Here is a 119,839-nt window from a genome sequence, read left to right on the forward strand (position 1 = left end):
CGAAAAACGCAGCTTTTATCATGTTAATTGAACATATCACGGCGAATAGCGCGATAATGGAGTATTTTTGTTTTGGAATCGACACACTAATATGCGTTTAAAACCCTTTACATATCGATCTATAGAGCTACAGATGTGAAACATTCAGATTTTGCAGATTTTATACAATGGTTGTCATGTTTATTGTGTTAGAACAAACGGTTTAATCCAGCTCATATCGCGGCTGTGGTTTGTCTGGCAGGATGAATTGCAGTAGAGATGGTGTGATCTCTGCGTCCAGCTCATGGTCGTGTTTATCACAGAAACAGCTGTCTGATATTCTCATCACAACACAAAACAACAGACCCGCTGATGACGTCAGATCTGAAGATCACAGGTGAGTGAGTGCCACTTTCACTTGTGGTTAGCGGTCTGAGCCGCTGAGGGTCTGGGTAGCTCAGCGAGTAAAGCATCTGGAGTCGCGAGTTCAGGGTGTGCTGAGTGACTCCAGCCAGGTCTCCTAAGCAACCAAATTGGCCTGGTTGCTAAGGAGGGTAGTCACATGGGGTAACCTCCTTGTGGTCGCTATAATGTGGTTCTCGCTCTGGTGGGGCGAGTTGTGTGTGGATGCTGTCGAGAATAGCGTGAAGCCGCCACATGTGCTATGTCTCTGTGGTGACCTGCTCAACAAGCCACATGATTATATGTGCAGCTTGACGTCTCAGACGTGGAGGCAACTGAGATTTGCTACGCCACCTCAAGGACTTAGAGTGCACTGGGAACTGGGGAGAAAATTAAAAAGATCATGAATGAGTGAGTGAGTGTCACTTACGCTAGTGGTTAAAGGTCAGACCCGCTGATGATGTCAGATCTGAAGATCACAGGTGAGTGAGTGTCACTTTCAATTGTGGTTAAAGGTCTGAGCTGGCCATTGAAAGGATGTAGGTTCAAACCCAGCCAAGGCTGATCTGTGATCTTTTTCACTATTTTTAATCTGCATTTTGCCAATATATATATTTTTAATGGTACCGCATTGTGACAAATTAATATTTGAATGTCAAAAAACAGTTCTGCTCAAAAGTTTGCATACCCTGGCAGAATTTGTGAAATTTTGGCATTGATTTAGAAAATATGACTGATCGTGCAAAAAAAAAAAAAAAAAAGTATTTTATTTAAGGATTGTGATCATATGAAGCCATTTATTATCACACAGTTGTTTGGCTCCTTTTTAAATCATAATGATAACAGAAATCACCCAAATGGCCCTGATCAAAAGTTTACATACCCTTGAATGTTTGGCCTTGTTACAGACACACAAGGTGACACACACAGGTTTAAATGGCAATTAAAGGTTAATTTCCCACACCTGTGGCTTTTTAAATTGCAATTAGTACCTGTGTATAAATAGTCAATGAGTTTGTTAGCTCTCACGTGGATGCACTGAGTAGGCTAGAGACTGAGCCATGGGGAGCAGAAAAGAACTGTCAAAAGACCTGCGTAACAAGGTAATGGAACTTTATAAAGATAGAAAAGGATATAAAAAGATATCCAAAGCCTTGAAAATGCCAGTCAGTACTGTTCAATCACTTATTAAGAAGTGGAAAATTTGGGGATCTCTTGATACCAAGCCAAGGTCAGGTAGACCAAGAAAGATTTCAGCCACAACTGCTAGAAGAATTGTTCGGGATACAAAGAAAAACCCACAGGTAACCTCAGGAGAAATACAGGCCGCTCTGGAAAAAGACGGTGTGGTTGTTTCAAGGAGCAAAATACGACGATACTTGAACAAAAATGAGCTGCATGGTCAAGCTGCCAGAAAGAAGCCTTTACTGTGCCAATGCCACAAAAAATGCCCAGTTACAGTATGCCTGACAACACCATGACACGTCTCACAGCTTCTGGCACACTGTAATTTGGAGTGACGAGACCAAAATAGAGCTTTATGGTCACAACCATAAGCGCTATGTTTGGAGAGGGGTCAACAAGGCCTATAGTGAAAAGAATACCATCCCCACTGTGAAGCATGGTGTTGGCTCACTGATGTTTTGAGGGTGTGTGAGCTCTAAAGGCACAGGGAATCTTGTGAAAATTGATGGCAAGATGAATGCAGCATGTTATCAGAAAATACTGGCAGACAATTTGCATTCTTCTGCACGAAAGCTGCGCATGGGACATTCTTGGGCTTTCCAGCACGACAATGACCCTAAGCACAAGGCCAAGTTGACCCTCCAGTGGTTACAGAAGAAAAAGGTGAAGGTTCTGGAGTGGCCATCACAGTCTCCTGACCTTAATATCATCGAGCCACTCTGGGGAGATCTCAAACGTGTGGTTCATGCAAGACGACCAAAGACTTTGCATGACCTGGAGACATTTTGCCAAGACGAATGGGCAGCTATACCACCTGCAAGAATTTGGGGGCTCATAGACAACTATTACTAAAGACTGCACGCTGTCATTGATGCTAAAGGGGGCAATACACAGTATTAAGAACTAAGGGTATGCAGACTTTTGAACAGGGGTCATTTCATTTTTTTTCTTTGTTGCCATGTTTTGTTTTATGATTGTGCCATTCTGTTATAACCTACAGTTGAATATGAATCCCATAAGAAATAAAATAAATGTGTTTTGCCTGCTCACTCATGTTTTCTTTAAAAATGCTACATATATTACCAGTTCCCCAAGGGTATGCAAACTTTTGAGCACAATTGTATACAAAGTAGTCTCACAATTAACAAGAGCTTATAGTATTGCATGTATGAAAATAAATAAAGATACTTAAAACAGCATGTCATACCATAGGACATGTCAACTTTTCAAAAGTACTTCTTGTCAACTACCCAAATAACCTTTTAAAATTCAAGCCCAGCTCGTGTCTTCAGCTGAAAAGGTCTGGTAAGGTATCAGTTGATGCACAGGTGTGTCTTAACAGGTGTGAAGCAGTGTGTTTGGAGCGAGCTGAGGAGGACTCACCGTGTGTCATCACGCTCCTGTGTGCGCCCAACTCTGCAACTGTGATCAGCAGTCTTCAGATGGTCAGTGAAGCTCGTACTGTTGAAGTGTACTCGCTGTCTGGAGAATACTGGGGCACCTGCCGCGGGGACCAAGTTCAAGGATCAGACAGTGATGGGTATCTTTAAGAACAATTTATATTAAGCACTCACTTAACTAACTTTAATAGGCAGAGACCCCTAATTTCACATATTGCTTCTTAAATGATATATTGTTGGTAATTGTAAAAGGGTTTAAAAAAAAATCTCAATTATTTTATGGGCCATTTTATTTTAACAAAGGGAAAGCACATCTTAATTTACATGCACAAAATGCGAAATTGTTGATATTCAAACTCTTTTGTCAAAAGGTTTACTAAACAATCTATGGAGTTGTTGATTCCAGTAAAACAAATGAAATGTTTGTTAATCCAATTAAAGCAAAAAATAGTTTTGTTGATTCAGTTACAAATACAGTGTTGGTTAATCATATTTAAATGATATAATGATATAATATAAACATTATATGTTAGTATTATTTGTTGTCTAACAAGTATGTGGTTTCACATAAATTGTTTTATATGGATTTTCATGTGCCATGTTTAATTTTCGATGGATCTCAAACATGTTTTAGGTGTTTGTTTGTTTTTTCTTACTGTTTTTAGTTTTTAACCTTGATATCACCATGAAAATAGCCATAGAAGCTTGCATGCACTGAAAACAAACAAACATATTTTTTGATGAATGGACAAATGTTGACATATTCACCTTGTGTTAAAGAAGTTTATAGAGGCCATAATAACTTTATCTCGTTTGTAATTGTTACGAAGTCATGCTATTGAACTGTCAAACGACTGACTACTGCTGTTTGTCTGTTTCTGTTAGGTCTGAGGATAAGAGATCTTTGTACAAGAACTGTGTGGTGTTGGAAAGTCCTGCTGCATCCTGTGAGGTGAAGGTATGGGGTGCATGTCATCAAAGCCACTGTCTCTTATTACACACTTTCAGACTGACTCAGCATCAGTGATGTGTGTCTGTACAGCTGCTGTCTCTGGGTGGATGCTCCTCTGTGGCTATCGCTCGGCTGGCTGTGGGACTGGAGACGCTCAAGGACAGAAAGGGAGGTGCGAGCGTGGACCCATGCATTGATCTGCAGCGTGTGCAGGCTATGATGGAGGAGATGGGCACCACCCTCTCACCAAGAGCTCAGAACCTCATGGAGTTGGTGCAGTGCCAGCAGAAGGTCTGGATGCCATCTCTTATTAAAGCAGACTACTACTTTATCATGACTGCTCTCATCTTCGAAACATTATTATATAAAATTACGTCTGCCGTGCAGATGTTGCCGATTCAGTGGCGGATCCTCGCACAATAGATGCACTCAGACAGGTACTCCACTTCTCACGCTCCGCATCAGTTCAGAGTCTGAGCCTCCCTTGCCTCCTCTGACGAGCTGCCGCTGTTCAATTGGCATGTAGGAGTTACTTGGGTTTGTTTAAAGGAATATTCCGGGTTCAGTACAATCGACAGCATTTGTGGCAAAATATTGATTACCACAAAAATACATTTCAAGTTGTCCCTAAAACCTGGTTTACAATGGAAGTCAATGGGGTCAATCTGTAAATGTTAAGATACTCACTCACTGTTTCAAAAGTATAGACACAAGACATAAACAATATGTGTGTTAACATGATTTTACTGTGAGAAAATCATTTACTAACCACATCTGTGGAAAGATATAGCCAGTTTTACAACTTCATTACCATGATGATTTAATATCAACAAATCCTAAAACAACTGTAAAAACAACAACTTTACAGCTGTTACAATCTGCTCCCTTTTCAGTCTAGGGTTTAAGGGCAGAGGTAACAAAAGTGGAGAGAGAACCCAGGAAACTCCTCATCTCCAGCCCCAGCACTAGAAATACTCTTTCAACAAGGATAAAACTGAAATTGGATTGATTGACACACAAAAAAAGAATGGAAACACAAATGGATTCTAGTATAAGTTTGAGACCTGTAACTTTCCTGTAATACAAAACAAAGAATTAAATAACAATAAAACTTCCCTGTCTCTCTGGCTAACCCAGATAAACAGGAGAAACAGGGTTTCCCAAACAAAAATGGCACCCACCTCCTTACTGGTTTCCTCAATTACTTTGAAAGATTCTCTTACAAAAAGAGATTCAACAGTACACTGAATTTTCAGTAATAGCAATTGGACTACAACAAACTGTCTGGGGCAGGAGAAAAGGAATCCCTGAGGGGCAGACAAGATCTCGCCATCTGCGGGGCATCAGCTGGATTTTATGCTGGCCTTCTCCTTGCAAGAGCCAATCTGTGTAAGTGAGGATATCAGGCAGCAAAGTAACAGCAGGTGAACACATTCAGCACCTGACTGAACAGAGCGGTTGTTGACTTTGTGTCTGAAATATTCTCATGTGAGTTGAGATTGAATTTAATCAAAAGTGTAATCTAAATGAATCAAATTAAACTGGGAAGTCAATACCCAGCCCTACATATATTAGTTGATGTTGATTCTCTTTATTCAAATTGAAGTATTTGACATGAAAGGATGAAACAGGGTCATTGTATAAAGAAAAAAATATCCCTTACAAAAGGAAAAAAATGCAAGTATTGCCCCTTAATGAAAAATTCATCTTTGACACACTTGTCGACTCGTTGGTCAGATTTCAAGCTGCTTTGAAATCTGTTGTAGCGTCTACGACTAGTCATAGTATGTCTCACACTACAAGACTATCGGGGAACAGCACACTGTGTGTTGAGGAAATATGGACCGCACGCTGACAGTCAGTCTGCACAGACTGTACCCGATGACCATATCTGCTTCACGTATATTGTGTGCTGAGCGAACAGCAACGTGGACAACCAAAGTACTTTGACCTTTATAGTCGCAGATCAGTCGCAGACTAGTTGCCGACTGAAAACGTCAAAGGCGACGAGCTCAGGTCGTGTAGTGTGCGATTGGCTTCGGTTAGCTTGCCCAAACCCACCCTACTGTACCAGTTAAAAAAGGGATTACTTTTAAAGATCACATTAAATGTAGATTTTATTAGTGCAGTGTTCTTTCTTGTGTGGACGTATGTCCTATTAAAACAGGAAGTTGGAGTAAAGTTTTTAAATGCCCCTGTAAACATCATCAGTAGTTTTCATTCGTTAATCAGAAGAGAGAGACTACATTTTTAGTGAGTGTATCTGCTACAAGTTTTAATCTATTGAGATTGATGGCCTCAAAGATAACACATGGACTAAAATCCACAAAACTACAACATCAGAATATCTAAGAATAACATTCCTAGAACACTGAAGTAACCACATAGCAACGCCTTGGCAACCATCCACCATGGCAGTAAGTATTGCATGGGAAAGCAGCTCTCATATTATCTTGAGAAAGTGTTCAGATATAGTTTATTCTGCTGTTTATCTGCCCCTCTTTGGCAGAAATGATTGCTTGTAGGTGTTTGCTGCAATAATCTCTCATTGTCTGACATCATCAAAAATTTTTGCCCACTCCGTACAGAGCAGATCCAGCAGAGATTTCTTGTATACCTTTTGGCCATTCTACAATTTTCCATTTCTTATTTTTGCCTAAAGCCCTATTCGGATGGGAATAGTTTTATATGGGGACGTGAGGTAATGTAATAATTTTCAGTAAGCTTTTCAGTAATTTTAATCCTGTGCAAATCGGTCATGTCAGTAATTTTTGCACATCTTCTATTGCACATTCCTGCACCGGTGGAAATGACAGCGGGTTTTACCTATGATAAAACGCCCTGTAAGAACAATCCCTGGTAATCTTAATCCCGTGCGAGTTGACGTTGGTAAAAAGGCTGTAAATCAGCACTTTCCAGCCCTTGAGCCCTTTAAATATCACTGTTTCTTAAATTCTCTCAGTGTCTGAAGTGGATGTTGGTCAAGAGAAGATGCCAGATGTGCAAGACGTGCTTCACAACTTCATATAATACTGGCTGTTGCATTTGGACTGATGCATGTTTTTCTTAAGCATTTTATGTTGTTGAGTGTTTATTTACTTATAAGAGTGTTTTCTTTTGGTAAGGATAATTAGAAATGTAAACAAGCATGTAATTTTTGTATGATTTGAGCAGAGTGAGTCCCACGTTTCAGAATATATTCTGGAGGGACAAATAAAAAGAATATGAACAGATTGTGGATAGTTTTAATTCAAGAGTGTAATGAAGGATTAGGCTTTAATGTCACCAGTTCTGTTGTATTTAGACTAGGGCTGCAACAACTAATCAATAAAACCGATACTTAACGATCATGAAAATAATAGACAACGAATTTCTTTACCGATTAGTTGTATATATGCGGCGAGCACGGAGAAGATCCGTCAGTGACATCACTTTACAGTCCAGTGAAAAACGTGTTGCATGATGAAACTCATTTGAAAAACAGCAGAGACAAATTGACGCGGAAAAAACATGACTCAAGATGTCCAGTGCACGAGAGCACTTTATAAACACTTTAAAGAAGATCATAATAATCATACAGTTTAATGTGGACCGGTTGCTGCATCAGGGGCGTTGAAAGAGGGCTTGTGCTATGTCATGTTTCTCTCCAGTGCATAACTTACATTTCACTGCTATTTTCTATGTTTTATAATGTATACATGTTATTCAAAATTAGCGCATATTTCACAAAACTGTTGGTTTTTACCACTTTCTAAAGAATAGTTTAGAAACATGTAATCAGTGACAATACTATAAAAAAACCATTTTAATTTAAAATACTTAAAATGTATGGAATCAGTGACAGTGTACAAGCATATGTATCTAACATAATTTCAAAAATAATTTTTAGCTGGGCAGAATTATTAATATTTCTATTCTTGTGTCATTTTGCCCTCTGCTGGGCTGATTGTTTTGTCCCACTCCATCCCTGATTAATCATTTTACTCTTTAACAAACAGTACTTTTTAAGTTTTACAAGTAAATGAAAGAAACTGTTTTGCATATGTCCTGAAAGTCATAATAATACAAATCAAACATAACTATTCATGATTCAGGCTTTGTTCAAAGTTTTGTGAGAGTATAGAATCATGAATTCAGTACTTAATACGCCCTTTATCATTTCTGTTTAAAAAAATAAAAAGAATCATATTTTAATAAAATACAGGAAATAAAACATTTTTTTTAATCTGATTAATCGAAGAAATAATCGAAGATTAATCGATTATCAGAATTATCGTTAGTAGATATTCCAATCAGTTTCTTCTTATAATCACAGGTGCTCATGTTTAATATTTCCTGCATAATTAATCAGCACAGGATAGACTTTCTAATTGGTCAGTTCCACATGACTGCAGTGTGTAAAAGCAGTAGACACACCCATCTCTGTAATTTTTACAGACATCGCTTGTATTGTGTGAATTGACTGTAAACATTACAGACATCTGCAGTAATAATTACTTTACAGACATATGTCTGGAAAACTACTCCTGTCTGAATAGGGCAGACAGGAGTACATATTACATACAACAAAAAAAAAGAGACTTATTTCTTGTCATATGCTCCAGCTTTAGTATTTGTCAACCTGATGCAAACAATCTCCCTTTTACCTTTTGTTTAATTCCAAACCTTTTAATATCCAAGATCATTCTCATTGAATTTCGTGACTTGGACAATCGTTTCTTTGAGGCTGTGTGCTGGGTACTTTCTCATCACGATTGAACAATCCCTCTGTCTTTGTGTATTGTGTTCAGAATAAATCAGACATGCCGAGTGGATTCATTCCTCTGCTCATGGGAGGAGGAGCTTTGAGCGGTCTATCAACAGGAGGCGGGGCTTCCACCTCTGCAAGGGTGGAATCAGGTCTGCATCCACTGTCCGTCTCTGAGCAGAATCTGTCCAGCAGTAACCAGAAGCAGATCCCAGGTGTCATGTCGTCTCTGCAGAGTTCTAACACGTGTCCGGTCAGCCCAGACCTGCTGCCCATGCTGCTGAGCGTATGCGGTCAGGTCACACAGCTCCGTCTGGAGGAGGCCACGTCTCCAGAGAGGAAGAGGAATGGAGAGCGGTAAGTGTGAGTCGTGTGCTTCTGAATGAACTGAGGACTAGTTACTACAGTTGTGGTAGCCAAGGGTGTAAACAGTACACAAAAATTTTACTTATTGAAAGTATAGACACTGCATGAAAATTTTACTTGATTAAAAGAATAGTTTGCTACCAAATGTCAGAATCAAATTCATAATTTGTTTACTCAGCATTTATTATAATATTATAATTATTATTACTGTTTTGTAGTTGTAGTTATTATATTAAATTATTGTCTAACAACAACAATAATAATTTAGCAAATAGGGAGTAGAAATTCATAGATATGATTTAAAGGGTAATGAGGAATACAATTTTCCTTGATCTCTTGACAGTAAAATGAACTATTAAGAGTTCATTGTGCCATATAAACATACTGTAAGTTTCAGAACTCAACTTCCTCCTCACTTCTTTAAAAGCTCAATCAGTAGAGAGCGGGACTGATAGGCCGACTTTTCATGCATACCAAAAATGACTTACACAGGACACCTTTTTGTGCCCATCTGGACTATTTTGAATAATTGTTTCTATATAAACATGCACTAGACAGATATCTTTGACCGTTGACGTGTCTCACACCACTTTTAAAACCATCGTCAAGTTATAACTTGAAAGGGAGCTTTTCTGTCTGAGGGCCTGAAACAGGATGGAAAATGTATTCATATATTACTAAATTATAACTGATTTTGGTGCAAAAAGTGGACCTTAGAGAAAATAATGCAATTATAAAAAAAAGGTTATGCCATGACCCATTGAAATATGAAGGTTTTGCAAGTGTAGAAATAAATGACACATTTAATTATGAATGCCTTTTGTGATATATCTGCGACGTGAATGATCATTTTTGACTTCTGTATTTATAACTGTCCTATATACCAGTGTTTCCCAACCTTTTTTTCTGTAAGTACCCCCACAGAACCATCAGTAATGCCCAAGCTCCCCTTCATCGACACAAAAACAAAAATGTGTACCAACGGCTAAATATCATTTATAAATACATGTGTATAAACTGTATGTGTGTGTGTGTGTGTGTGTGTGTGTGTGTGTGTGTATATATATATAATATATATATACACACACAGTTGAAGCCAGAAGTTTATATAGACCTTAGCTAAATACATTTAAACAATTAATGACATTTAATAGTAGAAAACATTCCCTGTCTTAGGTCAGTTAGGATCACTACTTTATTTTAATAATGTGAAATGTCAGAATAATAGTAGAGAGAATGATTTATTTCAGCTTTTATTTCTTTCACCACATTACGAGTGGGTCAGAAGTTTATATACACTTTGTTAGTTTTTGGTAGCATTGCCTTTAAATTGTTTAACTTGGGTCAAACTTTTTGGGTAGCCTTCCACAAGCTTCTCACAATAAGTTGCTGGAATTTTGGTCCATTCCTTCAGACAGAACTGGTGTAACTGAGTCAGGTTTGTAGGCCTCCTTGCTCGCACATGCTTTTTCAGTTCTGCCCACAAATTTTCTATCGGATTGAAGTCAGGGCTTTGTGATGGCCACTCCAGTACCTTGAATTTGTTGTCCTTAATCCATTTTGCCACAACTTTGGAGATATGCTTGGGGTCATTGTCCATTTGGAACACCCTTTTGCGACCGAGCTTTAACTTCCTGGCTGATGTCTTGAGATGTTGCTTCAATATATCTACATAATTTTCCTTCCTCATGATGCCATCTATTTTGTGAAGTGCACCAGTCCCTCCTGCAGCAAAGCACCCCCACAACATGATGCTGCCACCCCCATGCTTGACTGTTGGGATGGCGTTCTTCGGCTTGCAAGCCTCGCCCTTTTTCCTCCAAACATAACAATGGTCATTATGGCCAAACAGTTAAATTTTTGTTTCATCAGACCAGAGGACATTCCTCCAAAAAGTAAGATGTGCATCCCCATGTGCATTTGCAAACTGTAGTCTGTTTTTTTATGGCGGTTTTGGAGCAGTGGCTTCTTCCTTGCTGAGCAGCCTTTCAGGTTATGTCGATATAGGACTCGTTTTACTGTGGATATAGATACTTGTCTACCTGTTTCCTCCAGCATCTTCACAAGGTCCTTTACTGTTGTTCTGGGATTGATTTGCACTTTTCGCACCAAACTACATTAATCTCTATGAGACATAATGCGTCTCCTTCCTGAGTGGTATGATGGCTGCATGGTCCCATGATGTTTATACTTGCATACTATTCTTTGTACAGACGAACGTGGTACCTTCAGGCGTTTGGAAATTGCTCCCAAGGATGAACCAGACATGTGGGGGTCCACTATTTGTTTTCTGCGGTCTTGGCTGATTTCTTTTGATTTCCCATGATGTCAAGCAAAGAGGCACTGAGTTTGAAGTTAGGCCTTAAAATAAATCAACAGGTACACCTCCAATTCAGTACACCTCCTATCAGAAGCTAATTGTCTAAAGGCTTGACATCATTTTCTGGACATTTTCCAAGCTGCTTAAAGGCACAGTTAACTTGTGTGTTAACTTCTGACCAACTGGAATTGTGATATAGTCAATTAAATATGAAACAATCTGTCTGTAAACAATTGTTGGAAAAATTACTTGTGTCATGCACAAAGTAGATGTCCTAAACGACTTGCCAAAACTATAATGTGCTAATATGAAATCTGTGGAGTGGTTCAAAAATTTGTTTTAATGACTTCAACCTAAGTGTATGTAAACTTCTGACTTCAACTGTATAAATGATATTTGTATGTAAATGAAATTTCTCTATGGCATTTATTTATCAGTAACAAACAGGCCAAATGAGCAGTGATTTGCACAATAAGAACGGATTAATGCTGTTTATTATACAGGGGATCTTCTAACTTGATACGTTGGGAAATATTAATTTTACAGATATTATTTAATCATTAGTTTTTGGTCATTTTGGTATACAGTAGGGATGTGCATATTTGAAATATTTGTGTTAAATCTCTAAACACCGGCAGAGCACATTTAAAAAAAAGTAAACTTTCATCACTTGATTTTCTGAATAATAACATCTAGACAGGCCCCATTTGCAGCAGCTAACACTCTAACACCTTATCCTTGAATAATCATGCTAAATTGCTAATTTGGTACTAGAAAATCACTTGCCATTATCTCAAACACTGCTGAAAGATATTTGGTTCGTTAAATGAAGCTTAACATTGTCTTTGTGTTTGTTTTTGATTTGCCACAGTATGCAATAGACTGGCATGTCTTAAAGGAATAATTCACCTAAAAATGAAAATTTGTTGATAATTTACTCACCCTCAGGCCATCCAAGATGTATCTGAGTTTCTTTCTTCATCAAAACAGAATTTAAGACTTTTAGGATTTCATTTCAGGCCTCCTCCTCTAAACAATGCAATTGAATGTCCTCCATTTTTTGACGGTCCAAAATGCATATTTAGGGTGCATCAAAATAATCCGAAATCAGACCAAATAAAGTTCTTCTGAACCCAAACGGTTGATTATTTTTAGAAACAAAACAATACATAAATACTTTTTAACTACTAATGTTCACTTCCGTACATCTCTGTGACATGCGCTCATGAGATCGATGACGTAAGCTCGTTGGTAAGGTCACGCATCACGTGGAGGAGGAGTCAGGAAGCGCGTCATTATGGGAAGAATTGCAAAGAAAAAGCCACTTTTGAAACAGAAAAACAAAAAGAAAAGGTTCGAGTGAAACATAGACATTGGACAACAGATAATTGGAAAAGAGTGTTATGGATCTTAACCCCATTGAGCTTTTGTGGGATCAGCTAGACTGTAAAGTGCGTGAGAAGTGCCCGACAAGACAGCCACATCTATGGCAAGTGCTACAGGAAGTGTGGGGTGAAATGTCACCTGAATATCTGGACAAACTGACAGCTAGAATGCCAAAGATCTGCAAAGCTGTCATTGCTGCATGTGGAGGATTTTTTTATGAGAACTCTTTGAAAAGAAAATTTTTTCAAATTGTAATAGTAATTTTTCACGTTATTAATGTCCCGACTATACATTGTTGAATGGCACTTTGGTGAATAAAAGTACCAGTTTCTTTCCCTAAGAGCAAAATCTGTACATTATACTGTATATGTGTGTGTGTGTGTGTATGTGTGTGTGTGTGTATATATATATATATATATATATATATATATATATATATATATATATATATATATATATATATATATATATATATATATATATACACACATACATACAGGTGCATCTCAATAAATTAGAATGTCGTGGAAAAGTTCATTTATTTCAGTAATTCAACTCAAATTGTGAAACTCGTGTATTAAATAAATTCAATGCACACAGACTGAAGTAGTTTAAGTATTTGGTTCTTTTAATTGTGATGATTTTGGCTCACATTTAACAAAAACCCACCAATTCACTATCTCAAAAAATTTGAATACATCATAAGACCAATAAAAAAACATTTTTAGTGAATTGTTGGCCTTCTGGAAAGTATGTTCATTTACTGTATATGTACTCAATACTTGGTAGGGGCTCCTTTTGCTTTAATTACTGCCTCAATTCGGCGTGGCATGGAGGTGATCAGTTTGTGGCACTGCTGAGGCGGTATGGAAGCCCAGGTTTCTTTGACAGTGGCCTTCAGCTCATCTGCATTTTTTGGTCTCTTGTTTCTCATTTTCCTCTAGACAATACCCCATAGATTCTCTATGGGGTTCAGGTCTGGTGAGTTTGCTGGCCAGTCAAGCACACCAACACCATGGTCATTTAACCAACTTTTGGTGATTTTGGCAGTGTGGGCAGGTGCCAAATCCTGCTGGAAAATGAAATCAGCATCTTTAAAAAGCTGGTCAGCAGAAGGAAGCCTGAAGTGCTCCAAAATTTCTTGGTAAACGGGTGCAGTGAAAAAACACAATGGACCAACACCAGCAGATGACATTGCACCCCAAATCATCACAGACTGTGGAAACTTAACACTGGACTTCAAGCAACTTGGGCTATGAGCTTCTCCACCCTTCCTCCAGACTCTAGGACCTTGGTTTCCAAATGAAATACAAAACTTACGTAACAAAGGTAATGTAACTTTATAAAGATGGAAAAGGATATAAAAAAATCCAAAATATAAAATATAAAATCCAAAGCCTTGAAAATGCCAGTCAGTACTGTTCAATCACTTATTAAGAAGTGGAAAATTCGGGGATCTCTTGATACCAAGCCAAGGTCAGGTAGACCAAGAAAGATTTTAGCCACAACTGCCAGAAGAATTGTTCGGGATACAAAGAAAAACCCACAGGTAACCTCAGGAGAAATACAGGCTGCTCTGGAAAAAGACAGTGTGGTTGTTTCAAGGAGCACAATACGACGATACTTAAACAAAAATGAGCTGCATGGTCGAGTTGCAAGAAAGAAGCCTATACTGCGCCAATGCCACAAAAAAGCCTGGTTACAATATGCCCGACAACATCTTGGCACGCCTCACAGCTTTTGGCACGCTGTAATTTGGAGTGACGAGACCAAAATAGAGCTTTATGGTCACAACCATAAGCGCTATGTTTGGAGAGGGGTCAACAAGAGCTATAGTGAAAAGAATACCATCCCCACTGTGAAGCATGGTGTTGGCTCACTGATGTTTTGGGGGTGTGTGAGCTCTAAAGGCACAGGGAATCTTGTGAAAATCAATGGCAAGATGAATGCAGCATGTTATCAGAAAATACTGGCAGACAATTTGCATTCTTCTGCACGAAAGCTGGGATGCTCTTGGACTTTCCAGCATGACAGTGACCCTAAGCACAAGGCCAAGTTGACCCTCCAGTGGTTACAGAAGAAAAAGGTGAAGGTTCCGGAGTGGCCATCACAGTCACCTGACCTTAATATCATCGAGCCACTCTGGGGAGATCTCAAACGTGTGGTTCATGCAAGACGACCAAAGACCTTGCATGACCTGGAGACATTTTGCCAAGACGAATGGGCAGCTATACCACCTGAAAGAATTTGGGTCCTCATAGACAACTATTACAAAAGACTGCATGCTAAAGGGGGCACTACACAGTATTAAGAACTAAGGGTATGCAGACTTTTGGACAGGGGTAATTTCATTTTTTTCTTTGTTGCCATGTTTTGTTTTATGATTGTGCCATTCTGTTATAACCTACAGTTGAATATGAATCCCATAAGAAATAAAAGAAATGTGTTTTGCCTGCTCACTCATGTTTTCTTTAAAAATGGTACATATATTACCAATTCTCCAAGGGTATGCAAACTTTTGAGCAAAACTCTGTGTGTGTGTGTGTGTGTGTGTGTGTGTGTGTGTGTGTGTGTGTGTGTGTATATATATATATACACACACACACACACAAACTGATCAACCACAACATTAAAACCACTGACAAGTGAAGTGAATAACCTCGATTATCTCGTTACAATGGCATCTGTCAAGGGTGGGATATACACTATATTGCCAAAAGTATTCGCTCACCCATCCAAATAATTGAATTCAGGTGTTCCAATCACTTCCATGGCCACAGGTGTATAAAATGAAGCACCTAGGCATGCAGACTGCTTCTACAAACATTTGTGAAAGAATGGGCCGCTCTCAGGAGCTCAGTGAATTCCAGCATGGTACTGTGATAGTATGCCACCTGTGCAACAAGTCCAGTCATGAAATTTCCTCGCTACTAAATATTCCACAGTCAACTGTCAGTGGTATTATAACAAAGTGGAAGCGATTGGGAATGACAGCAACTCAGCCACGAAGTGGTAGGCCACGTAAAATGACAGAGCGGGGTCAGCGGATGCTGAGGCGCATAGTGCGCAGAGGTCGCCAACTTTCTGCAGAGTCAATCGCTACAGACCTCCAAAGTTCATGTGGCCTTCAGATTAGCTCAAGAACAGTGTGTAGAGAGCTTCATGGAATGGGTTTCCATGGCCGAGCAGCTGCATCCAAGCTATACATCACCAAGTGCAATGCAAAGCGTCAGATGCAGTGGTGTAAAGCACGCCGCCACTGGACTCTAGAGCAGTGGAGATGCGTTCTCTGGAGTGACGAATCACGCTTCTCCATCTGGCAATCTGATGGACGAGTCTGGGTTTGGCGGTTACCAGGAGAACGGTACTTGTCTGACTGCATTGTGCCAACTGTGAAGTTTGGTGGAGGGGGATTATGGTGTGGGGTTGTTTTTCAGGAGCTGGGCTTGGTCCCTTAGTTCCAGTGAAAGGAACTCTGAATGTTTCAGCATACCAAGAGATTTTGGACAATTCCATGCTCCCAACTTTGTGGGAACAGTTTGGGGATGGCCCCTTCCTGTTCCAACATGACTGCGCACCAGTGCACAAAGCAAGGTCCATAAAGACATGGATGAGCGAGTTTGGTGTGAAAGAACTTGACTGGCCTGCACAGAGTCCTGACCTCAACCCGATAGAGCACCTTTGGGATGAATTAGAGAGAAGACTGCGAGCCAGGCCTTCTCGTCCAACATCAGTGTCTGACCTCACAAATGCGCTTCTGGAAGAATGGTCAAAAATTCCCATAAACACACTCCTAAACCTTGTGGAAAGCCTTCCCAGAAGAGTTGAAGCTGTTATAGCTGCAAAGGGTGGGCAGACGTCATATTAAACCATATGGATTAAGAATGGGATGTCACTTAAGTTCATATGCGTCTAAAGGCAGATGAGCGAATACTTTTGGCAATATAGTGTATTAGGCAGTAAGTGAACAGTCTGTTCTGGAATTTCATGTGATAGAAGCTGGAAAATGGGCAAGCGTACGGATCTCAGTGACTTTGACAAGGGCCAAACTGTGATGGCTAGACGACTGGGTCAGAGCATTTCCACAACGGCAGGTCTTGTGGGGTGTTCCTGGTATGCAGTGGTTTGTACCTACCAAAAGTGGTCCAAGGAAGGACAACTGGTGAACCAGCAACAGGGTCATGGGGGCCCAAGGCTCATTGATGCACGTGGGGAGCGAAGGCTAGCCAGTCAGGTCCGATCCCACAGAAGAGCTACCTTAGCACAAATTGCTGAAAAACATAATGCTGGCCATGATAGAAAGGTGTCAGTACACACAGTGCATCATGGCTTGCTGTGTATGGGGCTGCGTAGCCGCAGACCTGTCAGAGTGCCCATGCTGACCCCTGTCCACCGCCAAAAGCGCCTACAATGGGCATAGTCAGAACTGGACCATGGAGCAATGGAAGAAGATGGCCTGGTCTGATGAATCACGTTTTCTTTTAGATCATGTGGATGGCCGGGTACATTTGCGTCGTTTACTGGGGAAGAGATGGCAGCAGGATGCACCATGGGAAGAAGGTAGGCCGGCGGAGGCAGTGTGATGCTCTGGGCAATGTTCTGCTGGGAAACCTTTGGTCCTGGCATTCATGTGATGTTACTTTGACATGTACTACCTACCAAAAGATTGTTGCAGACCACGTACACCCTTCATGGCAACGGTATTCTCTGATGGCAGTGGCCTCTTTCAGCAGGATAATGCGCCTTGCACACTGCAAAAAAATTTCAGGAATGGTTTAAGGAACATGACAAAGAGTTCAAGGTGTTGCCCTGGCCTCCAGATTCTCCAGATCTCAATCCGATTGAACATCTATGGGATGTGCTGGACCAATAAGTCCAATCCATGGAGGCCCCACCTCGCAGCTTACAGGACTTAAAGGATTTGCTGCTAACTTCATGGTGCCAGATACCACAGGACACCTTCAGAGGTCTTGTGGAGTCCATACCTCGAGAGGGACCTACAAGATATTAGGCAGGTGGTTTTAATGTTGTGGCTGATCGGTGTACACTCACCGGCCACTTTATGAGGTACACCTGTACATCTACTTATTCATGCAATTATCTAATCAGCCAATCATGTGGCAGCAGTGCAATGCATAAAATCATTCAGATACGGGTCAGGAGCTTCAATTAATGTTTACATCAACCATCAGAATAGGGAAAAAATGGGATCTCAGTGATTTTGACTGTGGCATAATTGTTGGTGCCAGATGGGCTGGTTTGAGTATTTTTGTAACTGGGATTTTCATGCACAAAAGTAGAATTTACTCCGAATGGTGCCAAAAACAAAAAACATCCAGTGAGCAGCAGTTCTTCAGACAAAAATGGCTTGTTAGTCAGAGGAGAAAGGCCAGACTGGTCCAAGCTGACAGGAAGGTGACAGTAACCCAAATAACCATGTTACAACAGTTCTATGCAGAAAAGCATTTCTGAACACACCACGTTGAACATTGAGGCTGATGGGCTACAGCAGCAGAAGACCCCACCAGGCACGATTACTGTAAGCTAAGAACAGGAAACTGATGCTGCAGTGGCTACAGGCTCATCAGATCTGGACAGTAGACAATTGGAAAAACATCACCTGACAATCTGGATCACTGCAGCCATAGTTTTCTGTTCTTGGCTGACAGAAGTGGAACCTGACATGATCTTCTGCTGTTGTAGCCCATTTGCCTCAAGGTTTGACATGTTGTACATTCTGAGATGCTATTCTGCTCACTACAATTGTACAGAGGGGTTATCAGAGTTACCGTAGCCTTTGTCAGCTCGAACCAGTCTGGCCATTCTCCTTTGAACTCTTTCGTCAACAAGGCGTTTCCGTCCACAGAACTGCCGCTCAATGGATCTTTTTTTGTTTTTGGCACCATTCTGAGTAAATTCTAGAGACTGTTGTGTGTGAAAATCCCAGGAGATCAGCAGTTACAGAAATACTTAAACCAGCCCACCTGGCTCCAACAATCATGCCACAGTCAAAATCACTGAGATCCCATTTTTTTCCCCATTCTGTTGGTTGATGTGAACATTAATTGAAGCTCCTGACCCGTATCTTCTTGATTTCATGCACTGCACTGCTGTCACATGATTGGCTGAATAGATAATCGCATGTATAGGTAGGTGAACAGCTGTACATCAAAGTGGCCGGTGAGTGTGTGTGTGTGTGTGTGTGTGTGTGTGTGTATATATATATATATATATATATATATATATATATATATATATATATATATATTAGTGCTGTTGAAGTTAACGTGTTAATAACGCATTAACACAAAATTTGTTTAATGCCACTCATATTTTTAACACGTAATATAACCCTTTTAATAAACCTTAGTTCATGAGAAGCGAGTCACTTCGGGCAAATGCCGTTAATGTCACATGCATTAACTGTCAGAAAAACAGATGGTGGGAGACATTATGCTAATAACTGCGCCAAGCATTTGATCAGCACAGTAGTATAACATGACCGCAAAGCACAGATAGAGCTCGGAACTAGTGATGCACCGATACCACTTTTTCTCTTCCGATTCCGATATCTGAAATCTCAGTATCGGCTGATATCGATCCGATACCAGTGTTGTTTTTTTCATAATCAATTTAGAATATCTATACCTCACTGAGTGATGCTAATTATATGTAAAGAAACACAAACCTCTAACTACACATTATTTCAATATAAATGTACAAACTATTTAAGAAAAACTTCATTGTTAACTAGTATACTGGATAATGCTGCAGCAAAACTAACAGAAATTCCAGTCTAAGTGTTCAGTACTTTTTTTTTTGTTGCAAAAAACATTCAACTTGTATCTGGACTTTAAAGGATTCAGATCACTCTTTTTTGTTTTGTTTTTTTGTTTTGTTCAATTTATACACCAGTTCACTTTTCATTCACAGTTATTTTTTGGAACCCATTAAACTTAAATATTGTTATAATTTGTAAACATAATAATAATAATAATAATAATAATACATTATTTTTATTATTGACTTTTACCATTTTAAATACAACAGTAATATATTTAAATTGTGCACTTTTTAAACCCTCACGCTTTTATTTTGACATTCTGAACTCTCCAGGAAGTCCTGTATGTGTCTGTCTGTAGGGAAGTTCACAGTAGTTTAATTCGCTTCTTATTCAAATTCTGGTAAAATGCACCTCCGGTGCCGTTCTAAATGCGTATTATAAGTGAACTGAAATATTGAGTATCTACATCTGAGATGTTGTTCATGAGTAGAGCTCAAATGTTGCGCAACACGTGAAAGCTAAAAATAGCCACAAGTGTGTGTGTAAACGGAGCAGTGCCATTCAATAATGCGCTGGAGCTGCGTGTGCATTTTATATATTTACTTTTTGATTCACAGAGCTATCGCACGTCTTCAAATGGCTTTGAATAAAATGCACGAGTCATATGAACTGCTTTAATGGTGTTTTTATGGTTCTTTTATGTCATTTTGGAGCTTGACAGTAACGAACATGACTAACACACAGTATCGGATTTGGATCGGGCTCGTCGGACCGATACCCGATCCGTTTAAAAACGTCAGTATCGGAGCCGATACCGATCCAGGTATCGGATCGGTGCATCCCTATTTGGAACTTTGTAACATGATTGCAGCGGAAAGCTGCCATTTGAACACCTGCCTTGCACTGTGAGGAAGTTGCGAGGCGCAGTGCGAGCACGAAGTGAAAGTGTGAGCGAGGCGATTGTCTGTGTTTACTGCAGAATTTTTTGCATGAGTGGTGCAAATAGTCACATGACCAGAGCTATTTAATTCCACTGTGCTCATGGAAAGATTATGTCTGTCAAAACTCCTGTCATAATACACTTACAACTACCATATTTGTACACTCATGTTTATAAATATATTGCAATTAATCGCGATTAACTACAAAACCTTTTGCAATTTAATCACGATTAAATATTTTAATCATTTGACAGCCCTAATATATATATATATATATATATATATATATATATATATATATATATATATATATATATATAATTTATTTTTAATGTATTTTAATTTTTATTTTTTTTTAACAAAAATGAAAATTCAGATGGCATTTACTAACCTTTGTCATTCCAAACCAGTTTTGAGTAAAAAAAAAAAAAAAAAATTAGTCTACTGCAAACTACAAATTACTACTCATAAATTGTAATCAGATTACAATTCTTCATCAAAAAGTAATGACATTACTAATTACTTTTAAAACACTCTTTCAGATGAGATCATAATGTCTATATTTCCTCCTCCATTGTTGCACACACTTCAGCTGTCACAGAAACGCAGAGAGACGTACATATGTCTGGATTTAAATTACCCACTCACAGGACGGGCATTATGTCCATCACACACATTTTACCATTAATGTGCATAGCTGCATTGCTGTGTTTATTACCCCCATCATCCCTGGAAGAACTGGAATCTTTTTTTTTTTTAAAGAATGTAATGCAGTTCACCAATAGTGCTTCAGTTGTTGTGTCCACATATGTTGATTTTGTGTTGTTTTACAGGGAGGGTCATATGTGCTGCGGTGGCTTTGAGCAGGTGTTGGAGAAGATTGTAGAGAAGAGGATGGAGGAGATGGAGAGGAGACTAAAGGAACATATGGATGTGCGTCTGGATGCTCTTCAACAGAGACTGGAGATTACATTTCAACAGGCACTGTCTCACACACCGCAACATCCGCACTAATACACAACCTGAGCACTTTTACACAGAGGAGCTTCTGACAATCATATTAGTCAATAAAGGGACATTTAACCAGAATTCATGTTAACTATCCCTTTATAACAGAAGTGGTTCTAACGGTTCTGTTTTGGCAACATTTTGAAATCGTTTTTTTGTCACTGATTTTCATTAATCCGTCCCAAGAGACTTATTTGGTTTGTGAAGTAATCAGCATCTGTTGAGTGGTTTCACTAACTGCAGTCCACAAACTGTGTCAGGAGATCTTAAGAACAGTGTTTTACTGTTGATACACTTGTAATATTTTATCCAGAAGACATAACACATGCTGCTACAAGTGCTATTATTCTATTATTCTGACTGTTATAAATGACTTATTCTCACAGTTTGTTACACATGTGAGTTGATGTAACAGAATGGTTGTACTCACTGACTGTGTTTGTGAATAGAGGCCTTTAGCACAATAAGCAGTGTAAGTATTACCCGAATGCTCACTGTGAATTGCCTCTGTGAAAATATGTTTACGCTGATCATACTGGAGAACTAAAGACACAAAAATGTATATATATATATTAAATGCTATTTATACTAAGACTAATATTCTTTGTTTTTGTTATGTAATTGGTGGCATACTGTTGATTACCACATTTTTGTCTTGAAACACAAATTGTGTTTACAGTAATGCACTTACAAGGGAAGTCTATGGGGCAAGGCACTGCACCAGGATAAACGTTAAAATAACATTGTTCTAGAGTATAATAAATACTTGCATGTTTACTGGTGTGGTAAAATTGCCTACTAACCTTTCCTGTGTAAATTTATACCTAATATTTCAACTTCTGTCATGACCACAAAAAGCTAAACAACATGTGCAAGGATGCAAAACAGAGCAAAGTTCATCCACAAGAATTACATCAGGAACTCATAACCAGAAATTCACCTGCCTAGAAAAGTAGTTCCATGGCTGAAAGGACAATTTAGACAACATTTTTGTTTGAAAGAATTAAAATAAATGCTTTAACAAAATAACAACCTTCATATTTCTGCTTTGAACCCTTAGGTACTAGAGTACCTTATGACCTTCAATTGTAAGTGCATTACCCTAAACCAGATACTTGTTTTTGCTTTAACTTGTATTGAACCTGTATTATTCCTTCAGACACTTGTGAAGAAGTCTAGACCAGGACCACCAAAATATGATGATCCCCTTGCGAAGACAGCATGTTGTTGGCAAAATTAAATAACTGACTATAATATTGTTATTGTACTAAAGTTGACAATGTATTTTTTTCTACCTTTCCACTAGATGTACAGTATAAACTAGAAGAGAAACTTTTTCAGTTCAATTCAAAATGTATTTGTACTGTATTGCAATGCAAATAATTAGTATTACAAGTAAATATTGTTCCGGATAGCAGTCTTACAGAAAATATTGCTTTACAACCTCCAGTGATCATGCTAATGGTAACAGTGGTGAGGAAAAACTCCCTAGAAAGATTTCAGCACAAGTTTCTTGAAAGGATGTATGTTTTAGGAGAAACTGTATGCAGAATGTTTTTATTTCTTTCTGTTTGAAATGTGTCTGTCAGTAGAATAAAACCCTAACCCACACATTAACTTCTGGTATTCTTGGCCGTCACCCATCAACTGCCAAGGAATGTTGCCTTGTTCGAGGAAAACTCAGCAACAGCAGAGAAAACGCAGCTTAACAAACACACTCCACACTGAAGAAAAATCAGCATAAAGAGTTTTTGGTACTCAATTACTACAGCTAAAAAAAGTGAGTTTTATAAGTCCTTAAGAGCACATTTGTACCGTGACCTTTCGGATCAGTTGACCCACGTTAAACATAACCCTCATGTTTCAGTCCTTATCTAAAACCTAAACTCTAATTCTACCTTGATTCCTACACCCTAAATTCACAAACCATAAGCACTACATCATAAACCCTAATTCGCGAACTTTAAACCATAAAACCTAACATATATTCCGAAACCCTTAACCCTTACTCTCTACCCATAAAACCTAAACCCTAACCATCTGTAAATCCCAAACCCTAATACCTACCCTCTAAACCCAAACAGTAACCAATAAATTTAGACCCCAAATCCTGATTCCTTATCCCTAAACTCTAAATTCTAACCATAACCCATTAATCTAATTCCTAATATCTAAACTCTCTAACCAAAAAACCTTAATCTAAACCAACTGTAAATCCTAACCCTAATTCCTGCACTCTAAACCATATCCCATGAATTTATACCCTATATCCCAAATCCTGATTCCTTTATCCCAAACCCTAATTCCTTTGCCTAAACTCTAAATCCTAACCCTAATTCCTACACTCTAAACCCTAACCCATAAATTTAGACCATAAACACCAAACCCTAATTTCTAATCTCAAGATTCCGACCCTAATTCCTTCACGTTAACCCTTTGCCCCTTGCCTTGCCTTGTGAGTCTGTCGAGACTGCCTGTTTTCTGTCTGCACCGCAGTGATGTTCAAACAGTGAGCTGTTGTTTTGTTATGACTGAGAAATGTTCTCTTCAGAAATAGGTCATCTGTGGAGGTGGTACCACTGAGGAACAGCAGCTGGTTTTGTGCACACACCAACACCAGTATCCCAGAGGACAAGTGTCAAACCGGCCCGAATGAAACAACAAAGACATGCTGTGTTCCCACTTCATGCAAACCACACAGATGACCATGCCATGGAAACAAGACCACAGTCTTAAGAGTGAAATGTGTAGTTCTATGGATGTTTAAACACTTTCTCCTATCACAGTTTAATATGCAGAGTTAACTGTAACCCTTTTGAAGGTTGATTTTGACAAAAAGTGTAAACACTATGACTCTGTGGCGCTATTGAAACATTGGTCTGTTCATTTGAATGACCTGTCATCGCAACATTGGCTTGACGTCCGTTGCACATTCATGAGTATTACGAGAGAAGCTCGTTCACAGTGGCACACCTGACCTTATTGATGTTGTTTAGCGCCAGTCAAAGCGCAAGTTCTCGTGAGAATACACATGCAACTGTGAACGAGGTCTGCCTTTGGAAGACTTGAAATATGACACAAGTCGTATGGACTACTTTTATAAAACTTTTGAGTTCTGTTAAATGCTTTTACAGTGAGGCACTATTGACTGCCACTGAATTGAAAAGTTCAAAAGCTTTGAAACAACGGGTGAGTAAATTATGACATTGTTCATTTTTGGGTGAACTATTCCATTAAACATGCATTTGCAATGTCAGATATGTGAATGACTGGGATGAGCTAACAAACTGTGTTGTCCTCTGGAAAACACAAGACATCACAGTGTTTTTTGCACCAGTCCAAACAGTCAAATAGTAGGACATGATATAGACACTATTTACTGTAAATTAGAAGAGAATCTGTGATGTTTATACAAAAAGGGCTTGAAGCTTTTTTTTTTTTTTTTTTTTTTGTTTCAGCAAAGGTGAAGTCCTTAACCTGTAGAAAATTCAGGAGGTCAAACTAAATGTAACTTTTAAAAAAATTAACACAATTAATCATGTCCCTGGACCGTAATGAGGAGTGTAAGCCTTCATGTTCTTCTGAGTCTCAGTCAGCAGGGGGCAAACAGCACAACTCTGACTAACAGCAGCCACACAAGATGAGGACACGTTCTTGTGTTCAAACACAACTGGACTGAGCAAAACGCTCGGATCTCAGATAAATTCAATGGCAAAATGAATTGCTGTGCACTGCAGGACAATGATAGACTTTATGTTCAATAATATGGAAATAAACAATATATTGACTGTATTCTAAAGTCACTTTTTGTATTATCAATGCTTTACTCATCTGCAACAATAATGTAATGCATTTTAATGATCTGAATTATTATATATTCTATTTATAATTATTGAATCATTACAAATTGAATTAAGCATATTTTTATTTGGGGACCTTTTCTCTACAAATGTTGATACATGCAATTTACTGTGAATAATCTGATTAATCATCTAATTAATCTTCTTTAAAATAAATATCGATTAACAGCCATAATTAGTATAGTAATTATATTAATATAACATAATATTGTACTACTAAATATTAATTTTGCATGAGGTTTGTGATTTTTACGTCCCTGTTACTAGCGTTTCGGTTTGAATAGTTTGAAACCTAAATGTAATTTTGTTCCTTTCTATCAATAGAAGAAATAATGTCAGAATGTGTAACAGGGTTATTTAACCTTATTTATCTCGCAGTAGCTGGTTTGGCACCAAATGTTAGTTTAGTTATTGATAACCTTATAATTCCCATAACATTCAGAAAAATGTGGAATTGTTTTTCTTATACAAAAACTTTGGGAACAGGGATGAATGGTTGAGCTAGACAAATGCAGTCAACACTCCTAAATGAAATGAGATTTTTTTTTACTTCCTGTACATTATACAATAATTACATGGTGTAATTAAACTAAAAAAAAAAAGAAAAAAATTCATAACCTGTTGGTGGAAAGTGCCATACACGTTTTGAGTATTATGTAACAGTCACCATGAACATATTTGTTTGTAATAATCATGACAGTAAAATTCACTGAGAAAGAGAACAAAAACCTTTCATAGTGACTGAGACACAGACAGAATTTGGTCATTTATGTTTTTATTTCATCTGTGCCCTTGTGTCGACCCCAGATCCACTGAGCGTCCTCCAAGATCAACAATGAAGTCAAACCTGACCGGTTATGTCTGAGTTCCTCTGACTGAAGTTGTTCTGTTAGGCAGACGGGGAAAAACATTCCAAACTACTGAACTCGCATGCAATGAATGAGTGTTTATGTAACATTGTGTAATTTGTGTGCCTTATATCCACTCTGGGAAAACTGAGCACATTTAAGCATTTGAATTGTATTGTATTGTTTTTCTCCCTGTAGGCCTGCAGTAAACAACTAAGTCTGAGTAAAGGGCATATTTAATGTGACAGAAACATCATGTCTCCAGCCTTATGAGGGCCCAGAGCAATGGGGTTGGGAGATACCTTCACAGCACAGCATAGAGAAATTATTTTAAGCAGGGTTTGAGGTCATCTGAGATTGACAGGACACAAATTCCCCGCAGCACTGAGCTTTGGTGTAATTTTGCATAATATCTCTTAAAGAGAAATTATTCTCAAATTGAGTGACAGTTTTATGTGGCTCTCGCTGCTCATATTTGTATGTACTGCATTTGTTGAAGAACACACTTCTCGGCCAGTAAAAAAAATAAGTTTTGTATGTATGAATACAAGTAGTCTGAATAGATTCCGGACATATTTCCATCCAGGGTTGCGGGCATTGTCCCGTGACCATCCCGTAAATATATAACGTAATAACAACAGCCATGGATATAATCTGCTTGTTGAACAAGCACCATTTAAGCACAAAGAACAACTTTCTTGGTATATCTATCATGGTTGAAAAGAGCCGTCCGTCTTGCGGTTCACCACCATTCTTTTCAAACCAGCATTTTGAAGACTCAATGTTTGTAAAGTCACACACTGAAATGGTTTTAAAAACGTTAATCTTCTTTAATTCCGTTTCTGAAATTGCCGTCCGATGCACACAAACATTATGGAGCTTCATTACACGTTTGGCTGCAGTTTCCCAGTGAAATGTCCAGCAGGGGGTGCCAAAAGTGAGTGAAATGGTGTCGTAAATAGACGAGCTTTTAAGGTGAATGTTAGATGGGGGTTTTAATGAGTAAAAAATACCTCTCTAACCTAAAACTTTAACCTCTTACACCCTAAAGGCATTTTGACGGATTTCTGCTAAAATCGCATAATCAAAAGTAAGCTTAAACTCTTTAAAAAAATATATAAAAATGCACAGAACGTCAATTGCATGGTATACATTTTTAGAAAACCTTTCAAAATGTAAGAAAATATATTTGAATCCTGCACAGAGACTTATGATACAACACTACTGACAAAACACATAAAATATGAGAGCTAAAAAATGAACTTTTCAGTTTGACATTATACCTTTTAGACAGGAAGAATGAATGGTCAAAAAATTTACTTTGGATTGCTTTGTCCTACCACAAATTATTTTCTTCCTGGTGTAGTTGACATGTTGGAGTAACACCAAAGTTATAGCATATGGATCCATGGTTCCCAAGGTGGACTTTTATATATCAAAGTGCTTGTTTGATTCAGAATCGCCTGCTGTAAGTTGTGATATCTCATTTCTTTACTATGTGTATTTTTCATGAAGTAATAAAATGCTGTTTATCCTTTTTTTGAAGATACATGTGGATTTTACACGCAAATACTCACTGTAGTTTGGTCTCCAAATGAAACAAATTAGCTTGTAATATTCTACTATTCAAAACATTTCCAAAGATATATAACACACGTGATGTATTTTACTGATTTTTTTTGTTTTTTTTTGTTACAGTATATGATTGTTTCTGCATATTTGCGAACTTTTTAAAAACAGAACTGTTCTTATTTATCAGCAAATTTAAAAGCAGTATTTTAGAATTGCTATATTCATAGTAAAGATAAGAGTATAAGCTTTAAAATGATACCTAATTTGTGCAATCACGCAATTGGTTGTTGAGTAATACTATAATATATATATATATATATATATATATATATATATATATATATAGTGATCAGCGTCCCCTAGAGGGCCCGGTACCAGGTTGCTCCGGGTTTAAGAGGTTAACCTAAACCTAACCAATAGTGATCTAATATCAAATGAGAGGTGAAAAAAACAGACACCTAAATCTAACCGTTAGATAAATGAAAAGCACTCTTTCTGGAGCAATCTTGTATCACTTCTATGACACTTTTGTCTCACGTGTCAGCTTGCTTGCTTGACTGGTCTCGAACCATGTACTTCTGAGTCCAACACTCTCAGGTGAGCTTCCGCAGAAGATAATCATACTGGAATAAGTGTGTAAATGTAGGTGAGTCTGTAATACAAGCGTTTTGTTTGGTCGTTGTACTCGTGATTTGTGTGAAAGTTAATAAAACGCACAGTTGTTGTAGCTCATCTAGTGTTCATTTCACCAGGAAACTTTAGCGAAACGTAGAACAAATGAAACAATTTAGTAAAACAATTAGTTATAGTAACACTTATTCTATGAGAGTAGGTTGCTATATTTCATGATCCCTTGATAATGTTGATAATTTTGGTGTGTTAATTCACTTGCTGGCACAAAAATGTTAACGCTCATATCTACGTATTTACAAAAGGCTCATTCAAATATGGTGCAATATACATGAATGGATAAATGAAAAAGACTCCATGTTTAGGAAACAAGTAACTAAGAAAGGATTTCCTGTTGCGTTTCAGGTTCGATGAAAGAATTCACTTCATATTCTAGTATGAGTGTGGCTCCTGACACACACTCAGTTAGAGTCTGAGAACCAGCTCGTGGGTGAGCATGAGGGTGAAGAGAGGTCAAGGGTCAATCTCTTCAGGTTTGATGGTGAGAATGATGTCTTCATTGCTGCGTCGCACCACTGTTCTCAAACTCTCGTCTCTCTTGATGGCTGTGCTGACGTCACTGGCTGACGTGATCCTCTGACCATTAATGCTGATTATGACGTCACTCTCCTTCAAACCGCCACTAGAAAACAAGAGACGAGGTAGTTAAAACTGTTCTAATGTTTCACTAAATCCACATGACCGCAGGACCTGATTAGATATCTTGCGGCATGGGATTCAATTGGGGAGCAAACAGTACTTCCAAGAGTTGTGTGCGGGAGCGGGCGGTCAGAGAATAGCCTGAAAAATCTGATGTGGATATCTATTTTATTAATTGATAAATGCAAAAAACCCAATAATTATTATTTTTCAACGTATTTATTTTTGATGATAAAAAAAGGGAAGGAATGATGAATGCGCACTCAAAAATGGGCCAAACCTCACATCAATTTATTTATACAGCGGCCCCAGCGGAGTAACAAAATGTGCAAAATAGTGCAAAAAGTGCCAAGTGCAGCAGCCAAATGTTTTTGGGTTTACCCCTTCATCAGTGCTAAATACTTATGAGCACACACTTGCAATCATTTACAGTACAAGCCGTTACTGTAAACATTCTGATATTAAACATGTACAGTAACTGGTTCAAACGTCAAAAGACACATTATATACATACCAAGAAACATTGCTTGCATCTATACATTAAAACATATTACATTTCAGGATCAAATATACATTATTTCCAATTGATATAGAAAAGAAAATTTTGAATCCCCATAAACCATATTCCTTGTACATTTTAACAACTTTGTACTCTAAATCAGATTCTAAAGTGCAGATACACTTCAGCCGAAGAAATTGTGTGTATGGTAACCCCTTCTTAAGATAATCTAAAGGCGATATCCAAAGAAGTGTCTTGATGATGCACTTGATAGAGTGTGTAACGCATCCCATACACAGACTAAGACAGACAAACCTTTTTCTGTTGTTTGTACTATTATGTATTCAGCATATAGTCAAGAAATGAAGAACACAATCAAAAAGCATTGGCATATATTATCAAGTGATCGTGTATGCTCTACATTATTTTTGGATCCTCCACTCTTTTCCCATTATAGAGCAAAAAATATTAGAGATTATTTCATTAAATCCGATACCTTTAGCACACAGAATGTGACAAATGGTTCTTTAAGTAAAGGCATTGGTTTTTTCCCTTGTCTAATCTGTGCTGCGTGTAAGAATGTATGTAGGAGAACTTCCTCTTTTAAAAGATCGATAACAGGTCTTACATATAACATCAAACAATTTGTCACATGTGCTTCCGAAAGCGTGATTTATGTACTTATGAACTGAACTTTCAAGTGATTGAGCAAATTCAACGTCACCGTAGAGGAGGGGATATTGAACGTACACAGAGGGAATATAGATGGATTTTTTATTTGAATTCAACCTATCCTTCTTTAGGTTGTTTTTTATAGATTGAAATGTTAAGTTATTAAATGAATTTTTTCTTGATATACAGAACTGTATAAGGTTGATTGTTGCGTGTATGTGTATATATATATATATATACTGTAGTCTAGACCAACAATTAATGGATGAAAAATAAAACAATGAGGCTGTACAAAATTTTCTTTTCTGTATCAGTTGGAAATAATGTATATTTGATCCTGAAATGTAATATGTTTTAATGTATAGATGCAAGCAATGTTTCTTGGTATGTATATAATGTGTCTTTTGACGTTTGAACCAGTTACTGTACATGTTTAATATCAGAATGTTTACAGTAACGGCTTGTACTGTAAATGATTGCAGGTGTGTGCTCATAAGTATTTAGCACTGATGAAGGGGTAAACCCAAAAACATTTGGCTGCTGCACTTGGCACTTTTTGCACTATTTTGCACATTTTGTTACTCCGCTGGGGCCGCTGTATAAATAAATTGATGTGAGGTTTGGCCCATTTTTGAGTGCGCATTCATCATTCCTTCCCTTTGCATATTTTTGGATCTATGCACCTGGATAACTGGATTATATCTTTGTATACTTGGACTGGTGTTTAGCGCAATGTTGTTTGCCACATTTTTGATAATAAACACAGCATGTGCATCAAATGATTTCATATTTAGAGCAAGCTATGCAGATAGTCAATGGTGCTTTTAAAGAATGACAGAGCACAGTGTGGACACACTGTGACAAAGGATGTGAAACTCCAAAATGATAAACTGAGTGCTAAGAAATCAACCTCAGGCAAGTCAGGGGCATCATGTCATGCATCATCTGATAATTAGCAATAACAGAAAAATAAAACATTCTTTATGTAAAATTCAACGGAAGCGTTCAGGTGCGGGATAGAAACTTGCGGGTGTGGGCAGGTGTGGGATGGAAAAAAACAGTCCTGTGCAGTCTAATAACTCTAATTCTAATTCACGTTACAAGAGTGATATTTCTCAGGAAACGGTGCCAAGTGTGTCCCCTTGACTTAATACTGATATCTGAATTTAGTCACAATTGAATTCGACCTAAATGTTGCTTTTATTGGAATGAAATGGCATGCTTTTCATTATGCTCTTCAGAAGAGTATTTGAAAATCAGACAAAAAGAAAAAGGTGCAAGACTGTGTTCTTAATGTCTTTAACCTCGTGCGACCCCGTATCCACATGTGTGGACGTTGTATTTTGGAAACGATTTACTCTAGAATTGTATTTATATATTTATTTTTGCTTGTTTATTAGGTGCTACTAGTTACAAATCAAAAAGGCAAATGGAAAATGCACACAGCAGTCACACTCGGGTCTCAGGAGGTTAAAACACACATGGCACCATTTCCTGAGAATGGGCTAGTTATGTGGTTTGACAAAGCCAACATAGTGATCTACTACATAAGCTTATTATTATGTTGGCTTGAGAAAGCCAACATACTGATATTCTATTTAAACATTATTATTATTATTATTATTATTATTATTATTATTATTATTCTGAGACTAAAATTTCTGACTCTAACTCCTCCTAGAGCTTTTAAGCTACATGCACCAAACTCGGCACAGACCTTCAGACTAATCCTGAATAGTGTGCTTTATCTTTTCTAACTGATCGGAATTACAGTATTCCAGTATAGGACTTCCGAATAGGCCTCATGTCTCTTTGACTTCCATTCAAGGTATGAAAATTTTTCCTGTAATAACTCCTTAAGAGGATTCAAGCTACATCCCTTAACTCCACCACTCATACTTTCTATCTATCACTCCATCACTTTCTTTTATAGCTTTACATCACTCTTTTTATTCTATCACTTTAACACCCTAGCAACTGCATACAACCTAGCAACCATTTAGTGCACCCTAGCAACCAAAACCAATTGACTGCCAATCAAAACGGCTTAGATGGATATCTCCTGATCAGAATGTCCTAGAGACATGAGAGTTGGCTTGTTTGAATTGGGTGAGCAATCAGTCTTCAAGTATTATCGTGGAAACTACTTAGCCACGCCCTAGCAACCATTTAGAGCACCCTAGCAACCAAACACCATTGACTTCCATTCAAAATCACTAAGATGGGTATCTCAGGACCAGAATGTCATAGAGACTTCCGGGTTGACTTATTTCACTCAGGATAGCAAGGAGCCATGTTAAGTATCACCTTGGTAACTGCCTAGCAACCACATGGGCTTACCCTAGCAACCAAGTAACAAAACACATATCTCTGCACCAGAAAATCGTAGAGACTTCCGAGTTGACTTATTTCACTCAGGATAGCAAGGAGCCTCATTAAGTATCACTCTGGTAACTGCCTAGCAACCAGATGGGGTTACCCTAGCAACCAAGTAACAAATCACATATCTCTGCACCAGAACATCATAGAGACTTCCGGGTTGACTTATTTCACTTAGGATGGCAAGTAGCCGTGTTAAGTATCACCTTGGTAACTGCCTAGCAACCAGATGGGCTTAGCCTAGCAACCAAGTAACAAATCACATATCTCTGCACCAGAAAATCGTAGAGACTTCAGCGTTGACTTATTTCACTTAGGATGGCAAGTAGCCTTGATAAGTATCACCCTGGTAACTGCCTAGCAACCAGATGGGGTTACCCTAGCAACCAAGTAACAAATCACATATCTCTGCACCAGAACATCATACACACTTCTGGTTTCGTTCATTTGACTCAGGCTAGAAAGGAGCATTGTGATTATCACCTTGGTAGCTGGCTAAAAACCAGATGGGGTTACCCTTGCAACCAAGTAACAAATCACATATCTCTGCACCAGAACATCGTAGAAACTTCTGGTTTAGTTCATTTGACTCAGGATAGCAAGGAGCCTTTTGAGAATCACCCTGGTAACTGCTTAGCAACCAGATGGGGTTACCCTAGCAACCAAGTAACAAATCACATATCTCTGCACCAGAACATTGTAGAGACTTCTGGTTTAGTTCATTTGACTCAGGCTAGCAAGGAGCCTTTTGAGTATCACCTTGGTTACTGCCTAGCAACCAGATGGGGTTACCCTAGCAGCCAAGTAACAAATCACATATCTCTGCACCAGAACAACGTAGAAACTTCTGGTTTAGTTCATTTGACTCAGGCTAGCAAGGAGCCTTTTGAGTATCACCTTGGTTACTGCCTAGCAACCAGATGGGGTTACCCTAGCAGCCAAGTAACAAATCACATATCTCTGCACCAGAACATCGTAGAGACATCTGGTTTAGTTCATTTGACTCAGGCTAGCAAGGAGCCTTTTGAGAATCACCCTGGCAACTGCTTAGCAACCAGATGGGGTTACCCTAGCAACCAAGTAACAAATCACATATCTCTGCACCAGAACATCGTAGACACTTCCGGGTTGACTTATTTCACTCAGGATGGCAAGGAGCCATGTTAAGTATCACCTTGGTAACTGCCTAGCAACCATGTAACAAATCACACATCTCTGCACCAGAACATCATAGAGACTTCTGGTTTCATTCATTTGACTCAGCGTAGCAAGGAGCCTTCAATATCACCTTGGTAGCTGCCTAGCAACCAAATTGGGTTACCCTAGCAACCAATTTGCCATTCAGAAAAACAAGCAAGGGGTAGGGTTGCATTGCAGCTGACTGTCTATCTGTATGATGTTCCTTCTGTCTGTCTGACTGTAAGACCTTCAAACTTCCAACTCTTCAAACTATTTTATACTTTCCGACAAGGCTTTGTCAAGCCAACATAAAGTTTGTCTTCAAACTTTACTATCTAGTTTGAGATTTAAGTAAGGTTATATTTAACTAATGGTACACTCATTCATCTAAGCTAATTTTCTATATTATCTAGTCATTGCCAACCATAACTATGTACATTTAGTGGCTTCTGACAGGGGAGAAAATCACCTACACCACAGTATTCAACTCGTTTACACTTTAATCTCCTAAATGCTCTAACCACAATGACAGGAACTGGTCATTTATGTACAGTTCACATCATCTCATGAATGCAAAAATTCAGTGACATCCTCACCCAATTCAATGACTACCACATCTGAGTCACTGTCACCTACACACAATGAAATCCCAAAGTTTATCTTTAGTTAAACAAACTTTTGTCTATGGAAAACACACACACACACACACACACACACACATACTGCATTATGGAGAGAAATGGAGCTACTTTCCATGCAAAACATGGGCTGCTGCCTCAGCGTGATTATGAGAGTATGTGGGGTACAAACTGTGCACAGAAATGACAGTTTCTTAAAACCCTGAACAATGCCAAAACTGTTCCCCAGTCATTTCAACTGCATTCAAAGCGGATTTTATACTAAAGAAATATGACTTCATGCCAGACTGATTCACAGAGTGGTGTTGGAATCAGTCATGCTTTTATATTTGCACTGGCACAGACTGTTAAAGCTTGATCCTCTGTCCTGTTTTGAGTTTTTAAATGGCAAAGTATTCAGTTTGAAGCTTCCAAGCAGCTCTGTTCTCCCCACTGCAGTAACTAGTGACTACATGTAAAGACTTTAAAGGACTACTCACACTTCAGCCGGTGTTTTTGGGATAACTTCAATGACATATGCGCCCGAGGTGACGTCTGGGAAGTCACTCTGTCTGTCCTTCAGCTCCTTAGCAAGTCTATGAGAGACACAGTCATAGTTAGTACCAGGGGAGTTTAGGGTTAGGCATGGGAGTGGTTTGGTTAGGGGTAAGGAGGCATGGGAGGCAACAGTAGAGAAAAAAATCCAAACAAGAATACTGTATTTTGATAGGTGTGGGTGAGAAACAGATCAATATTTAAGTCCTTTTTTACTATATATTTTCCTCCCTGCCCAATAGGTGGCAATATGCAAAAAGAATGCGAATCACCAAAAACAAAAGAAGAAGAATATGAAAGTGAAAGTGGAGATTTAGAGTAAAAAAAGGACTTAAATATTGATCTGTATATTTATATATATCATCCATGAACACAAATGTGCTGTAATAGTGACTCACGTTGGGGTTAGCGTCATCATTCTCACACCAATATACTTCTTTTTTGTGGCTGTTTTTCCTAAAGACAAACCAGAAAGATTTATTTAGTGATGCCTTAAATCTGAATCATCTCACAAATGAATAATCTGAATCATATTAAACAAAGTTCAAAGTAAATGTTTCTGATGCAGTGCCGTTTTAATGCATCATCTTGTTTCTGACCTTTAGCCTGTCTGTCATGAGACTCGGCCAGGAATTGTCGGATCTTGTCAGATGGAATAGCGAAAGAAATCCCTGCTGTCACCTTCAGCGTGTTGATTCCGATCACTTCACCGTCCTATGACACAAACGCACAAACACACACACAGCTGCATGTTCGGAAGTCTTCCTGTCGACACTGATCATGATGAATACACACGTGTGTTTACAGTCAGCAGACTCAACACAATTAAATAATATACTATCATGCAAGAATCAAGAAAATAAAATGTGATCTTACCAGGTTCACCAAGGGCCCTCCTGAATTCCCATACTGAAACACAGAAAGAGTTTGGGTTATGAGATGTGTGTGTGTGTGTGTGTGTGTGTGATATTGAAGGGCTCATTTATCCACTGTATTAAATTCAATTGTTCTTAATGTTCATTAACTGAGCAGTATGATGAAGTGGTTTAGAAGAGTTTGTGCTCACATTGATGATGGCATCAGTCTGGATATAGTCCATGTCGGAGTTACGCAGGCCCAGTTCTTTGCCTCCTCGCTGGGTGGTGCTGACGATGCCTGTGGTCACAGTGTTCTGGAGAGAGAACGGACTGCCGATGGCCACCACAAACTCTCCTGGTCTCAGATCAGCGGACCGGCCCAACAACAGCACCGGCAGTTTCATCTGCAAAATAAAAGACAGAGAAGCCATGTCACACACATGTACTAACACTCAAAATGCAGTTTGAATCTCCCGCCACGTTTTGTTAAAACTAGCTATGTTGATTCTAAGCAAGAAAATATTATGGTCCTGAGAGGCCCCTGGGCACCAATATCTCTGGCACCCCCATTGGCTCGGTCCAAAATCCATTCTCCTAGTTACACTTTAAAAGATCCAGAAGTCTTTCCAGTTTTGTGAAAAGCAAATGGATCCCATGAAAGTGTGTTTTTCAAAATATATTTTTAAGATAATTTCTTCAATATTGATAGGTACAATCTAACTATCTACGTACTAATAAATTTTATTTTTTTATTTATTTATTTTTGCAATAATTTATTTAAAATAAATACATTAAAAAAGTGAAGTAAATACATACACTATGGTGCCTTGATCCCGCTAGGAATACAAAATAAAGGTAATTCTGACTTTACATTACACAATTCTCACTTTTTTTTTCTTGCAATTGCAGGTTTTAGAGTCGTAATTATGTAATACAAAGTCACAATTGTGAGAAAATCTGAATTGTGCATTTATATCTTCTAATTGAGACTTGGGAGTTTGTAATAGCATGATATAAAGTCAAAATTCCCTTTATTATTATTTTTATTACGTTGCGGATCAAGACAGCTTTGTACACCTCTAGCTGGTGTTGCTTTAAAGGGGTCATGACATAAAGAATCAAATTTTCTTTGATCTTTTCACATATAAGAGGTCATTGTACTATTAAAAACATACTGTAAGTTTCAGAACTGAAAACTTCCTCCACACTGTAAAAAAAGCATTTGTTGAAACCAAGCTGATAAAACGACTCGTTCTCTACTTCCTTCACATTGTGAGGTAATTTACCGCCTACTTTACTTATCACTTCTGTAGCCCCGCCCAGCAGCGGTGAGCAGAGCAGGTCAGTCAAGAGCAGAGAGCCAATCAGAACAGTGGGCATGTACTGTCAAGTCTTAAAGGAGAAGCAGCACCAAAACAGAGTGTTTCTGACAGAGGGTCAGAATGAGAGAGAAAAATGATAATGTTTTACAAATATATAAGACTGCTTTTGCGCAAAACACTTTACTAATATTATAGGTGAACCTCAAGGAACATACAGTATTGAAGTACAAAAAAAAACAAAACAAAAAAACACACCTTTAAGTGTTCAGTTTCTTCCAAAAACTCTACAGGAGAAAACTCAGAGATTAAGTTACTTTTTCCAAACAAACACTCAGGCCCTGGTTTACTATGATTTCAAATAACAAGTACTAATTTTCTTGTGCAGTCTACCAAATTGGTGTGGGCATCGTGGGTGTACTGTGGGTGATTTACTAAGAAAAATCGCATATGCAACTTATGTTGGACAGACCCTCCAAAAGAGGCTTTTGCATGCTGAAATTGCACGAAATGCGAGCTCACAGTATAGCTCTCACTAAATAATACCACTTTATTTGTATTCAATATGGCATTTATTAATATAAATATGTGTATTTATAGGATAATATGATATCATTAAAAAAATCCTTTCTATTCAACTAGTGTAAGAATAGTTAATGAGAATACCCATGACCATCTCCTCCTGAAACGTTTCAGAACAATTGAAAAGCAAAACATATATTCACAGAATCAACATTTAACCCCCATTATTCCCTTTCCCTCTCCCAATCCCCAACCCCACCCTGACCCTCAACAAATATTCCTGTGGTCACACTTGAGTATAGACACACACACATAAAAGAAAAATATATATAAAAAAATAATGATCATACACATTTAAAACTACACTTCCCTCTCCACTGCCCCTCCCCGAGAGCCCTCAAAAAAGACCAAATAGCTACCCCATTTTTGATTAAATAAAAAAAGTTGCCTAGTCTTCTACATGACATTTCCTCGAATGCCGCAACCCTCCCCATCTCTGTGCACCACTCTTGAAATGAAGGCGCTCCAGCCAACTTCCATCCCCTAAGAATAATCTGTCTGCTGATCATAACACTGGCTAGGACCCAATGTTTTATGCATTTATCCCCTATATTAATGACCGCCTCATCACCTAAAATACAGAGTCTGGGGCAAAATGAAATTTGAGTACCCAATACGTCACACATAAAGCTCTGAACCCTCATCCAAAATTCTTGGATCTTGACACACCACCAAAAAACATGGGTTGTGTCCCCATCTTCTGATTTGCATTGCCAGCAGGTGGGTGTGCCTTTCAGACCAAGCCTATATAATCTAGAGGGGTCCAATAGAATCAATGTAAAATCATAAATTGCATCAGGGGCACCCTTGCATCTCTAGATGTAGACTTGACATTTTTTTAGAATCCTAGTCCACACTCCCTCCTCCAATACCAAGTTTAAATCTTTCTCCCATAATCTCCTGAGAGAAGTTGAAGCTCCGTCCCCCAGACTCTGAATTAACAGGGAGTAATACACTGATGCCTCATGACCTTTTCCAAAAGCAGTAATCACCACTCCCAGAGTATCTGCCGCTCTAAAAAATTTATAGTCCCTACCAGATGTGTTCAAAAGTCTCCAAATACAATACCGGTCAAAACTTTTGAAACACTTGACTGAAATGTTTCTCATGATCTTAAAAATCTTTTGATCTGAAGGTGTATGCTTAAATGTTTGAAATTAGTTTTGTAGACAAAAATATAATTGTGCCACCATATTAATTTATTTCATTATAAAACTCAAATTTAATAATAATAAAAAAAGTTTTTGAAATGTATGACTTGGACCAAATAATAAAGAAAAGGAGTCAATAAGTGCCCAACATAGATGGGAACTCCTTCAATCCTGTTTAGAAAGCATCCCAGGGTGATACCTCAAGAAGTTGGTTGAGAAAGTGTCAAGAGTACATGGTGACTACTTTGAAGATGCTAAAATATAACAGTTTTGATTTATTTTGTATTTTGTTTAGTAACAACATAATTCCCATAGTTCCATTTATGTTATTCCATAGTTTTGATGACTTTACTATTATTATAAAATGTGAAAAAAAAATTATAATAAAGAATGAGTAAGTGTTTCAAAACTTTTGACTGGTAGTATATCTGTAAGACCAAGATTTTTACACATCCTGTGAAGCGTCAATGTTGCTCTAGGGGGCTTAAACACTTTTGCTTCACTATGATCAAGGACTGAGTCCATCAACAGATTAATAAATTTGAATTAATAAATATTAAATTGTATCATGAGGGGTGCCAGCAGTTTGCAACATCCCTTCAAGATCTATAAAAAAGCCCTGATCATCAGTGTTAGGTGCATAAATATTAGCCAAAATAAGACTTTGCCCCTGAATTTCTGCTAAAACAACAATGACTCTTCCTAATTTATCTTTAATCAGTTTGAGACATTTGAATTGTATTTATTTACTTATCAGTGTAATGACTCCCCTGCTCTTACTTGAGCCAGCACTAAAGAAAACGTGTCCACCCCATATCTTCCCAAATTTTCAGCTTCCTGCGGGGAAAGATGTGTTTCTTGAAGAAACACTGTATCATATTTTTTACATTTAAGAAGAGAAATAACCTTCCTCCTTTTCATGGGGTGCTCCAACCCATTCACATTCCACGTGGAGAGAGATAATCCACTCATACTAACATTTGACAATTTGACATATTTGAAAAAATAGATTGTGTGTCAAAAATAAAAGTATAAAGACCACATTCCAACATTAGTTTAACAATCAAACCCCAAACTTCCCCCCGAATCAAACAAACAGAAAAAAGAAAAATGTGCACATTAACCCTGCGCACAACAGCGCCAACTGGCATCCATCCCTCTAAACTCAAACAGTCCATGTACGCCTATGAGAGCCCCCGCGACAACTTTGCTGTTGGATTGCTCAAGTCCGGTGTTTCTATACAAATTTTGTGAGACAGAATTACCCAACAGAAGATAATCTATAAAACAAACTCCAGCTAATAGGCGGAATAAACACAAAGAACGTGTAGATTCATCCACATAACTGTCCCACAGGTGTGTTCCTCCACAAAACAAGCTCCAGCCTCTAGCAGAACCAGCAAAAAAATAAAAAATAAAAAAAACGTTCAGTTTCCTCGGGCAGTAAAATGAATGTTCAGTGAGCCGGTTCATTTGACTGCTACATGAGTGCATCAAATGTCCCAGTCACTCCAGTGTCCTGCAAGAATAAATCGATCCCTTTCTTGACATAACCACCTCAGAGAATTCTCCATGGCAGTGATCGATCAATGTATTACAGCAACATCCTCCAAGTCAGCAACAACCTTCGTCAGCATTGCCGACATCTTCAGCAATTCTCGCCGAATTTCCCCAAATCAGCTCCCTGGCTTGCGGCCTGCTGCTCATGGGCATCAGCTTGAGCACGTAAGTGTCTTTAAATGTCTCCAGAGCCCGAGGATTTTGAATTCTTTGACATATTGTCCTCCTAGAACAGTTAAGGATCAGGGTGTGTCGAATCTCACTGGTTTATGACATAAAAAGTATTAAAACTAGCAAAATGTGCAGAGCTCGCCGCACACACGTCCGAACGCCGCATGGCACCACGCGATTCTCTCCGAGCCAGAGGATTTTGAACTCTTTGACATATTGTCCTCCTAGAACAGTTATGGAACAGAGTGTATCGAATCTCACCGGTTTATGCCATAAAAAGTATTAAAACTAGCAAAGTGCACAGAGCTCAGTGTTCACACGTCCGATCCTCGCATGGCATCACGTGACTCCGCAGTTACCATTTCTGAAATTACCAGTCTATTGGCATTGACACTGCCCTTTATTTTGCATATTGGATGTATGCTTTAAAGTGCATAATTATAAAGTCAAACGCGCTATTTTGCGTGTCTGACAGACGCAATCCTCACAAGACTGTGAAAAAAATGAATTTTATTTTGCACACGCTGTCAAGTTTGCATGTGTTTTTATACATGCAAGTCTTCGTATATCAGGGCCAATGTGGCATGACATCCAGGTTCTTTCATGGGCGCTTTGTTCAAATTGAGCTGAATGCCATTCATGGAGTTGAAACACCCCGTTTCCAAAAGATTATTGGAGATTTGGGTGTCTTTAAGGTTTCCATCAGGATCAGTACAAACTCAGAATTGGACATAAATTATCATATTTCATGGATCACCATCCATTGTATCTGCTTTAATAAGACCCATTTACCCCACAGCTGCACTTTTCATGAAGGAATTGAACAAACTATGATTGCAAATGACAGATATGAGGCCAAATATTAACTAACAATTATCTAATACGATCAAACGATTGATTACACATTGCTATATAAGAGAAACAATTGATATATTAATTATTAATTTGATTTGTGATGTTTTGCTGTCTGTTTGACACAGAACAGCTTCTACTGTGAATCGTTGAGAGTGTTCTCGTATGTACTGCCCCCTTCAGGACCCCTTTCTTTTGGGTCTATATCTGGTCTTTCACTACTGAACCATTCCACAGCCCTCTTTTACTTGTGTGTTTGGGTCACTGGCTAACTGCAAGGTCCTCTTATGGTTGAGTTTTTTGATGGATACTCCCACATTTTATCAAGTGCTTTATGTGATGGCAAGCTGACCTGACCCCGAAGCAGAAACACAGATTTAATGCTTTCATCAGCACATTTCACAGCTGGTTTGATCTCAGTGTGAGGAGACCACACACCTAAACAGCTGAAATTAAAGCATGGGCCTCGAGCACCTATGGAAAAGCATGAGATATTCCTCTTCCCCATTCATGTTCTCCTTTGTCATTTCAACATTAACTGTACAGTAAATATTATATAGGCAGTCTTCATGCAATTTGAAACAAAAGACAACTATGTTTGTGATCTTTGGGATAGACAGTCCCTTTGTTTTTGTTACAATAAACTTCTGTGTATTTAGGCAGTGGGGGTTCTGATGCTCCATGCTCTGATGTTGCATTATCCAACATCTAATTGCATATCACAATTTTCACATCATGCAGCCCTAGTCTAGTCTAAACTGAGGCTCCTAAACTGAAACATTTACAAGTCAAATGCCTGTTTTTAGTTGCCAAATTATATATGAATATAATCATGTGTCTTGTTGAGGAGAGGTGTGCTTTGACTTTTCAATGCAATCAGACTTACAATTAGACTCCCACTGAAGAAGGGTCCTGGCCATATCTGGAGACCAGAATATCATAGAGATTTGAGGGTCAGATCTTTTGACTTGGGTCACCTAGCAATGCCTTTGCATATGTCTTTTAATCTATTTGACATTGGTCTGTTCTGAGGAATACAGATACAGAAAAAACAACTGCGCAGTGGAGCGAGTATGGCAGAGTTTGTATGCTGTACGTTCCAGATGGTCTTGTTTGCAGATGCACAATCGCTGCTCATCTAAAGAAAACACATTACTGTTCTACACTCTTATTCACTCCCACAACCTCTGAATACGTCTGACAACCTGCAATCACATTCTAAAGCCAGCAGCTCGCATCCGCACCAAATCTGGATTCACCAAATTTAGCCTTTCAATTTATATGTATTTTTGAATGAAAGAAAATATCAATTATTTGTACCAACAACCATCACTTCTTTAGTTACTTCTATATGCAAGTGTACTCCTAAAAGTTGACAAAATTAACTTTCAATAGCTATATGCATATACAGTGCATCCGGAAAGTATTCACAGTGCTTCACTTTTTCCACATTTTGTTATGTTACAGCCTTATTCCAAAATGGATTAAATTCATTATTTTCCTCAAAATTCTAATGAAATTCAAAATTGAAATCTTTGCAAATTTATTAAAAATAAAAAACGAAAAAAATTACATGTACATAAGTATTCACAGCCTTTGCCATGACACTCAAAATTGAGCTCAGGTGCATCCTGTTTCCACTGATCATCCTTGAGATGTTTCTACAACTTGATTGGAGTCCACCAATTTTTTGGTAAATTCAGTTGATTGGACATGATTTGGAAAGGCACACTCTTGTCTATATAAGGTCCCACAGTTAACGGTGCATGTCAGAGCACAAACCAAGCCATGAAGTCCAAGGAATTTTCTGTAGACCTCCGAGACAGGATTGTATCGAGGCACAGATCTGGGAAAGGGTACAGAAAAATTTCTGCAGCATTGAAGGTCCCAGTGAGCACAGTGGCCTCCATCATCCATAAATGGAAGAAGATTGGAACCACCAGGACTCTTCCTAGAGCTGGCCGCCTGGCCAAACCGAGCGATCGGGGGAGAAGGGCCTTAGTCAGGGAGGTGACCAAGAACCCGATGGTCACTCTGACAGAGCTCCAGCGTTTCTCCTTGGAGAGAGGAGAAACTTCCAGAAGAAAAACCATCTCTGCAGCACTCCACCAATCAGGCCTGTGTGGTAGAGTGGCCAGACGGAAGCCACTCCTCAGTAAAAGGCACATGACAGCCCGCCTGGAGTTTGCCAAAAGGCACCTGAAGGACTCTCAGACCATGAGAAACAAAATTCTCTGGTCTGATGAAACAAAGATTGAACTCTTTGGCCTGAATGGCAAGCGTCATGTCTGGAGGAAACCAGGCACCGCTCATCACCTGGCCAATACCATCCCTACAGTGAAGCATGGTGGTGGCAGCATCATGCTGTGGGGATGTTTTTCAGCGGCAGGAATTGGGAGACCAGTCAGGATCGAGGGAAAGATGAATGCAGCAATGTACAGAGACATCCTTGATGAAAACCTGCTCCAGAGCGCTCTGGACCTCAGACTGGGGCGAAGGTTCATCTTCCAACAGGACAATGACCCTAAGCACACAGCCAAGATAACAAAGGAGTGGCTACGGGACAACTGTGTATGTCTTGAGTGGCCCAGCCAGAGCCCAGACTTGAACCCGATTGAACATCTCTGGAGAGATCTGAAAATGGCTGTGCACCGACGCTCCCCATCCAACCTGATGGAGCTTGAGAGGTCCTGCAAAGAAGAATGGGAGAAACTGCCCAAAAATAGGTGTGCCAAGCTTGTAGCATCATACTCAAAAAGACTTGAGGCTGTAATTGATGCCACAGGTGCTTCAACAAAGTATTGAGCAAAGGCTGTGAATACTTATGTACATGTGATTTTTTTTTTTTTTTTTTTTAATAAACTTGCAAAGATTTCAAACAAACTTCTTTCACGTTGTCATTATGAGGTATTGTTTGTAGAATTGAGGAAAATAATGAATTTAATCCATTTTGGAATAAGGCTGTAACATAACAAAATGTGGAAAAAGTAAAGCGATGTGAATACTTTCCGGATGCACCGTATTACAGCCTTCCTCTTACTGGAAAATATTGATAAAAATATTGATTGATTGTTTAGGGATGTATGCAAATTTTTGAATGACAATGTCCCCTACTCCTAATTTGTAAATACCTGCTATTGGGCTAGCTATAGCAAGTTGGTCTGTGTCTACAACATCACGTGTTCTTTCCGAATGTTTTTCTACGTTGAGTCAGACCCAATGTGCCGAATACGAAGATCCATCACGTGCCCAATGTTCACGTGCCAAAAATCTATTGCGTGGTCACTTTGATGTCACATCCCTTTTGATGTCCAGCAACAGAGAGAGACATTTGGAAAGAAGAAAGTGAAATAAGACTGTTTTGTTCACGACTGCCATTCCATTTACGGCAACTATGGGTAAAAGGCATTCGAAATGCATAGAGCGATTTTAGAAGACAAAGCAATTGACCTCCTGTCTGGTGTCTCATTCCGAAGTGTCTTTGTTGTTTCATTAAAAAAGTCTTTCTTTAGGGACTATCTTGAGCAGTGATGTCAAAGGCAGCGGGGAAAAATATTTTACACTTTTAAGAGCCCTTGAAAAAAACCGCACTAATGAAACATTTACTCTGTTACAATGTTTTTTTGTTTTTTTCTTTGTGGTTTATATGTTGCTTTAAAAAATTGTTACTTTGTCAGATACATGGCTACTTTTGAAAAGCCATCAGTAGAAAATACACTTTCTGTTTCCACAATGGTGTAGTTCTGGCATCTACCAGCAGCTAATGTAACTAACGTAGTAAATAAAAGCCTAAAGCTGAATAGTCACTTACCACGTGATTTATAAAACGATGTCTGTTGGAAATAAAGCGGGTAAAAAGGGAAATAATCAGAAAAGAAACCATGATTGCACAATAGCCCAGTACTGTAGGTGGCAATATGCACATACAATACAAGTAGCCAAAAAATTTAAAGAAGAGGAAGAATACAGCACGTCTATAGCCGGATGGCTCTAGTGTACTTGAATAAAGATGCTACGGTAACCTGCAATATATGTAAACTGTTCTTCAACTATAACAGAAATACTAATGCTATGCATAATCAATTATAAAGACTAAAGAGACTTTTCAACATGATCAGCACAACTTTGTGTGTACGGACATCTGACTGTGTTCCTTTGGGTTAGTAACGTCAAGACTAGTTGAATTCAACTTATGAATAATGGCCTTGACTAGTCGACTAAAAATCAGTAGTCGTGCAAGCCCTAACATATTAATCAACAAGCAAGCTTCACAGATTTTTCTCGTTGAAGTCCTTGATCCACCTAAACAGAGGAGTTGAATTCGCTGAATCACCATTAAATGCATCTGCCTGGTACCTGGTGCTTTACCCACTGCTGAGTAATACACTGTAAATGTACTCAAAACTATAAGACAATGACATTTACAGCTGATTGTACCAGCTGAAGAGCTGAGACGGGCAGACCAGTGAAAGACGATCAGACTGTCAAGCACTGTACAGAAGTTAATGGATGAGGGTCAACAGATGACGGGTGCCAGTGGATGTGTCCTTTAGCACAAACTCAAGGTGCATTGCACTCAGAAGTGATCATCCCTATGCCCTTTTTTTACTCTAAATCTACACTTGTACTTTCAATTTTACATCTGAGTCACATGTGGTGCCTGTTTAGTTTCGCTTTCACATCTGGAAGTGAAAGTTAAAATGGAGATTTAGAGTAAAAAAGGACTTAAAAATGTATCTATTTCTCACTCACACCTATTATACTGCATCTGAAGATATTGATTAAACCACTGGAGTCTTATGGATTACTTTTACGCTGCCTTTATGTGCTTTTTGGAATGTCAAACTTTTGGCACTCATTCACTTGCATTGTATGGACCTACAGAGTTGAGATATTCTCCTAAAAATCTTAATTTGTGTTCTGGTTAAGAAAGAAAGCCATACACATCTGGGATATAATGAGGGTGAGTAAATGATAAGAGAATTTTCATTTTGGGTTGAACTATCCATTTAAGCTCAATCAACAGTATGTGTAGCATAATGTTTTAAACCACACGTTTTATATTTGGAGGTTTGGTGCCATACACACCTGTTGGCACTTTCTTGGGAGGCTGTGCGGTACTTGGCCCGATAATAATATCTGACTTATTTTTTATGTACTAGGCAGGACTATAGGGCAAAATTTTAAATCAAAGCTGGATGTGGTCATGTGTCTGTCATTGGGGAGAGAGGAAACGGTAAGGGCCATCACCTGGATATTAGTGATATTAAACACCTGTCTCTCATTTCAGTGACGGAGGATAAGGGCTTTAAAAGGCCACCTGAGTGAGGGACAGACAGAGAGAGTTGGTGTCACACACGCACACCCTGAACCATGCTGAAAAGCTGCTTATATGAACTGTTTAATCGACGCTGTGTTTTGTTTAAGTGCTGTAAAGCCAATACCTGTTTGAAGAAGCAGAAAAGCAGACTGTGACTTTGAGTTGGGTGAATAAAAAGCTGACTTACCTGGACTGCTACAACGCTTCCCGCTTCCTTCCTAATGGAATCTTTTACACTGATGCCGAAAACCGGGAAAAGGAAGAAGACTGGTCGCCATGGACCCCTCACCGCTGGACGAAGTCATTCGTGCCCTGGCTAGCATGCAGGAGACTCAACACCAAGCTCTCCTCGCGCAAGAACATCACTTCCAGGAGCTCCTCCAAGCCCAGGCTGAGGATCGGCAGGCCTTACGGAGTTGGCTAGCTCCAGGCGGATCCTCTGCCACGACCCCGGAGGCAGCGATAAGGCCGCACCTCCTACTCACCAAGATGGGGCCCCAGGATGAGCCGGAAGCATTTGTGAGTCTTTTCGAACAGTTAGCCACTGCTTCTGGCTGGGCACGAGCCCAATGGGCCCACTACCTGCTACCGCTGCTTTCCGGGGAGGCCCAGCTCGCGGCCCAGCAACTACCAGCTGAGGACCGCCTGGATTACACCAAACTGAAGACTTATGTCCTGCAACAGGTTGGCCGCACCCCTGAACAACATCGCCAGCAGTTCCACTCCCTCACCCTGAGTGACGCCGGCCGCATGTTTGCGTTTGCCCAGCAGCTCCATGATGCCTGCCGAAGATGGGTGCTAGCCAAGGAAGGCCCCGGCGTTGAAGATGTCATCGAGCTGATGATGCTGGAGCAGCTGACAATCCGTCTGCCCCGAGGAACAGGAATGGGTCCAGTGTCATCGCCCCACAGTCTGCCCCCGGTCGAGCAGGGACGTACAGGATACTGGTAAAAATTAAGGGGTGTACATACCAAGCCCTGGTGTATTCAGGCTGTAATCAAACCTCGATCCACCATGGTTTGGTTTATGACGGGGCTTTCTGTACAAAACACAAGGTGTGGTGAGCGTCAGAATGATGCAGGAGGGGAATCCTCCAGCGTTCCTGCCCTTAGGGAATTCCCGGAGGGGGACTTCCCTCTAGAGCAGTCACATGATGAAACCCTTAGGCACACCTTTGACCAAGTGAGAGTAATCAATGGCCAGCAGCTCCAGCCCGACATCGCCCTCACATATCCGTATTTTTCAATTATTAGGGACCGGTTGTATCGAGTGATGCAGGACACTCAAACTCATGAAAATACAACCCAGTTATTAGTCCCGAGGAGCTGTTAGGAAACACTTTTCCAGGTGGCTCACCACAATCCTATGGTGGGTCATTAGGACAAGAAAAAACACTGCACCGTTTAATGACCCGCTTTTATTGGCTGGGCATTCGCGGGGATGTACGCAGATGGTGTGCAGCATGCCACGAATGTCAGTTGGTGAATCCACCAGCCACCCCAAGTGCGCCATTGTGCCCATTACCGTTAATCGAGGCCCCTTTCGAAAGAATTGTCATGGACCTCGTCAGGCCATTAGAACGGTCAGCACGCGGATATCGGTTTGTATTAGTCCTGGTGGATTATGCAATGCAATATCCGGAAGTGGTGCCTTTATGCAACATCTCAGCACGCAGTGTTGTGGAGGCACTCTTCAAAATTATCTCCCAGGTGGGGATTCCGAAAGAAATCCTCACCGATCAAGTCACAACGTTTATGTCACGTACACTGTGCAAACTTAATGAATTGCTGGGGATTAAATTGATTTGCACCAGCGTTTATCACCTGCAAACTGACGAGCTAGTGGAACGATTCAATCGAGCCCTGAAAAACATGATTCGTAAGTTCGTACACGAGGATGCTAGAAATTGGGACAAATGGCTGGAACCCCTATTATTTGCAGTCAAGGAGGTCCCGCAAGCCTCCACGGGGTTTTCCCCCTTCGAGCTCCTGTATGGACGGCAGCCCCACAGGGTGCTTGATGTCATACGGGAAGCGTAGGAGGAAGGAACTTCCCAGAGCAAAAACTAAATTAAATATGTCCTTGATCTTTGAGCAAAGCTACACACACTGGGTCGGTTGTCACAGCAAAATTTGCTCCAAGCTCAAGAGACACAAAGCCGGCTCTATAATAGGGGTGCCCAGCTACGGGAATTTGCACTGGGAGACAAATTCCTTGTATTAATCCCCACATCGAGCTCAAAATTGCTTGCCAAGTGGCAAGGACCCTTTGAGGTTACACGGCGAGTCTGGGATCTCGATTATGAGGTTAAACGAATGGATAGAGGCGGAGCACGTCAAATCAACCACCTCAACCTCCTTAAATTATGGAGAGAGAGTTTGGCAGGCCGGACATTGCCCGGACCAGAGTCGAGCAGTGGGGGTATGTGGAGCGGGATGTGGTCATGTGTCTGTCATTGGGGAGAGAGGAAGTGGTAAGGGCCATCACCTGGTGATTAGTGATATTAAACACCTGTCTCTCATTTCAGTGACGGCTTAAGGGCTTTAAAAGGCCACCTGAGCGAGGGACAGACAGAGAGAGTTGGTGCCACACACGCACACCCTGAACCATGCTGAAAAGCTGCTTATATGAACTGTTTAATCAACGCTGTGTTTTGTTTAAGTGCTGTAAAGCCAATACCCTATTTGTGAAGCTGAAAAGCAGACTGTGACTTTGAGTTGGGTGAATAAAAAGCTGACTTACCTGGACTGCCACCCCGCTTCCCGCATCCTTCCTATTGGAATCTTTTACAAACGCATTTGCGTTGATTGGTGAAATATGGCTGTCTTCAGTACTTTAAAGTACTTCAGTCTAAGGGAAAAGAGGACACATCCAGCCTTACAATCAGTTTAATTTCTCATCAATCACTAAACCAACACATAAGGCACCATTGATTGTCCTACAGTGAGATTTAATCAGCTTGTGTCGTCTGTTTGAGTGGAAGAGGATTTGACCACGGTTTCATTAAGTCCCTCTAATCTCTTCACAAGTGGATCATTGATGTGAATTTAGAAAGCTTTCTGAGAAAAGAAAGAGAAGTAGCTCTGAGCCAGAGACATGAATGAGTCCAGCTGATGAATCAGATGTTTCAAGGCTGTTTCCACTGTGCAGAACTGGCCTGATTTCAAACTCATCCTCGAAGTTGGTCCAATCTAAACTGATGTTTGTCTCCCAAGTCGGTGATCCTATGAGTCAGTAAGCTCAAAAGCCTTTCATCGATCAAAGAAGAGGTTACACAGAACTGTCATATGTTTTCTTTGAATCCGCTGGTGAACAGCAGGTTGTTGAGCTCCGCACTTGCTTTCACAGTTTGTGGTTCTGTTAATGAACAGACATGATGCTACTTTTCTGTGGAAACTGTAAATAAATCCATCTGACCAAAAGGAAGGCAAGAGCTGAAGATGTTTGGGTATAATTTTAAAATTAATGTTTCCTTTATTAAGGGTTCATAAAGGGGTTCATTAGTGACTGATCAGTCATTTACAAATAATTTACTGTATATGTATTTATAGCAGCATGCATAAATAACTTTAATGCAGTACTTACCAAACAGTGAGCATTTTAACTTACATGTTGTAAATGCTTAACAAATACACTTATTCATGCTTACATTAAGGAAAAACATAAAATGCCCTAATTCACGATTTATATCACAATGCAGCAAAACTAGACTATTACAGTGAGATTAAAAGGAGGGATTATGTCATTGTGTTTATATTCATGTCTGTAATGTCTTGATTCACTTGTATTGTCACTGTTCTTGTCATGCTGATATGAAAAGAATGGTGCTTCTCCAAGTGCTGTCCCAACTTACCTAGTCCTAGTTACCTAAAGTCCTCTGCAAAAACACTTTTCATCTCTTCATGCTCATTCACAGCAGATTAAACCATACTGAACTTTATGTACACAGGTTTTCTAATGTTGGCAACTCTTAATACAGTGTCTCTTAATCTATGGGTCACCACCCAAATTGGGCTGCATAGCCACACATGTTGGGTTGCGATGTATTTGAATAAATATGAAATTATTTCATTAGTAAGAGTAAATGCACTCTGTTCAGTGCTCTCTTCCACGCTATTGTGCTGGCCGGGACTGTCTTTCGGCTGTTTTCCACAATACCATTTGATAGACTCACTCTCTCACCGTGATATCAACTGAGGCAGAGGAGCAGTCAGGTGCGGAGGTGATGTGGCCAACAGGTCACTCAACAACACTGTGCACGCTCGCCAAAACAAAAAGATGAAATAGTATCAGAAAGAGCAAGGCATGCCAAAAAAGCATTATGTAGGCAAGTTCAAGTATATTTGCTTAATAAGTGTTTCTTTTGCCAACTTTAAAAAGTACACTAGCTAGTATATAGACCATTTCATGGATGTAAACAATAAGAAAGGAATTAGAGCACTACTGCGCATGTGTTGCCCTGAAGCATTTCCAGTAGCTGCATTTTTATAACTTAGAGTGTGTACTGTTAGAGTCAAGCTAAAACAGAACAAACAAGATATGTGCAAAAACTGAAAATGAACAAAGAGTTGTCATTATTGCATCCTTTATATAGGGCTCTGAGTCAACACATTTTCTCAAAGAACATCAAACATTTACCTGAAGTGACTTATCCAGACGTGTTGTTGATACTGAGCATCTACGCAAGGAGATGAAATTGTATCGTTGTTTAGATGTTCATAATTAATTCCTCAGTGGAGAGATTAGGAATACTGGATCGCTCCTTTTATAATCAATGAAGCTATTAACGATGTAAGTGCTGGACTTTCAGACAGCGTAAAGTTTTTTTTTTATTATATAAAAACTTTGTTTGTCGGTCTCATTCTTCTGTACTAGCTTTTATACTGTACAAGCTACTGATCTTAGCACTGCGATACTGCAGATATTGTTGACTTTTGTGTGACAAATTGCTTGATGTGTTCCTCATTTGTAAGTTGTTTAGGATAAAAACGTCTGCTAAATGACTAAGTGTAAATACAAATGACTTTATTCATTACATTACATTACAACAGGGGTGATCTATAGTCACTTTTAAAGTCCATAAAGAAATACTCTTCACTTAACTAGCCAGCTAAACTCTACCAATCACCTCTACCTAAATCTTCGATATTGAGTTCATCAAAGTTCACCAAAACTCAAGCTAATTATTTCTGAAAAAGTAACTTCTTCATGAGTCACCTATATGGATTCAAAAGTACGTAAAATGCCAGGCAACCTTCAATAATTATCTTTGAATTCTGGGCAGAATAGGAAGAGGAATGCACTTTCTCTTAGTATGTTTCTGTTAGTCATCTTAGCATCAGTGTTGTGGAGTAGTTGACTAAAAGCAGCGACGCTACTAACTTAACCATGTGTTTCAGTAGCGTGACAGTAGTTTCAGTAGTTCGGCTGTTTTCACTATATAGTGTCACTTTTCCAGTAACGAGCTTCATTTTCCAGCGAGTAGCGCTGTATCATCACAAAACACTTCATTTGTCACATTATATTGTGAACGCATCAATTGAGTTGAGTGAATCAAACACACTTACCTGAAACATCCTCTCTCTCTCTCATGTAGCGCTGGGAAAACTGAATCATTTAAGTGAATCGCTTCTTTCACACAGTTTATGTAATAAACCAGTTAAAAATAAATGATTCTCAAATGTTCTTGATTGATATTATTGAGTCAGTTCTTTCAGACAGTAAATGTAAATGAATCTGTTAAAATAAATATTTCACTTCTATTTAGCATTGGGAACTTCAATTCATTTTTTGTGTGTCGATTCTTTTGGAAGGTTAATGCAAATTAACTATTTCAAATAAATGATTCACTGAATCACTTGAGCCCCACACAGCCTTAAAGGGACTTTACCTTCTTTTCTGAAGTGAAATATTTAGTATTGCTGCTGTTTATCACTATATTTCAATTCAGTTATATAAAATAGTGTGTTTTATAGTTTATTAGTGTATATTAAATATACATTTATGTTCAATTTAATGTTGTCACCCTATTTGTTTAACCATTACTAAAATTAATCATGGTATCACTATAGTAATATTGTACTATGACTGTAGTTTAAGCACTTTAACCTCCTGAGACCCGAGTGTGACTGCTGTGTGCATTTTCCATTTCCCTTTTTGATTTGTAACTAGTAGCACCTAATAAACAATCAACAAAATAAATAAATTCAAGCATGTATTTCCTAAAAATTAATGTCCACATATGTGAACAGCGGGACTAAGTTGTGAAATTTTAAGTTATACCAAGCTATAGAAAGTCAGATTTGTTTCATCAAATATTTTATTATGTGTCCAGGAGTGTTGATTATTCATGTTTTTGAGACGTTATAGACATTACAGCTGATTTTCTATAAAGCTGAATTAATAATTCTGATTAAAAGTAATGCATCATCCAATCACTGCCAACTATATTAAAATCAAATTATACATTATAAATTCTGGATCTGTGTACTGATTATTATTGTCTCATGTCTGTCAAACATGTTGAGTGATCCAAACATCATCTGCAGCCTGAAACTGAACTTTTGATTGGATTTTAGGAGTGAATGCACTTAACTGCATAGAGAGATACAGGATGCACTCTTGCTCCCTATTTAGTGAATGACTTAATCTCCAGTGTGCTGTCTGTCTGCACTGATCTCAGAACAGTTAGAAATGCACCTTATTTTCATCCTAACTCCATATAAAGCCTCTGAAAGCAACATTTTTCAGCTTTTGCATGAACACATTTATTCTCAATGTGAAAATACACATTAAATATATAAGAATGCATTTATTCATGTTAATGAATAGAACCGTATTGTACAGTGATAACAAAATCAAATATAACAACATTTATATTAAAATGAAGTGAAATGACCCACAGATGTGTTAATGTTGAAAAATATTCAAAATAACTAACATGTTTTTTCATCTTTTGAGGGAATAATGTCCCATTTTCCACATATGTGGACATGATGTTTATCAGCGTGCTGACACGTGAAAAATGAACAGATTTTTTAAAGCGGCATATCAACCGAAACTAGAGATGTTACTCTTTACAACCAAACCGGTTTCAATAAAAAAACGTAAAGAGGTTTCTTACCAGAGGCACTTTTGTTGTCACTGTGCCTGTAGGAGCGCTTCACAGAAATAGACGTCATACTGTTGTGTCATATGACAGTACGGCAGAAGTTTAACCCTTAAATGACAGTGTAGAGTCTTGTGAACAGTATTCAAACGGTTTAAATTTAAATTACGTGTTGCGTACAGCAAAGCCAAAATACAACGTCCACTCATGTGGATGCGGGGTCGCACGAGGTTAAGTTAATTTGGGAAGCTTCACCAACATTGGTTAGCATGGCTTTAAAAACTTTGATAATGCAAGTATCATTCTCACAAGCTGTGTTAAACACAGCAGAAAGAAAGAAAAAGAAACAACTAACTTATGTCAGAAATATGCATCTCTATCCTGATAATGCTGATGGTCCAGAGTTAATTTGTAAACACATGTTGGATGAGGAGGCTCATCTGTCAGTACATCAAACTGTGTGTTGAGCTCAAAACCTCCATCTACAGAAAATAGATCCCATCAGAGCTCAAAATCCTCTTCTAAACCCCTGTGTCCTGCTAGAAACCTTTAACAGACTCATCCTGTGCCTTAGCAACAGTAAATCACACTGGTGTGTGGCGAACTGACTGTTCTGAAAGACTTTGGCTCCATGTGTATTGGATGACAGGAACTGTTTTTGCCAATTATAATTTTCATGATTTGAAACACAAGATGGGCAGCTTAAACTGCTCTGATTCATTTGATAGATGTGAAAGCCAAAAAACATTTCCCAAAACATTAGAACCAACTCATCGCCAAAATATATTCCTCAAAAAAGCAGTGGATAAGCAGTGGCCTCAAAAAGTATTTGGACACTTTAAAACACTTAAAACCTAAGTGCATCATTTTTCTCTGTTTAAATAGTTTCTCCTATTCCAGTTTAATATGCAAAGACAACCACAAGTAAACCATTCATTAGTTAATTCCCCAAAAAGTGTAAACGCTGTGTCTCCATGGCACTATAAAACTCACTCTGTGTTGAGCGACCCATCTAGCCAGACACAACAACTCTGATTTGACCCAATTTTGATGCATCTTGCCCCATCATGGAAGAAGAGCGTAATGCTGCTGTCTTGGAAGACAAGACCAAACCCTTTCAAATATGTGCTGAATGACGACTGATGCCCGCCAGACGCTCTTCTCCTAAACACACTGAAGCTCGCCAAGACTCTTTGTATGTCATTTCACTGGCATCATCCTCGAGTGCAAAACTGCCAATATGATTGCTTGAGGACTTGCTTTGTGGTAGGCAGTAACCACTGGAAAAGTACATAAAAAGCATCCAATGGAGAAATAAAACTAGATCAAGACTCCTAGTACAGCTGCTGTTTACCCAAGAAATATTTACCCTAATTTTTATGAGCAATTGGGAGTCAAGCAAGACGTTGAAGGGCTCTCTTTCTTTGCTTTGTTGGTGAAGAGTCAAGAAGATGTGTCCAGGCCCTGAACAAGACTTAAACCAACACCACCCTTTAAAAAAATTGACCCAGATAAAGTCATATTTCCACTAAAGGTCCCTGTGTAGAGCACACTGAATGGAAAGTTTCCTAAAAAATGACTATTCTGTCTTCATTTACTCACGGAGTGAGTAACTTCGGATTGACAGCTTCAGTCAATGTTCATTTTCATTGAATGAAAAAAACATGCCATGAAAGTGAATGGTGTCGGCGACTAACATACTGAAAGAAAGTCATGCGGGTTTGTAACGACATGAAGGTGTGGAAACGATGGGTGAACTACTCCTTTAAGGCAAGTTATGACAGTGCCAGCACGGTCTCTGGAACATGTTGGAGTTGCAATTGAGCAAATTATACTTTTAATGCATTGACGTGAATGAAGGTTTATTGAGGCAGGAAATGCTGCCAGCAGTGCTTCACAAATTACCTTTAAGGGGAATTCCAGACAGAATAATCAGTCCTGAGTTGAATTCTGACATGGAACCAGTCAATAAATTTCAGACTCTGTATGAGAAAGTACAGTGATCCCTAAATGTATCTGGATACTTAAAGCATGTATAAAATGTCTCAATGATTCATATTAGATCAAGTGTCCCAGAACTAACTTCACTTGTCAGAGTCATTTTTCCTCAGTGATTTTAATCAAATAATGTCAAGGTGGTTTCTCATTTCCCCTCAAGTTCACACAGGTGTCCAAGCAGAAGAACTACAGGTGGAGTTCAGCACATTCACATGCAACATGAGACAACATCTGCCCAAGTATTTTATTATATTGTCATTTTGACCAAGATATCTGTTGCTTTATCATTTAAAACCTGACAAACCTTTTTTGTGCATGCTAATGTTGCTTTGTTAATTAAATTTATTCTGACATTATTAGCAACACTGACATAATGCTGATTTAAATTCTTGTAATGCCAGCCAGATCTCATAAAAATTATGACTGTGGCCACATTTTTGCAAAATGACAAAGTGGTTCATTACACATATTGCAGGAGTTCTGAGGTGAAATGTCCACTGTGTGGCGCTAAAAGCGAGTTACATGTTCTCCCAAACAGATCAACTGGGTGAACAGGCTTCGCTTAGTTTGCCTACAAATGATGATGAAATGCAGTGTTGTTTTTGTTCTGCCAATGTGTTCATTTGGTGATATTTCTCCTGTTTGCATACATCTCTGAAATTCTTGACCCAGGAGAACTCGGCTGGTCGAAGAGCATTGATGATTGATTAAAACTAATCGTGGGTGTGGTGTGGAAGCGTTTTTATTTACAATCATGCAAGCCAGCTGAGGAGTTGTTACCTAGGTTACTATCATGAAAATAGATCATTTTGAAGTCACGACAAATGAGTAGAGAGAGATTGGAGTTTTTAAAAATGGAAGAGGCTCCGTGACAAGTTTAATAAATCAAAGAAGCGATACAGCACTAAAAGCAGCGATCCACGGAGAGAAAACCTGCATTATTGGCATTACTTCCATGGCTGAAACACGTGACATCACCCTAAACGAACTAATTTTAAAACAACGTTGCGTATAAATGCTGGCTTCGTTCGCCTAGGGTGCTTTAGTTCGTCCAGGAGAAAAATGTTTGACTTCTTCCATAGTATAAATCAGGCTTCAAGGTTAAAGCTCTATCAAGTTTAAAATAAACAAAACCGACCTCCCTACCCTAAACCTAAACCTAACTGATATTGTCAGAAAAAGCAAATGTGAGATGAAAAACACAAGCACGTCATTTTGTGGTACTTCTATGACACTTTGGGATCAGGTGTGGACTCGTGTGCTCTTCAGGACTCGTACTCCTCTCCTTTACATCACAAGGGCAACACTCTATCAGTCGAGCTACTGCACAATTTGATCACACTCGAACAAGCTTGTAAATGTAGTTGATTATGAAATGCAAACGTTAAAATGAGTCAGGTGCTATAGTAAAAGTGTTTAGATGTCATAAGATAACATTGTGTGAGGAACAGAGTTAAAAGTGTTTATGAATGCCTCTAGTGTTCATCTCACCACGAAACTGACGTGATACGTACAATGAGACATGTAAAAATCATTTTGCAAAAATTGCACGAATAATAATGTGATTCTATGAGGCCAGGTTGTGTAAATACTTCTGCAGAATTGTATTCCATACAGATGTTGCAGATATAAACGTGCACTGAAACACTTTTATCAAGCATTCCATCAGTGTTAAACACAACTATAGACAGCTGTACAGTTTAACTGCTGTTTTGAGACAACATGTTAATGACAGGGGCTTTCCTGAGACTGCAGTAAATTATGAAGCACACAGCATCGTCAGGGCGTTTCTTTAGTTTTCATAGTCTTTTAATAACATGAAGCTACTAATAGCTAAAAAGCCACATCAGTTAAAGTAACCTAAAAACTCAGGGCCAAGAAAAGCAAAGGGCTCAGATTAAAGATATATGGTTAAACATCGCCGATTCCTGTGGTTGCCCAAACACAGTGTGAGCAAGAAATGACTGACTGAACTATAGAGTCTCTCTATACACAAAAAAAGGTTTCAATTTACATTCTTTCCGGAATTTAAATGAGTTAACCTCTTTTGAAACCACTTCATGGAAAAGTAATCACATTACTAATTATTTTACTTTCTAGTTACTTTCTGAAACACCTTTCACATAAGTTTACGTTTTGTTTTACTGCACAACAAATTCAAAATAATGTCTGTATTTCCTCCTTGTTTTCCAGTCAAACATAAAAACTGTCATAAATATGAAAATAATTCATGTTTTAAATGTTTTCTACATATATATTATTTAGATAATGTTTAACCATAGTAAAGTACTTCAAAGTAATTAACTTTATTGACAGTCAGAAACTGTAATCTGATCACAAGAATTTAAAATGTAATGCATTACACTTCTTTCTGACTTAAAAGTAATTCAAATAATGTAACTAATTACTTAATAATCAGATTACACCCAACTTTGATGATCGCTCAATGCATTTGCACCACAGTGCCACCAGTCGCTCATGTAGAGACATCACTGTCAGTTAGTAAAGTTTCCCCAGATCCAGTACATGGTCATAATTCTTGTGTGCAACTATAAATCATAGATATATTTTGCACAAGGACTTGCGTTGAAGAGCTAGTTTGCAACAACACTTTCTTTATTTGCATGAACTCACTGACACCCATCTAACAAATCTGTCCATTTCATCTACAGGCAACATCTGTGGAATAAACATCGTGCACGGGTCTGTCAACAGCAGAAACACACGCAGACATGCACAGACTCAAGCCAAGATGTGCATTGTGATCCAGATCTCTGAGATGGCAGACATACACATGTTGTCAAACAATCACTGATCTTTTGGAGGTATCATGACCCACATATGACTGTAGGAGATCCAGTCCTGACCAGTTCTCCGTTTCTCCTCAGACTGATCTGGCCTGTCGAGACCCGTCTTTAACATTTATCTGATACAAACAGATGCTCAATGAGAAACATGCTTTAACATGCTCCACTGGCATCTGGCTTCTTTTGCATTTCCGCAGGGTTTGCTTTTCTCATCAAAAGTGCAGGCTTTGGCCTGTTTCATACATCTTCCCTTCTGCAGCACGTTAAACCGTGTCTGAACCCGCAAAGTGTGACAGGGACTTCTGTCTTTGACCTGGTTCCTATTTCTGCGCCGGGAAGAATCATCCACAAATGAACTTTCGTGGGTCTAAAATCCTTCTCATAACAGCACATTAAAGCCGGTGTCTCACTAGCCGGTTCAGAACAACAGACTGTTCTGCCTGACTCTTCTGATTTCTGATTTTATTGTCATATATGATTATTTTTGTGTATAAGCATCGCAGTGCCATGTCCCGTCCACTGTGGACAGACAAATTACTTGTTGCTGTAATCGTATTGCGCCACGTCTGGTTAGGACACGGTGACACATACTGATGATGACTGATAAACAGTATTGGATAAGTTACTTAAAGTTATTCGCAACAAATGACTAATTATTTCCCTAAATTTCTCATCAGATAACTGATTATTTAACTGTCACACACCCTTCGCTGTCACAGATACTCAATCACTTGTGCAAATGAACATTAATTCATAATTTAAATGTCAGTATTATTTTAAAAATATGTGAAACCCAAGTAATGTACTTCAAAGTAAATTCCTTAACTGAAAGTCAGTAACCTGATTACAAGGATTTAAAATGTAAGGCATTACACTATTTTTTGTCTTTAAATGTAATAGATTACTCTGAGTAATTACTTTGTAATCAGATTACACCCAACACCCAACATCATATAATGGCAGATAACCAATATGTTGGCAAATATTATAAATATACATTGTTGTGCTTGTTTTTAACATGACATGGCCAACCATTCAAACATAAAACACATGCTACAAAGGGAAGTCACATGATGCATCAAAACATTTTAATGTAAAACTGCTTAGCTATTTGAAACCTAGCATAGATAAACAGCATACTGTTAAAATAAAATAAAAGAAATAATAAATTAAAAAAAGAATAAAAGAATATAAAATAAAAACTTTTAAGATCACTTAAAACAGAAAATTAGGGGGGACATACTGAAGACGCATTTTCAAAATAATGGTTTATTTTGTCAACATTTAGAGGAACATTAGCATATAGATGACCTCAAAGCTAAGAGACATGCACGAACAGCCACAAGCAAACATTTTATTTCAAGGGGTCCTTAATATGTGAAACAGGCCAAAGTCTACACAGCAAGGCCAAAGAGTTCAGTCAGGCTGTTTTTGTAAGTTAAATGATGTTGATTTGCAATGTTCCCTCTGTTTTAGAGAGGACCTGGCTAATTTGGTGGGAATACAAACAAGGGTCAGATTAGATCAAGAAACCCTGAGAATGAACAGGTGCAAGTGCAGAAATTATGGCAGAACTGGTTTTGAAGACAGAGGATCCATTGACAGCCACTTTGACATTGCAAATGACCTGTAAGGAGTTTAGAACTGATTTGTGTGCAAAAATAACCAAACAAACAAACATGGTGGGAGCTGTACCAACCCTCAACCCCAAATTAAACAACCGCTTGAGTGTTCGCCACCTCTGTTCCATCAAATTATTTGAAAAAACTATGAAGAATTTGCATTTTTCACTGTGCCGATAAAGACATCAACAACTTAAACAAACTGGCATCCAAGCAGAATATGAGAGAGTTACACAATCTAAATGATTCACATTGAGGCAGTGACTAAGCAGAAGCTCAGCCAGAGAGGCAGGGGGAGAATTACAGCAACGTGGCACTGCTGCCTGCCAGCACAAGAGCCTATTATCCTCACCAATCACTAACAAACTCTAATGCAACACATATTGTTAAGTAAGTCTGAAGTCATTTGCAGTATTGGGCTTTCTGGTTTAATTAAAATCCATCGAGGCTCACTGTTTCATTCTGATGCAGGCCCAGTTATATCTTAAACGAATAGTTCACCCAAAAATGAAAATTCTCTCATCATTTACTCATCCTCATGCCATCCCAGATGTGTATGACTTTCTTTCTTCAGTAGAACACAAATTAAGATTTTTAGAAGAATATTTCAGCTCTGTAGGTCCATACAATGCAAGTGAATGGTTACCAGCACTTGCAGTATAAAAGTAATCCATACGACTCCAGTGGTTTCATCCATATCTTCAAAAGCGATCAAATCTGTTTTGGGTGAGAACAGACCAACATATAACTCTTTTTTCACTGTACATCTTGCAATTGCAGTCTCTAGGCACAATCATTATTTCAAGCCAATTACACTTCCTAGCACCATCAAGTGCTCTGCGCATGTGTCAAGCACTAGAAAGTGAAATCAAGCTTGAAATGATGATCGCCAAAGAGACTGCTGATGTCAAGATTTATAGTGAAAAAGGAGTTTTCCAAAACCAACTGTACCACTTCAGAAGATATGGATTAAACCACTGGAGTCTTATGGATTACTTTTATGTTGCCTTTATGTGCTTTCTGGAGGTTCAAAATTTTGGTCACCATTCACTTGCATTGTATGGACCTACAGAGCTGAAATATTCTTCTAAAAATCTTCATTTGTGTATATCTTACATAAATAATTTTTCAGTATTCCACCCCTTGCGTAACATTGCATTCTCACCTATGTTGATGATGTGTCCATGAAAGTTTTAAACTATATTCAGTTACACTTTATTTTAAAGGAATATTCTGGGTCCAATTAAAGTTAAGCTCAATCAACAGCATTTGTGGTAGGCTATAATGTTGATTACCACAAAATTTGTTTCGATTCATCCCTCCTTTTCTTATAAAAAAAAACAGTGAGCAGCGTCGGCTGGTAAGAGGAGGAAAGGGAGGCTGATCCTCCTCAAAAATATATTCAAAATGAACCTACTAACATACACAACACAGATGCCTTTAATGGAAAAATATGTTTATCTATTTATTTGTCTTTCATGTGCGGTAGCAAGGTGAGTTTAAATTACTGTATGAATACCAGAGGAGGCTGATGGCAGAAAGACATCAAACATCATCTGGTTCTGTTCAAACAGCATCCAAAAAAATGACATTTGCTCCTTCTGCTTTCATAACCAATCATTATCAGATGTAATACATTCAAGCTAATCAGCTTTCAGTATTACATTTATGTTTTATTTATGATCATGATTTCATTTACATTTATGCTTCATCAAGCATAGTTTCAAGTCATCTGTTCTATTCGTGTCACGAATTGCAGAGGCCGGACCCAAACGAAGAGTGCAAACAAAGGGTTTTATTAATACAAAAAATAAACAAAACCAAACACAAACTACCCCGTAGTGGAAAAACACAGTCCAGGGCGGCAAGCACACAGACGGGCTGGGCTGGAGCAAAAACGAGGAGAACACAAGACCGACAGGAACTGACAGGACGAGAGAACAAGACTAACTGGCACAGGACAGCACACACGAGGAGACTAAAATAGGGAGAGAAATCAACAGGTTAACAGGCAGTGGTATGACACAAGACTGAGAGACACGAGGCAAAACAGATACAAAACAAAGCCACATGCTCTCACAAAACACAAACACCCGAATGGCACGAGCGCATTTCGCCAAGACAATAAGGTAACATGCGCCCATGCCAACCGACAGACAGGACGAGAGAATGCGAGCAACGCCAACAAAGCAATGCCATGCACTCTCACACTAGACAAAGTCTGAGAGTACATTGCGAGGCAAACACCACGCAATGCATGCAACAGGTGACAAAACGAGACAAGACACCTGTGCGAGAGTTCGGCCACATATAAAACAGACATCTAAGACAGAAGTGACTGAACCCCAGCACAACATGAAGACGGCTCATGACCCGGACATGCAGAGCAAAACGAGCGAAATGCAAAGCGCGCCCGCGAGAGACAGACACAAACAATTGACGCGAGTGTATGCCGCCAAGGTGACATAAGAGCAATGCACTCACGCCAATAAAAGACAAGACATGGAGCATGAGTGTCCGGATCCCGACACCAGAACCGAAACCGAACCAGACAGCTGCGCTCACACAGAGACAAAAACGAAACACAACACACACACAGAACAAGAGTGTCAGGATCCTGTCACAACAAAACACAGACTGTCAAAATGACAGGATCCTGACAGTTCGTTTGTTGTATTTACAAGTGCTGAGAGATTATAACACAACAGTAGTTATCAAGACTATTTTAAGATATCAGGGAGAGGAAATCATCTGTGTACGAGAGCTTAATTACCAGCAAAAAACATACCATTAAACATGATATTTAGACCCGCTGCAATCTTTTATTGGTTTGATCTTTCAATACGAATTTAAATCATTGCCTCCTTGAAAAATTCCGCTATGGACCGCCACTGTCAGTGAGTCACTTACAATGGAAGTCAATGGGACCAATCAGTAAATGTGAAAATACTCACTGTATAGACACAAGACATAAACAATATGTGTGTTAACATGATTTTACTGTGATAAAATCACTTACTAACCACATCTGTGTAAAGTTGTATTCAATTTGACTACTTTGTTGTCATGACGTTGTAACGCCTTAAACCCTAAAACCCTAAAATGACAATTTAATCTTTAGAACTCAAATAATACATGAGTTTTAACAGAAGAATGAATTTAAGTGCTTTTATAAAATTATAATCTTCACATTTCAATCTTTAAACCCTCTAAAAATTGGCCCCATTGACCTCCATTGTGAGTGCCACGACTGTAAGCCAGTAGCCCCGTTCACACGTGCAACCACATAAATTACAGGAAAATTGTTGGGTTGCCTTTACTGTTAAATATACCACATGTGCTGTTCACACATACCATCAGTATGGAAATTTATAGGTAATGTATAACTTCTCATTTAAGAGAAATTTCCAGAGCAAAATTTCCAGTATTTTCAAAAAGGTCATGTTCACACTGAATGTGATATATTGCCACATATTGCAATGTGACCCAGACCAAGCCTGTTGGAGGGTTTTCGAATGGACACTCGAGAAAATACCACTACTGTTTGTAATTGGCCAAGTGGGCATGGTTTTTGATCAATGCTGATAACCTTCAACTGGCTGATATATTGATATATTCCTAGTATTCCGAAAATAAACAGGGTCAGTTTTGAGTTCAAGTTGACTTTAAAGATATAACCATGAATTCATAAGTATTGTATTGTTTTTAAATTGTGCTCACAATTATTCATTAGAACAAACATTAGGGACAGTCGATATTTTACATTGGTGTGTATAAATGGGTATAGTTTACGTATATGTGATTTTCCCACTGTACTCCCAGAAATGTTGAATTCTTTCCACTGTGTTGACTTGTTTTTGGGCTCCATCCTATGACGTCTGTTATCCTGGTCTGTTCCATACACCCATCACAACGGCGCTGATGCGTTTACATGAGCACATTAAGCCGAGTTCTCCGAGAGAAACCTAGGTGTGTTAAACCGTTTTCTCTTAATCAGCGTTCTTGTTTATATGACGTTTCAGAATGCCACTTTCTGATAAAACCCTGGAATAGACCGTTTTCTTAAGTGCATGTAAACGTGGTCATTATGAATGCATTATAATGCATTCTAATTAAATCCCTGTGTCTGATGTCTTCATAGTTAACTATCTAATTCTTACAACCTAAAATTTATAACACAAAGCTCCTCATATAATGTACACCAAAGCCACACTATCCTCTTAACTTGTGTCCAGTCTGTGTGTGCATTTCAACAATGCTTATCACCATCTGTGTCTCTTCCTGATCAGAAACACATGCCAAGGAAAGCATATTTCAGACATGTGTTTCTTTAGACCGGTGCTTCACAACTGCTTTTATTTCAGAACCCAGTTTTTACAGAGGACATCAACTCAGTGCCAAAACTGATTATCATAAAAAAAGTAACAAAAATGTCTTTCAATTTTTTTTTTGAATTGTATTAATAGCACCATGAACTGCACAGCCCCAACAATATGCAAAAAGAATAACATGACCTATAGGCTCAATAGAAAATCTTGATCATTTTTGTTTCTAAATGTTCATGGTTTCAAGTTCGTGGCTGCCAGTAATTCACATCATCATAAAACTGTGGTCTGCACAAACCATTTTCTCATCAGAGCAAGTAAACCCAAGAAAGTAGAGTTTGTATGAAATGGTGAAATAATAAGATATTGAACGACTTCCCATAGAGACTGACCAATCAACAAACAGAACTTCAAATCGAGAGAATACAGGCATCAAATTTTAACTAGACTCATATCCAATACTTTATTTTAAGAAACGTCTGTGAACAAAATTTGGTTACTCATTATCATATTTATTTATGCAATACAAATGACTGATGTCTGTCAATAACCTGTAATACACTTCCCTCATCTTGTTCCATACCCTGATGTTTTCTTTCTTCCATGGTTCACAACAGTGATTTTCCTATTATAATCATGGTCAGGTTTGGGGTTTGGGAGAGGGTTAAACCTGCAAATAATTGTAATAACATCATTCGTTGGTTTGTTTATTTTTGTCTATGGGAGTCAACTTGTATGCTTTCTTACGATTTTGCCATCTCGTTCCATAAATATGACTTGTCTTGAGACCAGGTGGATAAACCTACATTTGATGTACGTATTTTCTTTTGCATTTTATGGTTTTCAAGGATCACACACAACATGTCCATGTTGCCATTCTCTAGCTTGGCTGGATGTTTATTTGCACTTTATTATTTGCATTTAGCATTGTTTTGTTTTTTACCTGCTGTCTGATCAGAACAGACCTGCAACCCATTTTTGAAACCCACCAGTTGATTCAGAATTCATTGCTGAAAACGTTTCATCCAAGAAATAATCTCAGATGTTCACATTAAACACAGTCAAGGCCAATCATCTATCGCTCTACAGTGACTGACTGAAACTCCATTCAAAAACATATGGTTGTGTACTGCATACAGAGGAATCCTACCTGAATGGAAAACCTAATTTGAAACACTCTACATACGAGTTGGCACACGACTCTCAATTGATTTCAATAGAATTTGGGATTAGCATGTTGCTAATCTAACAATGCAATTCTCTAATAAGCATACAAATACACAACACACACAAAAATGTATATTTTGGATCAAATTGTAAATTGTTAATTACACTGAACTAATTTTATTTATATTTTCCGTATTTTTAAGTACATTTATCTTGCTTTGTCATGTTTATTCACTGAGCTCATTGCAGTGCATCATGGGATAGTCTTTTCCACAAAAGATACATGCAGTGTGGACAAAGACGTTATCTTAGTACACCTGTGATTGCAGAATTTATTGCTGCCTAACACTTTGAACTTTTTAATGCGCCTTAAAATACTGCCTATGTAGGCAGCTCACGAAGGTTTTTAACTGAGCGAGAGTCTCTTTACAGGTGTTGCATCAGATACTAGGGCTGGGTAATGATACAGATTTCCCGATTCAATTCGATTCCAATTCACAAGCTCTCGATTCAATTTGATTCTGATTCGATTAGATTCAATATCGATTCATATGGGATTATTTCAGTTATAATGTTCCTTTTGCTTACATAGAAAATAAATTCTTTTCCAGCTAATGCTGTTAATTATACAGAGGACCTTTTAACAGGGTACATTAGAAAAAATTTAATTTGACTAATTAATTGTATTACTTTTTCATCATTTTGGTTACATTTTGGTTTTTTAAAAATGAGCAAATAAATGTATTCAATCAATAAGTAAGATATTATATTTCATATACAGGTGCATCTCAATAAATTAGAATGTCGTGGAAAAGTTGATTTATTTCAGTAATTCAACTCAAATTGTGAAACTCATGTATTATATAAATTCAATGCACACAGACTGAAGTAGTTTAAGTCTTTGGTTCTTTTAATTGTGATGATTTTGGCTCACATTTAACAAAAACCCACCAATTCACTATCTCAAAAAATTAGAATATGATGACATGCCAATCAGCTAATCAACTCAAAACACCTGCAAAGGTTTCCTGAGCCTTCAAAATGGTCTCTCAGTTTGGTTCACTAGGCTACACAATCATGGGGAAGACTGCTGATCTGACAGTTGTCCAGAAGACAATCATTGACACCCTTCACAAGGAGGGTAAGCCACAAACATTCATTGCCAAAGAAGCTGGCTGTTCACAGAGTGCTGTATCCAAGCATGTTAACAGAAAGTTGAGTGGAAGGAAAAAGTGTGGAAGAAAAAGATGCACAACCAACTGAGAGAACCGCAGCCTTATGATTGTCAAGCAAAATCGATTCAAGAATTTGGGTGAACTTCACAAGGAATGGACTGAGGCTGGGGTCAAGGCATCAAGAGCCACCACACACAGACGTGTCAAGGAATTTGGCTACAGTTGTCGTATTCCTCTTGTTAAGCCACTCCTGAACCACAGACAACGTCAGAGGCGTCTTACCTGGGCTAAGGAGAAGAAGAACTGGACTGTTGCCCAGTGGTCCAAAGTCCTCTTTTCAGATGAGAGCAAGTTTTGTATTTCATTTGGAAACCAAGGTCCTAGAGTCTGGAGGAAGGGTGGAGAAGCTCATAGCCCAAGTTGCTTGAAGTCCAGTGTTAAGTTTCCACAGTCTGTGATGATTTGGGGTGCAATGTCATCTGCTGGTGTTGGTTTATTGTGTTTTTTGAAAACCAAAGTCACTGCACCCGTTTACCAAGACATTTTGGAGCACTTCATGCTTCCTTCTGCTGACCAGCTTTTTAAAGATGCTGATTTCATTTTCCAGCAGGATTTGGCACCTGCCCACACTGCCAAAAGTACCAAAAGTTGGTTAAATGACCATGGTGTTGGTGTGCTTGACTGGCCAGCAAACTCACCAGACCTGAACCCCATAGAGAATCTATGGGGTATTATCAAGAGGAAAATGAGAAACAAGAGACCAAAAAATGCAGATGAGCTGAAGGCCACTGTCAAAGAAACCTGGGCTTCCATACCACCTCAGCAGTGCCACAAACTGATCACCTCCATGCCACGCCGAATTGAGGCAGTAATTAAAGCAAAAGGAGCCCCTACCAAGTATTGAGTACAAATACAGTAAATGAACATACTTTCCAGAAGGCCAACAATTCACTAAAAATGTTTTTTTTTATTGGTCTATTTGAGATAGTGAATTGGTGGGTTTTTGTTAAATGTGAGCCAAAATCATCACAATTAAAAGAACCAAAGACTTAAACTACTTCAGTCTGTGTGCATTGAATTTATTTAATACACGAGTTTCACAATTTGAGTTGAATTACTGAAATAAATGAACTTTTCCACGACATTCTAATGTATTGAGATGCACCTGTATTATTTTTGTTACATATTTATTGTTAAATTGCATAATTTGCAACTATTTACAAGTATTTACATTGATTTGTTGAACACATGCTAAAACCGGTACGGTCTCTTTAACAAAAAAAGGCATTTCTGTCAAAAGCATCTGTAAATGCATGTTAACTAGAGAGGACTCAAAGGGCTTTCTCTCATTTGTGCGATTGCATGATTAGAATTAAATGTTTTTTTGTAGTTGTTTCTGATCAACAACTGACTGTAGAGAACAGAAAGGGTATTAAGGATCGATATCGAGATAAAGATCGCAATTAATCGGAAAAACAATATTTTTACCCACCCCATCAGATACTCTGATATTTGAGTGAGAATCAGCTTTTACTCACTGGAGCGTCTATCTTGATGAGGGCGATATCGGCTTTCTCATCCACGTCTTTGATCTTGGCATCATAAGTGGCGCCAGTCTTCAGCTCGACCTTCACCCGGTGTTTGTTGGCCACCACATGAGCATTGGTCACAATCAGACCATCTTCAGACACCACAAAACCAGAGCCGCTGGCTACTGCCACCTCACGCTTAGAGAAGACCATCCTGACAAAAGAAAGAAGAAGTTTTTGAAGAAGCCAAGGAATCAGTATGGTAGTTTTGTGAATTTTAGTCTATGTTCGTAAGCTTCGAGGTCATATATATGTTAGTGGCAGTGTTTAACCATAAAGGCAATTGGCTATTTGGAAAACGCCCTTCGATATGTCCTACTCCAACTCCCTGTTTCAAGAGAAAATACAGTACATCTCCTCTCCCAGTATATCGACATTCCACAGAGGAACAGCAAAGGATGATTGAATGTTTCCCAGTTAGACCTTAAAGCAAGGAAAATTATTTGCAGAAAGCAGGATTGTGGTCATGCAGATTTTTCACCACAGTGCACAATTTTAGCAGTTGGAAAACTCGACTCCTCTCCAAAAAATGCCTTACGCAACAAGAAACAACTTGATCCAGATATCGTGATATTTCTGAGATCTGTTTGTTCTGTCAGATTCTGAATAAAAACCATTTGTCTTAGAATGCAGCTGCCAATATAGGCAGTAGACAGCAACGAAGCTCACTGTGGCCATGCTCAGAATTAGGATATCCGGGACATCCCATATTTTGTCCAAAATTAAACCACCCCATACAGGACGCCTTTTGTTCCATACTTTTGTGGTGAGACGCTCGAGGGCCAGTGTAGCACCCCCCAGTCGGATGGCTAAATGCTTGAGGCTGACCCCCGTCCCATATTGAAGCACTCAAAATGCTCAAGCGTCCTGTATTCACATGGCGAAAAGTTGGCAACCCCATTCAGAATACAGTACTAACTTACAAGCTACTGCACATAATGTAGTTCTGTTAGAAAAAGTACAAAAAACGGCATTATGTGAAGACTCGCTGGCCAACTCAGTGAAAGTATGCTCAGAAAGCGCGTCCCTCTGCTCTACCTGCAGGTTCCCGTAATCATCTTAATAAGCGGGCACCACTGTTTTCGCCACGTCTAGCTGAACCGTGTATTTTTAAACTGCTGTTAGCTTGACCAGACACACCATAACCATTGTGGAAATAAAAATTGCAAAAATTCTGCATATTTAATTACATTTATGTAAAAATGTCTTTAATTGTGACTGATCAAATAATGAGACAAAAAGAGAAATAGTGGCTGTGATTACTTACGGCTCTGTTGTTCACTACTCATTTTGGCAAATATATTGTAGTAGGTCATCCGGGTATCCCATTCATACAGAAAATTCAGTAGAATGGCAGTATATTATTCCTAACTTAGCCTCTGTTAAAATCTGACTGGTTGATAGGAATTTTGTTCCAGATCACACTTACATGCCACAGAAGTAATCTGATATTGATCATAGAGCTTATCAAAAGACGAAAATACTGAGGGAGTATCTATTTTTGTCCAGCATTGCCTCATAAAGATGTCAGATAAAATGGTAAAAAGAAGCAGAATGATGTTGTGTTAAAGGTGGCGTGAGTCAGTAAGTGTTGGAGTGTGTGATTCAGTAGAATGGAAGTCATACTTGCGGAACAGCTCGATGTGAACAACAGCAGGAGCGATCTTCTCCACAACATCAGCGATGAAGTTATATCTGTGACGAAGACTGTCGGGATTCTCCTCATGACCTGGACAACATGTCAAACAAAAACAGTCACATCAAAGGTATAAGAACAGCTGATGTGAAATACTTTTGTAAAGTTGACATGTCCTGCAGTTTGAATTGCTTAAATGCTTAAGCTTTAGAGACCCAAGCATAGATATTGAGTGACAAAGAAAACTTCTCATCTTTTAACCTCGTGCGACCCCTTGTCCACATGTGTGGACATTGTATTTTAGCTTCGTTATACGCAACACATAATATAAATGAATTAAAACTGGCTGAATACTGTTCACAAGACTCTACACTGTCATTTAAGGGTTAAACTTCTGCCGCATCACATCACGTGACACAACAGCATAACGTCGATTTCTGTGAAGCGCTCCTACAGGCACAGTGCCAACAAAAGTGCCTCTGGTAAGAAACCTCTTTACGTTTTTTTATTGAAACCGGTTTGGTTGTAAAGAGTAACATCTCTAGTTTCGGTTGATATGCCGCTTTAAATAATCCGTTCATTTTTTACGTGTCAGCGCGCTGATAAACATCATGTCCACATATGTGGAAAATGGGACATTATTCCCTCAAAAGATGAAAAAACATGTTAGTTATTTTGAATATTTTTCAACATTAACACATCTGTGGGTCATTTCACTTCATTTTAATATAAATGTTGTTATATTTGATTTTGTTATCACTGTACAATACGGTTCTATTCATTAACATGAATAAATGCATTCTTATATATTTAATGTGTATTTTCACATTGAGAATAAATGTGTTCATGCAAAAGCTGAAAAATGTTGCTTTCAGAGGATTTATATGGAGTTAGGATGAAAATAAGGTGCATTTCTAACTGATCTGAGATCAGTGCAGAGAGACAGCACACTGGAGGTTAAGTCATTCACTAAATAGGGAGCGCAAGTGCATCCTGTATCTCTCTATGCAGTTAAGTGCATTCACTCTTAAAATCCAATCAAAAGTTCAGTTTCAGGCTGCAGATGATGTTTGGATCACTCAACATGTTTGACAGACATGAGACAATAATAATCAGTACACAGATTCAGAATTTATAATGTATAATTTGATTTTAATATAGTTGGCAGTGATTGGATGATGCATTACTTTTAATCAGAATTATTAATTCAGCTTTATAGAAAATCAGCTGTAATGTCTATAACGTCTCAAAAACATGAATAATCAACACTCCTGGACACATAATAAAATATTTGATGAAATAAATCTGACTTTCTATAGCTTGGTATAACTTAAAATTTCACAACTTAGTCCCGCTGTTCACATATGTGGACATTAATTTTTAGGAAATACATGCTTGAATTTATTTATTTTGTTGATTGTTTATTAGGTGCTACTAGTTACAAATCAAAAAGGGAAATGGAAAATACACACAGCAGTCACACTCGGGTCTCAGGAGGTTAAAGTGTTTTTAGGAAGCCGCTGGTTATAAAAATTCAGATTTTTAAGCACATTTTGTTTTGGGGTGAGTTTTGGGAAAACGCTGCAAAATTGCAAGGCTGTGCATTTAGGGCTACAAAATTTTACAACTGTTTTTTAGACAGTAAGTGAAAGTTCTCAATTCACACAATTCAACACAAATATAAGACAAATGATGTATGACAAGCAGTAAAGGTCAGTTCACAGTTAAGAAATTTGACTATTTAAAACTAATAAGGATATATTTTATAATCAATATATAATCAAAATAATAATAAAAAAATCCTTCTCTATTTAATGTAGTAAATTTTATATCTCATAAATGCCATAAAACAACTATTTTATTTTAGAAATATTTGTAATAGTTAATGTATGATTTAATGAATAGGTTCTATTGTGTGATTCTAGAAAAAGTTTGACCGCTGATGCCCAGAGTTGAATCTTCACATCACTTCAAAAAATGCATCAAATTTCTGAAAGTTATTTTCAGGTAATGTAAACATCAGTACATCAGTAAACACCTTGTGAATTAAAGCTACACTATGTAACTTTAGTTCCTCTAGCGGTTAAAAAATAAAACTGCATGTGTCTTGCGGAAGGACATTGTTTTGGTAATGATGTAAGTCGTGCTTCGGCTCTGCTCCTCTGCACGGTTGAATGTGGTTCGAGGCATCGGTGTACACATGAATACAGGACATCATATCAGAGCGAATGCACAAATAAATAACGAAAGAAAGAAAAAGACGGATATCCGAAAACTTGTCGTCTGAGCAGATGAGTGCCATATAAGACATGTTGTTGTTTTCACTTATTGGAAACATTGATGTTTTGAAAGAAATTATGTTACAAAAGTTAGGCAATGTTCGATAACATTAGACATAACGATTGCTAGTCTGATAAGGTCAAATGTTGTAAAGTTTTTAAAACTGCAGGATATTCTGGCCAAATAGATCATGGTAGTAACTAATTTATAGATTGTCATTGTTACCAACCAGTGGTCAACATAATTTCAAGACTCACATGTCCTTGGCAAGACTAGAACTAAAGGATTTATTTATATAAATTATTGCCATTATAAAGAAAAATACACACGTGTGCTAGCAAGTGAAAAGTTCTGCACCAATTACAGTATAATTATTGTATTTCACTACACACACAAACGTGTGTTGCTTTCCCTTTGTGCTTGTAGACTCTGTTCGGGGTTTCTTTGTTTTTACAGGTTTGCCGTTTTTAATGATCCATGCTCAATGTTTCTTGTTCGTTGTGGCAACAAACTTTCAGCTTCAGGTAAACCACACGCACGCTACAGTAGCCAGATCTTATTTTCTCTATGGATATGACGTCAACACACATGGTCGAATGACATATGTATGCAATTTCCCGTGAAATCCGTCCCGACAGCTCTAAAATATAAATCATTATTATATGTTTATCAAAGTGTATTTGTAAGTAAAGACATGGTTTGGAAGATGGATTTCTTTTGCACTCTCTCATTAATAACATTTTGTTATTTTTTAACACAAAAAAAAGATACATAGTGCAGCTTTAAGAAAAAAAATATTAAAAGGGAAAATATATACTAGGAAATTTGCTGGGAGAAAAAGTGTTAGCAATTAGGGCAACAAGCTTTTTTTCCCTTTTTGTGTGACTTTAGCAAGCTCTGACAGTTAATATGCAATTTTTTCCACCAAAACTGTTACAGTTCAGAGTGTCACCTATTGTTATGTGCAGTTCCCTATCTGTCACTCACTCGACGTTGTGTCGATGTAGTGACACTAGGGGTCACTCTTGGGAGCCCCAAACACCTCTGATCTTTTTTTAAAGGGCCAATGAGAATTGGAATTTGCATGCCACTCCCCCGGACATACGGGTATAAAAGGAGCTGGTATGCAACCACTCATTCAGATTTTCTCTTCGGAGCCGAGCGGTTCTATTCATTGAGCTGAAATCATCCGCCGAGTTCATTCACCTCTCTCTGCTGGATCTTACGGTGCATTTCAGCGGATTCTCCCCCTCTGCATCTGTAGTTTGCAGAGAACGCCCCTGGGCGCTTCGGCAGAACATTTAAAAGAGTATATTCTAATAGAGTATATTTTCTTTCTGAAAGAGCGGCACACACGGAACATCTTTTTAAAGACGCATCTTTTTAAAGATACCTTTCCGTTTGTGTGTTATTCCTGGTTGCGTTCGTTATCTCTCTGCTTCCGATGGCCACGATCGCTGTCTTACGTGTCTGGCCGCTGCCCACGCGGAGACATTGTTCGTGGATGGATCATGTCCTCATTGGAGTCAGCTGAGTTCAAGGCACTCTCTTTGAAGACTGCCCTCCTGACTGCGCTCACTTCCATCAAGAGGGTAGGGGACCTGTAGGCGTTCTCTGTCAGTGAATCGTGCCTGGAGTTCGGTCCAAGTTACTCTCACGTGATCCTGAGACCCCGACCGGGCAATGTGTCCAAGGTTCCCACGACCCCTTTTAGGGATCAGGTGGTGAACCTGCAAGTGCTGCCCCAGGAGGAGGCAGACCCAGCCCTGGCGTTGCTGTGTCTGGTGCAAGCTTTATGCATCTATATGGATTGCACGCAGAGCTTTAGAAGCTCCAAGCAGCTCTTTGTCTGCTTTGGTGGAGAGCGGAAAGGAAGCGCTGTCTCTAAACAGAGGATCGCCCACTGGGTCATTGATGCCATCACGATGGCATATCAGGCTCAGGACATGCCACCCCCTGCAGGGTTACGAGCCCACTCTACCAGGAGTGTGGTGGCCTCCTGGGCCCTGGCCAGTGGCATCTCTTTGGCAGATATCTGCAGAGCAGCAGGCTGGGCAGCACCCAACACCTTTACGAGATTCTACAATCTCAGGGTTGAGCCGGTCTCGTCCCAAGTAGTGGCAGGCACAAGCAGGTAAGTTCCGGGACAACTGGCTGGGTGTACCGCTTGTGCATAGCGCCTTTCCCCTCCCTTGAGGGGAAGACGTGCGCTCTTGACTCCCATTATTGTTCACAGACTGTGATCCCTGTTTGACTTTCCTCTTTAGCCCTGTGGCAGTTGAGTTTGCGGAGAAACTCGCTGCAGGCTCAGTAAGTGTGCTAATGAGGCCCTGTACTGAGGTAGGTGCTCCGCATGTGCTGGTTCCCCCGAAGGCAACCCCATGTGATATTTTCCGTCACTGGACTCAGCACGGCCTTGGGCAGGGGCCCCTCTGCCCCCGGTCGCCATGCTTTGTAGAAACTCCTCCCCCTTTGGGTAGGACCTACCATGGGACCTCTGCACATGATATACTTCCAACAACGCTTGGTAAAGATCATGTGATGTATTTCCACTCAAAATACCCCCCCCCCTCCCTTTTTTGGGTGGGGTGTGGTCTCCGCGGTGTCTTCCCCTTGGGAGTGACACCCCCCCCCCCCCAACGTAGACACTTAGGGCTCCCAGTCAGTTAACAAATTCTACTCTGTTTGGGGAGAAAAGAGAAGGAAAAGAGGCCTCGGCTGGGCTAGCCTGTCCACCTATTCTTTGGGCAGTTGACTTGTTCCTGAAGGACTGTTCGACGCTCATAAAGAACGTTGGGGGAGGTTATGTGACGGCCTGGTGCGCTGGCTACGAGACACACCGCCACTTCACGTAACACATTTCAGTTAGTTGTGGCGTTTTTTATAGGGACCCCTAGTGTCACTACATTGACACAACGTCGAGTGAGTGACAGATAGGGAACATCATGGTTAATTTCGTAACCTCCATTCCCTGATGGAGGGAACGAGACGTTGTGTCCCTCTTGCCACAACGCTGAACTACCTGCTGAAATGGCCGGGACCTTATCTCGGCTCCTCAGCACAAAACCTGAATGAGTGGTTGCATACCAGCTCCTTTTATACCCGTATGTCCGGGGGAGTGGCATGCAAATTCCACTCGCCAATTCTCATTGGCCCTTTAAAAAAAGATCAGAGGTGTTTGGGGCTCCCAAAAGTGACCCCTAGTGTCACTACATCGACACAATGTCTCGTTCCCTCCATCAGGGAACGGAGGTTACAAAAGTAACCATGCGTTTTTACCCTTATTTAATGAATATTACATATTATTTAACTGTTTTAAGCAAACATTGGAATTCTGCTAAGCTGAGTATCTGAGGGTTAAATCACATTTTGCTAGTTTATTTATAATATTAACATGCAGCTTTTATGACCTCATATTAATTGAGAGAATACATTAAATATTTGTACTATTAAAATTCCATATGTCACACCTCATGTTCATATGAGCTGGTGAAGGCAAAAAGTTAAGTAAAAATGGTGAAAACTTTGCTTATTAAACCCAGTAAGTAAAAAAATGGACATGAAATATGGATTTGAGTGTAAATTATTTTTATGTGAGGAGGAATGAGAGTGTGGAGTGAAATGAAACATGAAATTAGCTCAGCTATGTAGAAAATCGATCAATTATACACTACAGTTTAGCGCATTTCACAGCAGAGTGCAGTTGACCAGTCGTGATCAAGTATTCCAGAAAGCTTGTAATAATAAGTATTATTAAATGAAACACATATAAGAAAACAAAAATGAAAAAGATACATTCTGGGAAAGGTAGACTTGTTTAGATATAGTTCAGAGGAAGTTACAAAGTGCTTATAAATCTTGGATCGGAGTCACAACCTTTTAAAAAATTTGGTAATGTAACTTTTTTATTTTACCTTGTATAACCCTCCTTTCACAACATGCGCATGCCAACACATTTTCATTGGGTAACATGTAAATGCTTTCTGCCCTGCGACTCTGTGTCCAGCTCCGTTTGAGATCAACGGCACCTCCACCACAAAACACCAACACTTTTATGACCTTCTCTTCATTTCTGCAAGGTTTGCTGTAATGTATCAGTGAATACTTCGGACTATTTGGATTTTAAAAGGTGGGAATTACTGTAATGTAAGACAGATGGATAAAACATCCATGCACACTTGCCAAACCAAACATGGCCAAGAATCTTAGTATTCAGCCAAGTCACAGAAGCTCCACTCTCTTCAGAACTTTAGGGATAAGTCTTCACTTACTGTCACCTGACAGTATGGGAAGGCGAGAAATGTGTCTCTCTAAAGTGAAAATTGGTTGTAAATCGAAAAGACATTTTACTCTTGTAGAAACATGCTGATAGAATATTTGTAGGCTTATATAACAGATTGCCATTCCCTCTAGCCTACACTTTCATGATTTTGGAATCCTGATAATGGAATTGTTTTTCCTCACTGATGTTATGTGGCTCCACATCTGTACTGGGTTTAGCACTTTTAAAGTGAGAGAAAATTTGATTTGTTATGTCATAGCTGGCGCAAAATCTGACACTGTTTTGCAACCCACATACGAGTCATGTTTTACGTGACGGTTTGAGTTCAAATAATGATTGTATATGCTCAAGGGACATGAGAGAGGATCGAGAAATGGTCACATGAACGTTTGCTCTTCAGCACAATAATGCTTTAACAAAATAAAAAATACTTTTATAACTTTTTGGCATCTGCTCATGTCACTGTCAACATTAACTCTATTTCAAAACCTTCTAAGGTCCTCATTTCCTAACCATCATGGAACCTCATAAGTGAATCATCTGAATCACCACACAGCACACCAACAGTGCAAGAGACTGTTTGGAACATGTCTGTATGTTTACATTTATGCCTTACTGTGTATTCTATGAACACATTTTATTAATCCTTGGATCCATGATGTTGGATTTGTTTTTGCACTGATGGCAATGCATTTGTAGTGGATTCTGTCTCAGCAGCACTAACACACCATTGACACCACTCTCTATGGCGGACCACGTAAATATATCTAAATATGGCCAAAAACATTGCAAACATGCAAACAGCGATATGCAAACAAAGAAAGGGTGTCTTGAGACAATTCTGCAATTAGTGTTTTGTAACAAATTCCCATTCAAAATATTTAAGGAAAGGTCTCCAGACTTTTAAAAAATCCCTTAGTTGAGCCTTGGGTGGAATGTTTCAGTTTCTCTAATTTCAGATATGCCATTACACTCTCTACCCACTTGGTGTGCATTGGTAGTTTGTTTGACTTCCATTGTAAGAGTATGAGCCATTGGGCCAACAAAGACAAAAAAGCCAGTGCGTCAGATTGAGCTTTTGGCAGTAAAAGATTCTCTGGGGTCACCCCAGATATTGCCACTACTGGGTCAGGTTGTATCTCCTTTTGACAGACATATGAAAATGTTTCAAATAAAGCAGACCAGAATGGTCCCAACCTTGGGCACATCCAAAACATATGATATAGGGTGGCCTCATCTCTGTGACATCGAAAACATGTAGAGTTTATTTCTGGAAACATCCTGGCAAGTTTACTTTTAGAAAGGTTGAGTCTATGGATTGTCTTAAACTGCAATAACCAATGTCTGACACATATAGATGTTGAATGGATTTGTCTAACTGATGACTGCCAGACTTACTCTGAGATGACGCTTCCCAAGTCTTTCTCCCATTGTTCCCTGAGAAGATCTAGAGATGAAGAGGCAACTCTTTGAATCATACTGTACACTCTAGATATCTGGCCTCGCTCAGACATGTCCCAGTCCAAGAACTCCTCAATCCAACTGTGGACTGGGGGAGTCGAAAGGGAATTAAAGTGTTTTTTGACTAGGCTTTGTACTTGCAGATACCTATAAAAATGAGATTTAGGTATGTCAGATGTTGTAACCATATGTTTAAAGGAAATAAAGCTGTTGTTCTGGAAAAAATCTCTTGCACATCTAAATCTTGCCTTTCTAAACCATATCTGAAAGGCATGATCAATTAAAGATGGTGGGAACAAAGCATTGGATATAATGGGTAGCAAAGACAGTGCCTGTTTTTGTTTAAAATGTGACCTGAACTGAGCCCATATTTTTAATGAACTGGTCACCAACGGATTGCCTGTCAAGTACTTCCTGTTGAGCGGCAACTGGGCACAGAGCATTGACAGTAAAGAGACTGGGCTGCAAGATGACTGTTCCATCTCCACCCACGCAGGTCCATTCCCCTGATAGAAATGTGCTGCCCAGTGAATGAGCTTATCAATATTACAAAACCAATAATAATATATGAAATTGGGCAGTGCCAGTCCCCCTACATCTTTCTGCCTTTCTAAATATGCTTTTCTAATTCTTGGAATGCTTTTATTCCATATGAAGTAGGATACATGTTAGTTTAATTTAATTAGTTAGATTTTGGGATAAACACAGGAACATTTTGGAACAAAAATAAAAACCTGGGTAAAATGGTCATCTTAACAGTATTTATTCAACCTGCCAATGAAACAGGTTGTAAGGACCATCGACTAAAATCTTTTTTGTTTTTTCCTATCATCACAGTAAAATTGCATTCAAACAACCCTTTGTATGTACACATCACAGAGACCCAATAGATATGTGAAAGAGTCATGAGTTACTTTAAATGGGAACTTCTCAAAGTTTAACTCCCCTGCCTTATTATTAATTGGGAATAATATGCTTTTGGTTAAATGTATTTTGCCTCCTGATATTTTTCCAAAGCTATTTATAAGTTCCAACACTTTAGGGATGGACATATCAGGATTAGATAATATATATATTATAAGGTTGTCCGCATACAGTGACACCTTGTGGGTGTATCCGCCCCTATTTATACCCAGCAGATTTGCCTCTTTTCTTTTTTTTTCTTTTTTTTCTCCCCAATTTGGAATGCCCAATTCCCAATGCCCTCTAAATCCTCGTGGTGGTGTAGTGACTTGCCTCAATCTGGGTGGAGGAGGACGAATCTCAGTTGCCTCCATGTCTAAGACCGTCAATCCGCACATCTTATCACGTGGCTTGTTGAGCGCATCCACGCACAGCTCACCACGCGCCCCATTGAGAATCACATTATAGCGACCACGAGGAGGTTACCCCATGTGACTCTACCCCCCCAGCAACTGGGCTAATTTGGTTGCTTAGGAGATCTGACTGGAATCACTCTGCACGCCCTAGATACGAACTCGCGACTCCAGGGGTTTTAGTCTGCGTCTTTACTCGCTGAGCTACCCAGGCCCCGATCTGCATCTTTTCTTAAGGCTATGGCTAGGGGCTCTATCGCTATATTAAATAAAAGTGGGGACAAGGGGCAGCCCTGTCTCGTGCCCCTATGTAGAAGAAAATAGCCTGATATTGTCCTGTTGGTTCTAATACAAGCAGTTGGATGTGCAGCCAGATATTGTCCTGTTGGTTCTAATACAAGCAGTTGGATGTGCATAGAGTATACTGATCCAAGTACAAAAAATAGGTCCAAAACCAAACTTATGAATACTTGTGAATAAATATTCATATTCAATGCGGTCGAAAGCTTTATGTGCATCAAGTGACAATAGCACTTCCGGTAGGCATGTTCTGCCTGGTGAGTAAAGTATGTTAAATAGCCTTCGCAGGTTACTCGAAAGCTGCCGTCCAGTAATAAATCCTGTCTGATCATGGTGTATAACAGATTGCATAACAGAATTCAGTCTCGCTGCCAGGACCTTTGCTAATATCTTATAATCATTTGAGAGTAGACTTATGGGATGGTACGAGTTGCATTTTAGGTGATCTTTACCTTTTTTATGTATGACTGTGATTATAGCCTGCATCATGGCTGGCGACAATAATTTTTGTTCTATTGTTTCTGTGAATACTTCTTTCAAGATTGGAGTTAATTTATGTAAAAACTTTATAGAATTAAATTATAAATCCATTCGGTCTGGGCATTTTCCCGCTTTTCATTTGTTTAATGGCTTGCTCAATCTCCACTGTTGATATTGATTGTTCAAGGCTGGCTTTATCCTGTTCACTGATAGTAGGTATTTCTAAATTATAAAAAAATTGCTCACATGGCTCTGATGTGTATAGCTCCTCATAAAAAATTCTAAGCTGATTATTAATGTTCGACTGATCTGTGGTTACTCCATGCAACGTCTGAATTTCTGTTATATAACTAGCTTCGTCGTCTACCTCAATTGGTGGGAGAGTAACTTTTCCCCTTCTCCATACTCACATTCTCGCTGTTTAGATCTAAAATATAACAATTCCTCTGTCTCCGTGGTTAAGGTATCCAATTCTGATTGTAATATTCCAGTAGTAGTGGGAGACAATGAATGTTCCTGGTCTATAGCATTTATCCTTGAAATAATCACATTTCTTCCCTCATTTGTTCGCACTGCGTTTTAATCTCTGTGGCTTGGACCTCCGGTTCGTCTATTTTCAAAAGCAGTTCGGTTTTCAACATCTCACTGAGAATCAGTTCTTGGTTAATCTCCATTATGTTTTCGCTGTCACGCTCTCCGCCATATTATCTTGTTTGCTACGTGCATTGGGCATGTCGGTAAACCTCAGTTTTTGGTCGATTGTTGATTCAAAAGTTTCTTAAATCAGTCCCTCCTCTTTTAATTATGAGAAATCACCTTAATCCGGTCAAGAATATGTTTGTATTTAATTAAATGGGTACAGTTCAGTACGGAGCCTGGCTAAACACGTCTTCACATGTTGCCATCCAAACCGGAAGCTCCTCTCTTAAATATAAAACGTAAATATTGATAATACACATTCTTTTATTGTGTGTGTAAAGTTATGCCGACTCCAAAGAGACGGTACAGTCACTCAAATGTAAAACTCAAGATAAAAATTAAAAACAAAATTGTATATTTGTCTTATACTCTGGTAAGATAACATTGAAGTAATTTCCAAAGAAAACATGAAAAGAAAAACGAAAGATATAAAATTATTTCAAATGGCTTTTACACAAATTCCCCTAATGAACTCAACATCAACAAAAACATACCAATAGAATACTTTGTGTGACACTTCCAATGAAGTTTTAATTTTGACAAATTACACAAAAAGTGTGAAAATACTATTTACTTTAACTATTTATGCTAAAAGTGAGTTAAATGTTCTTCCAAACAGATGATGTTTTTAAGGTTATTAATCTATGGTGTTTTAAATCAACAAATCCTCCTTACCCTAAATCTTAAACCTAAACAGTAGTGCCAGAAAAAGCAAATGTGAGATGAAAAACACAATTAACATCATTTTGTGGTACTTCTGTGACACTTTGGGTTCATGTGTGCATGCTCTTCAGGACTCGTACCCCACTCCTTTACATCACAAATGCAACGCTCTATCAGTTGAGCAAGGTTGACCAGGAGACCAGATTGAGTATTTCCACAACAAAATCCCATTAAACATTGATCATAATTAAGATGTGATTGAAATGACACTGTTTCACAAAACTTACAGAACTCTTCTCTGCATGTACTGTATGTCCACTATTGTACCTTGTTAACAGACAAGCTAAATTGTTTAATGAGAGTGTGAAAAGTGTGTTTTAAGAGAGTCTATTTTCTTAAAAAGTCCAACAGCCATGAATGGGATTGAATGGAATACAAATTGCCTCAATATTCCTGAATGCAGTCACACGCTGTTATAAATCTCCTCCAGCATCAGAGACAAACACCTCCTGATCTCCTCTGATGAGCCGTTCTCCTTGATTACCCATCTGGGAGAATACTTGTATGCTCTTGCATAAGACGACATATTTTCCAGTCGTTCTAATCCGCTGAATGTCATTGTTATTATGTTCATGATGTGACCCTGCTGGGCTCCTTCATTCTGTGAGATGAAAATGATCATGTCAGGTCTGTAGAGACTCCTTGTCCAGTGCTCCTTTGATTACTCTATTGTAGAAAACAGCTGGAGACATCTGTGTTAACCTGATTACCACATATTACTGGAGTGATGATAGTGGAAAATCTGGCTTCCATTTCATTACCACGTCACATTCTCTTAATGACCAATAATCTGGTCATCCACTCAGATTAATCCACGAATAATTTCTTTGTTTGTCAATGCAGAGCAACTATTGCATTTATCAAGCATAATAATAATGCACCCACGGATCTCTTTTGCTTCCAATGCTGCATTCAAATCAGAAAGTCAAGATTTCTGACTTTCTACTTGGAAAATGGCAATAGCCATTAAAAAGTTGTGCAAAAATCAAGACATTTTCTATTTAGAGTTAATCTAGAATACATCAATGAGTCCAAGTTCTTATTTCATATGATAATAAAATCTGTTTAGCAAACATTTACAGAGACAGGCATGTAAAACACGGTAAATGATCGTCATACTTTCTTATTTGTTAATTTCATTATTATTCATAGCGATTCGGATGTATTTTGTACATTTGTATAGATGCTGAAGCGTACAATATGGACGTATTGACAGCATCTAAAATATAAACATTTCTACGTATTTACCATTTTAGAATTTAAAAATCTAATTCTAGAATTAGATTAGATCTAGAATTTAATAAATCTATTATTTTCTAATCTGTGTAGTTAAATTTGTATATTATGTTATAGGTATTGTAGATCCCTTAAACTTAAATGTAACAATGTACTGATATCTAAAATAAGAAAAAAAAATATATATTTAAATAAAAAGTAATGAACTGTGATTGGTCCCGCAGATTTTAACGATAGTTTACCATACAAATGCATGTATTGTCTTGTTAAACACCATTAACTATAAGGTAAATCTTATACTATACACCTATAATGTTTACTTTTTATAGTTACTTTTTACTTAAAACATTTTTATCATAAAATGACATGTTGTCTTGTTCTCTGAACATGGTAAGGTAACTACCGGTTAATCAAGTTTTCTACAGTAGCATTTTTAAAAACAATTTCCCCTATTAAAATTACAAATATTTTTTATAGTGTACCCCTACCCCAAACATAACCACTGAAAACTCCTTTTGTGTCCTACGGCAAACAAAATAAATATAATTAAAAATTATAAATAACTTGTTTATGATTAAACGATAGCAGAAATTTTATTTATTTTATTTTATTTTAAAGTTTAGTTTTGGTTTAAGTGATATAATCCTTTGAAACGAGTTTAATACGGCACCTGAAATCACACAGAACACAATGACACCGTTATAATGTCAAATGAGGTAAATGCAGCAACTGTGTTAAATAAATGAGATGGCATTGAACATTTCATTATTCACACTGATTATAAATACAATAAAATCAACCGATTATTTCAATAAATGCAATATTCATGGATGCATTAAGGATCCATAAACATTTGTCTCTGTCTAAAGATGTTCATAAGTAAAATGACTGTTTTAGATGCTGTCAAAATTGTATGTTTCAGTGTCAGTGCAAACATAAGCAAATATACATGTGCTAGAACCAAACTTTACATAAGAATACATACAAATACAAATGAGATCATGTTGCTCTCTTGATAATTGTACACCTGCGAAACAAATGTGTTCCATAGCATTGTTTATACTCCACTATTCGGTTTGACATTTATCAAAAACACAAATCACTGTTTAGCTGTGCATTCACTGACTGAGCACTGTGCCGCACTGCTTTATTTCTGTATTCTTTTTCTTTTCTTTTATTGCATTTAATAAATTTTTTCTTTAAATCAAATGTATTTCTTACTTTTTATTCTTATTTTCATTTCTAAAGTGATTTTAAAATGGACTTTTCTCTTTATTATTTCTGTGTCAAACACTTTGAATTACCATTGTGTAAGAAATGCACTATATAAATAAACTTGCCTTGCCTTATCTCACATTTATCCAATGCAACTGAACTCCTGCATGTGTTAGCATTCCGCTATGACATCTATGTCAGTGGAGCGCTTTAATGGTTAAAAGTCTGAGATATGAAGTAGAAATATCCCACATACAGAACACACACAAGTACTTGGGAGGAAACAGAGGGGTCAGTGTTTGGCTGGTTAGCATGGGCAGCTAGTGTCTGCTGGCAAAACCTTCTCAATTGACGTCTATTCAAAAGAAGCCCTGTATTTTGATAAAATCAACATCACAGCTCATGCATCGGCAGGATAGTTGCTAATGAAGGGCTTGAGACTGTGCATGTTCTTGTGCAGCATACTGTACATAGATGCTCAGCACTTCATCATGTTTTGAATTACAGGTGGCAAAAGACAGCCGGTTATGACCATGTATGTGGGACAGTACTTTAATGAATGTGAAATGATGTCATTAGCCTCATGTGAACTGCATTGTGTCATCACAGACTGTGCCTGTTATTGTGGGAAGGCTTGCAAATAGACTTAGAGACAGTTGTGATGTAATGTCATTTGTGTGCTATATAAGCAGGACATAGTCTTATTGGTTTAAACAAAGACATGTTACCTTACTGACAGTGGCATTAGTGCAGATTCTAGGACTGTATTTATCATTCAAGAGAAAAGTTTCTCCAAGCTTAGATTTGTCCTACATTTTATTTTTCCCTGTACTACAATACTAAGAAATAGGGCTGGGTAAAAATATTGATCTTCATTTGAACAATCCCAATAACAATTCTTAAAATCAAAAAGATCAACCTTTAACACCATGCACATCCATCAACAATGCGAGTAAATTACTCACATATGTGACTAAAAATGTGGTAAAATGAGTAAAAATTTGTAAAATTTGGATTGACTTGTTCCAAAGACAAGAACCATGCAATCCATTTGTCATTTAATAATGTCTCTTTAATATCCTTTCTGTTCTTTACAGTCAGTTGTTGAGCAAAAACATTTAATTCTAATCACACACAGCATGGATGCGGTAAAGAAGCCATTCGACACTGTCGTTAATATGCGCTCGACCAAAACACTTCTGTGAGACGATCACTGAACTGACGCTATTCTTAAAGAGACAGTACTGTTTTTAACATGTGTTCAACAAATCAATGTATATAGTACAATCATGCATTTAAACAACAAACATGTAACTACACTGGTGGCCAAGTCTGTTTCAGAAGGAAATTGGTACTTTAATTCACCAAAGTGGCATTCAACTGATCACAAAGTATAGTCAGGACATTACAACTGGCTCTAACAAGGACAGAAAGAGATGTGGAAGGCCCAGATGTACAACTAAACAAGAGGATAAGTACATCAGAGGCTCTAGTTTGAGAAATAGATGCCTCACATGTCCTCAGCTGACAGCTTCATTGAATTCTACCTGCTCAACACCGGTTTCATGTACAACAGTAAAGAGAAGACTCAGGGGTGCAGGCCTTATGGGAAGAATTGCAAAGAAAAAGCCACTTTTGAAACAGAAAAACAAAAAGAAAAGGTTAGAGTGGGCAAAGAAACACAGACATTGGACAACAGATAATTAGAAAAGTGTTATGGATCTTAACCCCATTGAGCTTTTGTGGGATCAGCTAGACTGTAAGGTGTGTGAGAAGTGCCCGACAAGACAGCCACATCTATGGCAAGTGCTACAGGAAGTGTGGGGTGAAATGTCACCTGAGTATCTGGACAAACTGACAGCTAGAATGCCAAGGATCTGCAAAGCTGTCATTGCTGCACATGGAGGATTTTTTTGCTGAGAACTCTTTGAAATAGTTTTTTTTTTTTTCACATTGTAATAGTAATTTTTCACATTATTAATGTCCTGACTATACATTGTGATCAGTTGAATGCTGAATTGGTTAATAAATGTACCAATTTCTTTCCATAAGAGCAAAATCTGAACATTATTCCAAACTTTTGGCTGCCAGTGTATATGCAATATGATAAATGCAATTCCAAGATATTCTATTTATTACATGTATACATGGATTTGTACATTTTTTAAAAAGCTAAAATGTGACCAAAATGATTAAAATAATCAAATAAATGTATTGGTTAAAATTTGTCTAAGATCCTGTGCTGACCAGCTGGTCCCCAGCTTCACACAGATCTTCAACAGATCACTGGAGCGGTGTGAAGTTCCCTGCTGCTTCAAATAATCCACCATCATCCCTGTCCCAAAGAAACCCAAAATCACAGGACTTAAAGACTACAGACCCATCGCTCTGACGTCTGTGGTCATGAAGTCATTTGAGAGACTGGTGTTGGCCCACCTGAAGGACATCACTGGACCTTTTCTGGATCCCCTGCAGTTTGCTTATCAAACTAACAGGTTTGTGGATGATGGGACTGCATTACATACTGCAACATCTGGACAGACCAGGGACTTATGCAAGGATCCTATTTGTGGGCTTTCAACAACATCATCCCTGCTCTCCTATGGAATAAATTAACACAGCTCTTGGTTCCCACCTCTATCTGTCAGTGGATCACCAGCTATCTGACAGACAGGCAGCAGTTAGTGCGAATGGGGAAATTCACCTCCAGCACATGAACGATCACCACTGGTGCCCCCCAAGGATGTGTGCTCTCCCCACTACTCTTCTCCCTGTACACAAATAACTGCACCGCCAGGGACCCCTCTGTCAATCTCCTAAAGTTCGCAGATGACACTACAGACATCAGCTTCGTCCAAGATGACGATAAGTCTGCATACAGAAGGGAAGTTGAACTGCTGGCTGTCTGGTGCAGTCAAAACATCCTGGAGCTGAACACGCTCAAAACAGTGGAGATGAAAGTGGACTATAGGAGGAACACCCCAACATTGACCCACCTCACCATTCTGAACAGCACTGTGGCAGCAGTGGAGTCATTTGGGTTCCTGGGCACTACCATCTCACAGGACTTGAAGTGGGACATCCACATACACTCAGTTTTGAAAAAGGCCCAGCAGAGGTTATACTTCCTTCACCAGCTGAGGAAGTTCAACCTGCCACAGGCGCTGCTGATACAGTTCTACTTAGCAGTCATGGAGTCTGTCCTCTGCACTTCAATATCTGTCTGATTTTGTTCAGCTACCAAGTCAGACATTAGAAGACTTCAAAGGACAGTTCGGACTGCTGAAAGGATTATTGCCGCTCTCTTACTCACCCTCTAAGAACTGTACTGTGAGTGAGGAAAAGGGCTGGTAAAATCACTCTTGACCCCATTCATCCAGCACACTGCTTTTTCTAACTGTTGCCATCTGGCCGGCACTACAGAGCACTGAGCACCAGAACAGCCAGGCACAGGAACAGTTTTTTCCCTCAGGCTATCCACCTCATGAACAGTTAAAACTGCCCCCAAATACTTTCCTTTTTATCAACACAACCATGTGCAATATTCAATCGATCCATTCCTACTTATATCCATATTTCTTTTATATTCTTTAACATATCCTACCTCTTCTTCAATACATTACATCACCTCCACATAACTGTATATCTGTATATAAAATGTTATTGCACTATTGTATATTTCTCTATTTTTTTTCTGTTATATCTTATTTTTTATTAAAAAACATGTATGTCACTATATGTATATATGTTTAAATGTATATGTTTGTATGTATATACATTGCATTCTCTTGCACAGGAAGCTTCTGTCACCATGACAAATTCCTTGTGTGTGTAAGAATATTTGGCAATAAAGCTCATTCTGATTCTGATAAATAATTTATCGTAAAAATTATTATAAAATTAGTCAAATTAATATTTTTATAATGTACAAAGTTATAAGGTGCCCTGTACAGTATAATTAACAGTATTATCTGGGGGGGGGGGGGTTATGGGAAATATGTATCTATACCCAGCCCAACTAAGGAACTTAATTTTTATTGTTCTCAAGAAAATAATCCATGCAAAACTCAACTCCATGATGCTAGAGTGATGTAGGTGTTTGTCAGTGGATTACTATGTGGTTGCTAGGGTGTTCTGAGTGGTTGCTAGGTGGTTGCCTACTGGACCATGTCAAAAAAGTCCTACACCCTCAAGTCTCTATGATAATCTGGTCTCCAGATCCTTCTATGTAAGTCTATGTTTTTTTTTTTTTTGCCTATTTTATTGTTCATCAAGTGAAAATTGTAGGGCTACCCCCAACCAAAGATTTTCCTAGTCGACTAGTATTCGTTAGTTTAAGCCATTAGTCGACTAGTTGTCGCACGTTTATGATATTAATTTAATTACTTAAATATATATTTTTTGGGGGCATCAGAAAATGGTTTGAGTTCCAGGGCTTAGGGAGAATGTTATAAGTAATATTGTATATAATATTATAAGTAGAAATACTAAACCGTAATAATGAGCCTTTAAAATATAAATTTTACATGCGCACGCATGAAGCGAGCTGTAGCGATACCGGCAAAAGTGGTAATGATTCTGAATGTGTCAGAAAATCCAGCAAGGAGACTGTCTGAACATTTAGTTAATTTATAGAGAGCAGAAAAAATGGCGGACGGTCGTTGGAGTTAGACGTGTGTGTGTCTCGCTCCCGCTCCAGTGTATTCTTTGTGCTTACTTTCAGACTCCCCTGTACTTTTGTTTCATTTCTACTCAGACAGAAAAAAAGTGTTTTTATGCCTTCACCATGGCCTCTAAACTGTCGAAGCAACATAAGAAGGATACTAAATCTGATGCTTCAGCAGACGACGCCGCTGAACTCAAAATGGCAGCAATTGGGGGCCTGGGTAGCTCAGCGAGTAAAGACGCTAACTACCATCCCTGGAGTTCGCGAGTTCGAATCCTAGGGTGTGCTGAATGACTCCAGCCAGGTCTCCTAAGTAACCAAATTGACCCGGTTGCTAGGGAGGGTAGAGTCACATAGGGGTAACCTCCTCATGGTCACTATAATGTGGTTCGCTCTTGGTGGGGCACATGGTGAGTTGTGCGTGGATGCCGCGGTGGATGGCGTGAAGCCTCCACATGCGCTATGTCTCCACATGATAAGATGCGCGGGTTGACAGTCTCAGACATGAAGGCAACTGGGATTCGTCCTCTGCCACCCAGATTGAGGCGAGTCACTACGCCACAATGAGGACTTAGAGTGCATTGGGAATTAGGAATTCCAAATTAGGGAGAAAAGGGGGAGAAAAAGAAAATGATAAAAAAAAAATGGCAGCAATTGCTAAGCTACTAGAACAGCTTAGGCAAGCCCTCTCTTCGGACTTCAAAGCTACCATTTCATCACTGAAGGTCAAGATGGATCTGATTCAATCCACCATTTCAGACCATACCCACAAGATTACCTCGCTTGAAACTAACGCTAACGTAACCGACGAGAGTCTACTCACTCTATCAGAAAGTAATGCTAAGCTACAATCCAAAGTCACCGACCTTGAGTCGTGCAGCCGCCAGAACAATATAAGAATAGTCGGCATACCAGAATCGATTGAGGGCCCTCGTCCGTCCTCCTTTTCTCAATTGCTGTCTGACGTATTTGGCATAGATGTCTTCTCATCCCCTCCAGGGATTGACAGAGCCCATAGAACTCTTGCCGCCAAACCAGCGACAGGTGAGAAACCAAGAGCGGTCATTATCCGGCTTCATTGCTATCAACAGAAGGAGCTAATTTTACGTGAAGCCAGGGCTAAGAGAGGCAACCTAAAGTACCAGGGCAACCCGATCGCAGTATTTGAAAATTATGCACCTGAGGTTGCAGCGCAAAGAGTCAAACTTCGGCACATCATGGCAGCTCTCTACAAACTGAGAAAGTGGCCTTCTTTACTTTTTCCAGCGAGACTGATCATCAACACACAGGATGGAAATAGGAAGGTTTTCACTTCGCTGGCAGAAGCAGAGGACTTTATATCATCGACTCATGCTGGCTCTCTTCCGGAAAAGGGCTCCGTTCACTTCACTGACTGTGACGAAGGATTTGTTTTCCTTGGCTCGTGCCGGCTCCATTTGGTAAAGATGCTCCACTCATTCTGTTGACTGATACTGAGGACTTTATTTCTGCTGGTATGAGAGACTTTATGGCAGTTCTTTTATGCAAGAAAGCGCTGATCAACCAGTTGGTGGAGACAGAGGATTTTTTTTCCATTGAAACATTTTTCCCTGTAAGGAAGTTTGATACCATGTTTTGTTCTGGTTCTGGTTATATTTATTGTTTCTGGGAGTTTCAGTTTCAATATATTGTAGTGGGAGTCGAGACCCAGTAAGTTTTTTACAAAGCATGTTTTGTTTGGATTGTTATGTTGTTCTGGGATTGTTTCCTTAAGATGGGTGGGATATTCACATGTATTAGTATTAGGTTTTTTTTCTTCTCCAAATTATTACAGATCATAGCTCCAATGTCACTATACCATTTGAATGACTAACATTACTAAGCCCAAAGGTGGGGGGCTAAGACTCATATCCTGGAATACTAAGGGGATGAATGCAGGTATCAAAGCTGGTAAGATCTTATCTCATCTACAACATCTCAAGGCTGAGACTGTGTTTTTACAAGAAACACACTTGCGTACAGCGTATTTTCCATAATAAAAGGGTATGGATGGGCCATTTATTCCACTTCAAATTTTATCAAAGAGCCCTTGGGGCTGCCATCAATATCCGCAAATCGGTTCGGTTTCGAACCGGGCACCACTATGTCTGACTCGAATGGGCATTTTGTCATAGTCACAGGTAGGCTCTATAACACTCCAGTCATTCTTGCTTCCATTTATGCCCCTAACTGGGACAACGACGAGTTTTTTATTAAATTATTTTCTAGCCTACCAAGCGTTGGCAACCATTATATTATTATAGGTGGAGACTTTAACCTAGTACAGGATGTTTCATTAGACAGATCTTCCTCTAAAAAAATTACTCTGTCTAAATCAGCCAATGTAGTACTTAATTATTCTTCTCAGCTAGGTCTCTCGGATCCTTGGAGATTTAAGAATCATCAAGGTAAAGCCTTTTCATGCTTTTCCCATGTTCACCATACTTTTTCTAGGATCGATTTCTTCCTACTGGATAATAGATTATTAAGTGACATTGTAACTTGTACATATCGACCCCTGGTTATTTCTGATCATGCCCCTGTATTTGTCGATCTTCCTGTAGTCACATGTCCATACCTTTGAGATTTCCTACCTTTAGATTGTCAGATGATACATTTACAGATTTTATAAAGTCTCAAAGTGATTTTTACTTTGAACTCAATCAAATCCCTGATATTAGTTTGGATACTCTATGGGAGGCCTTTAAAGCCTTTATTCGGGGGCAAATAATATGTCACATTTCATATCTGAGGAAGTTGAATGTCTCTAAGCTAGCCAGTTTATCAGACGAATTGCAGGACTTAGACACGATTTATGCCTCTTCCCCTTCTCCCTCCCTATACACTAAACGATTACAATTACTTTCAGAACATGATTTGCTCAAGACGAGTGTGATTACTAGGCAGCTCCTATAGAGTAGGCAGCATTTCTTGAAGCAAGCCTTGCTGAGGGTCTGGGTGACTCCATTACTGAATCAGAAATATTGGATGTGATTAGATCCATGCAATCCAACAAATCTCCGGGTCCAGATGGCTTTACAACAGAGTTTTATCAAACTTTTAGGTCTTGCCTATCTCCTGTGTTAACAGCATTATATAATGGTTCCTTTAAAGTGGGTTATCTCCCATCAACCCTTACTGTAGCCTCCATCTCCCTTATTCTTAAAAAAGAAAAAGACCCTGTGTTGTGTGGAAGTTACCGGCCAATTTCCCTTTTAAATCTTGACTTCAAAGTCTTATCCAAAATTTTGAGCCTCCGCCTTCAAAAGGTTTTACCTCTTTTCATTTTAATTACCTCTTCTATCCTTCAATTTCCCAAGTCAAAAGACGGCCTGGCCCTTCTGAATTTCCAGCATTATTACTGGCCGTGTAATATCAGTAAGGTTCTATACTGGAATAATCCCCACTTATCCAATGATTATCCGCCCTGGGTCCACGCTGAAATTTCTTCAACTAAATATGATTTACGTTCTGTTCTAAGTTCTCAGCTCCCCTTGGTTGTCAACAGAATTGCGTCGAATCCTGTCGTTTCGAATTCACTCAGAATTTGGACCCAGTTTAGGAAATCCTTCAGACTACTTAGAGCTTCCATACATATGCCTATTTTGAATAACCATGTTTTTCCACCATCTAGTTCAGATGCTGAATACTGTACATGGGCATGCAACGGTCTTCTCACAATCAAGGATTTGTACGAAGATGGGGTGTTTTCATCCTTTTCAGCTTTGTCTACCAAATTTAATTTATCCAATATTCATTTATTTAGCTTTTTTCAGACCAGACATTTTGTACAGAAATTGTTCCCTCATTGTCAATCTATGCTGTCCAGCCAAATTACCAATAAAAAAGATTGGAAATTTATAAAGAGAAATGCACATTAAGTTAAACATGCAGTAAGCGGGGTACTAATTTAGCTTCCCCACTCCCCACGAACACTTGGATAAGCCTAATAGCGCATATTTATCTAGGTTATCTAACGTTAGAGCGAGCGACCATGCTAAGTGGCTAACGTCAGGCTACTTTCATGTTTCAAATGATAAGCCATGTTTGAGGTCGATGAATGATAGGCAAACGTTTGCCTGCAGAGTTTGCATGTGACCTTCTTGGGGTCATCCTTTACCCTCTTGAAATGATCCCACACTTTGGATTTCCTGCCCGACATAATTAATTACCGCATGGACCAGCCGTGTAAACGATCATGTCTGTCCATCACTGACTGTGTGACTTCGCCACTTCCTGTGGAGTTTTTTTTTTTCTGCGACCAACCATCCAATCAAAACCTGGTTGACCAAGACTCTTCTCATCGACTAACGTTTTTTTGACTATTAGGGGGCAGCCCTAGAAAATTGTAGTCTAAAAGTAGTTTCTCCTTAACAAGTCACACAAAATGAGGTATCACACATGTCCATAGCATAAATGGTGCAGGCCGAGTTACACATCAAGGTTTAACACTATGGGTTTGTTCAAATCTCTAACGTTCAGTATGAGCAATAGTAATGTGAAGCTTGTCTTAGCAAACGCCTCTAAGATGCTTTAACTGTGGTCACAGGGGGCCATAAAAATAACTGTAAAGTGAACAAATTCAGTAATGTAATATCTGGCAACCAATAGTTGCAGTCTTGTCCCAGTCAATGGGGTGAACTTAAAGCACACCTACTCTCTGATGATTTTTCTACATCAGCAGCACCTTGCCTGATCCCAGAACTGCTGTGTCGAAACAAAATTATTCCGAGTTTTTCCATGCTGTTCTTCCTACACTACATGCTACTGGCTGCGATTGTCTCGTGGTATGCATTTCCCCCTTGAATGCAAACTCAGCACTTGAGGAAAACCGTACAGTAAGTGTGTGTGTGTGTTTTGGCTTGACTGCAGCATAACAGACTTCTTCATCTAATGTTTGATAGAGTCTCTTTATGCTGTCATTTCTGCAGGCAAATTCACTAAACATTTGCACTAGCTACTTTTGCATTTCAATGCAAAAACTTGCATCTTATTCGATAACCTTGTGCAATCCAGTTTAAATTCTGATCTCTTGTATCCATTCACTCCAGAACTGATGTCTGTCAGCAATTAAAGCCAATCCCTGTTTTTTGATCAGGGGATTTTCAAAGAATGATGTCACGCATATGTCCTCCATAGATCATTTGGGTGTACAACAATGCAAAAGTGTTTGCGCATACCCTTATTCCCGTCATTACAAGGGCGTTGACACCATTTAAGGGTGTTTCTTCAATTACCAGCACTTTCATGTCCCAAGGGTTGATTTTTATTAAAACTAACAGATTTCAACTTTTTTTCTTTTTGTTATATGAAAGTCTCATTAAAACTGACATGGAAACTTTTCACCAGGCCTTCATCATTTAGTTTTTGGTACTTTTCAAATGTATTTTATGTAGAGATTTGACTGTTTTAACACTGTCCCAGACCAAGACTTTTAATATTAAACCATGAAGATCCATAATAAAAATAATTATTTCATGGTTCTCTGGAATACTCTATTTTGATCGGTCAATGGCGCCACCTAGCGGTCTGATATTTCTGAGTAACAACCGCACAAATCATGGATTAAGACAAATCAGACCGCTCATCCGGGTATTGTGAGTCATCTTTCCTACTTCTCGGATCACGATGCGATCTCAATAATTTCAACTCAAATCAATGTTTTTGTGCATTTATTTATTTGGCAAGTAGTCTTGTAATAAGCTGGATTATGGCAGTCAGACAGTAATTGATTCTAAAATAAACATCAACCGAACTCTGACACAAACCGGAGTTGGATTTCAGCTGTTCAGTGATTTATTTCTTCTCACATAATGACATAATTTCAACTCAAATCAATATTATATGTCCATGTATTTATTTATCTGGTTAGTAGCCATGTAATAAGCGGGATAATGTAAAGTCAGAGGTTGTTATCGCAAAATAAACCCCTTCAGGGTGATACAAGAGTCCTCTGCTCCACTTGGGATCCTGATCACCCTGTCGGGATTTATTTTGCTATAACATCCGGCTGACTGTACATTATCACTTATTAAACTATGACTTGGACATTTATGTTTATTAATGAAAGGAGTGTTAATTGGGACTTGATGAATTTAAAATGAATGATTAATGATTTTCATCAAAACTTGCAATGAGTAATCCAAAACTAATACAAAAATAATTAGATTAGATAACCCTAAAAGTGAAATTTAAGAATTTAAGATTTTGTTACTGATTACAATTTTAGTCATGTATTTATGTAATCCATACACCGGATTACATTTCAGAGGTAAACTTTCCAACACTGAATAGAATATTTTTATTTGCCGTTATTCCTAATCAAGTTAGTCAAATTATCTATTATAATAAGAATATTTAATATTATTATTAAATATTATTTGCTGTGTGTATACACAAAATACAAGCTATGAAACTGACCTCGGCAAGACAAAGGAGTCTGACACTTTATTCCAAAAATGTTTAAAATGTAATTTCCATCACATAATTTCCATGCTGATGAAAAAGACATTTGTCCATAAAAAATAACATGTTGAGATTAATGAATGGAGAAATGAAAGGAAATATTAAATTAAGGCAAAAGTGTGAAAAGTGTGTTTTAAGGGCCAAAATTGCCTACAGTAAATTTATAACTTGTATTCAATTAAAAATGTGTGTCAAGTAAAAGACAACCTCTCATAGACTGTAAATTTTGACCTAGATGTGGATCCTCAGACAATATGTTTGTTAGATAAAGTCCAGCTTCAGGAAGTCCAGATGAAGATTACATCATGAGATGTGTTACTGTAATAGCTTTGAGGAGAAACAGAGTTTTGGCTCCAGATCTTAGATGAGCTTTGAGCTGAATTGTGCCTCACACACACATACACACACACATACACACTAGGCTGTATAATGCTATTTTTGGCCAGTCAAACTGTGACTGGAACAAGGGAGAGGTGATAAACTACTGAGCCAAAGGAAATACGTAGAAAGCTGCGTTGCGTGGATTTGCACGAAAGCACCAGGCTTGATTTGGAAATCATTATGTCCAATGACATAAAGGCCCGCTTAAACCTCATTAACCATGTTCAGGTCAGTTAAGGCTTGTTCAGCGTGACAAAAAATGTTGTGTAGATTAAAGCTCTTTTCCGAAACTTAGTGAGCCGCTTTGCTGTCTGTTGCCTACATAGGCAGCTCCTTTCTAAGGCATCATCTGAACTGAAATGGAACCTTATTAGTGACTGATTTGGAGCACTCTACACAGCTGGCAACTGTGCACACCACACAAACTACTCATGAGAAGCATACACGAGACTGGAGTCACAACTGATTTCAAATGAGTTCACTGTTAGCATGTTGCTAAGCTAATAACGCAACACTCTAATAAGTATAAAATACATAGCATACACTAATATTGAGTAAAATATTTATTTTAAATAGACTGCACTTTTTTTATCAAAAGTTGTCAGTATTGTATTAAATATTAGTATATTTACAGTCCAGTGTTGTGGAGTAGTTGACTAAAAGCAGCGACGCTACTAACTTAACCATGTGTTTCAGTAGCGTGACAGTAGTTTCAGTAGTTCGGCTGTTTTCACTATATAGTGTCACTTTTCCAGTAACGAGCTTCATTTTCCAGCGAGTAGCGCTGTATCATCACAAAACACTTCATTTGTCACATTATATTGTGAACGCATCAATTGAGTTGAGTGAATCAAACACACTTACCTGAAACATCCTCTCTCTCTCTCATGTAGCGCTGGGAAAACTGAATTATTTGAAGTTAAATATTTTATTGTATTGCTGCTGTTTATCACTATATTTCGATTCAGTTATAGAAAATAGTGTGTTTTCTAGTTTATTAGTGTATATTAAATATACATTTATGTTGTCACCCTATTTGTTTAACCATTACTAAAGCTAATCATGGTTTTACTATAGTAATAGTGTAGTAACTATAGTTAATTTTAAAGTTACTGTGGTTTTACTACAAAAATCGTGGTTAATTTTTGTAAGGGAATGTCACACTAGTTAAATATATAACCATCCGATGATGTTCCTGAATTCTGCAATCTTTAATATAAAAAATATTATCTGTTTTTTTAAATAGCTTCAATATGGTTAGCCACTTTTTGTTAGTAGCTTGTAGATTAGCTGTAACTATTAGTGTAATTGTTTTTTTAAAGAGTAGTTTGACTGTAGTTTAATTTGTGGCATTTGTGTCATAAAGTTGATTACCACTTGAACCTGCAGTGGCCTACAACTTCTCAGTTACCAACATCTAGAGTTCATAAACCCAAAATTGCAATCTACATTTATATACATCAACGTGGAAAGAGATTTGAGCAGTGAATTCTACTCATACTCCATAGCTCTCCAACTTTAAGGTATTTTCGGACTATGATGTCCAAGAAATACCATATAGGTAGGCAGTAATATATATAATACCAAAAAATGCTGTCTAGGAAGCAGTGCCGGTCCTACCCCATTTGGCACCCTAGGCGAGACCCTCCAGTACCCCCCCCCCCCCCCAATAATAAATAGGTATCACTATATATAGGAATAACTTTACATTAAAGTGCACATAAACCAAGTCAAGTGGTCTAAAAAAAAAAAAAAATAAAAAAAAAAAATGGCACACTGCCCTAAAGATCTATGAGTATTTCACAGCAGGCACATTTATAGGCTTTCATCATTACTGGGGAGTCTGGGGCCCATCACGTACACAATCTATTGTAATTATTTATTTTATTTATTAATTTAGCAAAAACAGCACCAACGCATTCATTTCTGGTGATTTTGGGAGCATCATTTGAACATTTTCTTTAGTAGCCTATATATATTGTGTAGCATTAATAAATAGACTAAAAACATATTGTCACCTTTTCACATTACACAGCACAAGATGAAGTTTATCAAAGTTACCTTTCTCAAAAGCCTGCTGTGGCAGTATCTAGGTAGGCAGCTAACTAGGTTTTGAGACTAACCTCCGGAAAAAGCCATCTAGTAGCTATGCTCCACAATGCCATCTTACTGGCACCACACTGTTATGAGACTACAATCCCTAAACATGCTATTTAGGCAGTGCAATAGTTTTCTGTTCTCTTCTGCTTCTTCTTTGACTATGATGATGCCCAAAAATGCTGACTGAGATAGGAAGCAAATTAGGATTTTAAAGTGTAAATAAAGGCAGCGCAACATGCAGTCTAACCTTTCCCGCAGGCGCCTCTCTGGATGAAGATGATGGGCGGCTGCAGGAGCTTTTGCGCCCGTTTACTGACTCTCTTGAGCTCGCAGATGTTCCTGTAGGACACCCCGTCACTGCCGCACACGGGCTCCGGGCTCTTGCACACGCACACGCCGCTCTTTGCTCTCCTCCGCACGGTGGCCGTGGCTCCGGTCCCGTCAGACACGGCACACTCCAGACCCTCTCCACATTCCGGGTCTCCCAGCTTCCCCGTGCCGCCGCAGGGCTCGCCCTCGCCGGACGCGCACACCGGGCAGCAGTCGCACTGGTCGAGGAGGTCTCCGGCCAGACAGTCGGCCGGTACGGGCGGACACAGACTCTTGTCGCAGCGCTCCGGACAGCCGATCACATAGCGCTTGGAGATCCGCGCGTCGCACAGCAACGGCACCAGAATTAGACAAGAGCAGATAACCGATAGACGCATCATTATTATTATTCTGTAATAACTGATTAACTGTTTTACTACTCCTGCGACTCTTATATCTCTTCAAGTCGAGAAGCGAAAGAAGTCACCGGACAAACAGAACTTGAGTCAGTGTTGCTTTATAAAGCCTGAGGAGAATAAACACGATCGCTGATTGATTGAGTGTGCATGACGTCAGCGATATGGGCGGGACGAAGCGCATAGATAAACAAGCAGGCCACGCCTCCAGCATGTGTCTAAATATTATGATAATAAATCCCATGCACACCCTAGAGGCCTGTACCATGGATAGTCAGGTAAGTTTTAGTGTAGTTTCTTCAGGTTTTATGTACCATGAATGTTGGTCGGCTTTTAGCGGTGTTCATCACCATAGTAACTTACACTACACGGGTTACCTGCTCCATAACAGGTGCTGAACCAATCAACTATCTCTGACGCAATCACTCCCCTGTGTCTCTCAAAGCACACTTCACAAATAACATCTTAGAAATCCACTAAATTGACTCTTCCTTTGAGAATCTAGATGTAGATTTTCAGCAGATAGAGTGTTGCTTTTCATTTACCCTCTTTATCCACAGGGGTGAATGCCACTCAAACCCCTTCTTTCTTTCATCAGATGAACATACAGTATTTTACCTGAAGTTATAATAATATAAGCAGTACACAAAATACGTCTTTTATTAAAAGAACAAATACGTCTTATTATTGCATGCCAATTTTTGGTATTCTGTATTGATTACCCTAAATATATATATTGTTCAGTTTTATTTCTTAAAGACAATGGCATTTTACCCAAAATAAGATTTTCTGGATGTATTTCTACTGTGCAGTTAAATATTAAATGAACTATTAATAATGTTATGAAACATCTCATTTGTATCTTCCAAGCATATCCCCTTCAAACACTGGATTGAGTATTATATGATACTTCTTCCCAGTCTTGCTGACTCATTTTTATTTATAATTCATCCTCCCACACACATATCATTTAATTCAGAGTGTCCTGTACATCTCTTTCAAGTGCACTCTTTAAAATTCCTAACATTTTTATTGGATTAGTTGTAGTTATTAATGGATGCATTTCCTTTTTTATTTCTTTTACTTGAACTTCTGTTAATAAATATCATCTTACCTAAATGTGAATTTGGAAGCTCATATTTTTTGCTAGGTTTGAAAAGGTATCCATTCCTTCATCAGTGAACAGTTGCTGATATCTGCCCAAAACTTCAATGTATTATCTAATCTATTGGGCATGAAATCAGGATCTTTCGCAATTTCTTGTAAATTAACTATATCTTTCTTCATTTTATTATTTGTCTTTTTTCCCTAACCAAATTCTAAAAGTACAATTAATACAAATATGATCTATTGATTTAAATGCGTTGCTTTATTTGGGGATGAACTGGGTTCCCACATTTGATACATTTCCATCTTCCATCTTTAGATTCTTCAGTCATCTAAATCAGTATAGACTGAATTTGGGCAGCTTTATAATAATTTATTAAATTTGGGAATTCTAGTCCTCCAAGCCTTTTTGACAACTTAAGAATTTTAAGACTAATTCTAGGTTTCCTGTTATCCCATATATATTTATAAAGTAGTTTATTCCATTGTCTAAAAACACTTTTTTGATATAATAACTGGTAGATTTTGATTCATCTTTATAGTCTCTATTTGTTTTGTAATCGATAGTAGCCTATATTTATTTGTAATATTTTTGAATTATATATACATTTTTTAATTCAAATAAATATAAAAGCTTTTATATTTAAATCAATGTAAATAAGCTTGTGTGTTCTTGTTGATATACAAGCTGTTTTATATAATTTTTTATCACATTAAGAATTAGTTTGCAGCAGTCCTCTTGAACTCTCTTAGCAGCCGCTGTTTCTTCTTGTTGTGTAAATGTCTTTAATTGCTTCATAATTGTACAGTTATCCCATGTACTGTGTAAATCAAGTGTTTTAATTCTTCATGATTTCATGCTGAACTCTTGAGCAGTGGAAATGCATTTTCATTTTTTAAATATTTTTAAAACAATGTCTTGTGCACAGTTTATGTTATTTTCATAATCATCAGCTTTCAGCAGAGAGGTAAATCCCACTAAGTCTCTCACGAGAAGTGAATCATGTTCTCTCACATGATTGGTTGTGCGCTGCAAACGTCACTCATTCATGTGCACGAGTGCGTAATCTAATCTTAAAGTCAGGATGGACGCCTGAGTTGACAGAGAAAGTTGATGAGCTGCATCATGGGACCAGTTAAGCCTGAAACCCTGAGTGCCCTCATGGTACAGGCCTCTGCTGAGAGGAATACAGTCATATATGATGTCAAAGAAACACCAATTCACGATCTTATGAATCAACATGTGAAATGTTGGTTTGAAACAGCCCTGAGTCTTTAAATAAATTCATTTCTTCTTCTTTTTTTTCTTCAATTACAGTAGTAGTAATATATTTAAAAGTTAGAAATATAAAAAAAAAGATGAACACTTGTATCTAGGCCTGTGTTACATATATTTGTATGTATTTAATATATATACTGTGTGTGTGTGTGTGTGTGTATATATACATATATATATATATATATATTGGTGATAACATATTGCATATATTATTTATCAACATTATTTTTACAGTGTGATATATTAAACTATCACCACTTTATTTTAACACAAGTAAATTGTTTGTGTTCAATAAGGAGCAAAAAAAAAAAAAGCGGCGCATTTCTTCTTTCTGCTGTGAAACTCAAAAGGCGATCAGAATGTCAGGGCTTCTGTTTTCCGAACGAGTAAAGAGGACAAAAATAGCACTTTAAAAGTACAATAAAAATATTAAGATATTAAAATAGATGAAAAAAAGATGTTTTTTTTTTTTTTTTGTTCCTTTAAACACGTTATTCCTACTGTAACTATTAAAAGAATTGGTCCCATGTAACTGTTCAAATATTCAGTAATATAAGAAACAAAATGATTAGTTTGATTTACTTTGAGCTGGCTATTATCATTTCTTACATTTATTATAACTTCCCGATTGGGATGTGTCTTGTTAGTGGTGTTTGCTCAGGCTCACATCACTATGACTATTGCTGATATTTTTCAACAATTTGAACAAACCCCCAACTGCAAGTATTAAACTTTGGCACGTTACTCATCCTGATTGTGCAGGAGGAGGGGTGTGCTGTTACTTCATGTGATGACACTTTTATTGTTCAACTAGTGGATGATAAAAAGGACATAAAAAAATGCCCCATTACTTTCACTTCAAGTATAGATTGATCTGTCCTGCCGAGTGTTCCCATTAGTGTCAGTGTTCCTGTGGAGCTCGTGTTTGTTGAAGTTACTGTTACCAGTGTCTCCTCTCTCGAGTATTTTCAGTGGAGATCTGAGGGTGGGAATGATATGATGTCATCACCTGACTGAATTCTGGCAAAAACATGCTTTTGTTAGTACAATGTCACACAGTTACATCTACCGCAGGGATTACATCTAATTTGCAGGAATAATGTTTGCTGGAGGAATGTCATTACATAACAGTACTGTGACACTTCTCCTCTGATCATGTTTGATTTGATGTGATGTACTGTATATCCTTAAAAAAAATGCACTGTTAATAAGTGGCAGGATTGTACAAGTTTTAACAGTAATTATAACATTTTCTGTTATAAGAAATTACTGAATAAAATAACCATTGCACTGCATTGTGGGATAATAGAGTAAATAGTTAATTACCATAATGGTAATTAGTGTTATCTCTGACAGATATTTTGGACCTGAGGACACTTTCAGACCTTTGTTCCAACCAAGCAGACCAAAACATGTGAGCAAACTGTGCCCTCATTGGTGTGCTGTTCTGGGGTTTAGATGGATGTAGGCAGTATACCAGTAAAAATGTGTCAGCCAGTACATATTGCTGGTAGGTGTGCAAACACTCTTATTGTATTTCAATTAATTTAATTAGTCTGATCATAAATGACAATATGTGTGTATTACAGAAATACTGTAGTCTTGATGAATTAAGGTGGATGGGGTTATTTGCAGTCCTGTTCTGGTGAAACTTTAAAGAGGTGTGTAGGCCTATAGTAAAGAATACAAATACTTTGTTAGTGTACTCATTATAAATATTTCTGTTGATTTTCATTTATAATTCATTCCATTTTGACAAGAAAACGAACACTTTACTCCAATACATTTCTCCAGACCCTTTTATTAGTTTTATGACTGAACACCAAAAAAAAAAAAAAAAAAAAAAAAAAAAAACAGCAGCAAATATAAACTGTATGTGGTTCAGTTTTCACCCTCACTAAATACGAGAGGTTTAGAGTACAACATCATCATGCTTTGATGTTTATGAGGTCAAGAGGCATGTGCAGTTTACATACTCAATGAAGCCTGCAAACTTAAAAAGAAAACGGATGTGACCATTGATCAGCTTAAAAAATCTCAAGGAGGCTTTATAATATATAGTATTCCAAGTCTTATGAAGCAATATGATCATTTTGTGTGAGGAAAACCCTATTATGACATCATAGATCTACCATTATGACATCATAAAGATCCCATTGTGACATCACAGATGCCCCATAATGACATCATAGAGGTACATCTTAATGGATTATGAATGTGATTCAGTTCATTATTGATCATTTTTTAAATATGAGTAACGTGAGAAACTCCACCCCTGAGTCTCTGTGACATTCTAGTTACTAAAAATGTCTCAGGTCCCTTTTTCAGTGTTCCATCGTGTTGTGGACCATTTACAGTACATGTCAAATCCACATAAATTCAAGACATAAACAGTACAAACTAAGTGTATTTCAGTTGTGGCTACAGTATATTTCTTCTCATTTACTTTGTAAGGTTGTGTTGTGCACCAGATGGCCACCATAGAAGAACATTCACTCGCTCACTGAATTGATCAGAGCTGTTAATATCCTCTCATATCCTCATATAGACCCCAGCACCACTCAACTCACTTGTTATGGGTGTTATCAGCTGTGACATTAATGAAGCCATTTACTTGTACTTTTCATACTTCAGTACATTCAATATCAGTTACATACGTATTTTTCACATGAGCTAGTTTGACTTTTACTTGAGTTGATTTCTTTGAAGGTATCTTTACTTTTACTTGATTACCACAAAAAATAATTTCAACTCATCCCTCTTTTTCTTTAAAAAAGCACAAATGTGTGTTCCAGTGAGACACTTACAATGGAAGTCAATGCGGTCAATCTGTAAACATTAAAATACTCAAATGTTTCAAAAGTATAGACACAAGACATAAACAATATGTGTGTTAACATGATTTTACTTTGAGAAAATCACTTACTAACCACATCTGTGGAAAGATATAGCCAATTTTACAACTTCATTACCATGATGATTTAAACAAATTTACAGTTCAAATAATACATGAGTTTTAACAGAAGAATGAAAGTGCTTTTATAAAATTATAATCTTCACATTTATGCCTTTAAACCCTCCAAAAATGGACCCCATTGACTTCCATTGTAAGTGTCTCCATTTTTTATTTTTTTGAAAGAAAAAGCGACAAGTCAAAATGTATTTTTGTGGTAATCATCATTATACCACAAATGCTGTCGACTGAGCTTCACTGATTTTTGAGACAAGGGACAAAACATGTCTTACATACAAAAGTTATCTTTGTGTTAAAAATCAAGAAATTCATAATAATAAAAATACTGGAAAAGTTACATCTAAAGGAAAAATGAAACTCTATATTTTTTAATAATTTCATTAGAATTGTTTTAAATGCATGCTCTATACTTGGAAGCACATGTAACTTAACCTGTCCTCAGCAAGAGGTTACAATGTTAAACTGCTAAACAAAGTGTTCATAAATATAAATATTAAATGAAAGGCAGGGATCTGGACGATATCAAACAATACATAAAGTAAACTTTAAATCACATTTTCCATAAAAAACTGCCTAGCAAAGTTGTGTCCTCACTTTGTGTCAGATATTTTTATAATCCTGAATAAATCAGACAATGTCATTGTCAGTTATATCTCTGAGTGTCCCTTTCCCACTTCCTGCTCATGGTGGCTGCAACAGTAGGACACGTGGTCTGGCAAGTTTAATATTTTTTCATATTTTAAACAAACATTGTTTAAGTCTCTGCGGCCACAGCTTCAATATGTCAACTCTGTCATTCCCATAATGATAATTTCTGTTAGAATTGTGGGATACATTTTGCCATTTTAGTTTCCGTTATAGAGACAGCTTCAACTGAGGAAAAAACTATGGAAAATGGCTCCAGTGTTCAACTCATGGTTAAGATGGAAAAATATTCAATTTTGTCAACTGTAAGAATTTCCAGAATAGTGTGAAAACAGAAAAAAAGGTATAGAATGTATTTTTATCGCTTCTTTATTAAACACCATTATTAGATAAAGACGTTACACTCTTTTTGGATGGATCAGATTATAATAGTACGCTTTTAAGTATGTCTGACGGAGTTGACACAAATTACAGTAAGATGTAAGTTATGAAGTGAATAAATGTCAATTTTCAGAAAAAAGTATTTTTATAAAAGCCTTTTCCCTCACATGGTTTGTTAGCTGAAACCTCTGTCTACAAATATATCCATTTCAAATTAATTTAGTATTAAAAATTAAAACTAAGATTTTAAACATGTTTTGACCTTATCTCAAAAACCAGTGGCTTAACTTGTATTGAACCCAGAATATTCCTTTAAAATGATTAGGTACTTTATAATAAAACAATGGATTTTAAGTGATTGGAATTTTCACCTGGCGGATGATAAAATGGGTTAGACACACACACACACACACACACACACACACACACACACACACACACACACACACACACACACACACACAATAAGATAGCAGCAGAAGCATGAATCATCCAGTGCACAAAAACACAGTTAAACACACACAGCAATTTGTTTAATGTGAAGTGTAGGGTGTGTTTTGTGTCTTTAACAGATGACATGTTCACGTTCATATGTTTTTTCTCACTTCATGATGTGGCAGTTTGAAGCCGGGCTCCTGTCAGACACATCACAACATTCTGGGAAAACAAAACTCCCAGAGTTCCTGAAACAATCCTCGGCACATGTGAGTCACCTTTCTCACATCACATCACTAATCACATTCACTCACACAGCCGTTATTTATGGCACATCATTTGTTTTGCCATGTTTTCATATTGCTGTAAATGTATCACTGTAACAAATTGCTGTAATTTTACAGTAATGTTTTACAATAGTATCCTGTATTCTATAAATTACCGTCTGTTATTGTATTTTGCTATGAATTCTGGGAGATGTTGTCCAGTCTTGAAAGTTTATTGTAGAATTAATGGCAAAGTCTTAGAACAGTAGCACCAGCACTGAAGTAGGGATTTTTCTAATGAAGTGTTGGGTTAGCACATATCTATTTAATGTTATTTATTGACAATAAATGTTTCTTGTTCAAAGTCCCCATTATAGTGATTACTGTTCCTCTAGATTGGGACTTTAGAACATCTTTTTAATCACTATCTCCCAGCCATTACCAACATGTTCAAGTGGAAACATTTGTTATCTCTATGGCATAAGAGAGAATATAGTAGGTTTGAAATCTGTCTTTAAACCAATGTAACACCCAATTAACACTTATTCTGTTATTATTGAGGGTGATGTGACATTCCTGTGAAAATATTGTGTATTTTGACTGATAGGAAACAGAATTGTTAATATTGAGAAATATTGAGACATGTCATTTTTAAATATATAATACCTCTGTTACACTTTGTTATATGGAACCAATTCAGCATCTGCAGAAATCAACATTTGAGATACAAATCTCATCAATGGTGACAATTAACAAAAATGATTTTCAGATGAAAGGATAAACACTGAACATTACAAAACAAGTTGTTAAAAATGACAATTAAAAAAATTAACAAAAGCAACATCATAGATTGAACAAGTAAACAGCAAATAATCAGTAAACAATCTTTCAGAAAATACTTTATGGATCCAACCAATTTTTTTATTACAGAAATGTAATATTATTTAAATGAAAGTAGATTTGACATTTATCCATGCAAATAAATGTAGACTTTGGCTTAAAAACCTCCTGAGACCCGAGTGTGACTGCTGTGTGCATTTTCCATTTCCCTTTTTGATTTGTAACTAGTAGTACCTAATAAACAAGCAAAAGTAAATATATTAATATAATCCTAGAGTAAATCATTTTCATAAAAAATTAATGTCCACATATGTGAACAGCGGGACTAAGTTGTGAAATTTTAAGTTATACCAAGCTATAGAAAGTCAGATTTGTTTCATCAAATATTTTATTATGTGTCCAGGAGTGTTGATTATTCATGTTTTTGAGATGTTATAGACATTACAGCTGATTTTCTATAAAGCTGAATTAATAATTCTGATTAAAAGTAATGCATCATCCAATCACTGCCAACCATATTAAAATAAAATAAAACATTATAAATTCTGAATCTATGTACTGATTATTATTGTCTCATGTCTGTCAAACATGTTGAGTGATCCAAACATCATCTGCAGCCTGAAACTGAACTTTTGATTGGATTTTAGGAGTGAATGCACTTAACTGCATAGAGACCTATAGGATGCTCCCTTGCTCCCTATTTAGTGAATGACTTAACCTCCAGTGTGCTGTCTGTCTGCACTGATCTCAGAACAGTTTGAAATGCACCTTATTTTCATCCTAACTCCATATAAAGCCTCTGAAAGCAACATTTTTCAGCTTTTGCATGAACACATTTATTCTCAATGTGAAAACACACATTAAATATATAAGAATGCATTTATTCATGTTAATGAATAGAACCGTATTGTACAGTGATAACAAAATCAAATATAACAACATTTATATTAAAATGAAGAGAAATGACCCACAGATGTGTTAATGTTGAAAAATATTCAAAATAACTAACATGTTTTTTCATCTTTTGAGGGAATAATGTCCCATTTTCCACATATGTGGACATGATGTTTATCAGCGTGCTGACACGTGAAAAATGAACAGATTTTTTAAAGCGGCATATCAAACGAAACTAGAGACGTTACTGTGGCAGCAGGGGCATGGTCAAGCATCTCTCTGGAGAGAGAGAAAGCGGTAAGGGCGCTTACACCTGAGCTAAATTATGTCTAACACCTGTCTCTAATTTCAGTGAGCACGGGGAGAGCGGCATAAATAGAGCGACACAGCACTTAGTGGGGAGAGAGACTGGATACGACAGAGCCGAGTCAGAGCAAGGATTTTTAGTAGTGAAAGTTTATTGTGGAAGCAGTGTGTGTTAGTGTCTAGTTTAGTGCTTCAAGGTAAACTGTAAAGTGGTGTGGCGATGAGGGAAGAATAAAGCCTCACCTAAGAAGGAAAAATGCTTCTCGCCTCATCTTTTACACTGGTGCCGAAACCCGGGATTGAAGTTTGGGTCGAAGATGGATGGAGTCCTCCCAGTTGGCGGAGATCCTCCAAGCCCTCGCCAGCCTACATCAGAACCACCAACAAACGCTGCTTGAGCTCCGACAAGATCAAGACCGCCGGTTTGTCGAGCTCATGCATGCTCAAGCCAAGGACCGGCAGGCGATCCGGAGCCTCCTCAGCCAGGGGGCATCCTCAGCCGCGACCCTGGACACTCCCACGCCGTTACCCCCGCCAGCATTACAGAAAATGGGGGCGGCGGACGACCCCGAGGCTTTCCTGGATTTGTTTGAGCGGACCGCCGAGATCTGGGGCTGGCCGCTCGACCAATGGGCAGCCCGATTGATCCCACTCTTGTCCGGGGAAGCCCAGCTCGTGGCTCAACAACTGCCAGCGCCGAGCCTCCTGGCCTACGGAGATTTAAAAAGAGCCAAGAGCCATTGCAACGGGTTGGTCGCACTCCGGAGGAAAGTCGTCAACTCTTCCGGAGCTTGAAGTTGGAGAGCTCCGACCGCCCGTTTGCCTTTGCCCAGCGGCTCCGTGACGCCTGCTGAAGATGGCTGCTAGCGGGAGATTGCGACATCCAGGGAATTATCGACCAGGTGGTACTGGAACAGTTCATAGTTCGACTGCCAAAAGGAACGGTGGAGTGGGTCCAGTGCCACCGCCCGGCGTCATTGGAGGAAGCTATCCAACTTGCGGAGAACCACATGGCGGCGATCCCGAGGGCGGAAGATCCCTCCTACATTTTCTCTCCTCCCTCTGTTTCTTCCCCCTCCCCTCTCTCTCTCTCGTCTGCTCTCTCCAGGTCCCGTTCCTGCCCCACACAGACGAGGAGGAACTCAGCCCCTGAGACCAGTTCCCCGGGTGTGGGAGGCAACACCTTCCCCTACTCCAATGCCCCGCCGCTCTCCCCCTCGGGGGGGGGGGCGCCCGCCGACGCAAGTGCGGGCGTAGCGCCTGGGCCGGCCTGCTGGAGGTGTGGAGACACGAGCCACTTCCGAGATCGGTGCCCTCTGATGGAGCTGGGAACGGTGGTGTGGGTCTCTGACCTCCCACAGGCTGCCCCCGACCGGGCCGGAGCGTAACCGGTAAGTGTCAAGGGGGGTACTCACCAAGCGTTGGTGGATACCGGCTGTAATCAAACCACTATCCACCAACGCCTGGTTCAACCCGAGGCATTGGTCACAACCAAAACGGTGAAGGTGAAATGTGTACATGGGGATATTCACAAGTATCCGGTGGTGACCCTGACAATTAAATTTCGGGGGCAAAGCATAGAGTGGAGGCTGCGGTTAGTTCCCGCCTCACCCATCCGCTGATTTTGGGGACTGATTGGCCTGATTTTAGAGTTTTATTAAAGGGAATTTGTGCAGATGGGTCCTGTATGAAAATAGGGAGATATGTGATGTGCGATGCTCTGGCAGGGGAGGCGGAGCCGGGGCCGTCCTCGACAGCTCCACGTCATGATGACGAGAGAGGGGGAGAGGCTGCAGCCCCTCCCCTTCTCAGGGAATTCCCTGACGGGGATTTTTCTTTGGAGCAGTCGCGAGACGAAACCCTCAAACACGCCTTCAACCAAGTGAGAGTCATCGATGGTCAACGACTCCAGCCTGACATCGCACTTTCATACCCCTATTTTGCAATTATAAATGAGCGGTTGTATCGAGTGACACAGGACACTCGGACCAAAGAGGATACAACCCAACTTTTGATTCCAAGGAGCCGTCGGGAAATGGTGTTCCAGGCGGCTCATTATAATCCCATGGCGGGTCACCTAGGAGAAAGGAAAACATTGAACCGTCTAATAGCCCGTTTCTATTGGCCGGGCATTGGCGGTGATGTCCGCAGGTGGTGTGCGGCATGCCGCGAATGCCAGCTGGTTAACCCACCGGCCACCCCAAAAGCGCCATTGCGCCCTCTCCCTCTGATCGAGGTCCCCTTTGAGAGAATTGGAATGGACCTCGTCGGGCCATTAGAACAGTCAGCACGCGGACATCACTTTGTATTGGTCCTAGTGGACTATGCAACACGATATCCGGAAGCAGTGCCTCTTCACAACATCTCAGCATGCAGTGTTGTGGAGGCACTCTTCAAAATAATCTCCCGGGTGGGGATTCCAAAAGAAATCCTCACCGATCAGGGCACAACATTTATGTCACGGACACTACGCAAACTGTACGAGTTATTAAATATTAAATCGATTCGCACCAGTGTATATCATTCTCAAACGGATGGCCTGGTGGAACGATTTAATAAAACCCTCAAAAACATGATTCGTAAGTTCGTACACGATGATTCTAGAAATTGGGATAAATGGCTCGACCCCCTGTTATTTGCAGTACGAGAGGTCCCGCAAGCCTCCACTGGCTTCTCCCCATTTGAGCTGCTGTATGGGTGACGCCCACGCGGCGTGCTTGATGTATTGCGAGAGGCCTGGGAGGAGGGACCTTCAAACAGTAAAAATAAATTCAGTACGTTCTTGATCTTAGAGCAAAACTCCACACTTTGGGGCAACTAACACAGGAGAATTTGCTCCAAGCTCAAGAATGACAGCACCGACTGTATGACAGGGGAACTCGGCTAAGGGAATTTGCACCGGGAGATAAAGTACTTGTATTGCTTCCCACATCAAGCTCTAAATTACTCGCCAAGTGGCAAGGACCCTTTGAGGTCACACGACGAGTGGGAGATCTCGATTATGAAGTTAAATGAACCGATAGAGGGGACTCTCGTCAAATATATCACCTCAATCTCCTGAAATTGTGGAGGGAGGCGGTTCCCGTGACGTTGGCCACGGTAGTTCCCGAGAAGGCGGAGCTCGGACCGGAGGTGAGTTCAAAACATAAACAGTTCACCCCGGTCATTTGTGGAGACCACCTCTCACCGAGCCAACTCGCGGAGGTTGCTAGGTTGCAACAGGAGTTTGCGGATGTGTTCTCCCCTCTGCCGGGACGTACAAACCTCATCCATCACCACATCGAGACCGAGCCGGGGGTGGTGGTACGTAGCCACCCCTATCGATTACCTGCACACAAAAAGAAAATTGTTCAGGAAGAATTGGATGCGATGCTTGATATGGGGGTAACAGAAGAATCCCACAGTGATTGGTCCAGCCCAGTTGTTCTAGTGCCTAAGAGCGACGGGTCTGTACGGTTCTGTGTGGATTATAGGAAAGTCAACGCGGTGTCTAAATTTGATGCGTATCCAATGCCTCGCATTGATGAGTTGCTCGATTGGTTGGGCACTGCTCGATTTTATTCGACATTGGATTTGTCGAAGGGTTATTGGCAGATCCCCTTGACACCAATTTCCCGTGAGAAAACCGCCTTCTCCACACCGTTTGGATTACACCAATTTGTGACACTTCCGTTGGTTTGTTTGGGGCCCCGGCTACGTTTCAGCGTCTCATGGACCGAATCCTCAGACCGCATTCAACCTACGCCGCTGCCTATTTGGATGACATCATCATTTATAGCAATGATTGGCAGCGGCATATGCAACATCTGAGGGCGGTTCTGAGATCGCTGCGCCGAGCGGGACTCACAGCGAATCCGAAGAAGTGCGCGATTGGACGGGTGGAGGTACGGTATCTGGGGTTCCACTTGGGCCACGGGCAGGTGCGTCCCCAAATTGACAAGACAGCAGCGATTGCGACCTGCCCGAGACCCAAGACCAAAAAGGGGGTGAGACAGTTCCTGGGGCTGGCTGGCTATTATAGAAGGTTTGTACCTAATTATTCGGATGTCACCAGCCCGCTGACTGATCTCACTAAAAAGGGAGCTCCAGATCTGGTCCAGTGGATGGAGCAGTGCCAACAGGCCTTTATGCAAGTTAAAGCTGCACTTTGCGGGGGGCCGCTTTTACATTCACCTGACTTCTCTCTCCCTTTTATTTTACAGACAGATGCTTCAGACAGGGGGCTGGGGGCCGTACTCTCGCAGGTGGTGGAGGGGGAGGAGCACCCGGTGCTGTACATTAGCCATAAGCTCTCGTTAAGGGAAACTAAGTACAGCACCGTGGAAAAGGAGTGTCTCGCCATCAAGTGGGTGGTCCTCACACTCCGATACTACCTGCTGGGGCGGGCCTTCACCCTCTGCTCGGATCATGCCCCACTCCAGTGGCTCCGCCGAATGAAAGATACTAACGCCCGGATCACCCGTTGGTATCTGGCTCTCCAGCCGTTTAAGTTCAAGGTGGTCCACAGACCAGGGGCACAGATGGCTGTCGCCGACTTCCTTTCCAGGAATGGGGGGGGAGTGGTAGGCAGGCCGGATGCCTCCCCGGCCTGAGTCGGGCGGTGGGGGCGTGGTCAAGCATCTCTCTGGAGAGAGAGAAAGCGGTAAGGGCGCTTACACCTGAGCTAAATTATGTCTAACACCTGGAGACGGGGAGAGCGGCATAAATAGAGCGACACAGCACTTAGTGGGGAGAGAGACTGGATACGACAGAGCCGAGTCAGAGCAAGGATTTTTAGTAGTGAAAGTTTATTGTGGAAGCAGTGTGTGTTAGTGTCTAGTTTAGTGCTTCAAGGTAAACTGTAAAGTGGTGTGGCGAAGAGGGAAGAATAAAGCCTCACCTAAGAAGGAAAACTGCTTCTCGCCTCATCTTTTACAGTTACTCTTTACAACCAAACCGGTTTCAATAAAAAAACGTAGAGGTTTCTTACCAGAGGCACTTTTGTTGGCACTGTGCCTGTAGGAGTGCTTCAAGGAAATCGACGTCATGCTGTTGTGTCACATGATGTGGTGCGGCAGAAGTTTAACCCTTAAATGACAGTGTAGAGTCTTGTGAACAGTATTCAGACAGTTTAAATTAATTTAGATTATGTGTTGCATATAACAAAACTAAAATACAATGTCCACACATGAGGTTAAACACGATTCCTTGTTTTGAATCATAAATAAACTAAGCGTTCGGCACTGGAAAATTTGACTCAGTCTTATGTCATTCCAAACCCATGAAGTGAATGGGGACTGAGGCTGTCAAACAAGACTCCAAAAATGGAGACAAACACACTAAAAGGGCTCCATGTGATTTGAACATTGTAATTCAAGTCTTCTGAAGTCATCTGAAACTGATGTGAGGAACAGAACAAATTTAAATCGTTATTCACTTAAAATCTTCCCCTTGGTTGTAGCTCTCAAATCTCTGCCATAACTTTATTTAGCAGGCACTTTCATTCAAAGCAGCTTACAGATGAGGAAAAACACAAACCAGACAATATGAGCAGTGCTGCAAAGAAATACATTTTCATTTCTGGGTGAACTATCCCTTAAAGTAAACTAATGACATTACGATTAATAGACTCATAGAAATGTTTAGTTGTTATGGATACAGAACTATGATTTACCCATGTGTAGGCCAAATGAACAACCCAATCAACTCTAACCATAGTAATGACCAAAGCCTTTCAGTGAGGAATAATCATGAATGTTCAGAGTGGATTGATCAAATACAGACACACATGAGCACTGTGACCAGTGTTTACTGTATAACACCTACCATGCATCACTCGCATTAGTCAAACCCCCTTTTCTTTTTACCTCTGTAGTCAACTTGAACCTCCACACCTCCATCTGTCTCTCATCTCATTCCAAAGAGTTCAGATGTCAAGTTGTTTCTCTTCACACACACACACACACACAGTTTGACAGATCATGTTGGTTAAAAAGCACATGGAGCGTCTGCATTCATAATAAAAGGACGTGATGCCTGTGCTAATCAAATGTCTGTGCTATTTGTACTGTAGGCCATCCTGGAAACAATACACTGTATTTAAAGAGAAACATAAAATACAAAATAAAATGCCACTCAAATGTCCACATTGAAAATCTGGGATTCAAAATCTAATTTAAACCTGGAAATAAACAGTTTTAATATATATCTATAAACAAAACAAAACAAAAAAAACAATATGCCGTAAAATTAGTAAGAACATCTAGGTGACTAATCCAGTTTGTGACCATGTTAACTTGTCTGTACAAACATTCAGAGAACTTTTCACTCAAAATCTTCCTTGATAAATCCCAAGAAAACTCCAATGTATAGTGTTGGAACCTAACATGACAAGCTGGATGTTCTCAGTTCAATTCTGTCAATGAAAATGTGGCAACTACAAAAAACACAGATGTTTCCTTGAACCGCAATATTGTGATGCAGCACAAAGACTGTAAGGGTTCATTCTACTGCACTGGTTTCAGGTCTGTCATGACAAAATAACTAAACTAATAAAAACTAACACAAAGTCAAATTCAATTAAATACACAACACATAAGAAAATGAAATTCAGTTAGCAATAAAATCAAGAGCATCCTGACCTTGCGGCCTATAAAAGTAAAACATGTAACTGTAAGACATAGTCTAAACTGAACCTCACGAAAAAAGACAGAAAAGCACCCAAATAATTAAAAGAATATCAAGCAGAACTTATGAGGTCTTGCTCCTCAAGTAGGGATGCACAATATATTGGAGATTTATTTTTATTATCCATAAATGTCTGAAAAGGTCAATATTGGAAGCAGATAATTTATTGTTTGATTTTTATTATTTTATATAAACATTATATTTATTGTTTAAAAAATAAATAAAATGTTTTTATTTAAAAATAAAAAATATTAAAATAAATATATATTAAAGTAAAAAATATATAAATGTAATAAATAAAACCCCAATTTAATTAATTATTTTATTTGATTATATATTTGTATTTTTAAATTATATATATATATATATATATATATATATATATATATATATATATATATATATATATATATATATATATTCTTTTATTTTACATACATAAAAACCCATTTAATTTATTTCATTATATCTATCTTTATAATTTATTATATTTTATGGATCTTATTTTTTCCCCAATTCAAACTGTAACAGCATTTCCATGGCATGTTTCATAAGTACTAAACAGTATTCAGTACATATTTTCAACTGTACATTAAAATGTTGTGATGTGTGATTACACTGTTGTACAATTATCGATGAAATGACCGTGACGTTACAGCCGTCAAATGCGCTCCGGGTTCTTTTGAGCAGCAGATTTCAATGGTGGATTTGAGCAGCGCTGCAGTTTTAATAATCTTTTAAACATTATTTAATATAATAATGTTTATGTTAATAAAAGTTATTATAAATGGATGTCTATGCTTTACAGTGAAGAAATATATAGTATGCAGCTTCTTTCTGAACTATCAACAAAACTAGTTTTAACTTGGTTCAATAAGCCTGCGTGTTTTGTCATACATGTGACAGGTTGATGAATACACATCCTCACGTTTAACACACTTCAAAAGCCTGAGAAATGTGGCGTTTAAAAAATTAAAAACGACCATCAGACATGCAATATGGGGATGACAAAAGAACCCGGAAGTGCTGCAGCCAAGAGTTTGTTTGGAAACGGTCACTTCATCTGCATTATTAGCAGTTATCAGCCATGACATAAAAATAATGATTGTCTATTCTCCCAACATTTTTATACCGTTGTATCCTATCGGGTAGCTTAGTCAAGAGTCTAGTTTGAGTATGAGTTAAAGTCACAGTCCTCATAATCACCTGACTGACAGCCCTCTGGTTTATGAATCTGTTTTAGTGAACACTTCTGTTTGCGAGTGGCTTGAGAACGATCAGCGAATAATTCCACAGGTCAGTCCATGTCCCATGGCGCATTGGGCATGATTCCTCACGAGTCCCTGTCCTGCTTTTGACTGTAATAGGTTTGCTTGTTTTGAGATTACTTTTTTCAATATGTGCATGTGTGGACTATACGTGTCTCATTACACCTTGGTAACCTTCAGATCTTCATCCAACAAGCAATTGGGTGAATTTGTTTTGTTGCTCCGCCATTGCCATGGCGACGAGTCATCATCATTCACTTGAAGAAGATTTGGGGCAACTCCTGGAGCGACAGCCGGCCGTTGAGATTGGGCCCCTCCCACGCCGTGCTGAGGGCCTGAGGCGGAGTGGCATTCTGGGTAATGGTGTTCGGGGAGGGGTGAGCGAGGAGCTGGCACACTGAATTTGCTGTTGAAGATGGCGGTGGGTTCAGCAGGCTCCTGTGGAAATGACAGCAGCACCAGAAGTGCAGGAGAGTCAGTACATTGAGGACAGATGGAGAGAGAACTCAAGAACAAGCAGCAAGAGTTACAGCAGGAAGTTTAGTAGGAACCACGGGGACACGGGTGGCAGACAGGTCAGGAGATACAACAATGCATCAGAGGAAGAGCTCATTTTGGATTGTTAGTGTTTCATTTTAATCTCTGAAAGGTAAAAATAAGAGCATTACAAGCACACGTTGCAAACAAACACCACAGGAGGATTTAACACCAAGGCAGGCGAAAAAAAAAAGCTTTGGGGAAATACATTTTAGCTTGATGAAAAGTTGATGAAAAATAATGGTTTAACAAATTTTTTAATTAAAGGGATAGTTCACCCAAAAATGAAAATTCTCTCATTATTTAATCCCACTCATGATATCCCAGAGGTATATGACTTTCTTTCTTCAGCAGAACACATTTGAAAATAGAAAAACAGAAAAATATCTTAGCTCTGTAGGCCCTTAAAATGCAAGTGAATGATGATCAGACATTTGAAGCTCCAGAAATCACAGACAGGCAGCATAAATGTCATCCATATGACTCAAGCTGTTAAATTAATGTCTTCTAAAGTGATATGATCACTTTTGGTGCAGAAAATATCAATATTTAAGTACTTTTAAACTATTAATAATCACTTATGGTGTGATGTAATCATGTTGGCGCGTGAGACTTGAGAACTGACATGTGTGTCACAGCCAGAAGAGCAGCGCTGTTTACAAGTGAGTATGAGGAATGCTGTACAGAAGCTTCTTTAGTTTTGGTTTAGATCTATATTTGTATCTGTTTGTATTTCACAATGGTGCATTTGTGTGCTTATCCTGGATGTCTCAACAGAGAGAAAAACGTGAGACTACATCCGTAACATGCCAACGCGATTATGTCACACGAGAGACCGCGTGAACTCAGCGCTCTTGTAAAGCTTACCTGGAAGAGATGGTTTACAGTTAAAAAATACTTATTGGTCTTTTTTTTTTTTTTGCACCAAAAGCAATCGTATCGCTTTAGAAGACATTAATTTAACTGCTGGTGTCGTATGGATGATGTAAATGCTGACTGTCTGTGATTTTTGCAGCTTCAAAATAGAAATCTCCATTTACTTGCATTTTAAGGACCTACTGAGCTAAGATATTTTTCTATTTTTTCTTCAAATGTGATCTGCTGAAGAAAGTCAAACACAACTGGGATATCATGAGGGTGAGTAAATGATGAAAGAATTTTCATTTTTGGGTGAACTAACCCTTTAATAACCATTTAGGCGATCATTTACCCTAAAAATGAAAATTGGGTCATCATTTACTCATGTGCATGTTGTTACAAACCTAAGATTTGGTTCTCGTTTGATTTGCGTGTCGCAGCAGGTTTCACATCAGTGACAGCCAACTGCATTGATTCTTGTGTGTCACGTGACCAGTGTTGACTGTAATTTGATGTTTAGCTAAGTTAATTACTTTTATGCAAATACATTACTTGGGCTTCACATTTCTAACATAGTATTATTTATGTAGAATTTCAAATAGGAATTCTGTTCATATGTATGTCTCTGTGTTTCTGCGACGCCACAGTAGGGAAGAAACGCTTGGTTCTGAGTGTACGACTTATGTGCAGCAATGAATAATGAGAAAATATAGACAATTATTTGAATAAAGTGTACTAGAAAGTAACTTTAAATTAATCAGAAATTAAATTACTTTTTCCAATTTAAATAATCAATAATCTGACTACAAATTTATAAAAGTAAATAGTAATTTGTATTACTTTGTATTAATTTGTCGATTACTTTTGTGAGTAGGCTACAGGTAACTTAAACTTCACGTGAATGATCACGTCATGCCAAGTTTAAATATACGCAAGTGTGAATGAGAACAGAAGATTTATAGTGAATAACCACTAAAATTACACTCTGTTCCTCACACAAAGCTATCGTTTGACTTCAGAATACTTGGAATACAGCACATACAGTGGTGCTTTTTGTGTTATTTTTGGAACTTGATCGAGTCATATGGGTTTGGAATGACATGAGGGTGAGTTATTTTTGGGTGAACTACTCTTTTTTTTTTTTCAAATTGGAATGCCCAATTCCTCGTGGTGGCGTAGTGACTCGCCTCAATCCGGGTGGCGGAGGATGAATCTCAGTTGCCGCCGCGTCTGAGACCGTCAATCCGTGCATCTTATCACGTGGCTTGTTGAGCGTGTTGCTGTGGAGACATAGTGCATGTGGAAGCTTCACGCTATTCTCCGCGGCATCCACGCACAACTCATCATGCGCCCTACCGAGAGCGAAAAACACATTATAGCGACCACGAGGAGGTTACCCCATGTGACTCTACCCTCCCTAGCAACCGGGCCAATTTGGTTGCTTATGAGACCTGGCTGGAATCACTCAGCACACCCTGGATTCGAATTCGTGACTCCAGGGGTGGTAGGAGTGAACTACTCTTTTAAAGGTGCACTAATTAATTTTTGATATATTGCCTCCTCTTATTTATCCTATAGAATTTGTCATTCCAAAACCAACTTGAGGGGGGAGCAACCTTATGTAGAATAAAACAATACTTTTATTTCTAGACCACCGAAAGGACTGGAGTCTTCATCTCATGTGAGTTTATATCATATTAAACAGATATGACAAAAGCACTATTCATTTCAGGTGTAAAAAAAGTAATTAGTGCAACATTAACAGTCATGACACTCGATCCGGCTAAGATTTTTCATTGGCGGTTTATAAATGTTGAAATCCATCAAATTGAGATGAAAATAGCTTTAATCCATGCTGTGGTGAGTGAACATGTTATTTCACGTGTCAGCCTGTCAACTGGACTTGCTGAGCAATAGAAGCATTTGGTCTTTCAGGCTACGTCTACATTAATCCGGATACATTTGAAAATGGCGTTTTCGTTTAAAAACGCTCTCCGTCCACGCTAGCGTTTTCAAGCGTTTTCCAAAAGTTGCTCATCCACACTGAAACGTCTGAAAATGCTAACGTCCCTGTACTGCGCATGAGTAAAATGTAAGATGCTTCGACAGGCGTTTATTTACTTTCTGCCTCTTCTGAAACGCAACTGTCCTCACATTCCGCCACTGAACAACAACTGTGAGTAAACATCCCGTCTCCTCTGAAGAAATGTAAGCTGAAGTATGTACAAACTGACATTAATCTTTAACAACGCAATAAAACTGGAGAGTAGCCAAAACAACTGCAATACAACATCTTGTTTTAGACTGAATGGGTCACATGACTAAAAATGCATCATCGTTTTCGAAAGCATCCTTTTTCACAGTCTACACTACAACGTTTCAAATTTATCCACTTTGGAGTGCGTTTTCAAAAAGTTCCGTTTTCGCTGACAAAAACGCCGTCTCAGTGTGGACGGAAGGCTAAAACTGAGAGAAAAAGATGCATTTTCAAACAAAAACGTATTAGTGTGGACAAGGCCTCAGGTGTGTTAGATTTATTCACTCATGCTCAATGGGCTCTGCTGAAACTATATAACAACCTTTCACAATCCCCAGCATGCATTCAAATCCATTTTCATTGAGATATTTCATTTAGGATTTAGATCTTCATACCAAAACTAATGTCTGTAATATCAAACAGAGAGAATGCTTCAGCATGTTTCTCAGGTGAGTTTGTGCAATGCATGATTGTAAATAGCAAGAAAAGAACATGGAGGTCAGGAAATGAAATCAAAGAATTAAGATGGACATTAAAAAAAGAAGATAAGAGTAAGAAAT

General features: G+C 38.8%; 3 protein-coding genes across 10 annotated transcripts in view; 1 reads left to right on the plus strand and 2 right to left on the minus strand.

Moving 5' to 3' along the window:
- The first annotated feature begins 234 nt into the window (after window positions 1-234).
- Window positions 235-26,834, plus strand: LOC127427131 (ATPase PAAT-like). 3 transcript variants are annotated; one of them, XR_007894906.1, is made up of 7 exons: window positions 235-376; window positions 2,909-3,106; window positions 3,852-3,924; window positions 4,009-4,209; window positions 8,709-9,022; window positions 21,296-23,250; window positions 24,022-25,512. XR_007894906.1 is itself a non-coding variant. In XM_051674541.1 (6 exons), the coding sequence occupies exons 1-6, from the start codon at window positions 243-245 to the stop codon at window positions 21,474-21,476; spliced, it is 1,101 nt and encodes a 366-aa protein (XP_051530501.1). In that variant the 5' UTR covers window positions 235-242; the 3' UTR covers window positions 21,477-26,834. The 3 variants fall into 3 exon arrangements, 2 of the variants coding, with proteins under 2 accessions (XP_051530501.1, XP_051530502.1); XM_051674541.1 differs by having other exon boundaries at window positions 21,296-26,834; XM_051674542.1 differs by lacking the exons at window positions 21,296-23,250; window positions 24,022-25,512 and adding an exon at window positions 13,682-13,823.
- A 150-nt stretch (window positions 26,835-26,984) lies between these two features.
- LOC127427118 (serine protease HTRA1B-like) lies at window positions 26,985-98,652 on the minus strand. Its single transcript, XM_051674502.1, has 9 exons — window positions 98,089-98,652; window positions 70,210-70,312; window positions 68,533-68,737; window positions 36,047-36,241; window positions 35,857-35,889; window positions 35,580-35,694; window positions 35,379-35,436; window positions 34,926-35,021; window positions 26,985-29,062 (listed from the first exon to the last, which is right to left on the minus strand). The coding sequence occupies exons 1-9, from the start codon at window positions 98,549-98,551 to the stop codon at window positions 28,894-28,896; spliced, it is 1,437 nt and encodes a 478-aa protein (XP_051530462.1). The 5' UTR covers window positions 98,552-98,652; the 3' UTR covers window positions 26,985-28,893.
- A 14,471-nt stretch (window positions 98,653-113,123) lies between these two features.
- The window catches only part of LOC127427127 (pleckstrin homology domain-containing family A member 1-like), a 90,652-nt gene continuing 83,936 nt past the window's right edge, over window positions 113,124-119,839 (minus strand). For 5 of the 6 annotated variants that reach the window (XM_051674526.1, XM_051674528.1, XM_051674529.1 and 2 more), the window contains exon 12: window positions 113,124-116,065. In XM_051674526.1, coding sequence (XP_051530486.1) covers window positions 115,787-116,065 — 279 coding nt within the window. In that variant the 3' untranslated portion in view covers window positions 113,124-115,786. The remainder of the gene's footprint in view (window positions 116,066-119,839) is intronic. The other variant, XM_051674531.1, reaches the window with a different exon arrangement.

The sequence above is a fragment of the Myxocyprinus asiaticus genome, chromosome 36 (assembly GCF_019703515.2).
Source record: "Myxocyprinus asiaticus isolate MX2 ecotype Aquarium Trade chromosome 36, UBuf_Myxa_2, whole genome shotgun sequence".
Classification (NCBI taxonomy): Eukaryota; Metazoa; Chordata; class Actinopteri; order Cypriniformes; family Catostomidae; genus Myxocyprinus; species Myxocyprinus asiaticus.

Coding starts and splice junctions, on each gene's coding strand:
- LOC127427118 (XM_051674502.1), bottom strand. CDS start 98,551: ATGATGCGTCTATCGGTTATCTGCTCTTGTCTAATTCTGGTGCCGTTG. Junction 70,313..98,088: donor GAGAGGCGCCTGCGGGAAAG/GTTAGACTGCAT, acceptor CATGTTGTCCAG/GTCATGAGGAGAATCCCGAC. Junction 68,738..70,209: donor CACATCGAGCTGTTCCGCAA/GTATGACTTCCA, acceptor TTCTTTTGTCAG/GATGGTCTTCTCTAAGCGTG.
- LOC127427131 (XM_051674541.1), top strand. CDS start 243: ATGAATTGCAGTAGAGATGGTGTGATCTCTGCGTCCAGCTCATGGTCG. Junction 3,925..4,008: donor CTGCATCCTGTGAGGTGAAG/GTATGGGGTGCA, acceptor GTGTCTGTACAG/CTGCTGTCTCTGGGTGGATG. Junction 9,023..21,295: donor AGGAAGAGGAATGGAGAGCG/GTAAGTGTGAGT, acceptor GTTGTTTTACAG/GGAGGGTCATATGTGCTGCG.